General features: G+C 36.1%; 2 protein-coding genes across 2 annotated transcripts; both read right to left on the bottom strand.

Moving 5' to 3' along the window:
• Positions 1–16,422: 16,422 nt before the first annotated feature.
• Positions 16,423–20,010, bottom strand: LOC6641640. The gene is made up of 4 exons (XM_023175433.2): positions 19,350–20,010; positions 18,756–19,284; positions 17,810–18,603; positions 16,423–16,891 (listed from the first exon to the last, which is right to left on the bottom strand). Exons 1-4 carry the CDS (start codon positions 19,570–19,572, stop codon positions 16,518–16,520), a joined length of 1,920 nt encoding a protein of 639 aa, XP_023031201.1. The 5' UTR covers positions 19,573–20,010; the 3' UTR covers positions 16,423–16,517.
• A 6,747-nt stretch (positions 20,011–26,757) lies between these two features.
• On the bottom strand, positions 26,758–119,467 carry LOC6641639 (titin). Its single transcript, XM_023175422.2, has 8 exons — positions 118,807–119,467; positions 71,448–71,646; positions 66,064–66,324; positions 65,797–65,993; positions 43,162–45,351; positions 42,383–42,877; positions 34,822–35,274; positions 26,758–28,397 (listed from the first exon to the last, which is right to left on the bottom strand). The coding sequence occupies exons 1-8, from the start codon at positions 118,943–118,945 to the stop codon at positions 28,219–28,221; spliced, it is 4,113 nt and encodes a 1,370-aa protein (XP_023031190.1). The 5' UTR covers positions 118,946–119,467; the 3' UTR covers positions 26,758–28,218.
• Positions 119,468–141,225: the final 21,758 nt, after the last annotated feature.

Consider the following 141,225-nt stretch of genomic DNA (forward strand, 5'->3'; position numbering starts at 1 on the left):
CAGTTGAAACTCGATCTTGGTTATTACTTTGTTTATCAATTACAAAATTAATTACCACAATTACGAAACTATTTAAACTAATTAATAACCAATTGCATAGAAATATAATAGTTTCAATTGTGATGAATATAATATTTCCAGGATGATTTCCAGTCAGTCTCAATTCATATTTTAGCTAATTTATATTTTTATAATTTATTTGTTTTATCATCAGCTTTAAGGAGAGGAAGTGTAGGTAATTGATATCATGTTTGGAAAATTTAAGAATTTTTTTGCACATTTTTGTATTAGACAAAATAGGGAATAATTCTCATAAATAATTACTCAAAAAATAAAATAATAGACAACTTAATTTAATAATAGTATCTATGTAGGTACTTAAAAATGCATTTAAACACAATTTTAATAGTCTTAACACGCAGAATTTGTAAAGTTTTTGAGGTCATTTAAGTAATGTAAGGAATTGATCTTTAATCTTTAATTTTAAGTGCTTAAGATGTTTTCTAGTATAGTTTATATTGCGGTACTTTGTTATATTGGATTAAAAATTGAGTGACTTTCCAAACTAAATGTTGAATAAGACTTTTTAAATGCAGTCAAAATAAATTGAATTTTATTTATTTTTAAGTTTACAGTACTTTCAAATGCCTATGATCAGATGTGTACGTCAAAATTAGAAATTTTAAAGAGATTCAATTTTTCTTAGAATCAACTTTTGGATTGCACGTATGGACAAATTCATGACATAAATATTTTAACGTTTTCCTTTTTGAAATACAGTGTGTCTACTGTAAATACACTGTATAACTGAAAGAAATGAAAGGAAAGAGCAAAAAAAAAAACATTCAATTTGATGACAATTCCGTAGATGATTTGCCGGTTGCCTCAGCTTTTGGCATTTTTTAATATGACTCTGGCATTTTTGGATTCTGGTCTTTTTTCCCTGGGATCGGATTGGGTAGATGTCTGGTTTGGTATTGGGGGTGATAAAACTGGGTTATGAGATGACGACAGGCGCCAGCTGAGCTCATCTCTTTGCTGCCTCCTGCTGGCGACTGGCTTTGATGTTCCTCGTCTGTTTCCCCTTTTTCTTTCGGTGTCTATCTTTTCTTTTGCAACAATAACAATCTAAAATCCTTGGCCAACCCCTAAAAGATGCATTTTCCAGCATTCATGTTACTCATTGTGGACCATTTTTACCCCCAAAAACCTTGTCTGTGGTTTTTATTTCCATTTTATATATGTATTTAATCGCATAAATCGTCAAGTATGCGTAATAATCTAATCGTCATAATTCCCCAGGCACAAAATCTCAGCATGTGAAATATGTGTATGTGTATGAATATGAGCCAGGATATGGAATGCTCACCAGAGTTTTCCCATTTCCCCTCTTATCCAGCATTAGGATATTCGGGCTGCATTTTGTGGACTTTTGTCAAGAGGGGCTAAAATTGAATTATACGCCCATTTCGCTTTTCTCAATTTTATACATTTGGCAAATTTTTAAATGCTTTTGATGACATTTTTATTTTATACATGTTTTGCTTGGTGGTTATATTTATTTGCGGGTTTTTGTGTGTGTGATCTCTTAAGACGCTTAAGCACCAACAGGGGAAATCATCCGAAAACTTAAAAGGCTTTTGGGAACTTGACGTCAAATATTATGTATCTGTGGAAATGATGTACGGTCCAGGGGTTTAAGAATTAACTAGTTAAAATTTAAGGATAAACTTTTTTATTTAAAAGTAAAATTTACAAATTATTTCACTATTTTATTTGTAAGTGCAATTTATTTTATAGAAAAAACATAAAGTTTTATTGTAAATTTTACAAAATTGTATTCAATTTGAAATTTTTCTTCTAATCCTCTATAATCATTGGCAACCCCATTTTCATTTGTTCTTAAATGTATGTTTTGGTTTTTTGTTTTTTGCGTTTTCCATTACTAAATATAATGCTAAGCCATTCAAAAGATATATGTAAGTATAAAGAAATTGCTAAAACAAATACAATGTTTGGCATAAGAAACAAAGTCCAAGCAACAAAGTCTTTTTGCAGACGACTTTGGCAATTGTCAGCCATTTGCATGCTAAGCAAAATTTTCTCTAAGGACAACAGCAACTCAGAAATTGAAGTAGCAACAGCATCCGCCATAAAATAGACTTTCTATCTGTCGGTATATCCTGTGTATATCCCCCCTCACAACTGACACGTAAACTATTTGGCACGCAATGCAAGTTGCAGCTGAGAGGCGACTTGCTGAGATGTTGATGCACATAAAATGCCAAATGCCAAGCAATTTCCACCGAGGCAGAGAAATGAAGATGAGGTCACTGCGAGAGGAAACATCAAAGGAATAGAGATTGACAAAAAGTAGAGGTAGAGGTTTCCCGCACATTGATGGCACAATCTATTGGCAAAGTATAATGCGATTTGGGAATTGATTACACAAAACCAGCTATTCGTGGTTTAGATACGAGACAAATGTGAAAAATGTTTGTGTTAGCCAACACCAAAATTCATTTACCTTAAACATCTCCTCCTCTCCCTATGTATGTCTTTGCTCATTCATTTTACGCAAATTACATTTTGCGTTTTACGCTTGTCGCTCGCAACCCTCAGAGAAGTAAAACATTTCGCATACAGTTTTTAATATGCCATTCATCAACCGACGAACCCTGGCCACTACTTGTACACTTGTTTGTAATCCTGTCATTCATTTTGACTTTATTGACATGACCGTTCGCTGTCTGGAGTCGCGACTCGAGGGTAGCACAGACCTCTCATCAGCATCCAGCATTCAGCATGGTCACGTGTTGCCAGCAATTCAATTTCAAAAAAACCAAAAAAACCTAACATAGGGAAGGCATGACGCATTTCATTCATCTCAAGTTGGCTACTAACAACCACAGCAACAACAACATCAGCAGCAATAGCAACAACATATACAACAATGGATACAGCAAAAACTACCTCTCAACTGATTGCATTGTCAACAAATTTCCCTTTGTCGGTCAGCTGATTTTATATATATAGAGATGACCAATATTCAAATAAAATGTATGTCATATAAGCAACAAAATCAAGATCACATCAAATACCAGATGATAGCGGTATAAAAAAATGAAAATATAAATTTATAATTAAAGAGTTTCACTTTTTCCAACCAAAACAATTGTAAAAGACCGATGAATGATTAAAGATTTTAATTAATGTAAGTATTTTCATAAACCTCTAAGATAACTTTTTCAAAAGAATTAATTTTTGTATTAGCGAATTCCGCTGAGCTTGGATTTAAATTTTTACAACTTTACACCTTTTTTGTATAATTTATACAAACAAAATTTATTTCCGATATAAAGTCGAATCAAAGTAAAGTTTCACTGCTAATGTATGTATGTACAACCTGGAATATTTTTTACTTTATACAAGGTATATAAGGTCAATTACTAAGTAAGTTATGTGTTTATTGAAACAATTTTAGTTGAAAACTTTAGAAGCATTTTTATTAATAGTTGTGAAAGTGATCGATTGTATAAGAACTTGATCTGAAAATGATCATTTTTAAGCAAATTGTTTTGCATTTTTTCATCGTTTAAAAATATCGAAACAAACACATCTCTAAAATTTAGATAGCCACCCCATTTGTCATTTTATTCTCTCATCTTGGGCCATCATCTGGTTGGGTCTACTCTTGTATATGAGGCAGCTAGTAAATCACGCAAATGTATGCACCCCAGTCATGTGTCTGCCACACCCACAACGTGGCATTCAACGCTCACATTTACCGTTGCCCATGATGTTGCTGTTGCTGCCCTCATGGCAACTGTCAGACTTCTGTTGCCACTGTCATTGCCCTGCCACTGCCTTTGACAACTCAGAGAGACCAATTTCAAACCCACAGCATCATTTTGTCATTGTGTTTATGGAAATTCCGGGGCCACTCATTCCGGTCCCGGTTATAGTCCCTCTTTCTGGTTCGCAAACCGTTTCATATTGCCATATCCTCATCATCATCGTAATCATCATTGTTCGCTTTTGTCCTTGTCTAGTGTGCCGTATAGTTGCAACAATTTCCAGCAAAATTGAATGACTCATGCCACGAACCATCGTATTCACGATTTCCGATTTTGATTTTTGCCATTGAAAATTGAGTTGAAAAGCCTAAACATCTTTCATTAATCGCAACAATTTCCACTTATATGTAGGTTGGCAGACGGCGACGGATGGTTGTCTAACAATTTAATGAATTCACTGTCTGGCTTACCTCCATTCACATCTCTTCCCCCTTCCAGCAAACGTTTGTACATCCTAGTCCTCCAAACGGATAAAGCACTTAAATGCAATGGCCAAATATAATTCACAAAACAAAAGCAAAAGGCGTAGAAAGGCAAAGTCCGTTTAATTATGCGCAGGCAGCAACAAACAGAATAAAAATGAAAATTAAAACTGAAGAAAGAGACCCCAATTCCAGCTGGATATATCCCAACCGGAGAGACGACGACAGACAGAAACACGCATTTACAAGCGTTTCGAAAATTCACTAAAAAATTTGTGCAGAGAAGCTTAAAAACAAGCAAAAGCCATTGGGGGGTTGGTGCACTGTCTGCGGCGGGTGGTGTGCGGGGCATCATCAACTAGCAACAGCAATAACAACAAAAGCACCAAGAATAAGACATAATTAATGTAAATCTAGGATATAAAAGAATCGAATATCAAATACCCATTACAAGCTTTGTATTGCTGAAGGTTGTAAACAATTGAAGACTACTTTTTGAACTCTTTTATTCTTTGTTTGAATAGTAATGTTGTTTTTTTCTTCAATAAAATGAATGATGCTCGAAGAATAAAAAGCTCTTTGTTCTGTAACTTTAGATCATAAGATCAACTATTGTGGACTTAACCCAATTTCTTGGGATTTCGGAACAATTTAGTTAAACACTTATTGAAGAATATTTATCATAGCTTAGAAATAAAACTTAATCTTATCATTAAAGCATTTGTTCATATGTCGAATTTCTTACAGATGATATAGTATCTTTTATATTGTTCTCATATATTCTTAATCTGGAAAATTAATTGTAAGGAAAAAATATTTTCTTTATTTTTTTAAAGTAAAGAAATTAGTATTTCAAATTACGAATAAATGGTAAAATATGGTAAAAATTTTAGACAATTAAAAAAATGATTATTGATTAACATGATCATATTTGGTTTAAAATTGTTTGTAGTTAAATTTTTGAGGTAAGTACGACTCAAATAGTTTCATTTATGTATATCTGGTTTGTTTCAAGACTTACATGGGTTTAACTTTATTGTCAAAATGATAAGTTTTGGCTAAGTTATATAAATAGCTAAAATATTAATGACTATTTTATTGGATATTACTCAAAGGCACATTTATATTGATTGAGGAAGTATTCAGCGCAGATCTTATAAAAAGTGCGTTAATACCCTTCTTAACCATTAAACATTATAATTCTAGGGTATAACTGAAGGGTTGGCCAAGCATTCAGCAACAGTGCGTCGTCTCCCTTAACCCATCTTGCTTACCATCTGACTTTCTCTATTGAATGCGAAATGAAGAAGCATCAGCATCAGAGTAAAACAGAAGGTTTCTTTGCTCTAGCAATGGCGTTTTCCATCAGGACTTTATTACTTTTTCATTTCGTTTCATTTTGTTTTAATTTTATTATGAGCCAAAATGGCAATGGTACTTTACTGGACCAACTCTTGACTGAAGAAGTGAAGCAGCATCAGGAGTAGGGCCAAGAAGAGGACAGCACAAAACAATACAGAAAAACATAAAGACAGAAAGAGAGAGATAGATAGAGACAGTTAAGTGATACAAGGGCAACAACAGATACAGATACAGATACAACAAAGACAAAAAGCATCAGGGGATGGGGAAGATGTTGCGGCTGTTTCTGGTTTTTGGTACTGTCTGCTCGCCAAGCGAAACAATTTTTAATTAAATTTTGTGTGTATTTTATACAAATATGAATAATTATTTATGGCACACATACACACACACACACAAGCACACATTTATAGACGAAGCGAGAGAGAAATATGCGTAGGCAGTTAATACTAACAGCCGAGCAATATATATTATCTGTCTTAAAATAGAAAATGAACATAAGGCACACATTTGGCATATTTCATTGAGGCGTCGGCGATTAATTGTCGAGGCTTGGCTCAAAGTGTTGCTCTGCATTTAAATTGCAGATGATTATTTAAATTTCTCATACAATTTACATAATGAAGGTCGGCACTTCAAATACTATACGATGCGATGGCTTCCCTTCACTTCCTTTGTCCTGCTTGCCTTTTCTGATTCTGGTCTCTTCAAATTAATCAAACAAATTGCTGGCTCAGTGGACAGTGGAAAGCGAGAGAGAAAATCTCTTGGCCGCGTCTTTTAGTTCTCACACAGGAAAGCTTTTTCGTTCAAAATGTAATTTGCAAAAATATTTGCTTTCAATAGAACAGATTTCAGAGCATGAGATTTGTGCTTAGCTCAGCTTTTGGCCTACACATGTGCCATCAGTCCGTACACTTTGCTTTTCTGATTTACTATTTCGCCCAAAAAACAAAATATCTAAATATATATAATATATAACATAAAATAAAGTCAAGTTCCAAGAATTTCCTGCGGTTTGAAGGGAAAACTTTAAAAATGCTGCATACTTTTGGGGATAATAAATGTTGATATCCGCTCTAACTCTCGTTTTCGTTATCTCTCATTATTCTATTTAGTTGTAAATATTGGAATCTAAATGTCATCGTATAAAATCTTTATCTAAAAGCAACACCCAAGATATTTTTATGAAAGGAAACTTATATAAAAATTAAAATTGTTTTAAAGAGCTTCAAGTTTTTCATTTACTTATAAATTTCGAGATGGAACCTCTTTTTTATGATGTTAAGTCTGATGCAATAAAACTTAGGGAAGATTCAAAATGTATACTCTTAAATAGGTAAACAATAATTTATCGTTTTCATGCAAATAAGGAAAATTATTTTGTTTTTGTGTTGCTTTTCGTAGATTTTCAAGCAAATTAATTATTTGATAATTTATAGCCAATCGATTATGAATGAAAATTCTAGAGCATGTTCTGAGAATATATTTCAATTATTTCAAAAGAGGGAACCCTACGCTTATGTATTGGAGTTTGCTCCTACTCATATCAAACTTCTTGATGTTTGCAATGCAATTTTCTAGCTAAGCCCATTGCCCACTTTTTGATTTCCAATTTCTATGGCATATATCCATTACGTAATGGGGTATATAGAACAACAGCAGATATTAAAAATGAATCTTAAAGGGTATATATTTAGCATAAACAATATAAAACCTTTGCTCTAGCATTGGCTTATGATTTTAATTTTATGTATAGGATAACTTTTTGTCGTTGCTTCAATTTCTTTTCAACTCTGCCAATTTCAATCAGTTTTCCATGCATTTGGCAATTATTTGAATTCTATGAAATTGCAATGCTTTTCATTGGCAAAAAACCTACATACATATACACACGTATCAAAGAAAAACGATTTTCCGCTGCTTATGCAATGCAATTGGATATGCTTAAACATTTCATATTTCTTGTCTATTATTTGATTTGCAACAAAGTAATATTAATGCATACTTTATTCAATAATGATGCGAATGATAATTTGAATTGAATGTGTAATATCAATTTACTTTTGGCATATTAATTGAATTTTTGTTTTTCAACCTCTTTTGTGGGTCTTTTGTATAGAAAGTTTTCATGCCCCCGCCCAACAATGCCCCTTGAAACAGCCGTCATTGCCGCAAAAGGCTCACACCTTTGCCGCAGTTGTTGTGGATTGCTTGGTTAGAGGTTTTTGTGCAGTAATTGAAATATTTATTTTTCATCTCATTTGCAATAATAAAACCGCAGAGAAATGCCGCCAGTTTGTGCGAATTGGCCCCCAGCCAAATGTTTTTCATCTAACGAGCACACACTCACACAACAACACAACACAAAAACACATATACATATATATATATAGAGTGATATACACTCATAAATGCAGAAATAACACAAAGGTAATTGTCATTTTGTTGTATGTATTTGTATATCTGTGTGTCCATCCATTCATTTGCCCTGTTTGCCAATTTGCCAAACTTTTGCGTTAATTATGAGCCAAAATCAACGCGTTGCGAAAATTCTTTTGTATTTGTGTGTGTCTGCATGTGTGTATGTGCTTTTTATACATTTGTTTTCGATTAGCTGCAAGCGAAAAGTCAACAAATCAATGCAACTCAAATAGTGACAGGCAAATAGTTTGACAAGAGTTGACGGGGGGTCATTGGTTCGGGTTGGGTAGATTGGTTTTGTAATAGGGACATAGGGTTCTGTCACATGGCCTGAAGCGTAAATAAAACTTCGTTTACTTTGTTTGTTTCACTAGTAACAATATCATTTTCTCGTATCCTCACTCCATCCCCTCTGCAATGTGCACACACCACAAAATTGATGTCAAATTGCAATTAGCGTAGAAATCGAAAATTTTGCAATTAATTATAAAGCATTCGAAGAAATGATACAACAATGAAATAAATAGATACTCTTTATGCGTAAAATTGCATAGTGAATTTGTGAGCAGATGAGGCGTATAATTGTTTCATCAAGCACAAGCTATTAAATTGCTGTTACATAACTACTAAAGTATGAATCATTGTAAAAGGAATAAATTAAAATACAAATACATTTTAGAAAATGTTTATTTTGTTAAAAAGACGTTTAATTTGGTTTAATTTGTTTGTGTTTCTATTTAATGTCTTCTTTTATACCATTAATAAAGCATTTTAAGGCTGAGCTTAGGCAAATGGACTTAGAAAATTGATTATGACTTACGGAACATTCACAGGACTATGACGACAATTCGTAAATATGCAATTAATTTGTTAATATTTAAATCAAGAGATATTAGTTTTACTTGTACCTAATATTTTTCATATCATATCATACCTAATCATATTCAGTTTGCAATACAAGTAAGCTAAACTTAGCTTTTCACTTCACTAACTAAAACTATACATTGCGTCAATTTTTGGTTTATTCACTTGATTTTTTATTCATATAAAATATGGTGAATCGCAAATCAAAATTCAGCGACTTTAATTTTGTTTCAATTAATATATTCCTATCTTTTAGGGTCAAAGTGAACCACTTTTTATCTTAATTAATGACTTTTGCCAAAGAACGACATACAAAAGTTAAACCAGAGTATTGAGGCCTTTTTGGCATAATCTTTCTCGTATGTTTGGATGATAGCCATTAGCTATATGCTTCGATTTCGATCAAATTTGGCAAAATGATAGTTTAGTTAATTTATTAACTTCTTATTTTAATAATAATCGCAAATAGAACAAAAATATTTTGATGATATAGTCGCCTGAGCTTAAACTAATTTGCCAAAGTTACTATTGGGTATTGGAGCTTTTTTAAAAATATAAAAAGGTTTTCCTAAATTTGTTTATAATTTTTGTTGAATTTTTTTTTTTTTGGAGTTGTTGGTAGATGAGTTTTTTAAGTGACGCAGTGAATTAAGCAACTGAACAACCAGGATCCGAAAACCATAGTTGCTAGCGCTTGTAAAAGGTTTTAAAGTTTACAATTATATCCTAATCTAAAAATATATAATAATTTTTTTGGTTTGAATTCTTTTTTTAAGACTAAGGCTAGGACTATTCAAAATTTGCTTGACTATGTTGTCGGAAACATCATTGAGGGATGGGGAACGTTAGATGCAATGGGTGGCTCAGATGCCATGTGACTACTTTTGTCCAAAAGATTTATCGCTAGTTGGTTGGGGTGGACCACCAATCTATCCGTATAATTCTAGGATCATCAGAATTTTTGAAAATGTCAAAATAACTGTGAAGGCAAGAGTTTGCATGTATCATAAAAGATTATCCTAGCATTGTCCTTAAAAATAAAATACGTTAGTTACCTCTCAGGACAAACTATTCCACAAGTAAATAAAGTTTACGGTATATATGATTAATTGATTTGGCTTCAACAAATCGGGTATATATACATGTATATCTAAAGTCCTTTATTCTCATCCATTTTGTAAATGCATTTTGCAGCACTTTCGACAATTTTTACAACGATTTCGTGAATATTTCATACGATTTCGGTAATATTTTCTTCTCTTTTTTTTTGGGTTTCTGTGAAAATTTTCTCAATTGCTGATAGTCGTTTGTCACTTTGTCACGATGTAGTCGTTGTTATTATTGTTGTTGTTGTTGTCGCCACTAAATGCATTCATGAATAATGCAAAGCATTCATCGATTTGTGGTTGATGGGAAGAGCAAGCGAGCAAAGGATTGAAAGTGGGTGTACTTTGAATATCTGATGGATATTCTCTATGCTTGTGGTTAAAAGTGAACTGTTGGATTTAATATTCACAGGGAATGGATTAGAATAAAAAAGTTAATAAGTTAATTTTCAATTGATTTCTGTTTCTGTGTTCTGAAAACGTGTTGGATAATTTCGTGCTCTAAAGTGGTTTCACAATTCCTAGAATTTCTTGCATTTTCGAGTCACCCACTCTAAGGTTCTAATTTCCACTATTGGCTAAACACAAAGTTTGGCCTGACGCTTTCCCTTCAGTCTTCATTCCACTCCTTATGTATAATGCATGCAACTGAAATTGTGAACTCGCAAAAGCCACAAAATGGAGCAAAAGGAAAGAGGTGGAAATGTCGTTGGCTGTCAGCGTAACTTCAATGCCAGAGAATTGAAGACAATGTAACTCAAAAGTAGACACAATGTAGCTTGGCTACAGTTGTGCAATACAGCACACACACAAATACACAGTAGCACACAATCACCACGTTGCAAGTTGCAGGGAGTGACACGATTATGCCAATGGCAGAAGCAAGCGGTCTAAAGCAAACGATTTGTCACAGAGTTGGCAGAGTTGAGTTTTATTGCCGAGTTCGACTCGACTAAAAAGAGAAACCACAAATACTTGGACCGCCCACCATCACCCATCCCCATTACACATCATCTCCTACCAAAAATGCGGATGAACTGGCAGTGGTTAGGGACGTGTGTATGTGCGTGTGTGTGTGCATGTGTTTGTGGGGGGAGTGAGCGCACTCTCCTGTGGTGAACGCGTGCGATTCGATTTCAAAAACTCCAAGCGGGGAGTTGCGAACATGACACTGTCCAAAGTCGTATACGTCCTCCTTCATACGCCCAGCTGCAAGTGACAGTAATTGTTTTATTGACATTGATTGACAAGGAGCAAGTAAGCAAACAGGAGTGGCCAGAGCATGGCATCCTTCTCCCCTTTCTGGCTGCCAAGTCAAGCCAAAGACAAACTGCAATGCCAATACGAATTTCTATCCAGAGAAAGAAAGAGAGAGAGAGAGGGTAAAAAAAAAACAAAACGAAATATATTTTACCCTTCATCCCCAAACCTCATCTTTATCTCCATCTCCATCTGCAACTGGCAAAATGAGCAAAAGATTTCAATTTCATTTTGATGGATCGCATTTTGCGTTTTTCTGGCGTAAAATCCATCGTGAAGCTGTGCAGTCAAAACTTCACAATGCACTTTTTGGCTCTCTCCACCAATCGCCATTGTTTACCCTTGTAAGCTGCTGATTAAACCATGCCATGCCCCCTCTTCTATACCCGTCCCCTCTTCGAACCCAATTCTGTGCTGGTTCCCTTGTCTTCCCATGGAAAACAACACATCAATTGATTCTGGGTGTGCACAATGGTCATGCCTGTGTTCCATTGTATGTAGGAAAGACAATTGTTTGATTTTCGATGTTTTCTCTTGTTTCCTTTTATTTTTAAAGAAGAACGGGGAACGGATAAAATTTATCTTCAATTTTGCTTTCAATGCAGTTTTTCATTCATTTTTGGTAGACTTTTCGCTATAGGGATTAGTCTTTATGTTACGTAATGCACATCAATCTGTAGTATGTATCGGAAGCCAAAATTCTTTCCTTTTCCTTCTATTACATTTTCATTTCCATTATGAGTTTTCTGCCAAACATTTTCTTTACTTCGTTTTTGCCTGTTGTCATGGCATTGCCGTTGACGATGCTGTTGCTGCTGTTGTTGTCGTTGCTGTAATTGGCTCGTATTAATTATGAAATCGTATTTAGAGAGCAAAGGGGAAATTTATTTGGCTTATATTTCGATTTTGGTTTCGTTTTGCAGTTGGTATGTATTTTTACGTGATATCCCCAGAGGATTGGGTTTGAGAAAGACGAAGGAATACAAGTCGATATATGTAGTCGTGGGCCAAAATCGAATTGGAAATGAAATGTGATGCTTAATTAGTTTTGTTCATGCGGCTGCTTCCTCCAATCATGTTGAATATGATGATGATGATAATAATAATGACGATGATGAGGAATTGACGCATGTGATGACGATGGATCTTTGTGGTTATTTTTTTATGTGCAATTTCATAAGCATATACGGAAATATTCGGCAAATATTTTTATGTGCCAAAACTCCATCAGGAATCATTTTAGTAGCAATAACAACAAAATTTATTGATTGATTCGGAGAGATTCTATATTACTTAATATGCTTGCCGAAACCAAAAGAGTGCAGTAAAGAGAATAATAATTTTTAAATAAATTTATGGAAAATTGGCAGCTGTTCTGTATACAAGCTTATCTTAAGATTACTTGTTTTAAATCTAGTAATTTAAAATTTTAGATTTTTAGCCACATATTTCAGATTTACTTAGAACACAAATTGACTTATTAATAATTACATGGATGTTCGTTCAGAAATCGCGACTGAATGGTGTCATGGTTTATGTACTTTTTATGGTATAAAAAATACAGATGTTTACATATGTTGACCAAAAAACACAATTTATTCCATATATAAAACAGAAAGACAATTGAAGGCGCTAAAAAAGGCTAAACGAAATCTCTTAATTTTTAGAAAAGATTGATATTAAAGCTAAAAAGCGGAATCGAAGCGGAACAAAGAACTGTAATATTTATACGTTATTATAAACTTGAATAATTCCATATAATTGTATAATAAAACCTAGCTTAAGACCATAGAAGTTATAGCTAGCACATAGATTAGAGGTAATTTATAATTACCTACTAATCATAGTCTAAATGAACTTGTATAATTATAATTACATTTTAATTATTTTACATATTTTTTAAGAAAGAAAATTAATTTTGAGTAACTTATTAAAACGCAATCATCCAAAAATAAGAATTTGGTAATCAAAAATAATGGTATCGAATTAAAATTTTTGGTGTATGCCATTCTTTTCTAAGTCCTCTATAAGTAAACGAATTTTCTATTTAAATTCTATTTACTTCTTACTAAGTGCTCGACAAATGCCAGGAAATAACATATTTTCAACAACAAAATTTGAACGAAAAGTTATGCTGTACCTATTTATGTGGTATGTTGTTATGGGTTGTAGGCTATGGACTAGCAAACACAACAAAAATTTATCAAAATCAAAGAAAATGTTGCCTATAATATTTTCCAAATTGATAAGTTTCAAATTATCATAGAGTTGCAAATTATATGTTTTGGCCACATGCAATAAAGATTAATCAGTCATGATATTATTTGCCAGCCGTTATATATATCTACCAATCAGTAAAAATGAATTGAAGGTTTTCATTGGAAATGCGTTTAAACGTTATTTAAAACTGTGTTTCTCGAATAGCTAAAGAAAATTAGAGAAATATTTATATTTAAATAAATATTAAACTTCAATTGATATAACGCAAGTTTATTGTTTTCCTACATTAGCCAAAGTCTTGGTTGAAATACTTTCATGACAAAAGATAGGGTGGTCTAAAGAAAAACCAACAACGGACAACCAACAACAAATGCCAACCGGCAACAACTTTTCTGGCACTGATAACGAACGGCAACAGGAAATGTCGGCAACAGCCACAGCAGCAGCAATAGCAGCCAGTAACAGCAGCAACAATAAGAAAACTGCAATATGGCATTAGAAGGAGGAGTGAAAACCAAGCAATGGAAGGGTAGATACATTGGTAAGGGATACTTTGGTCATCGTCCCGTAGGCTAGAAAAACAACATTCTGTACGATAAAGTTGCAGTCTGGCCGCCATAACTCGAGTGCATAAATCTTGGACGGCTTTTTGTGCTTGGACCATGCCAGGCAAGGCAAGGTGACATCTTTCCAAACTGGCCAGGCACTGAACAGGTTTAACTGGCCAAAGGACAATCCCAACCAGGAGACCAGACATAGAAAGGCATTGCATAATAAATTGCACTCATAGTGTTATAAATATTCCATGCCCACACACATTCCGCCTCCGCGTCTGTTCTGCGTACTTCTACTTGTACCAACTAGACATGCAGAGTCGGTACCTTCTGTCGTCTGTCACAGAGTGGGTAATACATAGTGTAGAAAAATGGGAGGGTCCTTGGCTCGGAGAGACGGAGGAAGGCCGCCTTTGACTGGCTCGTCTGCTGATAGGCATCGAGGCAACAATTTCGCACATGAAGATTAAAACTGTAAAAATGAAATGCTGACACAGCTGATAAAAACGAAAACAAAAGACTAAATGCAATGAGACCTTAGTAGAATTTTAAATACTCTTATCACAAATATTTTCAATTATTTAAACGATTGTTAGACAATGTTTAAGAATCTTTTTTACAATTCTTTTATAATTTTTTAATCATCAAAGTAAAGTAGTTGCCATTTATAAGACAAATTATTTGTAACCATATAACGATTAAATGTTAGATGTTAATTTTATCAAATATCCGTTGAATTGAAGCATAAACTTATCCAAATGACCTTTAAATTTTAAGAGGGCTCAAAATCATCTTGTGAACATCTAGTCGTGTTGATAAGTTCATCGGTATCCTTTGTCTAGTCTCAGGACCTTAACTACCTTGCAGTAGCAAAAATCATCGTACCGTAGTTTTATCGTTTTCATAGTTTTTCCTGATTTTTTTTTTTTTTTGTGTGTGGCATGCTTTTTTGAAAACCCTCAACTAAAAAGTGTTAAATGGAAAACAATAATAATGCAATGCAGTTGGGCCGACGTCTCCTTCCTTTCGCATAACCCCTCATCGTTTATTGGACAAACCCATTAAACGGGGCTCAGTCCACGAAATATGCGGCGACAACAATAAATTAATGCGATTTATTGCGACGATAAGCGGACCCAGGGCCAGGGTAACAGAGAGAGAGAGAGAGAGAAAAAGAAACCCACATGGGTAAGGGTAAGGGTGTGCCCCAGCAACGTGTGTGGGCTTGTCCGCAAGAAGATAAGCCTTACAGCCCTCAGCCCTAAGCCGTGAGCCCCGAGCCTCGAGCACCGAGTCCTGGAGCCATGGGCGTGGGTGGTATGCAAAAATGTTGTGTCCCTCATGCGACGAAGCGACAGGATTCGTTTGGAATTTACAATGCCGCATGCAACGCGCATCAAAAGTTGGCCGCCTTCTTTCAATTCTGAGATAAGCCCAAAGTACTTTGGCATTAACCAGTTAATTAGGGTCTCAAAATGCTCAAAATGTGTCTGGAGGCACGCCCCTTTGGAGCACATCAAAATGCCATTTTAATTAAGAAGAAAGCAAAAGGGAAAAAAGAACGTTAACCGTCAAATGATGTGTGAGAAGTCGATAGGGCTAAATCGCAAAGGCAAACAGGATAATAAGAGGAATGGGCAGGTCGCGTTAGGTGGGAAATTATTTTTCTCCATCCATAGCAAGGGTGGAAATATGAAATGAAAATGCAAAGTAAAAAAAAAAAACTCCTCTCTCCCTTCGAAAAAATGAAATAAGAAGCGAGCAATTGGGCACAGCTTTTCCGAAAAGCTAGAGAAAATCTTGTGTGAAAATTTGTTGAGCATGCAAACTGCCGTTGCCGTTTTAGTTGCTGTTGCTGTTGCTGGTCCTGGTGGTTGGATTGCTCTGTCGGGCAATAATTGCATGAAATGCCCAACAAAATTTTGCTGAGTTTACGTTTTGGTTTTGGTTTCGGTACAAGCAAAACAGAGTGATGGTGAAACGAGAGCGGGGTGTGCTGTTGTGCGGTTCTAACTGCTGCTGTCCAGACGCTAAGCCGACACAGCCGCCAGCCACTAAATCACAATCCAAAGCCGCTGTTAAAACATGAGCCAAAGCAACCAAAAATTGGGTGGTTGACAGCAGCCCAATAGCGGATCGTAGGTAGTTAGGGTTGAAATGTATAAGAAGCTGGGTGGTTGCACTGCCATTGGCAGAACACGTGCCCAAGCAACAGCAGGGAGTAGCCTAAGGCCAACTTGAGTAACTGACACTCCACCGCAAGATTTGATTAAAAGAGATCCTTGAAGAAAATTTTCCTAATGCTTGTTAAACATAGTCAGACATACAAAGTAGTGGTCATAAGATATTTTTCTGCTCAATCATTTTATTTAAAACATACCTTAATCTCTGTACATTAGGCATAAGTATCTTGTTTTACCTAAGTTAAGGGTTATATAATGTAAATATTTAAAGTACTGTGGCATTGCGTATATCCACGCCCATTTCTTCGAACTGTAGGACATCGTTATCGCCGTCCTCAACGCCATTGTAATCATTATCGGATAGCAGTGATGTCTGATTGCCTTTCTTTGAGTAGGAACTCCCTCGCGATAATCCGTTGCCCAATGCCTTCTTGAAACTGACTGCCTTCACTTTGGCCGTTGTTGCCATCGATGCCGTCGAACAAGATCGCCAGCGATAGGCTAAGCTGGCCACCACAGTGATTGTTATAATGCCCAGCATAAAGTACCAAAAGATATGAGCAGGACTTGTGGAATTTTCATTTTCATTTCCCCTGATATCATCTGAACTCACTGACCAGCTAATGCGGGCGGGAAAGTCTATGGGAAAGAAAATGTATAACATAAAGCAATTATGATGATTTAATGGAAAGACATACATAAATGTGTATGTCAACAATTATAGTCCATTTGTGTTTTAAAATTTAGTTTCTATTAGTAGGAGAATATTTTTCTTATTCTGATTAGCTTAGTACAAAAATTGTGACTAATTGACAAAGAACGGAAACTTGATAAATTTTAACAAATTTCAAATGCTAAAATACAAAATATTTTTATTTGTATGTGGTATGATAGTAGAGCATTGCATGAGTATTGCAAATAATTTCATGAAACGTCTAAAATCGCAAACATTTGAAATAAAAGGAGAAAATAGTTCCTGGTATTTGGTAGGCAACCAAAAACTAATGGAATAGATAACGAAAGCCTCTACTCGTATTCGGAAATATAAGTTTTTACTCCAAGAAATTCAGTTCTGATTTCAAGTAACTTAACAGAAAAAAAGTGAAGGAAAAGATAAAACTTTATAAGAACCAAATTATTCCTTTGGGCTAAAATGAAATGCTTTAAAAACTAGCACAAATGCAAAAGTCCGTTAATTGGAAAACTATAGAATACTTAAACCCTTTTTTTTCTAATTTAAATTTTAAAATTCATAGAACTATACTGACAACTAGGCTGAGCAAAGGATTTTGTTATCAGATTCTAACTAAAGTCGCAAAATATTGTCAAAATTTTCCGATTAGACGTTCATTTCGATGTACCAAAAATATAAAAGGGTGCACCTGAAAATGGCTTTATAAGTATAATTTATACTTTTTTAAGCACTCATTTAAATTAAGCTCAAATTTCACCGAATTCTTAGTCCTCGTCTATGTTTTTGAATATACATATAACTTAAAGATTTTATAGAAAAAGTTAACTATTATGGTCATTACAGAAGAACTAATAATAACTTACCTGTAATTTGATGTTTAGTGCTTGTTGAAGGCAGCGGTGCAGTGGTTGTTGTTGGTGGTTGAGTTGTTGGCGTCTTTGTTATTATTGCAATTGGTTTTTTAGTTGTTGTAGATGTAGTTGTCGTTGTTGGTGTTGTTTTTGTTGTTGATGCTGTAGTTATTATAGGTTTCTTAGTAGTGGTTGTACTTGAAGTCGTAGATGGAGTTGTTATTTTCTTGGTAGTTGTTGCCTTTTTAGTAGTTGTTGTTGTCCTTTTCGTTGTAGTTGTTGCCTTCTTTGTAGTTGTTGTCCTTTTCGTAGTAGTTGTCGTTGTGGTTCTTCTCGTTGTAGATGTTGTTGTTGGTGTTGTTGCTGGTATAGTCGTCATTTCCTCTTCCACAGTGGTTGAAGTTTCATTTGACACCAGACATGTTTGTAAATAATCATAACAGCAATTCTGATTTTGCAAACAATTTTCATCACAAGCGCATACTCCAATCCATTTGCCATCTGGACGCTTATAATCATCGCCCGGTGAGACCTCACCACACCGATTTGAGCAGTTCATACGATCATAGATCATTGGTTCATCAGTTGGAGCATCAAGATCCGGAGTAGTAGTTTGTATTTCTTCAACGGCCCCACATTCGCTGCCAGTCAGCAATTGAACATCATCAATGGCAATATCACCAAATTTCTGTGTCGGTTCAATGGCAGTGATGACCACCTGAAAATCCTCGGTCATCTCATCGATTTGAATGGTATGCTCCAGCCAATGGTTACCCTGACTGCCGGATACAATGAATTTTTGCGAGCTGGCACAACAAAAACAATAACAGAGAGAGCATAAACAAAAGATATGATCCAAGTGAGACAAAGAGAGAAGAGAAGAGAAAAATAATATGTATATTTTTATATATAATTCTTATCTTGCATGCGCTTCCGTTTCAAATTTGTTTCAACTTACATATTACGTTCGCTGCTCCAAATGATATCCAAGGGCAAGGAATGTAGCTTAACCCACACAGCCAGACTACCCACTCCAATGCCATACATGAAATAATGAAAGCGAAAACAACAAGCCGTCTTTAGGCTTAATTCACGGGGATATATAGGTGAAATTAGGTGATAATCCCCATCCCGTTGAGTTGATGACTCAAAGAGCATGTAATGTCCACCAAGTGCATGTTGCAATGTGTGATCATGTCGTGGCCCTGTGCTGTAGCTATGAAAATGCCTAACATTTGCCATGCGTTTCCATTCGCCATTTTTACTCCAGCCACACTGATCCTCAGTCTCGAAATCGCACGAATGATTCAGTGAATGATTGCTGGGACGACAAGTACCCAAAAGACGATCCCAATTTCGACCATTACAGAAGGCTATTTGGTTACCCGATACGACATAGCCATCATGACACTGGACAACTGTTTTCATACTGCCAATCCTTTGCCGATCACCATTCTCTATTGGTTCAGGCTTCGCACATCCCGGTTCTATCATGAAATAAAGTCAATCAAGAACTATTTTGAATTTTCGATTAATAGATTTATCAACTCACTGGCACACACTGGAGATTCGCCTATTAGACGACCATCATTATTACAGGGTAGCATGCTATCACCACGAAGTACATGACCACTAATACAGCGAAACCGTACATAGTTTCTTCTTAATATGACCAGCCCATTTGCAGGGGTCTCTGGCCTGATGCATCGATTTTCGGATAGATTTATTAATGCCAAAATCAAAACAAGAAGCACCTCAATTCTATAGCTCTGCATGGTTCTATATTTCACTAAAGACTAAAGCACGAATTACACTTACAGAGTTTCTGCGTTTTTTCTTTCGATTTTCTCTCTCTCTTTTGATCACTCTTTTGTCTTGTTTCTCAGCTTGGTGATAAAACAAATGTCTGATAATTCTCATGTCACTCAAAATGGAATTTCACTCAGTTAACCCATTATTGCACTTGCTTGTTGTTCATTTGCTATGCTCTTTGGAAATATGTTTACTGACTTTTCAAAATTGTTATAAAAATCAATGTGGTGTGTTTTTTATAAAAACTTAAATTTTTGAATTAATTGGACCTTCGCAACGAATCAAACCTCCATTTCACATTTGTAACTCCAACATACGAGTATACATAAGTATACGACATTATAGTATAGATTTTCGTATATTGGCTTGACAAACTTTTTAAAATTCTTTACATACTACGTTCGAAATTTCTTATTATTTCGAATTATAAAGGCAATACCATATTTCAAAACAAAATTTAGGAGACACATAATGTGTCCAAGATTAGAGAATCGTAGAAAAACTGATTAAAAAACTCATTTTGATATCTCTAATTTGCCATTTTACCCTCTGAGAAAAAGCGCTAACCAAATGGCATTTTAAAATCGGCTAAAAATATAACTTATTGGAAAAAAAGTATTGCAAAATGATTTTTTCGTTCAAAAATGCAAATTTTGTTACATATTACAAATTTTTACAAATTTTGTGATCATTTTTTTGTTATTGTTTGTTTTTTATTCGCTCCTCTTTCAAATGTTTTTGTTGAGAATATTAAGATGAGGTCTTCTAAGATGAATTGGACTTCGTTATAAAAGACTTCATGAAAAGTTTAAGTTTTACTATTAAGTAACTGTAACCTCGTCAATTGATTTAATTTTTCATAATATTTTACTCTCCGTTCACTGGAACACAGTTCACTTTACTTTCGCTTGCCCATTATTTTCAAAGCAAAACATATATATACAAAATTGTTATAAATTTGTTAACCCTATAGCAGCAATCTGGCATTATTTTATTACATAGGAATTAAAGAAACCCCAAAATCTGCATAGTGTAATGTCTGTGTGTGTGATTTTCTGGATTTTCATCGATTTTGCTCCCTTTTCCAACTTAACTTGTCTGCAATAAAACTAATGCCCCGGAATACATATTCAACTTACAATTAGTGTCAAGAAAGAGATCTATGCATTGGCTATGAAAGTAATCCCTTTGATTGATAAAATCATCATTTAACTAAATTTCATCCCCCAAGTATAAGAAGAAGTTCTATTCGAATGCAATTATGCGCATCTCCTGTAAGGATACAGCAAAGGAAAAGGACATGGCAACAGGACATGGCAAGAGGGGGAACTAAATAGTAGCAGCTTCTTCCTGTCGCCTGCCAACTAAAAATTATAGCCGTCTCCTGCAATGTAATAATTGCATTGCCCTCGTTCCCAACTGCCGGTTTCTCATCTGGTTGCTAGCATCGTGATTTATGTTTACTTCCGCTTTAATCTGAAACTATTCGCAATCATGATGCTGCATTGGCAGTGCTCTCACTTTCAGCGTGTTGAGATAATCAGTCAATATTGACAACTACTTATTGGCACTTCCGATGTCACTGCTCTGATGTTGCTCTCATGCCGTTGCCAATGAGGACACGTGACCAGGGATCAGGACCAGGGCACCAGGCACCAAGGACACGTGCCGAACGCCTGCAACAGAAAGTGAAGCGAAATGCTTGCCTCGTTTCCTTCTCATTTCATTTGCTACTCTTGCAATTCAAATTTCATTTATAATTGCTATCGAGAGATTGCCTTTAAGGGGTTGCTATTGCTCTAAGTCTTTGTTAGGCGATTTTTTTTTCCTTATCCACATTGACGTGAATAATGCCAACTGAGGGGCACAGAGGCGTGTGCAGCGCTACCGCTCTTTAAATATTTGCTCATTACTCCGATTATTATTATTCTTTTTTTGTTCATCGCTTTTTTTGCTTTTCAAAATTTAAAATTCTTCGAATTACGCTTTACTTTGCACTGTGGGAAAATTTCGGTTCATGTTAATCAAAAATTTAAAGGGCTAGTCAAATGGTAAATATTTAAGTACTCTAAATTTAATACCTTATTTTGTAAATATTTTTCTAAAAAGTATAACGAGAGTTGCTAGGAAAATGTTTTCGGAATTTCAGCAAAAACCTAATTAAAAATCCACAAATTATGTAAATTTTCATATTGCAGTTTGTTCTGCCTAATAACTTAGTTTTCGATATAGCTTATTGTTGTGTACTTTTTATATCCCATTTGTTCCATAGTACCTTTGATAATGCAAAAATGTTGTGACTCTAACCACTGTTGATAACGTCGGGGGGCATCCGTCTTTGAATCGCTGTGATAGAACTTGCCCTTGGCCCAGCTGCGGTTGTCATGGCTTTTGTGGGTTAAGCCATAACCCGGATAAGTGTGGGAAATTTTCGTTGCCATGTCCAAATCGACGGCTTGAAAAGGCAGTAAACTGAAAGGAACCGGAAAAACAGCACTAATTGGGTTGCATGGAAAACCATTGGCAACCAAAACAATTATCCAAAATTAGTATTCCACTTGTCAAAATTAGTATAAAAAAAATATATATCAAACAACAAAATGCTTAGAGTTAAGTGACCGTTTCTCTAAGTATTAGACACTTATTGAAATCCTTTTGATTTCTATTAGATTTGTCCATTTTACTATTAGTGCCTCAAATAAATAAGATCGAAAATAACTACAATATTAATAGTAATAATTATTAATAAAATAATTTTTATTGCAGTATTATTGTGGGTACAAATGACAATATGTAACGGCGGACAGTTTACAGAGCTTGAAGCTAGTTCATTTGTAAAAATTGTATTAAAATTGTTAGTGTTGGCCATTGAGAATAATTTGTTATTGGTGTTGGAAAAATATGTGTACCGATAACTGTGGTTAGACAACACTACTATCGCTCCATCGCTTAAACCCTTGGCGGGAAAAAGTTTGAGTTATCTATCTATTATAAAGCTAAGTCACTATCTATGCAAGCTCAGACTAAATCTTAATCAGAAGCAGCCCTAGTGTGAACGGTCTTACATATTCGAACAAAAACAATAATTAAGGGTGAATTGTAAGTTGTGATACCTACTTATATATGATTATATATGTATATTATTATATATTATATATTATGATTTTGTAAACTCTAAACAAATTAGTCATTTCGGACATTATTTAAAGCGAGTTTATGTTAAAAACTTTATTTAGCCACAAAAAAAATCAATTTCCACTAATGTTAGACGAATAAACCATGGGCACATATGCAATAGAAATGATGAAAGCTAATGAATTGCCAAACAAATTGCTCCCGTTTGTGGTTCAAAGAAACCAAAATACTAAACTAATCATTTTTAAAGCAGATTTAGTAGTTTGGCTTATATATTTCTATACTCAACATGGCAGCAACGATTTTAGGTTTACAACAGGGATATCCTTGAAATGTGAACTGGCTTTGTCTCTGCTCGTCGTGTACATCCATTTGCTCTATATACGTATCTGGAAAAATGCTGGCCACAATCAAGCATACACGAAATCCATAATCCATATGCTTTTGTCCATTGTCCACTTCATTTATAGAAATGTAAAAACCTCGAACCCGCAATGTTGGCCAACTACCCACATACATATGTATGTACATATGTACATATTTATGTATTCACATTCATTCATTCACTTTTTCTCTCATTCATATATCAGCGGTGCAAACAAAGCAAAGGCAGAAGCAGCATGTGAAATTCATTTACTGCCATTCAAAATACTGACGTTGCCGCTCTACATCCCACCACCAGGCTACATATATGTATGTATGTGTGTTTGTATGTGGTATATGACCATGGAGCCTAAAGCTGAAAGCACCTGAAAGCCCCATCCAACACGTAGCCGGCAACCACGTCAATTAAAGCGTTGCCGGTGCCGCCTAATTGGATTTATGCCACATTTATGTGTAGGTGCAAATTCATGGAATTGCGGCGCACAAAACTCAGGCTAAAAATCAGTAGGATAATGAGCGAGCGAGCTGCCATTAGGCTTAGTTCTAGGCCGACGGCCAGGCAAACACTGAACTCAATGAGAGAGTATGCGGAGTGAGTAGAGCATAAACCAAACCACAAACTTAATGTGAACCCAATTCTGAACTCGAGGGCAGAGCCCCAACAATTGCAAGTTCTGCGAAGCACTAACAACTTTCGAGGACTTTAAATGAAATTACGCGAAAACTTTTTGGCCTAACCACCCAAGTACAGAGCGGGCATAGGCACAGGCCCAGGCATGCAGACAACAACTTTTTCCAAGAGATCATTGAGGGAGCGGTCTGGTTTGGTGAGGGTTTGGCTCTTCTTCATTGCGGTTACGGGCACGCACTTGCAACTCAAGTTGAACGGAAGGCACATTAACGAATTTCATAAATTACCGCAAATTAAAGATACAATTCGATATACAGATATATCTATGGAGTTTTGTTTGCCTTTGTCTGCATAGAAATATATATATTTGTCTGTATGTGGGTGGCCTGTGTAAGGACTCTGCGGTCATTGGTTTGTAATTAATGCGACCAAGAGCTGACCAGTGCCGGGCTTGACACGCCTGCGGCCAACTAATCGACGAAGGTGGCTTGCTCGCTGGGATCCTTAGACTAAGACCAAGGTTGCTGTACATTTGGGTTGCTGCCTTGTTTGCGGTCGTGGTCGCGGTTCGAAGCCCATGCGGATGGCAAAAGCCAAGAGAATCGAAGTCCAGGGGTTTCTCCATTGTATTTAATTTTATTAATTATTCTTGTAATCTTCAGAGTTCAGCGGAATTCAATTCATTGGAGAATATATTCAACTTTTGTGGACTGATGCTTGCTTTCAAAGCGTTTATAAGGGCATTCATTAATAACATTTACACACATTTATATATGTATGTAAGTGTCTGCCAAACTGTAATTTAGTTGCATCTAAGTAGATGTAAAATGAATACTTAAGGAAAGAGGCTACGTTTGTTTTGATTTTTGGTTTTATATGATTGAAATTGAAATGATTGAAATTGAAATTGTCCTAAAGTATTAAAGCTAGTCGACAAAACAAAATTAGTTTCAACGATCCTTCTTTCACTTTAAAGTATTTTCACTTACCAGAATTTTTGAATCATTTAAGTGTGCTTTGAAGTGATGCTTTCAGAACGGTATTCTCATAAGTGTAAGAATTTTTGTTTTATTCTTCATTTAGAAATACCAAAAAAAAAACTGTCAATTGGGCGACGGGAATAGTTTAATATCAATGTGCTTGGGATTGTAATTTGATTTGAATATTTGCTTTCAAGCACTTAGTTAATCAATTGGTTAATATAACCGCCAAGTTGCCAACCAGTGCCAATTTCTTTCCACCCCATCCAGTGCAACTCCACCTCCGCCTTGGGCCTGTCAACGCTAGTCAAAGTGGCTGCCGCTGCTTACGCAAAACTGCGAAAGAATTGGCTGTGGCAGTGGCACTCTTATTCTCTCCTGTGTCTCGCTTTCTCGTCTGCTGCTGCTATTGCAGCTCCTGTGCACGGCATTAAATTAAAATGTCAGTGTCGTGTTACTTCCGGCGATGCCGGTGCTGTTGCCGTTGCCGTTGCAGTTGCCGTTGCCTTCGTTGCCGTCGACTGCATTGCCACTTAAGTCAAATTGCATGCTATAAATTTTGTGCCAATCAACTTAAACATGGCACATTATGCAACAGCAATGCAATGCACTGCTGCTGCTGCTGCTGCGCTGGCGCTTTTCCTGCCGCTGCTGTTGGTTCTTATTAATGCCACACAACGCCAAATCACCGGCCACCGCCCAACGCCCACTATCTCGCCTTACTTGGTTTTTCCTCTCCTCTGTTGCCTTTAGGCAGCAAATCAAAACGCATGGCATTTAATTTAAATTCTTTTTTTTTGTTTTTTTTTTGATGTCACAAATGATTTTGCCTTCGCTTTATTTTTTACGTTTCCTTTTCATTTCATTTTTGTTTTGTTAAACAGAATAAAAAAATATTATTGTGTGAGTGTGTGTGTATGTGTGTGGGTTTGCGACTGTCTGTGAGCGTGTGTATGCATAAATATTTTAGCTAAATTTCTTGTTGCCTTTTTCCTGTCATTTTGTTCGGTTCTGGTTCAAATGAAACAAATCACAAATGCATACAAAATAGTTTAACAAAGTGTTTTATTTGAATTGCCCCAAAGGCAAAATAAATAAATTTCTCTCTCTCTTGTTGTTTTTATACCCTTGCAGTCCGGTATTAACAACTTGGTCAAAACGTTGGACAAATGTCCAATGTATGGCAATGCCCAAAAAAGTATGCTATGCATATAGACAATTGATTTGGACTCGAACATTAATGGCGTCTCATTAGAAAAGTTGTTCGTTTCGACTGCAAAAACTACTTCAAATTACAATTAGAACTCTATATCATAGTGATGTATATGGAACCAAAGCCAAGGTGAAAATATGCAACTTCCTTGGTTAATAAAAATAACAGTATTTTAATAAAGCAGACAAAGAAGTCCAACTTGAACCTAATTTCCGACTGTTGCATTTAGGCCCAGAGAACTGTTCCAACTAAATGAGTTAAGAGGAAAAAATCTTGATGCAATTGCTAAGCCATTGCAAGGGTATTAAAACTTCGTTGCACCCAAATTTTGCCTTCAGAATCCTTGTGGGTTGATGTTTTAGCTGTCTGTCAGTCAAATGGCAAAATATTTATCCTTTGTTTTTTCTTTGTTAAATATACATATATTTGTTACTAAATAAAAAATTTAAGTTTTTTTTTGGAAATATATTTTTAATGGATTTTTGTTTCAGTTTTTCGATTTTAGAAATTAAAAATTGTTTTTCATTTTACTTATTTACAAATAATAAGTAGTTGTATATGTATGTATATATATATATATGTATTTATATATACGCTTATCAGTTTCTTTAAGTGTATAATTTATATAATAAAGATTTCATGCTTTTAGTTGCCTTAATTTTTTTTTGTTTTTCACATTAACTTTTGATGCACTTAAGTTGGTAGTTTTTTTGTGGCATGTTTTTTTTATTTATGCTTTTGCTTTTAAACACATTGTTTTGTTTTTTTTTTGCATTATGTTTAATGGTTTTAAATTGTTTAAAAATTAACTACAATTTTTTGTTTATTTAAATGTTAAGTGCCGCTGCTTATTTACTTTGCATATTGAAGTAAATATATACAAATTACACATGTATTTACAATTAAATTCTTAGTACCTAATACGAAAAAAAGTAGCAAAATCGGAGCCGATTATTCCTTTGTCAAAAGAACAAACTTAAATACAATAAACACAGAGGGAAAACACATCGATTTTTAAACTAAAACTTAATGATTTGTTGTTTTAAAAATTTCAAATTTCAACAGAAAGCTCTCACACAAAATAAGAAAAAAAACAACAAGTATAATTTTTAAAACTAAATTAAAGTTTTCAATTTAAAGTTTTTTGTTCATTAAAGTTTTCTGTTTTCGTATTCGTACTGTAGTTTTAAATTATTTGTAATAATTTTTTCGTACTTTTCGTTTGTTGTTGCTTGTATACATAACATACTTAAAGCAACGTTAATTTTTTTTGTGTTTTTTTTTATATTTATTATAAAATTGTTTTAAAATTAAGGTAATTTTTTCTGGTTTTTATATATTTTTTTTTTGTGGCAGGTCTTACTGTTTTTTTTTTATTTTTATTTTTGTTGCATATATTTTGGGGACTTGTGGTGACCCCGATTTTTAACTTATAGACTACGTTTTTTTTGCTTATATCTCTAAAATGAACGGTTGAGATTTTATTTATAATTTTTTTTTTGTTTTCTTTTGTTTACTGTTTTCTTTAAGAGATAGCTTAAAGTTTGATTTGCAACTGGGACCATTATTAACTACTGCCCTTAATATATAGAAGATCGTAACATTTAGTGCTTGAATGTATTTATGTGGGTGAGTGGGTGATGTGTTTGGGTGTGTGTGTGTGTGGGTGTGTGGTTCAACAAAGTGCTGCCACGGCCTTAACTAGAGCAAAATGATGAAATTGGAACTCTGATTAGCCTTATATCAAACATACACATAGAATTCTATATACCATTCGTTGCTACTCTCAATAAAACTCAACACACGTTCGTATCTCGTAGATAGATATACATATGTTTATATGTATGTATCTATCTACCCCATCAACTAACATTATAAAAAAATCTTATATTTCGTTACTTATATAAAACAAAGAGATAAAAATAAAAATAATTATCAAAAAAATGGCCACATTTCAATCAAGTTGAAAATAAATGTTCTTTCGTTTTGAGATTTCAGTTTTGATTCCATTTTCGTTGAATGAGATTAGACTTGGGTATGGATGATATACATTTATATATATATATATATACCTATATATATATGGATGACATGGATGATAAGAGTGCTCACATTTGAGGGAAAGATATATTAAGATAATTAAGTGCTGTAGATTTTCTTGCTAACTGATGCCTGTTTTACTCCGTCGTTTATGCCGGATGATCATGAAGTTGTATATTGATTACTGATGATAATTATTATGATGATGATGCTGATGATTTTGATTCTAAACAATTATCTCGCGTATAACGCGACGATTTCTGGCATTCGGCGTTGTGGAATATTCACCCTCGAAACTGTCGTCATAGCTGAGGGACATATGCTGTTGGGGCAACACCTCTTCCTGTTCCATGTGATCCATATTATAAGGATTAGGCAGGCCGCTTACGTCGTGATATGGTGAATCTAAAGAAACACAGAGAAAGGGAGAGAGAGAAACAGAAAGTTGTTTAAAATTAGTTGAAATGAATATTTTATTTTTAAAAGTTGCAAACTCATGCTAAAACAATTAAAAACATAATACTAATCCATCAAAAGTAACGAAAAACCAAATGAAAACAAACGAACACACACACACACAATGAAGGTAATGTGTGCTAGGTAGGTTGTGGAAAAGGAAGCCAGGGCGTGGCATGTCAAAGTAAAATGGTGTGGAAAAATGGTAGAAAATGAAAATTGGCAATTCAAAATTTGGATATCATCATTGCTTTTCTGGTTTCTGGTTTTCATCAGCAAACTTACTTCAACCTGCGCGCTCCGTTAGAGCGTAACATCCTGTATGATGTCCGCTATTGATTTTTGGTTAAAACAAAATTTAACAGATTTTTGTCGAGTGTTTTTTTTTTTTGTTTAAATTATAATGATTTGCATGAAGCGTAGCAGAGGCAAGACATGTGAGAAGAGAATACGGCAAAGTTAGCTTAATATTACAAATATATACTTAATAACTAGCTGGAAAGTGAGAATGAAAACCACTCACAAACACACACACACATTCAAACTTTCAAGACATCACTTGTAATATATATAAAGGTATGGAATACAATAAAAATAGGATACGAGACAAAAGGTAAAACAGTTAGTAAGAGCGTCTCATAATATTTTGGCTCATAGTTAAAAACATTTCTAGGTTTACTTGTAATAATAAACTTTGAAACAGAAAGTCATAAAGTTTGATCTATAGATTTTTTTATCATCCAACAAGACATCCGACAAGAAAAGAAGTCATTCGAGTTTTTAAGTCGAAAGTTAAACAAAAGATAGACCTGAAGTCGTCAAGGTCAAGTCTTATCAGACGACAAGCTTAATATAAAAGTCAATAAAGTGGCCTAAAATAACAGTTTAATTGAGGTTTTTGGTTTAATCAAAGCACTGAAATAAATGATTGTTATCATGGTTTAGAAATAGCAGTAATTGGACTCTCGCTTCGAAAATATCGAACACACAAATTTGTAAACTAGTGTTCAAAATTTATACTTCGCTTTTGTCCCAATGTGCAGCTTAAATTGTACACTTTTGGTTGACAATTTCGAAATATATTTTTGTTTGTTTTCTTTTTTTTTATTTTGTTCTCCCGCAATTCTTTTAATTTGCCAGTCGAATGCTTTTAGCGTGTAACTAACGAGAAGAGCCGCAGTTAAAAAATTAATTATAACGAGAATTTTCTTTTGTTATTGTGAGCCACAAACCAAAAATCAGAGACCTTGCGGCCGATTCTGGTTGATGGCTGATGGTTTGGTCCAGCCACTGCACGTGGACATTAATTTATAATCAAAGGGTAGTACTTTCGTTTGGGTGTTACAAATTGTTGCATATTTTAATCCAACAGCAGCAGTCGAAATCCTTGGCAAAAGGATTGCATTTCGCTTCTACACGCTTTTGTGTGCCAAATCGTTGGAAAATTTATTGGAATTTGAATTTCAAAAACGAACGAAACACAAAAAAAAAGAAGACGAAAAAGGAAAACCGTTGAATCGAAATGCTTTTTCTGGCGAAATACCAATGTGTGAACTGAAATCTTGCCATGCCCCTCTCCACCAGAACTATTTCGCCCCTGCTTAGCCCATTTGCCTGCTTTGGCGACCTCTTCACATGGCATAGAAAATGTAAAACGTAAATCCTTTTTAACAACTGCTCTTTAACATATTCCTTTCGTTCTTCCTTTCGCCTGTTCGTCACCCCTTCTCTCTCTCCCTCTCTCTTTCTCTCTCTCTCTCATCATATTCCTACTTCATCGCTTTTACCCTTTTTGGCTGTGTGAAAATTTTCCAAGCGCGTTTGTCGCTTCTCTCTTCATCCAAATCGACATCTGCATAAACTTGACCCAAAAAAAAAAGTAGAAAAGCCAACGAGGAATAAAAGAAATCAGTGGGAAAGGGTATAAGGCAAAAAGCCAGCGTATCCTTTTTCCTTTTTTTTTGCACTATTTTCTTTAGATTTTCAACTGTTCAAAGATTTGTGTTGTGTTGGTTTGGTTTAGTTTGCTTTCGTTTGCTTCGTTTCCTGTGTATTTTATGGCCAATACGTGAGCTGGAGTTAGATATTATGCGCATAACTTTGTGTGTGTATGTGGGTGTGTGGGTGTGACACGCCTACCATTATCCCTATACACCTCTACCTCTGTTTTTATTTTGCATTGTTGTTGCTGTTGTTGTAGTTTTTTGTCTACTGTTTTTCAATTTCCATATTCGATCTCTCTATATCTCTTTTCCTCTTTTTCTTTCTGGTGCTGTTGCGCTTCTCTCAACTCAACAACTTAATCGTTTTTGCGTTAAGCATACGCACTGTTGGACTTTATCTTTTTTCTGCCTTTTGTTTTATTCTCAGGTTTCTTTTTTTGCTGCATGCAAATGCCAAAATGTTTGTTTTTGTTTTTTTTTTTGTTTTTCTATTTTTTTTTTGTTTTAGACCCTAGGGCAGAGGTTGCGTGTGCGTGTGGGTGTGTTTCTTGTTATGCTAAGCTCGTAATAACCCATTTTTTAGTAAATTTTCAGAAAATGTCGAAAGTAAACAAATTGCAGATGAGTTTATCCCCTTACACACACACACACACACACACACACATAGAGAGAGAGAGAAAGAAACACACAGTTGTAGAAGAAAAATGAAAGCCAAAACGCTTATCATTGTTGCCTTTTCTTGCCCAGTTTTGCCTTTAACTTCAGCTCCCTTCTCCTTGCTGTTGTCTGCTGTCTTACAGGCAGCAGGCTCAAATCCACTTAGTGTGTGTTTAGTTTCAGCTTGCTCCTGCCATTCCTGCTGTCTTCTTTCTCATAGTCCTTGCAAATCCTTGCCTCTTCATGAGATTTATGTGAACTGGTTAGTGTCGTCCGAGAGATGTTTTTATGGCTCTTTGAATAAGTTTTCTCGTCGGTTATTGGCCAACAGCCTAAAAGCAAAGTGCACTATTGTTTTTTTTTTTTATGCCACAGAAAATAAACCATTTTTGCTCCTCTTCTTTTTCTGATTTTCTTTCCATTTCGAATTGCGCAAATTGGCAACTGATAAACTGGATTTTAATTTATACGTTTTAGATAACGTTTCTTATTTTGTATGTGCTTGTTTTTGTTTGTTTGTTTTTTTTTTTGTTGGCCTTCTAATAACATATGTTTAATTATTTATGCATTTTGCATTTGCTTATCTTTTTGTTAAAAAAAACAACTAAACGAAAAACCAAACCAAAAAAGTTAACGTTTTATGTTTTCATTCTGTTTTTTTTTTTTTGCTTTTTTGGTATTTCTCTATTCAATTACAAGGAATTAGTGTTTTGCATTTTACATGGCCATCCATTAATAAATGTTTAAAAGCCATTGTATTTGCTACACTGTGCAAAATATTTATTTTGGCAGAAAAAATAGGTTAAAACTTAAAAACTGATTCTTTGGCAAAGAACCAAGTTTCTTAATATGGATAAGTTTCAGCTTCATTATGTAATGAAAATTTTAATGAATCGTTGATAAGCATAAGACAACTTTATAAAAAGGGCTGAAAATAATTAAAACTATATTTTACTTATCGGCATTAAAATGTAATTTCTAGGCAACTTTTTTACTGATTACTATGATCTTTGTAGATGAAATTTTCTTTAGATGTAGTCTCCCTCTTCTTAATTACATTTTCTTTGTGTTTTCTTTTTTTTTTTTTCTCTTTGCTTAATTAATGAATTAAAGGCAACTATAAGTATATACATACATCGGCATCTGTATATTAAAACAAAGGCAAAACAGCCACAAAAGTCAGCATAATCAATCAACCAGTCAGTCAGTCAGCAAGTCACACACGTACAAACACACACAGAAACACTCTCTTTTTGCCATATCCTTTTGAATGGGTGAACCAAAAAAAAAAAGAATGAATGTTGCTTACGCAGGTTTTGGCGCCTGCCGCAGACTTCCTTCCGGCTATATACCCGCTGAACCAGCCGGTGCTGCCCTAGGATGCATTTTCAGTGCATAAAAGTCAGCTGAGAGATGTTGCTCCCTTTGCATCTACTCTTGGTGTTCGTTTGTTTGTCAGTTTGTGAGTTTGGCAAGTGTAAAAGCTTTTAAACACACATATACACACACAGACATACAACACTCACACACAAGCCGTGCATAAGCTGACATCAATGTAATGAAGATGTATTTGCATATTGTAGCACTGTCAATCCCAGCAACCAGCTCCCAGCTCCAACCTCCCTCTCTCCTCCCTCCACCATCTTCCTGCTTGGCTTTTAGTTGGTTTTGCTTTTGATGGCACTCGTGGGGAACCTGCTGGGGCTGCCTCTATGTGTGTGTATGTGTGTGTGTGTGTCTGTACTTCTGCTGCGGCTTTGTTGTTGCTAGTGTTGCATTTTATTGACATGCAAGCTGAAGTTGTTCATGTGTGTGTGTGTGTGTGTGTGCGTGTGTGTGTTTTGGACAGCTGTGGCCTGAAGTTTTTGGCATTTTAAGTTTTTTCTTCGTTGTGCATTTCTTAGTTTTTTAGGCGAATAAAAACATGACCAGTTTTTTGTGGTTACGTTTAACCTTAGCAAACAGAGGTCTCCTAAAAGGAACACTGTGTATTTGTTATTTTTGCATTTTTTAACATACCGAAAAGCAGCAAAAGCAGGAGCCACAGATCCTTCTGTTTTTCTTGCTCCTTTTTTTTTTTTTTGGGAAGGGGGCAATAAAAACCGTAACAACACTAAAATTTTTTGTCGGGTTTTTGAGGCTCATAAAGCGTAAAGATAACAAAAATACAAAACACACACACACAAACGCACATATCTACACATATCAAACAAAATATATGAAAGAGAGAGAGAGAGAATTTATGTATATATGCGTGTTTCCTTCTCTTTCATAGTTACGCATACGACCCGTAGGCCATGCAGCAGTAGCCATTGCCACAGCCCCACTCCCTTCCATTCGCCTCCTACTCCGTAGGTTTCACCATTTCCTCTGTTCTCTTTCTTTTTTTTTTGTATTTTTTGTTCCTTTCGTTTTATTATTTAATATTTTAAAACACTTGCGGTGTTATTGGCAGCAGCAGCAACAGCAGCATCAACAACAACAATGAATACCATTGAGCCAGGTTAAACTCAATATAGCCAAAGTGTCAATACTCTTACCAATTCAACTGGTTTTTGTTTTAAAAATATAAGAAACTTAATTGTAAATGAAACTATTTATTTCTTGTCAATTTTAATAGACAAAGTGGTTTTTCTTTTCCATATTAAGGAGTGAGCTCATGAGTTCTTAAAACATTTTGAAACTAAAAAAGTTCTTGAAAGTCTTTGAACGATTTTCTCATTGGTTTGTATAAATTGTTGAATGTTTCTAAAATCCCTAATGCCAGCAAAAAGTTGCTCTCGATAAGGGAAAATGACTAAACAAAGCCATGTGCAACTTTAAAATAACATTTCCCTACAAGTAACTAGTTTACCTTGACCTAAGCTAATGTACTGTAAACTTAGTTTATAATTAACGAGCGATCATGATTATAAATTTGTATTTTACGTTTCTTACATACTGTATGACAAGTATGTGATGCAAAGAAATGTACTCACTGAATAAAGTGTAGAACAAAAAAGCCAAAATAAAATACACATAACCATATAAAGGGCCATGCGGCAAAAATGGATTTCAGAAGCAAACCGAACGAAACCGAATACTCATACACAACAAAAAACACACGCACAACAACCACAACAACCCAATACAACAGCAGAAGCAGCATAACAAGAAAAAGATGCCAAAGGGCAAAATGCCCTTCTGATGTTGTTGCTGTTGTGGCTGCTGTTGTTGTTGTTGTTGGTGTTGGTGTTACTGCTGTGCCTGGCTGAACTTTAAGCAACAAGCAACAAAGTTTTGTGGCCCCTAAAAGACTTTAAGCCAAGTGATGTCAGGCAAACCAGTACCAAATAGCAAAATAAAATAGCAAAGAAAAGAACAGAGCGAGAGAGAGATGAAGCAAACAAAATTTATTTGTGACATTCTTGGCTAAGCATAATTAGCATGAAGGGAGATTTAGTGTTCATTCATAGATTCCTCTACTTAACTTGTCATAACTGAGCCAAAGTTTTCTGACATGGGGCAAAATACTGAACCTTACTCTTACTCATGTTTTTTTTTTGATTTTGTCCTTTCTACTACGACTCAGTGCTTGTTTCTCAGGCTTAATGTGTCAAGAACATTGTAAGCAAGTTGGTCGTCTTACCAAGTTTATCAATCAGGCAAATTTTTTTAGATAAAAACTTTTCTCTCATTCCTGTCTCACTTATACATATGTACATACACATTCACTCACTCATTCAGTTAAGTCATTCGAATACTTTAATTTAGTGTTGATAGGAGATGCTTACCTAAATGCTGATCAACCCGCTTCTTGGGCTTCTGTACCGATGCATAAGGATCACTGCAGTAATCCTGTCGGGACGGATTTTGACTATTGCGCAAATTGTGATATTCATCGCCCACTTGGCTGGGTGTGGCTGTCAAATGTGGATATGGGGCATAATCATCGACGGCACCATAACCGCCATGCGTTAATGGATCATAACCATAGTTGGCCTGATGTTCCACATATTGATTCATTGGCGCCTGACCAACCACCAGGCTCTGTTGTGTACCAACACCGCTGACACCACCGACAACGCTGCCACCGCCATTGATGCCACCACCAACAAGACCACTGCCTCCGCCAACTCCTCCAGCGGCGGCCGACATTTTCACCTGCCACAACGAGTCCTGTGAGTTGACACTGCCGCCATTGTTCGAGTTCGAATAGTTGTTCTCCATGTAGCCCATGTTGACCCCTGTAAAATGACCAAAAAGGCAGAAATTGATTAATGCTCAGTTGTTCAAATGTTCAATGTTGTAAGTTGCATGAACAGCAACAAAAAAAAACTGTTGGAAATAAATCCGCTTGAGCGTGGCATAACTCATTTATGTTTGGCTGTTGGCCAAAGTGAAAGTTTCGCTTTATGTTTTTCCCATAATAAAAATATATATTTTTTTTCCTCTATTATTTTTTTCTGCTTTTATTTTTTTTAATTAACATTTAACTTCAGTTAAAGTTCGCATGCAGTGAAAAGTTTGTCACTTTTATGCTGATTTTTATTGATCACAAAAGAGATATAAAAATATTTCCAATTAAAAGTAATTTATAGAGTTGATCATAGATGACCGAAAAATCTTTTCAAGTTTTCTTTTCCTCCATTCCTCTCCCTCCTCGTTCCCTCAACGTAGTAAGTTGTGTGTAAAAGTTTGACATAAAACTGTTTTTTTTCTGCTTTTCTTGTTACATGTCTACTAGGAGACATTTGCTCCTTTTGTCCTCTTTGGTGCTTGTTACGCATGAGAACAAAAGGCTTTCTCATTCCGTTGACGTGAAGCAGCTGCTGCTCCTTTGCTTACTGTGCGTGCTCGACTCCTTGCCAGCCTGGACGCATATTTATTATTATTTTTATATCGTGATAAATCACTCATAAATATTAAACGCACGCTTTCACAACAAAAAAAAAAACAACAAACAAAACAACAGAAGAAAAAAACTTTTTGAATTTTGAGTTTTTGGCTGCCAAAAACCAGGCAAAAAATGGAAATGATGATGTAAGATTGCATAAATCCATAAAGTAAAGTGTTCCCAAAAACGTTTCCTTATCTATATATTAAACATTATTAAATACTTATTTATGATCTTAAAAACGTTTTCGAATTTATATTGAACATTTCCAAACATTCCTTTACGTTCTCAAAAGCTATTTCGTCTATTTTTGTCATTGTTTAATATCTACTCATATCTCAACTCTTATCAGAGTTTCTAACACTTTTTTCAAACAAAACAGATTGTCTGTCATATTTATAGGTAAAATCTGTGTCATTAACAATTAGCTAAAACTTTAGTACTTAATTTTAAGCTAAGCTGTGAGAAACCTTTATTTTTGCCTTGTCTTTATGATTATGTTATATTTTTTTATCTAGACTTTAAATGAAAGATTTTCTTTCTTTTAACCTAGATAATTCCTTTATCCTTGATCAATTTACACTACAAAAAAAAAAATTTCTTCTCTATTTTAAAGAGTTTTCGTTTTTCAACACACTTTCTCGTCTGCCATTCACATTTGTTCGCTATTATATTGCTTAGGTTCTTTTGTGAGCAATTTTATGACAAGTTATCCCATATAGTATACAAGTAGGAACATACATACATATATACTTATACAGTATATACTTGAAGCTCTGGCCAACTCTTCAGTTTGCGTGTCATACTCATTCACCATGGTTGGGGCGTGATAATTTTTATGTCTTTCCATAAAACTAAAACAGTAATAATATTAACTTCATTTACATTTTCATTTATATTTCATGTGATGTGCCACATTTTGTCACAACTTTTTGTAAATACATACATACTGTAGTACATATATTTGGATTCGGCTGGTTTTTTTTTGTGTGGAAACTTTTCAATTTGATAAGCATCAAATCTTAACTTTTGATTGCTCAAGTTTTCTTGGTCTTGCGCCGTACTGAATAACCGAAAAATATTTGACCGAAATAACAAAACAAGCGAATTTAGTAATGCATTTCCATTGTCTGTATGGAGAAGTGTGTGGGAGGGGGGAGGGACATTCAAAGAATTCTGCGCAATTAAAGTTTGTCAAAGTTTTTGCCTCAGCATTGATTTTGGGCAAATAATCATCATAATAATAACAATAACAACAGCAACAACTACAGTTGCGGCATAGTTTACATTCACACACAAGAGAGTGGGAAGGAAGTGAGGGAGAAGTAGAGGCTTATTAATTTTCGTTCTGCTAAGTCTTTTCATGTAAACGATGAAAGTTTTGCAGTGTAGCCACAATACTTCTGTTGCTGCTTCTAAAATTCACTCGACAAACTTTTGAACTGGAAGCGCTTATAATTATGCAACATTTTTGTGCAGAGCAACAAAAAAAAAAAAAAGCACACACACACAGTTGCAAATGCCATTAACGGTTAACTAAATAGTCGAGGTAAAAGCAGAAGGAGAAGAAAAGTTGTTTGCCTGAGAGTTGTTGCCTGAGAATTGCTTTCTGCCTCTCGAGCACGGCACGGCACAGGGTGTTAATGGGTAGTGCACTAGCACCATCATCATCATAGTCATCATCATCATCTTCTACTGCTCTGCTCTTTACCATTCATCTCACTTGGCCTGCCTTTCCTGCCTGCCTGCTTGCCCTACTCCTTCGCACGACCTTTGTCCTTGTATTGCACTTTTAATTAGCGACGCGACGAAGGCTGTTGCGGCTGCTGCTGCTGCTGCTGCCTCTGCTGTTGGCTTGCCATTTGCCCTAAATGCGCTTAAATGTGGCTTGGAGTTAGGTGAGCCACTTGTCGGCAAAAGTGCCAGAGAATGGCTTGCCTTTTTCTCCATTTTTATTTGCCTAGGGAGTTGAGTTCCTGAACTTGTGCCATGTGCCATTTCAAGAGGCTTGCTCAGATCAAAAGATTGAGACACTAAGAGAGAAAATATCATTTGCTGAATTATACATATCTTTGACATGTCGTCAAAGCAAACCCAAAAAAATATAAAAAGTTTTTCCTTGGCCACTTTTTAAATGAAACGCTTTATTGGCTACAAAAATATGCCCACAGCTGTCTTAAGCCAATTAGTTGAGTTTAGAACACAAAACAAAAGCAAAAACCAAAACATGGCAGCTCATAGATTCTCTGTCATTGAATTGTGCGGTCAGTTGGCCAAGGATGCAAGAGCAACAGCAGCTGCAGCAGCAGCAGCAACAAGACAAACATATTTGAAAGGCAATCACGGAGAAAAAAAAGAACAAAAATAACTAAATGCAAGCGCCTAAAAGGCTGCAAAACATGGCAAACTAGAATGTTGCCTCGCTGTGGTTGCGTTTCAAGCGCGGTTGAAACTATTTTGCGGCTGTTTGCTTTGCCCAGACTCGACCCAAAAATAAAAAATAAAACCAAATGCCTCCCTAACATCATGCCGGCATAGCAGACATTTGTAGCATGCTTTCCCCCCCTTACGAGTTCATGGCTTTATTTATTTAGCGCATAAATTTGCAGCGCGCGAGATTCTTGCGTTTTCTATAGTATTTCGTTATTGTTGTTGTTGTTATTGTGTTGCTCGGTTTACTATGGTTTGGTTGGTTGAGTTCTGAGTTTGAGTTTGGGTTTGGGTTGACTCTTTTGCCTGTCTCTTGTATACGACGACATTTGTTTGCATTTATTTGGTTTTCGGTCGTACATATGTACATACATATCTGCCGTCCCTAGTTCCTAGGATCCTAGACCCTCATGTACATATGTAGTTCTAGTCCTGTGTTCTGCCTCAATCCACACATTGTTGTCGTCGACATTGTCGTCTAGCCGTGGGCGCAACAATTTCACCCTTACCTCCAAGACAAGTCAACTGAAGTTAAAGTGCAAAACAACATGGAGCAAACAACAAAATCTGTTGTTGTCGTTGTGAAAGTTTTTTTTTATATGGACAAAATTTAAAAATGCCACAGCAAAAAGCCAGATAAAAATGTGTACAAATTTTCCTGTCAGGCATAGATTGAAATAAAATACAATAAAAATACAGACAAGAACTAAAAGGCTCTAACATCTATTTTAATTAAGACAATGGCAAAAGAAACTATTCTCTATGCTCTATGCAAAAATAAATACATTTTTCTCAAAACTGTATTTGCCTAAATTAAAAAAGAATCATTTTATACTCAAATTATTTTTTTGCTAAGGGGTCTAAAATTTCATTGAAAAATATGTGAAAGTGTATCCATTCAAATACAATTCTTTTGCTTGAATTGTTTCTTTTACAAAGGGGTCTAGAAAATTCTTTTAAAATATCTAAAGATGTGTAAAATGAAATACATTTTGTTGTGCTTAGTAACCACAGTTTGGCGCTCTCAAAGAAATTGTTCTGATACTTGTACTGTCAACAAAACTATATATAGGAATTTTTTGATAAAAAAAAATTAAAATCAAGACACATCCATTGATATTTTACTAAAATCTTTCAAGTAAATAACCAAAACGATAAAAATTGCAACAAGTTTTTTTTGAGCAAACTATATGTCAAGAGTCAATAGTCTTTTAATATATTTTTTGTGTAAGGTTTAGCTAAAAATAGTCATAACCATTTGCCAATTTTCTGCTAATCAGTGTAATGGAGTTACTTGCTAGATAGTTGGTTGTTAACCCATAAGGGAGCAATTTTGTTTGGCCTTTGCCAGTCGTCCTTGTCGGTGTCATTGTTTTTATTGCAGTCATTGTAGTCGCCCTACGCCGGTTTTCACATACATGCAAAGTTCATTAGGTTTTTGGCCTAGCAATTGCACCAGCAGCAGCAGCAATTTCAGACGAAACTTCGCTTTTAACATGCCCGGGCAAAGTGCAGGCAAACAACAATGCCAAATTCAAAAACATTCAAAGCGCATTTGCAATTAGGTGAAAGAATGAAAGAGTGTGAGTAAGAAGAGAGAGGTAGAGTGAGAGGAGTTCAGTCTGGTAAAGGACATTTTCCTACCGTATCATTGCCTCCCTGCCTCCTTGCCTGCATTGCTTGGTTGTATGTGGTTGCCATTGCTCCTTAAGCGGCAATTAGCGTTCACAATGGGCAATGCAAAAGTAGAGTTTGCTCCTCAACACTTCACCTAAACCTTACAGTAGCAGAAAGGGGGTGAAGCAACAGGGAGGGGAGTGAGCTCTGCTGTAAACCTTTTTCTTTTATTATTCATGCCACACTTTTTCTCAGTTGGCAAATTAGCTGTGTGGCTGAAAATTCATTTTTAAATGCAATTAAGTGGTAAACCTAAGGGGAATCTTCTTTCGCTTCCTCTTTCATTTCATTTTGTTTTTTCATTTTTTAATTGCTTTCTTTTTAAGATTTTTCACAACAATTGAAATTGAATCGTTTGTAACTAAAAATTTTATTTTCCTAGTTTCCAATTTTGCTGCTGTTTCGTGTAAAACTGTACTCCTCTCCAAAAAAAGGAATTTTTAATTTTCACTTCATTACAACGAGAAAAATGTTGCTAGAGGGAGTAAGAGCAACAAAATGTGAAAGGTTAATACTTGTCTTCCCTCTCTCTATCTCTCTCTCTCTCTCGCTCTCTCTCCCTCTTGACACCAAATGTGGCGACAACAGACAGAATGATGGGGAGAGACCAAATGAGAAAAAGGTGAATAGAGGGGCCAACAAAAAACAAAAGGAAAAAAAACGAGAACGTAAACCAGAACAACAATTAATAATGAATTGTATTGCGAATTGTGTAAAACCGCAGAGGACTGTGAAGAGACAATGAGAGTGGTATAGAGAGATAGAGTGTGGGGGGTGTCCAGTGAGGGACGATGTAAAAAGTAGAAGGTGGTTTTTCAGGGTCCAGTTTACGCATTCATTTTCCACTTCAACTGAGGGCCATCAGCGTAAAGAGTCAGGGTGGAAGGGCAGCAAGCGAGGGAGGACGGGTCACATCAGTTGAAAGGACGACCAGCAAGGATGAATTGGACGTGAGCGTCAAGCGTCGACAGCAGCAACGGCAGCAACAAAATGGAAAGTATATTACAAAATGCTTGAAAGCAACAACAAAAACATGAACAACAAATGGCTTAAAAAGGGGAGTTTGGGGGAGACTACAACAAAAAAAAAATCGTTAAAACGTTTAGAAAAAATGGCTGTTTCAACAAATTTACAACGGAAGTGAAAAGTGCTTTTGCCCCACTGCTAGCAGGTATGTGTATGTGCGTGAACCACCGCCAATTGTATGTGTGTGTGTGTGTGAAAGGACAGGGCTCACCACTCGGTGATGAATGTTCACAGCCATCGATTTGCACTCAACTCCATTTTACACTTTCACATTTCATGGGCAAGGCAACATAATTTCGTGGTGACTCTCTTTTTGCGTCCTAACCCGAACTCATCTCCTACTCCTTGCAACGAGTGCGGCACGGATTTCATTTTGTTTTGTTTGGTGTTGGTGTTGTTGCTTTTGCTGTTGCTGATGTGTGTGTTTGCGGTGGACAATGAAAAATCACCGAAACGTAGCAGCAGCAAAAAAAAAAAACAAAAAAACGAATAACTGAACGGGTCCCCAAGAATCCGGAGAGCATGGCCAGCCGGAAGTATTTCGCACTTTGGTGTTTCAAAAGTGTTTTTTCTCTTTCTCTCTCTCTCGCACACACACACACTTTTCTCGTTTTATTTCTCTTCACGTATTTTGTTTGGGGAAAGTTTGTAAAGTGTTAAAAGATGCTTGGCCGGGTGACCTTAGCCAACTTTATGCCTTTCCCGTTTTAAAATCACAATAATTCTTTTTAAAGAAAATTCAACTGAGTTAAATTAAACTCATTAAAGTGTTGTAGTTAGAGATTACATTTGGTTGGTCTCGGTTTAGGTAATCGTCAATAAATGTGCCAGCGGAGATAGAAGGTAAGAATTGTTGCAACACTTTTACTGATTTTTACAATATAATCTAAGAATCTAAGAAATTTTGACTTTTGCTTTGATATGGAATACTGTTCTTAGTTGATTTTGTGCAGACTTTGACTATCTTTGGGATATTGACTTTCAGCTAGTATTTTTACTCAAAAAAGTGCAAAATCTAAGCAAATATTATCCAGATAATTCTAGGTTTTCTTTATTGAACTAAAGTCCTTTTTCTTGCAATGTTGAAATTCAGTAAAAAAAGTTAATATACTAATTATTTGATAGCTTTTCTACATCTAAATAAACTTAAGATCAGGTTATTTTTGTTTTGGCCCAATACGATTAACGTTTTTGTCTCCAAATGCTTGCGAAATGTTATACAATAGAAAGAGCAACCAAGTTTCAACTTTTCTTTTCGGTTTCTAAGTCTTTTTCTAAATCTATATATCGACTGTATATATGTATGTATAAAAGTGTGTACTCACATTCATTTCCTGGCAATGTGTGGGCTGTCAAACCGGGTATTCCGTTCACACCGTTGCCTCCAACACCCATGCCGCCGCCAACAACACTGCCACCGACTCCAACCATGCCACCGACCACACTGCCACCCACTCCGACACCAACCACACCGCTACCGGGATGATAGCTATAACCATTCTGTGTGGCATACAGAGCAGTCTTTTGCTCCTCCATGCTCAGGGCCAGATCCATTGAATGCTCCAGGGCCTTGTTATCCAAACCACTGGCAGGATAATATGGCGGTGGGGCTTGATTTTGTTGGGCAGCAACAATCGATGGACGCACTGAATCCATTTCATAGTCTTTGGCGGCGGCGCTTTTCTTGGACTGATTGCGTTTACAGCGACAGAACATGAGCAGAAGTCCAGCAAACAGGGCAAATACAATGCATGAGACGATTATAGCAATCAATGTGGGCGTGGCCAGTGCACTAGCCTCAGCTATATATGGACGTCCGACTATGGGAGGGAGAGAGAGAGAGAGAAAAAGAGATGAATGAATGAAATGAAGCCATGAAAAATGCAATGCCACTCAGGCAAAAGACCAGGAGAAGCTGAAGTGGATGGATGGATGGATGGTTGAGTGATTGATTGTCCAGTATACAGGCAGGCAAGCAGCCAGCCATGCAGGCAGCCTGCCAGGCGGATGCAATTGCTCGTAATGGCTTTGCATATAATGGAAATCGGTGACCAACCAACCAACCGTCTATCCAACCATCCAATCCTTACTCTCTGTTACTTACTTTCCGCATCCGTATACTCGCCACAATGCTGATGATTATTACTCAGACAGAGTTTCACACGCACAGTCGGACTGTTGTCATCTTCCAGAGCCATTGTATTCAATCCGGCATCATTTTCATCCTCGCTAATGGTATGACCCAAGGCACGACCTCCACCGCTACGACGTGGAGCATTCAAGCGATCAATGACCTTCTCTTTGTGTGTGGGTCCATTGCCGGATAGTTCAAGATTTTCCAAAGTATCGACCACTTCCCAGGCAGCTTGAGGACTATCGCCATATAGTCTGGTCTCCACCAGAGCTACCAATGACAGGCAAGTGGCTCCCACATCAATTCCCAGGGTACGAGTACTTGGCTCATAAGTGACTTGCAAAGGTGGTGGAATACGACTAACTTTCGTAGTGACCATTATCTCATTGGAATAGGGTGAACCATTCTTGGGGTTGAGAGCCTTTACTTTGAAGGCATAGCTCTGGTGCTGCTCCAGCGATGTGACCTTACATGGGATATCCCGCTGACAGTCCACCTCAACCCAATCCGAATTGGAATTGGCAAAAGTGGCACAATCTGGTATCAATTGTTCCTCCCTAGGCATTGCCACACGACGATAGCTGACAAAAAATTTGGTCTTACTCAAACCACCATCGAAACCAGGATCCCAACTGAGTGACACATAATTGTGCCCCACATCTACAGTTCTTAAATTCGTTGGCTTCTCGGGCGGACCCTTTTGTTGCAGTCGTATGGGAGCTCGAATGGTGTCCAAGGAGTTGACCACTCGACACGTGTATTCACCGTAATCGGAATGAGTCAACGAATTGATGCGCAGAACCGAAGTGTAAATGTCATTGTTATCGGTTGTGGTACTGATCTCATAATGACCATCCGAGGACATGGTTAGTGGTGATGGATTATTACCGAATTGCCATTGGAATTCCGGTTTGGGATATGCCTGAACTTTGCAAACAACCTCGGCAGTTTCACGTATATCAAAGGCCACTTTGTTATATTGGTGCAGGACAATGGGTTCGTGTTCAATGCGCAGCTGCATCGATGAGTTGGCCGAATTAACTTCATTCTGATATAGACAGGTATACAAACCACGATCACCTGGCACCAGGGCATTGCCATTGGGTCTGGCCTTGCCACGGAACTTTAGCATACTCTGTACTGTTACCATGCCATTGGGACCCTGTTCAGGATTTGTTTTTACCTCATACAAATTAAGTTCGGGTAGAATTTCTACGCCATCCTTTAACCATTTAATGCTTGGCTCTGGTTTACCCTTGGCACTGCAGGTCACCGCGTAGTCGGTGTCGGCCACTCGCCGGGTCATATGCTGCTGCAACTTGGCCAGGAATTGAGGCGGTTGATGTATCTCCAGCACTATGGTGGCCATTTTACCAATGCCCAGTTCATTAACGGCATGACAATGATATTTACCCTCATTGCCCAGATGAGCCTTGGGTATGGAGTATTGAGGGCCCTGGGCTAGAATCTTTTGGGTGCTCGAGAATTCGCCTTCCATGTCGCGGAACCATCTGTACTGTGGCACTGGCCAGCCTGGCGGATTAGCCGAGCAGGTTAGAGTCACCCCATTGCCCACATGAACTACTGGCTTATTTGGTGTAATATAGGCCTGGCCAGGACGATGACGTACCAGAAGAGCTATTGTGGAGTTACCCACTCGTTCGCTGCGCTCCTGACCCTGACTATGCATTATGTTGACGGCACGGCAAATATAGTTGCCCGCATGTTCGGCGCGCACCGAATTAAGGGTCAAAACGTCACCGTTGTAACGAAAATCGGGAGCCCCCTCTTTTAGCCATTCGATGGTCACAGGCGATGGATTGGCAGTGACGTTGCAACGTATGTTCACAGTGTCGCCCTCTTCGGCTTCGTGGGTCTTGCGTTCGATGACAACTGTCGGCGGATAGAGTATGTCCAATATGAGCTCCTGTTCGCCTGTTTTACCCAGACCATTGTCGGCGGTGCACGTATATTTGCCCGCATCCTGCACACTCACTCGCTGGATGGTATGGACCAAGGAGGAGCTAATGAAGCGGCCATTGCGTGTCCAGCGCACATTCGGCACTTTTGGTTTGGCATCCACGTTACACTCCAATTTGGCAGTGCGGTCACGTTCTACGCGCAGTGGATTCTCCGGTCCAACATCGACGCGCGGATAGTCTGAAGATTGAGAAGAATGAAAGAGAGAGAAAATGAGAGTTAGCAAAATTAGCAATGGTTATGTAGGTAGGTAGGGTAAATCAAAGCAGCCGCAGAACCACAGCAGTTTGTATGTCTGTCTGTCTGTCTGCGGCAAAAATGATGAAAATTAATAAGCACGAAGCAGCACATTTTTGGCATAATCAGGCGGCATCCGAAAGTTGTAATTGAATTAGAGAGGGAAAGAGAGGGATAGAGAAAGAGAGAGGGACCAATTTTGCCCCCTTCTATCATCCACAAGTTTTAGCGGTTAGGGTCAACTGGTAGCAACTGACTCATGATTAGTGAAACGAATGACGTCGTTTGATTAGACACGAAATTTGTCAATTATTAATTAAACTAATGAAGTGTCTGAAGTCCAATGAGCCACAGTCATTAGCAAAACTTGCTGAGCGGCATGTATACGGATGGAGTTCAATTTGGAAGGCGGAGACAAACACGGAGGCACCGTTGAGGCGATAATGAGTAGTTCAAAGAGATTAGATATAATAAATACTTTAAGTATAGGGCAAGGGGTCATTTATTAATTGATTTTGGCATGCCAACTATGGGCATTAGTATGCTTATTCAATTGTCTTGTTCTTATGCTTAAGCTTGTATTATGCAATACATTTTACGATAAGACCTTATTAAACATTAAAACTTGTGATTATGTACAATCTTCGACAGTTAATTTTCAAAGGTTTTGACCATTTAACAACACTTTTATGTAACACTTTATAATTTAAGGACCCAATTACAACTCTTTGCCAATATTTAAACCTAAAACACTTTTCTAAAGACTTCGTAATCTTTTAATTCTTTCCAACACTGAAATTTTCTAATCTATTTACTGCACTTAACTTTTAGTAATTGTTTCCCCATAAGCATTATATTTTCTATACATCTTCATTTCATTTTGTACTTCTTCTGGGCAGGTAAATTTGCACAATTGCCTTTGTTTAATCTCAGTTTTGCCATTGTGTCTGCACTTGACTTGGTCACATTTTATGTAGTCGGGAAACTGCAAGTCATAGTCTCTAACATTAATGGCGTAGACCCTTATGCACCGCAAATGGCGTGAAATTATGTCTATTCTCTGGCCTCTTTCCCTTTCTCCTTTTCCCCTTTCCATCCCGTTTGGATCCAGTGTAAGTCTGTGCAAGTTTGTAATTAAGCAGCCTGAAGCAAAGTGTCGCCACCTTCCTTTTGGTTTGTCTTGCCTTCTCACTCTGCTTTTGGTCGGCTGCCTTAATGACTATAGTCATAAACTCTGAGTAGAGTTACAGCATTGACAGCGCCAACAGACTTGAGACTTGAAGAGTTTAGCCACAGCAATCTCAAGAAAACTGGAGCACTTGCCAACGACAACGAAGACGACGACGACAACGACGAACCTTTTGCTCCCGACTCCAAGACGACTGCAAATTATAGTAAATTGCGTGATTCTCGGCTACCTTTTATGAACATTTGGTTGGTAGGTTGTGCGGTCGTTCGTTTTTCGAACGGGTTAAAGAGTCGTGGTGGGCTTCAGGTGTTTCGTTACCTTCTCGCAGACTCTTTTTGCGTGTTTATGTGCGTGTAATTACATTTGATTGTCTGCTTTGTGTGTTTGCTTCTGACCACCATTAAAGAATTTTAGTATTGTTTTTGTTGTTGGCTCGACATTTTCTACAGTTCAGACTAGTCTCGGCACTCTTTTTCTCACTCTCTCTCTCTTTCTCCTTCTGTACTTGCCGCTAAATGGCTTCAAATTGGCTTAATTGTCACTTTTGTGAACATGTTTTACACATTTGGGCCAGGCCAACATATCAACTATTACCACCACCGAGTAGACTACACTGCATTCCATTCAGTTCTCTCTTTCTTTCTCCATGTTAGGCAAACATTAGCCTAAGAGTTTTGACCTAAAAATAGGCCCATAGTTGAAACGAAACGAACCGAACCGTTGATTACTTTAAAATGGGCAGTTCTAATAGAAGCAGTGGCAGTTCAGTTCCTTCAATTATTTTCCCTTCGTGTTTATAAATAATGTAAGCGAAAAAAAGCAAAAGAAACCAGAATGTGGAGGTGGAGAATAGAGAGAGATGGGGGAAAAAAACGAAAAATGTTGAATAGAGAGCGTAAAAAGCAAACAATTTTATGCGTGTTTTGCATATAAATTTCTTGCTCAACGGCTCCTCCATTAAATTATGTAAGCAAATAATTGAATTAGTTTACAGTACTCCAAAGGCGGAAAATCGTGTTAGAAATATTTTTCCAATCAATTGCCAAATTGTTGTCCCATCCACCGACACCACCTTCCCTTTCTTCTTAGCCTACTCCTCTCTATGTATATATTGCTTTCCCTCAATCATTCGTTTGGAAAATACTATTAACCAAGACCGAGCCTAAAAGTATGCTATACACAAAAAAAAAAGGTTCAGCCGCACCTCAAAGACGCCCACTTCTTCTATGGTTGGAGGGGAAATTTAGTCGTTTATGGCCAAGCAGATGAAAATTAAATTTTCTCTTGTGCACTTTTCTCTCTGTCATCCTAATTTAATACACTGAAATGCGAAGTGAAAAACTCTAATGCAATTTAAGTTTAATTTTGTTAGTCCTCTGCCCAAAAAACAAAAGGGACAAAGCTAACACATTGAGTTGATTTTCAGTAATTAATTTTTCTTAGCCATTTCAAGCTTTCACTGTTAAGTCACAAGAAAAATAACCAACTATCAAAAACAAAGGCCAGGCCATAAAATTAGCCGAACGACGGGCGAAAAAAAAATAAAACCGGTTAGCTAATATTAATTTTAATTTTAATTAGGAAATCCAGTTGAGAAAAGGCAGCTAAGGAGAAAGAGAAAGAGGGAGAGAGAGATAGTAGAGAGCAGAAGGAAAACCATTAAAAATAATCGACTCAGCTTTAACTCCCTCAATTCGCTGCTTAACTTGGCTAAATCCAATTTTGATGTGAATGTGTCGGTGTGTGTGTGTGTGCGTGTATGTGGGTAAGTTGGAGGAGTGAGCTGATAGGAAAGGCAGTCAGGCACGCGCCTTCAGCCACAGGCCACAAGAAGACAAGGCAGCTTGGTTTCTCGCAAAACGAATTGATATTGACCAACAAGCGCAAAACCAAAAACGAATGAAGGAGAATTTCCAAAAAACGAAACGAGAAAAACGAAAAAAAGAGGAAAAAAGTGGCCAAAAACCATTTTGCCACTAGCCAAAAAAGATAAATGATAAGGCGGAATCAAGGCTGGTTGAGTATAAATAATGAATTCGCATTTTCAAAGTAAATGAACTAAAAACCCAACAAGTTTCTACAAAAGACTTTAATGCAATCAAATTATACAAATTATCGAACCATTCGCGCCTTCAAGACAAACTTTAAGAAGAGTTCAATCATTAAAACAATCGGGAAACAGTTTCCACCTTCATCTTCTTCTCCTGAATGTTCAAGCCATCGTCTTTTCTATCTCTTCTTAGCCATATTATCTCTTTTGCTTTTGAGTTGGTTAGTTCTACGTTTTACGTTTACTTTAGCCATGATTTTCATCATCGTTTAAATGGTTTTGCTTTTCTTTCCTTATAACATCATTTACATGGGTATCGTCATGGGGTCAAAATAAGCAAACGCATTTGAAATTGGAATGGAAGAGGAAATAGGTGTAAGTGATTTTAACATTGTTAGTGGTGGAGCAGCTGGATGTTGGACTTTTTTCTTTATATATACTTTAAGGTATGTTCATGTTATATTTACTCCTTATGATATATTCTTTCATTAAGTAAATTTCCTTTCCTTTCTTAGTAAAAACTTGAAGTTTTATTTAAATATTTATTTAACAAAGAGTTTATAAGGTAAGCTCATTGTAAGATCATTTCAATCATTAAGGCCGATAGTCTGTTAGCTAATCACCCTTTATATAGATGGACACAGTGACCATACGCCTCTGTTTATTTCTATGAGTAGTTCTTGCAATATCTACTTGTATCTATCTATGGACCAGCTGGTTCTTTCTCTGCGGTTTGCTTTTGTAAGACTTGTTAGTTTTCTACACACACACACACACGCATATGTGCACACACATATATTCAAGTCATCTTGTTCAGTGGATGTTGTTTTCCTATTAAGTCAAGAATTTTTATAGCATTTAGTTGGAAAAGCTCAACATATTTTCTACACCTACCCCAACCACTCAACAACTTCTAGCACTACTTCAGTCCACCACATCTCAACCTCATCCAGTTTTTCTCCTACTCCTCTCTTCTGGAAGAGATGTATGTACGTACGCATAACTCGTGCCTGCTGTCAGCGTATTTGAGCTATGAATGCGATAGAGGGACAGAGACAGGGAGAGAGACAAGTTGAAGGAAAGGCAACGGGTGAGCAGTGTGGTTGTTGTGGTTCTTGCTTTGGCTTTTTATTAGTTTCTTGTTTGGTTTTCTACTTCTACTTCTGTTATTTCTTCCTTCCATTGGTCTTGCTAGCTGTTGACCATGTTGAAAGTGGTTTTTAGGGCCTCGGTCAACTTCCAGCGGTGACCACGCAAAAGGCCAGGGAGTGGAAGGGAGATAGAGAGAAAGAGAGACGACGACGACGACGAACTGGCAGACATATATTACATACATATCTACCTACTATTAACCATTTCAGGCTAACTAGTTACTAAATTGAGCGCATAAACTAAAACAACTGCTTGGCAACAAAAACATACATACATATGTATGTATACACATGTTGACCAAGAGGCTAACTAACGAGCCATAAATTACAGTAAAGACATGGAAAATGATTTCGTTCAGCAAATAATTTAATTGAAAGTATTACTTACATAAGCCATTGAAACAAAAAGAAAAAAGCAGATGACCACATAAATAGATAAAAAAGCTTTCAAACTACCAAACGTGTTCAAAAACAAAGACGATTTCATGAAACGTGCCTCTAAAATCTTTAAAGTGGCGTTCCCCCTCTCCTAAAAAGATGGACAATTCACTTTGTTATATCTTAACTTTTAAAATAAAAACATGGCCCCTTGTTATTGCATAAAGTATAAAGAGAAAAGATAACTAGGAAGGACGCTTTTTCATACTCTAACTTTTGTACATATCGTTCAGGGAAAGCAAAATATTGAAGAAGGGCCAACTAAAGTTTGATTTATTAAATTCTTAAAAGTGTCAGCCCATTTTTCTTGTTCTATAGTAGGAGTTATTAAAATCAATGCAATTTTCATAAGATCTGACAAAATCGTTTAGCAATTAAATAAACTAAAGTCTATTCAAGGCGAATGTAATCAGTTTGTGAAGGGTATTTATTTAAATTCTTCAATTATATTGTGCAAATCTCTCTGAGATTCCAACTTGCCATCCCCTTTGTTTCCCCTCTGTCTATTGCTATTATTTTTTCGCCCAACATGTAAATGAAAATGTGCAAAAGCTTTTAGAAAAGACCAAATAAAAAAAAAACGAAACTCAAAAGCAAAACTGATAAACGCACAAAATGCTTTCTGTTTTTATAGGGCACACATGCAGATACTTTGCTATTGATATAGATACAGATACAGATACAGAGATACGGATGTTTTGGTGTATGTACTATATACATATATTGTACAATTTTAGATGACAATCGTAGTCCATCGTTGGACCCATAAAATAAAATCAAATTGTGCTGACCATGGGTAAATATTTGTTACCTAAAAAAAAAAGGAGACTAAAAAAGCGGAAAAAAATCCAAATGAAAAACATTTAATAAATCTTCTATGAATTTCATTTTCCCACTCTATGTGTATGTGTGTGTGTGTGCGAGTGTGGGTGTGTGTAAGTAAACATCTTGATGTGCTGCCTATTGCTCTATGCATCTGTTAGATACAAATGAGCAAACAATATACAACATAATTGTAAATGCAGTGGGTGGGAGTAAATACAAATAGAAAGAGAGAGAGAGAGATGGAGAGAGAGTGAGACACAGAGACAGGAGAAAAGCGAGAGATGTATGTAAGTCCGGCAGTTTTACAGTTTATTTTTATAGCACAATTTGTGGCAAATCAATGAAAATCAAAAACGAGAAAAGTTTTCGACAACTAATTTTATGGACTTCCACATGTTAAAAGCATAAACAATTTCCAAATTTCCAACAGATGAAGAGGAAAAACAGAAGTTTGTGTAAGCGGGAGGAACAGAGATAGAGAGAGAAATAACAGCCGGCAATCAAAGCTGCCTAAATTAATTTAAAAGGAACAAAAAAAAAAAAGAAAAAAGTTGACTTGCTATTTAAACAACACAAATTTTTGTAAATTGTCTGGTTGGAATTTTAATGGTAAACAACAACAGCAAAAGCGACCGAATGAAAATTGAAAGAAATTTTGGAGGATTGGATGGGGATTTGTTTTCCCGCTCCCTCTCCCTTCGCCTGTCTCTCTAACACTGTTTTGGGCCACTTTAAATAGGCAGCAAAAATTATGGACAAAAGTTTTTCCTCTTCCACACACATGCTGATGACTCGGTTTATAGAGAAGAAGAGAGTTGGGGAGGGGCGAAAAAGAGACAGAGAGGGGGACCCGGCATAGGCCACAAACGATGTCATTAGTGCTGGCATTTGCTGTTGTTGCTGTTGTTGCTGTTGTTCCTCTATTTGCACAGCACGAGGGCCAAATGGTGGGCTTAGTCGGCAAGGAGAAAGAATCAACACAGAGAGGGTTGGCAGAGAGTTCAAGGGGGGCAAAAGAGAAATGAAAAAAAAGTAACAGCCCGGCACGAGGAAAACTTTTGCTTTTATTTATTTACTTGAAGCGCGCCAAAAAAGAAAAAAAAAACAACCAAAACGACGAATGAAACAAAAACGAAAAAAAATGAATTGAGGAAAACTGAGAGCAGCATTTCGAAATGAAAAGCTAGAAAATTAGATACTCTTTGTGCGAGTAAGGTATGAAAAACTTTAAATGAAAATTGAGAATATAAAGCAAAAGTTAAGGCAAATAATAAAAATCAAATTAAAGTTTTTAAAGTAAAGTATTTTACTCAGAAAATCTTTCTATCTTACTTACAAAAGGGAAATTTGTAAAGTGTCTTAAATAAAACAGTTTTAGCTTTCTGATCAAGACTAACTTAGGATAAAATAAAAAGATGTATTGAAATATCGTCAATAAAACTAGTTGTGGGGTCCTTTATAGAGTTCGTATAATGATTAACTTAGCATATCCCAACTAATGCAAAGACATCTCTAACTTTCGATCTAAAGACGCTCTTCTTAATAAATTGAGAAAGTTTAGATATTGTGCTAATATATTTTACGATTTTCAATATTATCTCAAACAATTATGTTGTTGTTATTACGCGATTCCAGGAACTCTTCAATACTCTAACTCAGAAAGGGTATATGTACTTATATATACCCAGGAAAAAAATGGGACAAGCGATTTTGCACAACGCACACATACACAAGCACACAAAACAAACGAGAGGGTAGAAAAATAAAGAAAATAAAAAAGAAGAAATAGAATTCGGGCAACACGTAAAACAAATTTTTGAATGGCGTAATTTTCCAGCGAAACGAGAGACGTGCCAACATTGCGGATAGAGAAAAAAGGGGCAGTAATGTTGCCACTGCTGATGTTGATGCTACCTGCTCCTGCCCCAGACCATGCCGTGGCTGATCTACCCGCCCCACACCCTGGCTGGAGTTGAGCAATTGCAGCGGCAGCAGCAGCAGTTGAAATATTTTTGATGCTTTTGTTTAACTTTGTGGGTGGTCCACATGAAAATTTTGTTAACCTGCTGCCCCACCCCACCACGAAAAGAAAAGTAACTGTAAGAGAAAGTGTAGCAAAGAATTAGGCGCAATACGAAGGAATTACTTGATAAAAATAAAACAAATAAAACAAAAGTTTTCGCTTGGCAAAGGAAGCGAAAAACAAATGCAGCACGTGGCACAAAGGAAACGAAGTGAGTGGGGGACGCGTTGGATGGGTAGAAAGACATTGGGAAGGGGAAGGGGAAGGGGAAGGGGAGAGAAGTGATAACCTTCATGTCTATAATAAACTCAATTCGCGTACATTTCGCTTCATTTCTGTGGGCCCAAGACTAATGCGTGAAAGATTTTGTGGGCGTGTCTGCGCCCGTGGGCGTAAGTGGGATTGTCTTCGCAACTGGTGCGACAGCAACAGCAACGGCAGCGACATCTTTTGACCTAAATAATTAAATTCAGTCGAGCAAACAGAAGACGAAGACAGACGAAGATAGAATATGGATAGACCGACAAAAAAAAAACTTTGCTTTTAGCGACCATCAGCAGAACTTGCGAAGGAAATGCTGTCAGCTGATGCTGGCTCCTTGAGCTCCTTCAATTGCAGCAGCTGCTGCTACTGCTTCTGTTGCTCCTTTTTGCAATGCATTTCATTTAATTTGATGTTAAATTAATTTGCTCCATTGCAGCCCAAGCACTTTATGCAGATTTCATTGCTTTTGTAAATATTTAGTTAATTTCAAAAGATTTCTATACACGAGCAAGAGCAAGAGCAAAAGCAGAAGGACACCAAGGCTTGCTCCAGCTAAAATGTCATCAGTTTTTAAATTGCATTTAAAACGGAAATGAAACTACAACAGCAAAGCAAATTTAAAGACAAATATTCTGAGAAAAAAGATACAAAAGTTTCTTAAAAAAGCTAAGTAAGAAAATAGTAAATAAGAGAAATTCGTCAGGTATAATTTAGATAAAAAAAAATTCTTTGTACTTTTCTGTTCCTTGTTATTGCTTGTTATTATTTAATTGAAGTTTTAGATATAATTTTGAAGTTGGTCTACATTTAAATTCGTTGCTTTGTTCCAGATCAACTTAGAATGAATGAGTTTTATTATAGTATTATTAGTTTTGCAATAAATTATTAATTAAACATAATATTTCATGCCCTTTGAAAGTGTGCACAGTTTAAAAAACTATCCGAGTTCACGTTAAGATTGATGATTTGTTAACCTTGCAAACTTTTAAAGCATTTTGAAATTTTTTGTCTAGTTTAGCACTTGGTATTTCCATTTTTCTATATTTTTATTGTTCCAACATATTTTTTGTTATTTTTTTTATTTTCTCCTTTCTGTTTTTTGCTGCTGTCATCATGATTGCACTCTCAGATGCTACTGCTGCTGCTGCTGGATGGTTGCATAACTCTGGGCGCTGCAACATCATCAACATCGTCAACAAAATATCTCCTATATGACAGAGCGGTGAGGCGTGAAGGTATTTTAGGGGGGCATTGAGGGTGGGGCATTGCCTGAGGGGGTTAGCAGCTGTAACAAAAACACATTGAATGATGTTGCTGCTCTGCTCTTGTTGCTATTGTTGTTGTACTGTTTTTGTTATGTTATGGCAGCCAGGCAGGCAGCCAGCAACCCAACGGCACTCAAGCAAAAGCCGCTGCCAATGGTGCCCCAAGCGACGTCAGCTGGCTTCATAGTTGTTGCTCTGGTGTAAGTCAAGTAGAAGCTGCACTAAATGTAAACAATGCAAACGGCAAATGGGCAACACAAAAGTCAGAAAATGGCCGCATATATCCACTCAACAAGCAACAATCAAGCCACCCACTGAATCACCCACCCACTACCAGCCAGCAGCAGCCAAACCACCGCCACCAGCAGCAGGCGAAATGTAAATAAAATTTTTTTTTTAAATTAACTGACTGCCACGTGCTCTTGCAGCAGCAGCAGCAGTAGCAGTAGCTGCTGTCGTAGTTGCTGCAGGAAATGTATCTGTATCTACATACATATGTAGCGTGCAATATTCAAGATTGTTGTTCATATTGCTGAATGCCAGAGAGTTGCTTTTCTTTCTCTGGTTTTCTTTTTTTTGCCATTCTTTCTTTATTTCTTTTGCCGTTTCTGTTCAGTTCTGGTTGTTTGAATGTTTGGTTGCCATTTTAGCTTCTGTAAGTTCTGCCATTTGTTCTGCACTTTGCGTAGTTTTTGCAGCAGCAGCATCGACATCATCATCGCCATCATCATGATCAACATCGAAGCAGTGGAGAGAAGAAGGCATGCAGTATGTAGCATGCATGATGCCATTTCCAACATCCTCCAGCTTCCTCATTTTTTCCTCTTAACCATGTGTGTGTGTGCCGTCTCCTGGTTTGCCTCGTTCGTTATGCCACATTTGCTGCTGCTTTTATTATTTGCTAGCCGATTTCTTTCTTTCTTGGTTTCCCCTTCCCTTCTTCCCACTTCTATACTTCTACAGCATCCAGCAGGAAACTCACAGCATGCAGCAGTACTTGGTTATAGTACTGCACAAGTACTTACATGCAACATTCGTGTGGATGCCACATGCAACGCGATTGCAAACTGGCTTTGCTGTCAATTGTTATGCACTCGTTACTAAACTCTAGAAATATTTCCTTAATATGAATTGTTTATACACTATTGTACCCCCTCTCAATGATTGAGAGTGATCGAAGCGAATGAAAGTGAAGCATATGCTTAGATTAGAGTTTAGAGAACTTTCGCCCTTAGACCATAAAATTTTCTATCTGCCATTCACTATCGAGTGTGTAATAAAATTTGTGCAAAGTGTTCAGTGTAAATTCATTTTACAAGAAATGTTTATTTGTGCAAAAAATCTTGTTTGATTTGGACAAATTTTTCGGATATGCCTTTTTAAGGAAATTTTATAACATTTCTTTAGCAAATAAACAAACATGAACGAAAAATCCTTACACAAGAATTTGAATATTTGATAAAAATGAAAGTTGTTAATAACTTTAATAGTTCGCCCAATGTTTACAATTTTTGGCAAGTAGAAACATTTTATAATAAAATTGGGAGTCGGTACACCAATCGCTACTAAGTCATAACTTTGTATACAACTTTAGGTCTAATTCTAAACATTTTATGTAAATTTTCTATTTAAGGTCTTATGGAAAATCATTTGACGGACAACCATATTTATTTTTATTTTCTATTAATTTGGTTTTATGAGTAGTCACCTTTGTCCATAGAACACTAATTGCCAATTGCTCACTATTTTCAGTTGTCTTTAGAATAATCTTCTTGTTGAAGATTGACCTTGAGCCGGCTTAAATGCAATATGTTTTTTCATTAACTTATGACTAACGATTGGTTTCAGTTTCAGTGTATTTGAGAATCGTTTGCCCTGTATCACCTTAATTTTTTTTCTATTTTTTTGTTCTGTTTTGTTTTTGAAAGTTTGATTTTTGTTAGTATTTTTGCTTTAGCAACATGTGTGCCGTAAAACTTTACTACTCCGCATGGTTCCAGCTTGGTTTCCTATACATTCTACCAACACCCTGCCACGCTCCCTCCCTCTCTCTCTACCACTCTATGCTACAACATTGCTTATAGCATAATAAATTTATATGTAGACATTGATATGCCTGTAAATATTTTCCATTTTCTAGTTTTCCCTTTTCTCATATTTGCTATTTTATATTGTGTTTTGTCTGTTTTTAGTTTCCTTTGTGAAAAGCAAACCAAAAATATACTTACACACATATATTTGATTTCATTTTATGCACATTGTGTATATATATTACCGTCAGCAACAGAAATAGCAGCATTTGATACCATTTTGTGAGTCCTTAGCAAATGCAACAAAACGTTTGTGGGGCAACAAAAATTTGTAATAATAAAATTGTTAAAAGTTATAACAACTTTTAATTAGCTGGCAAAAATTTGTGCAAATTAATGGAACATACCAAAAACAAAACCAAAACATAAAATGTAAATATATATTTCTAATATATGCATCTGTTGGGGGCAGAAAACGTATCAAAGGTTTAAATTAAATACAAATTAAATAAAAGTAATAATTAACAATAATTACTAAAAGGATTTTTAGATAATATTGCACCACAATCAGACCTCTTCATTTTATGTCTATTCATTATTTAAATTGCAATAACACAGTGACAGAGTTGAACTGGATTTATTTTTCATGTTGATAGAAGAAACACATCCAATTTTCATGCTTGAACCAACAATTAACTAAATATGTGTGTAGTAAATGTATTCAAAATGTGAATACTTTAATGTATTGTATTCTTGTGGAATTTAAGAAGTATTCCATCTAAAAAATGTTATAAAGGTAGTCTAATCTTTAAGACAACTAAATTAATAAATTCTTCTTTCTCTATTGATATTAAAATTCAGACTTCGAATCTTAAATAGAATTGGCCCAAAAACCTCTTAAGATGAAACAGTAATTAGAACAATTTAAGCTGCCTAGATTAACAAGTTTATCACCCCAATCTGTTATCATCGCATCTGCTAAATGCAGAAACTTTTTCTCGTTTTTCTTTCACTTTTTTCAAGTTGCATTTTGGCTGGTAGGCCACAAATGTCCTAATGACTCCAACTAGTCAGTGAGCCTCATCTGCCGCAAATGATGGCAATTGCATTTCTCTTTCTCTGTCCCACTTCATTGCCATCTCTGTGAGAAAAGAGACAAACCAAAAATTCCATAACAAGTGGCAAACGAGCTGGATGGATGCACATTTTCCATTCATCAGTGGAAAAATTTGCACCTCATCAAATTCGACTCGAAATTTGCAGTAGGTTTTTTTTTTACTTCTTTTTCATTCTTTTTGTGTATGTTTTTTTATGCTATTCCTGCCGATCATCAGAGTTTGTGCCCCCATGCTCTCTGCTCAATTCATTAGTCAGTCAGTGGAAAAATATTTGGACAGTAGAATTTGCCACATTTTTGTCGGGGCGGGAAAATTGTTGTTGTTGGAAATATTTGTCGAAAAGTCGGCAAAAATATTCGGTACGATGGAAAATTTTGTAAATAAAATTTTGTGCTGTGTGCGGCTTGTGTAAATTTGTGCACATTGAGCAAATTGCATTGCGTTACCTTCTCCCCCCCCTTCCATACAGACACACACACACACACCCACCGTTTTTAGCCTTTGGTTGGTTGGCTGGTATCTTGGCTAGAGCCAGCAAATGCCAAACTCAAACAAATGTGCAAAATTAGCATTTTGACATTTCAATTTTGAATATTATTGACATGTTTATAAATGAGGGGAAGGGTGTAGTATATAGTATGAGGTGTGGAGATAGGGATAGGTGCGTGTGCGTGCGTGTGTGTGTCTGTGTGTGTGGTTGGTTTCATTGATTCGCAAAATTTACTTTAATTAGCATTGGGATATACATATGTTGATAATGATGATGATGCCAAACAGGCAACGAACGAAGGAGACGACAGAAGCTTGCTTTGTGTGTCAGTCCGAGAGTCCGAAAGGCGTCGGCAACCATTTTGTGGGCGTGGCTGGTTTGGTTCCAAGTTTGTTTTAGTCTATTGAAACAATGCCGAGTCATTGTCATCATGACCAGAAGCAGTTGGATCAGCAGTAGCGACGCGTGCTGTTTGCACTACAGTGACATCATCATTGCCTTCATCATGATGACAGTCATCTTCATAATCATCAATAACAAAGGATGGGAATGCGGGAACCATCATCATGACTAACAATGCAAAGTTTGCCCATTGGTTTTTGCATATGTATAGAGAATACACAAACACACACACACTCTCAGATATGTATGTTTGTTGTGTATTATACGTGTGTGTGTGCGTGTATACACATTTAACAGAAAGGCCCGCACACTCATCTTTATATGAGTTTCAATGGTATATCCTCTTCAGTTAATGCCCTTGTTGGACCTTCCCCCTTTTCTGTTTTTATTTGTACAGCTTTCAAGTGCAAACAACAGCAACAACAATAAACCTTTGCAACATCCACAACAGAAGCATCATCATCATCATTATGGAGCAATATTCTAAGTTTTTTTTTTCTCTAAAGAAAAATATTTTTATAATTTACCCTTTAAATGGTTTTGTTAATTGCTGCATATTCAGAATTCTATTAACCACCGACAATTCACAGATCGAAATCTAGATCACAACAATTTGTCAAATTATGGCTAATTATCTCAATTGGATATTTTGATTGTCACCATTTAGGTAATGATATGGAAAATAAGTTTTGGTTTTGGAGCAATCAACAAGAAATTTGTTTGGAATTTATTTACCACTTCACTTGTTTTAGACTATTGAAATCTTTTAAGTATAATTTCTCACACTTTACTTAGCCTTGATAGTAAACAATTTTGAGAAATGTATCATCGTAGGTTTTCTTGAAATATTATTTATCATTCACCTATTATCTATAGATTTAATTTCCTCAAATGGTTTTATTTGTATCGGGCTCATAAACAAATTAAACAAAATTAGCTGTTGCCCTATATATTTTGCTATCAATTTGTGCAGATGCTTCAAACCTTCGTGCGTATCATAAAAAGGAATTGCCTCTTCGAAATGTATATCAACGACAATTCGACATACTTTGCAGCACACAAAAGGAGTGAGAGGGAGAATGGGAAAGAGAAAAAAGGGTGAGTGATGGGAAAAAAAGTGGCCTAATGATGAATGTCTCGGGCCTAACCCAAGTTAACCCGAAAAACCGAAAGCCGAAATTCTAACCAAAGTGACCTCAAACACACGCAAGAGCCATCGCATGGTTTCGTCTTTCTAACAAGATGGTTAAGGAAAAGGCTTGAAACATTATTGTGTAGGCGGTGTAGGGTCCTTTTTTTGTTTAGCTGTTTCGGTAATATGTATTTTTGTTGTTGTTGTGTTTTGTTTTTGTTTTATTTTATGTTACGGTATATAAGGATAACACAATTCAAATGCGGATGCCAAAGTTGAATGTTTTACAGAGACATACGCACGCAAACCTCGAAGCAGAAACAAAAAGAAGAAAACTTTTCGACCATTTCGATGCCTTTTGTTTTGTTGCTCATATTGATGGAGAATGGCGGAGGATGCTGGCTCGTAATGTGGCAAAATGTGTAGCCAAACAATAAATGAAAATTGTGTGCAATTGTCGTGCCTGTCGTTCGTTTCGGGTGCTCAGTTCTCATTGTTGATGCTCATTGCTGCTGCTTCTGCTGATGCTGTCGCTGCTGTTCAGCAACTTCCATTTTGAGTTGCTTGCGTGTTGTCCTTCGCCATGTTGCCTCGTTATCCTTTTTATTTGAAGTTTGCTTAATGCCAAGTAAATAGTACCCATTCACCCACTTAACCCGCCCACCCGAACCACCACACACCACATGTGTTTCTGCAGAGGACAATTCCCATTCTCCACGCCTCTTGCCATTGTTTCATCTTTTTTTTTTCCTCTCTTTGTTTTTGTTTTTTTATTTTTTGCCTTGCCGCAAAATGGCAGATGTTATCTGTGGCTGCTGCTTTGGCCCATTTCATGGCTTGTTGCCCCCACTGTCATTATTATTGACGTTACCTATGACCCCACAACAGGCCCCCTCTTGGCTCTTTGCTGGAGGAGTCCATCTAAGACAAAGTCTGAGAGGTATTTATGTATAGATGTTGCTCTTGTCCGCTCTTATCTAGCGCATTATCATCATCATCTTCAATTTAATGCGTCGACGATGCCACTCGACAATTTTTCTGTCCGTCCGTCTGTCTCTCTGTCTGTCTGTCTCTTTCTCCGGTTCCGGTTTTTGTGTTTTTGTTTTTGCGGTACTCGTTTCCTGTTCACTTTTTTTCCTCTGTCTCTCTCTCTCTCCACACTCGGTGTATGTTTTGGTTTTCCTCTATGTGTAATGCCACTTTATATGCCGCAGTTGATGCCTTTAGAGGCTTTTGTGTTTACGCCATGTTAAGCCTTGAATCCCTAATGCCAACGGCAGGACAGGCAGGACCTTCTCCCGGGTCCCAGTCTCCTTCTATTGTTGCTTTAGCTATTACTACTACTACAACGACATCTACATCTACTCTCATTGCATGTGTATTGGCATTTGGTTGGTTGATTTTCATGTTGTGCTGCCTATTTGCCTGTGACAATCTCACGCTCTTTTCTTCCAAACCTCGCCCCCTCTCCCCATCTACCGTCTAATTTCCCATTGCCTGGTTTGAGGGGTGTTAAGGCCCAAACATAGGACAAGGTCGTTTTCCATATGCCCGAGCAGCATTTACATTTAAAACATTTTCCATTGAAACGTGCTTGGGTTTTCGTTTCAGATTTTTATGCATGATCTCATTGCTGACTGACTGACAGACAGACAGGCATAAGAGGGGATGCTGTTACTGGTAGGGAGGATAAAATGCTACATGGATGTGTGTATATGTTTTGTGGGTGGCTTTGTGGGGTGTGTAGCTTCATGGCTCTTATTTTCCATTTGCTTTCTAGACAACAGTTAATTGCCTGGCATTAAAACTATGCAGCACTAACAGAAAATTGCCTGAATCATATCTTTATGCCATATTTTACCTTCTACATATATACATGGTACCCCAACTTTTCTTCCTTTTTTGCGATGTTTTGTCTTAGTTTCCTTAGTCATATGTCAATATTGTTTCACGTGGCTTTTCGAAAAATCTCAGAAATTGTTTATCGCTAATCCTAGCCAGAAAACTTTAAGCGCCAAAGATTTGACAGTGGCAGTCCCAAGCTAACTTCCAGCATGACTCCACCACCATCTTCCATCTTCCATCTGGCCTGTCGGCTTAGAATCTCTAAAATCAAAAACCAAACCTATCTCCTCCTCACCATCCACGCTAAACAGCTGTCTGTTGCTTGCCTACTTTTCAGGTGACTTCCAAACCAGATCCGATTAGCCTCATCATTTGAGAGGACGTCGAGGACCTTTTCCGCCTTTAGGCTAAAAAGGCAATAAATTAGGTTGAATTTTCATTTCATTCCAAAATAGAAAGAGATATATAAAACCACTAAAGATAGAGAGAGAGAGAGAGAGAAAGTGAGAGAGACTGAATGGGAGGGAGGTAGCTAGAGGATAGCTTGTTTAGAAATATTGCTTTGTGATTTCTCTCTCTCTCTTATTCTCAGCAATTTTTGTCATTTTGCGGTTATTAGCGCGACAATTTCTCTTCTTTGTCCTGAAGAAAATTTATTGCCAGCCATTTTGAGTTTTCTATGGCAATTTGACTTATTACCCAGTGATTAGATGGAATTAAATATTTCGATGGAAGTGTCAATTGGCCAGGGGTAAAGTGAATCTTTACGAGGGTCCATCAATAAGTAAGGAGATAAATAGCAGAATGGATTCATTAGTTATTTGCTTGTCAGAACCTGAAATATGTTACGTAACTGATAGTAAACAAGATGGAAGCATTTGAGGCCATAGATAAGCTTTTGGATATATTAAGGGTTGAAAGTAAAGTTCGGACTATAGAAGGGTCCTCTTTGATCAACATCTGAGTAAAATAATGAAAACCCAGTGGAAAGGATGATAAACTCCTAGTCAAAGGGCGGGGCCAGCTAAACATGTGTTCAATCTCATTACTAATTGTGTGACCCTCGTTGTAAATCAAAGTGAATGCAAAGAAAGGATCTCACAGGTCTGTAGTTTTGGTCTGTGTTGAGTTTTTCAATTAAATGAATTTAAAATGTTTGATTTAATTCCTGCAACTGTTGACTAAGCAAACAATCGACTGGGCAAACAGCATGCATGTGTGTGTGTGTGTGTGTACCTTGGACCCTTAGCAACCGCAAATGCCTGGAACCTTAGATCTACACAATTTCTCTCACCCCACCTGAGCTTGTTCTCTCTTGTTGGCTTTTTAGAAACGCATTAGAGGCGTAACCCAAAAGGACAAGTTGACCAACCGCAAAGTGGAAAATCCTTTACCACAATCAGTTTTCTATTTCCACGTATCCTAAGGGTCTTCTTTCTTTTGTTCTTTTACTCACACAGTCTCTTTATATATATTTCACCTTCATGTGAGCTATTTTTAATTTAAACCATTTCGAAAATCTAATCAAATTTAATGGCAATTAATAAACATTTACCAGAACAAAAACAAATCTCCATACACAAATTTATATTGCGGTTTTAGATATTATGATTAGTTACTTGTTTTTTTTTTTTTGTGCATTCTAATTAAACATAATGTTACACTTAGTCGAACATGTAAGTGCATATATTGAGAATAAAATTATGTATCTGTGTGTGTTTGTGTGTGTGTATGGTTGAAAAATTTCGGTTTAATGCGGCTTATAAAATGCAAATAAGTGTGGCAAGGCATGTGGCATGTGTGACCCGAGGCTTTTAATTAAACCGCAAGCGACGACCTATTTTTTCCTGTTCCGCGCTCCCCTTTAGTTTTTTTGTTTTGCTATATTCAGCTTCGATTAGTTCGGAGCGAGGGCGTAACAAAGGCGTGTCCGGTGATGAAGTGAAGCGCTGGTAATGGCGGTGGTGATGGTTGTAGGCAGCTAATTAGCGACAGGTCATTTTTACCGACCATGGGCTTAACATGGGTGTAGCACATATAATCTAACCACGAAAGGAGTTTTTAATCTAACTTGATGCTTCGTTTACATAGTTGTTTTTATCTGATGAAATTTAAATTATTTGCTTGCATTAGAAGATTAGAAAATTAAAAAAACATGTATATGCTAAATTTGATAATAAAAATATTAGATATTTTCCTTTGTTTTTCATTTCAATTTTTGTATATATCTAAATAATATATATAGATTCAATATCTCAATTCCTTTAAAACTTCAAGAAAAGGCAATAAATTTCATTAATAATTTTATACGTTTTTTTTCTTTAAGTATTCTAAATATTTTATGGCTTGCATAGTTTAGCTCCAGATATTTGTTTTATTCACCCCCTGGCTAACTCCACGCCCATGTGGTAAAATGATGACTGTGTGTGTGGGCGAGAACGGCTCGAACAAAATGTGTGACGACTTTGATAGGTTGATGATTAACTGGTTTTGCACGTTTAAAGGGAAACACGTATGTAATTATGTCTTTAACATTTTGTTTTTTTCAAAGAGTTGGTTATAAAATGTTACTAAAAAACTGTTAACTATTCAAAATCAAGTGAATGAATGAAAGACAAAGATACAGATTTTACTAAATGAAACTAATTTTATGCTATTCAGTTAGTCATTCATCTATTTATTGAAGCCATCATATGCATGTATGTACATACATATATTGGCAACTCTATGTGGCGCCCTGGTTTTGAGTAGAGTTTTGTGGCCTTGCATGCAGAACGCAATTAGCGTGGTCCGAATGAAACCCACGTGTTGTTTTGACCCCCGGTGTAGGACGGTTTTGAATTAATTACCTTTTTCAAATAGAGGGCAGGGGCATGGGCAGTTGTCGATGGCGATTGCCTGTTATTGTAGCAACAATATTTCACTCTATTTGCCTTTTGATTAGCCCTAATAGCCAATGCTAACAGTGGCGGACGGACACTTGTTGCAACCATTGGTACAACTACAAAAACAACGACATGCTGCAGTAGGTGGCACATAAATTTCTATTCTAATTACTTGCGTTCAGTCAGCAGGTCAACGCCAAAGCGTTTGAAATTTATGTGTCTGTGTGGTTGCTCGTTCGCTTGGCTTTTAAAAAAGATATATGTATGCGATTATACCGATTATATATACAGATGTATGTGTGTGTGTGTGTGTCTGTCTTTGTCTGTTTGTGAACATTTTCACCACTATTTAAACAAATGTGTCAGCGCATTTACCAGTGTCGGTAGGGAGTCTGATGTGAATGTGAATGAATATATTTGCTGCTTCTTCTTAATTTGCATTTTATGTTGCATCAAGTGTGGGAGACATGTAGGGTTAAGGGGTGGTGGGTGGTGGCAGTTGGTTAGATACATTGGATGAAAGGGCGTGGTCAGTTACGCATTGTAATTGCCCGGGCATGCTAATTAAGCGATTCCCATTTGGCCACAAAAAGGTCAACAAGAACTGACATCTTGAGAGGAGTCCAACAACTCAGGCGACAGACCGAAGGGAGATGAATACAGAATGAGTTATATGTATATGTATATTTGTAGTTGAGTTAGTCGAGTTTCTAATTAGCAACGGTTAAACATTAATTTATGGACAAGACGACAACCGCAGCAGCAACAAGAACATCAGCAATATTAATGGGATGAAAGATAATTGAAATGATTAACCCAGTGAAAAACTCATAGTACATTGAGATGAACTCTAAGATGATTTCGTGGGATTTCGAATTGGAATTATTATTCGTTGGAAATGAATATACATATGTACATTATAGATCTGTTATCCAGACGATTCAAATATCGAAAGTTTTCATAGTTTATTATAATTTTAAAAAACTAGAAAATAGGTTAAATTATTGATAACATTTAAACAAAACTTGAAAACTATAATATAATCAACAGTCGAAAATAATAAGAGTGCAAACCGAGTGAAATTGATCTTTTTAACGGGTGATACTGCAAGTTATCGACCTAATATCGTTATGGGCAATAATCCATGGGGAAAACCATAAAATTAAAACTCTTTTTAAGCCCTAGATGTCTTGCAAGGGTTACAACTTTTTGGGATCCATTCCCTGATTATGCCAAATCTTTTAAGCTTTGTAATAAAAAAAATCATTTAATGGTACTTACAATTAACATTGAGCGTGGCCAAAGCCTCCAGACGTTTGCCTTCGTTCATGGCCCGATTTCTAACCACACACCTATATTTGGCGCCATCATCTTCCCGTCTTGGTGTTATCGCCAAAGTGGCATTAGTGGGCTGATCCTTGGTGCCACCACGCAGAACAGTGGCCGGCAAGGGGGAATTGGAACCATCGCGATACCAACTGGATATTAATCCAAAATAAATATATATACATATAAAAGATGTTATAGAAAACAAACACTGTAACTTACGTTATGGTGGGATCCGGTGAGCCTCCAATGCTGCTGCATGTCAACTCCATGGGCTTATCTTCAGTAGCTATGGCAATCTTTCCAGGTGAGATCACAGGTGGATGAGGTGGGGTTAGTACGGTGAGATTATGAAACTCCTGATGGACATCGGCTCCAGTGCCTTTCGCCTTGATGCGACACTCGAAGCGTCCGTTGTCTCGATTGTAGGAGACATTCTTGATTTGCAGATCATAAATACCTCGTTCAGGTTGAAAGTCGAGTCTGTAATTGGATTTTTAGAAAGGGGAGATATTTAATCAATGTTATGACAAGTTATTTGCAGTGATTTTTTTTCTCATTTCGGCAATTTTCATTTCGAAAATCAATTTATTTTATTTAAAAACAGAAATATAAAACAACACACTGCCCCACTACCTCTCCCCATCGTCCTTCATTGTGCATTGCCCCAGGGGAACCCATCACTAATTGTGCTAATATTGAGTTTTCTCTCTGTGTGTCCTTCTCGTCCTCGCTTGATTCGTTCCGGGCTCCTCAACTTGCCCCCAGGTGGCACAAACTTTAAACGTGCGCAATATAAATAAAATACAAAATGTTAATATTTGTGCAAATGAGAGGGAAAGAGATGGAAAGAGTAAGACCAACACAGGTAGACAGGGAGAATGAGAGAGAAATATAAATAAAATCAACGTTCAATAAATGTTTGCATATTTTCCTAGACGACGACCAAGGACATCAACAGGAGGGCGCCTCCCATAGCAGCAACCATAAGGTAAACACACACACACAAAACATTCTCAAAAAATATATTGAAAAAATCAAAAACAAAAATGGAAACAAAATACAAGTAGATGAAAAAAAGAAATGTTTTTCTTGATTGTTATTGTTGTTAGGCTATTAAGCGTTGAGAGTTTTTTTACTCATAGGTAATTGCTTTGCGAAGCCAAAATTAATTGTAAATTTTAATTGGAAATTGCCAAACATTTCCTAGCCTAGCTTTGAGGTAAATGCCAATAGTTCAAAATTGAAATAGCATAACGAGAAAGTAAATTTATGTATCCTTATCGATTTTGTGCTTCAATTACAAAAAGATTTTATTTTTGTTAAATAAAGAAAGCAATTTAAATGCGTCATAATAGCAAACTAAGAATTTGTCTCACATATCAAGGCCAGAAAAGCAAATCATCGCCATTAGGATTCTTTATAAACTTTTTTTTTTTGGAAACAATCAAGGACTAGAGTTCTCACACCCCGATTAACTATAATTTAAAACTCTGACGTTGGTTGTTCATTATTTAGGTTGTTCATTATTTATTTCTAAACTTCCTTCAATGTTTTCCTATTCTTAACTAAACTGAACCATTGGTTTATGTTTAAATAAAATTGTATAACAATTGCTTCTATTTTTTCAACCTAAAGAAAAAAATGTTTAACTGACAAGTGAATTTTAATTTACAATTTTACCAATTGATGAAATTTTTGTGTTCCAAAAATAAAACCAAATACAACAACTAGCCAAGTTTAGTACAAGAAACAATTTTCAGTCTTTCATCTATCAACATCCAAGCAATGGCAACAACAACAACAACAACAGCATGAAATTTTCTCAATTTGGTAGCAGATATCTTCTTCTGCTTCAGACTCTTCTTCGTCATCATCATCATCATCGCCATCCTCATGTTCTGTTCTCAGTTCTTCCACTACAACTTTTTCATTTTCGTCTCGTGTCTATTCTATGCGTTTCATTTTGTCTCATTTTCTGCGGCACTTGTGAAATGTCTTTATATTTCAAGGCCACTTTTGGACAATTTTTCACAATTTCCTTTGGCTTGAATGGTGATGATTTCGATGGCGTCGTCGCCCGCCAATTGTTGTTGCCCAGGACAACTACTGAAAATTGATGCCCGCCTCATCCTCATTCTATTATTTTGCACTCCACATCTCAAACTCCCCATCACCATCTTCATCAATTTCTATGCTTGGCTAGTCAATGGTCAGCTGCCCCGAGGCTGTCCAATGAAGAACTTGACTTGAGTTCATTTGTCAAATTGCTTTAACGATTGGCTGGCCTCTAATCTTATTGAGATGAGACGCAATGCGATGAATTGAGTAGGAGTAGAAGTAGCAGTATATGAGGATTCCAAGTAGTCTGAGTAGGCGTGACTCATCATAACAACTCAATGAATTTTTGGTCTAGACATTTTTTATGATGATTTTTAATTGGCATTTCATTTGGTTAGTTTAAGGACTTAAAGGACTGCAAAAATCCTTACCATCTTGTCCTGTGCTAATTGCTGTGATAACCGCAGTAAAAAACACAAGCGCGTGTGTGTCAGTGGGAAAAATTTAATTTGCCAACCGGACACGGTAGAAAACCGCAGCAGCAGGAAAATGCCAGGACAAAAAGGACAGAGACGAGACGGTTGGGTCTATGTGTTTGCGAACGACTGAGCGACTCGGTGAGTGAGTGAGTAAGTCCGTCAGTGTGTTTGCTCTTGAAATCAGTAAATAGAATGCAAAAAGCTCAGACGACCCAAAAAATAGACGCAAAATGGTAGCCAGCAAATTGACTAAATTCTCCACAGGCTTGTGTCCCCCAACTACTCCTCTCGTCCGTTGCGTAGTGAAGAGGTTTCTCTCTCCCCTCTCTCTTTCTCTCTCTCTCTGGTATGCTGAGTGTCCCTGTCCTAGTCCTAGTTGAATTTTTTATTATTATTTTTCTATTTGCTGTCATTGCGCTTGTCTTTTTTTTTAGATTCATTTTGCCTGCAGCGACTGGGCCGGGGCCGTGTCTCTGGCGGCCTTTGGGGGCTGCTGCTCATTTGCAGTTGGGGCCCACAGGATAACCAAGCAGTTACCCAGGACACGTGCTTATATACAAAAACAGAACAGAGTGGAAAAAAAGTGCAAATTATACAAAAAAGTGCTGGCAAAGCTCTGCTGCAAGTACGCTATGGGATTCGTGCGAATCTTTGGCGAAATGAAAATGAAAAACGCTTTAAAAACATTACAAGAAGACAGAAAGGGGCAGAGGTAGAGGTAGAGAAAGAGAGAGTGCGCCAATAAGAGACAGAACTAGTGAAAAAATAAAAGCACGTCCTTGAGCAGCGACCCAAAAAAGGCTCCTGGGGAATTAGGCAGTCAGTCGCTCCTCTGAGATGGAGGACACCAGAAAATAATATTCACGGCAAGCCCCATTTCTTTTTCCTTTTCTTTTTTTTTTTGGTTTCTTTCTGTTTTTGTTTTGCAATTTTCAAGTGTAGATAGCCCCCATTTCCTGTCCTTTTCCCCACATCCTGTTGCACAGTCTTCGTTTCTTTCCTTAGGGAATCCTGACACAACTTTTTTTTTTGGGGCTTACTAAACGGCAAGCAATTATTTATATATATATTTTCTTTTTTATTTGGCCCCAAAATAAGAAAAAAAAAAACAAAATGAAAATTATTATTATGGGCATGCTAAATTTAATTTAAAGTTTTCTTTTTTTTTTGTTCTGCGAAATTGTAATTGCAATTGTAAAATGTCTTATCTGCTCACCCAGAATTAGCAAGCCATTGAATTTAATTAAGTGCATGTGAAATGATCCATAGAACTTGGAATGTTCTGCTAACTCTGAGTAAAAGTAATAATGTTTAGTATCTTAGATTAATGTTTGTATTAAGATAATGTCAGCAGCATAAACAATTACTAAAATTTTGATACTTCAATTTTAAGTTTAGGAAAAAGTATCGAAATATTAAAAGAGTATAAAATTGTGATTTTATCTACTTTAAAGTGCGTGAGAATCTAAATCTAAACTACATTTAAAAAGTCTACTATCATAAAAGGTAAACATTTTAGTTGGAATGTTGTTGTGCCTAAAAGTATGCAATAAACAGACTCGACTTATGTCAGGTGAATGCCATTTGAACAAATCCTTGAATTCGTTTGGTCACATTCAATGTTTCCCTGCCTCTCATGTTTTTTGGTCTTTTCTGTTTTTCCTTCCTACCCGTCCCTCCTTTTTCATTCCTTCATGGGGCCTCGTTAAATGAAATGTTAAACGAAATATTAGCTTAGGGCTATCTATCGGCTTTGTGTCGCGACATTTCGAGTATTTCTTTTTTTTTTTGGCCAGCAAATTTGCAGTAATTTCACTTTTGCTGCCAGCCAGATAGAGGGCACAGATAGGAGAGAGAGAGAGAAAGAGGCAGAGAGATAGAAAGAGACACAGGGCGAAAGGGAAACGAGAAAGATGGGCACTGAAACTGGGGACCTTCATTAGGTGGTCCTTGTTGCTGTTGTTGCTGTTACTTGTTAGCTTTCGGCACCAAATTGCACTAAGAATGTATTTTACAATTTGCTTTTTTTTTGTGCTTTCATTTTGGTTCTCTTTTTTTCTCATTGGTTTTTGGTTCGCCATCCTCTATACATATTTTTTTTTTTTTGCTATTTCTTGTTTGTGTTGATTTGGTTTTATTGTGCACATGAGTAGACAGAAACAACAGAAACGACACGAAAAGCAAAAAAATGGCCGACTGCCTGCCTGGTGGCCATTTTCATTTGGCAACGAGCTGCATTTTGTGGCCTCCTCGCACAGTTGGCACTTAAAATTTATGCGTTGCCCACATACATAAAAGGAAATCTACAAAAACAACAACTACATGGTCAGGAGGGGAAAAAGGACGTGAAGTAGCGGGGACAAAAACCCGTGCAAGCATTAAAAACAAGCGCTCGCTGCCTCGGAATGCCAGCCGGAAACGGAAGTTGGAGGCACGAAACAAATAAAAATACAATTGAAAATGCGCCAAGGCGGGTAATGAAAATGAAACATAAACAGAAAACACACTCACAGAGGCAAACATATGAGTAAGAGTGTGCCTCATAATTGTCTGAACATGCAACACGCGGCGTTGACATTAAGGATTAAGGACATTCTGTGAAAACCCAAGCTCAACCTCAGAAAACTGAATCGGAATGAGATGGTCTTGGTCTGGGCTCTCGGTTTTTGGTCTCTCTCTCTCACTCTCGTCTGGGACTGGGACCGGGACTGGTTGGCATTTTGTTTAAATTGCCAAGAACTTGATTTTAATTAAGTTGCCCAGTCAGTCAGCCAAACATGACACATGCATAAATCGCATTATCCCTGAGAGTATCAGGGCGGAGGGCAAACTAGTGTGAAACATTTAATTAACTTAACAAATGGCTGCCAGATAGTCCGGTGGAACAGTTAATACTCTTGGCCATGTCATGCTTTTATGGTCCCACAACCATATTAAACGACATGAGCTTTACGAGTACGATTTAGCAACAGCAGCCACATCAGCTTCATCCCCAGCGCCATTACCTTCATCATGAGCATTTATCTATTTCATTCACTTTGCCACTCTTCTTCTTCTTTCACTTACCTATAGCCGGAACTCAATTGAACCTCATTAATGCCCACATTATCAAATTGCGCCGGATTTGCTGTCCAGCGTGTCCAAAAGAATGAGAAATCGTTAGAATCGTATTTATCAGTGAAACGACATTTTAATGTGAGATCTGCATTTTCACGTGTATCGATTGATTCATCTGCCAGTATAAAGGAGCACAATGTTGTCAAGGCTGTAATGAAAAATGAAATACAACAAAATTTCGATTAGTACAAGTTTGAAGCATAAAAATAATCATTAGGGGGCAGAATTTTTTATTAAACAGACAAAACATTTCAACTATTAAGGTTTATTGAAAAGTCTCCATTAGCTTTAACCAAGGATTTTTGTTTTTTTTTTTTAGAGATTTTAGACTTCTGTCATTTAAAATGTGTTGCACTTTTCGCATTAAGAAGTTTTATTTTCAGGTATCTGACACTTATTTCGAAGTTAGCTTTTAAGTGCATCAAACTTTTCACTTTTGAAAATCTTCTCTTTTTTCCCTTCGACCAATTGGCTTCGTGAAATTTTCGTCAGCTGCTTTATCCGCTCAACAACATTTATTTAATTTTTAATAAACCATTATAGGTATACCTCAAATGTGTCTCACAACTGACATAGAAAGGTAAAAATAAAAGAAAGTAACAATTTTAAGTAACTTTTTTCATATGCTTGACACATAAAACAAAAGAAAAAGAAATGAAAAATCAAACGACAAAGTTCTTAGAGACTCGGCACCTTCTCATGGGTTCGTTTTGTTTCTGTTCTGTGTTGTTGCTTTTTTTCCTTCTTTTTTTGGGTGTCTTAGGCTTTACTTTTACTTTGCTGTGCGTAAATTTCGAGTAGAATTTATAGCCGCTTTATATTTGGCATCAAATATGCATGAGACGGCATTTAAGCCAGTTCCAGCCAACAAGAATGGTGGTCAGGGAAGGCGAAGGTTTATGGGGGGAGAGAGAGTGAGAGAGTTAAGAGTTGGGCAATAAATTTCAGTATTTGGGCCCAGTCCCTTATTCCATTTGCCATGTGCTAAATTTAAAGATTGTTTCAATTGAGTGCCAGAAAAGAAGGATAGGGCAAGGAAAGCAGCAAAGAAAAGAGGGAACGAGAGGAGGAGAGAGCGAGATGGAGCTAGTGGTTGCCATTCTTTGCATTTGCATTAGGGCCAATAATCGTTAAAATCCAAAAGTTATGCCAACTCGCTTGAGAAACTTGCAAGCCATGAAAATCGCATTAAAATTAATTTGGCAGTCGTCTGGCAGGCAGTCAGCAGGCATAAGAATACCTTTAATACGTAATACCCAACGGTTGTCTAAGTAAGCAGCGTATCTTAGACTAAGTACTCCTCCCTCCCCTTCAAGGCATAGGGACCAGGCCCATTCGCATGTCGCCTTCGGCGTTACACGTCAAGGTGGCAACTCTGGCATCAGTTTTCATTTTCGCTTGGAATTTATGTCAAAAGTTTGCCTCGTTTTTATTTCTCCTCCTGTTTCTTTTCCTCCCGCTTGGCTTCTATGTGTTTGTGTGTGTGTGTGTGTGTCATTTCTTTGCATTCTTTTGGGCGCTGTGCCCATTTTCAGACCCGTAGAAGTTCCTCAACATTCATTCTGCTTCTGCCTGCCATTAAAGTTACATTTTATATGTATAGTTAGTATATATACTTATATCCTTTCTTCTGTCTTTTATTTTTTTTTGTCTTTGGCCTGGTTGTCAACGCATTTCTCTGCTCATTTCGGTTGGCTGCCTTCTCATCTTGGACTTGCGTTTCTAATTAAAACTTTAGAGGGAAAAATGGCCAAGATAACTAGAAACTCTGGGCGCAGGACATTTGCAATTGCAACTGCTGCACTTAGGCAAATTGCCAAACGAATCGTATATATATATATTTATGTATAGATATATACGTATTTGATTCATGTTGAGCTTTCTGCTTTGATTATCCCATACAGCAAATACTATTAATTTCATTATAATTGACATTTACAACTGGCCAAAATGTTGGCAATTCGGATTGGTACTCAATTACATTTCGCCTTTGGCCTTTACCCTATTTATCCTGTTCAGTAACAAGAGTATGATTGGATCATAAAAGCAAAGAGGATTTGAATCATCTGCAGCAGTCTGACTGCCATTTGCTTCTTCTTGTAAGGGTGAAGGGGGGTTTTCTCTGCCTTGAAAGCTTTTATCTTGTTTCGTGTTTTAAAGTGAACCTCTTACAGGGTATATGTAAGTCAGTGCTTCATCATCTTTTCCTCGCATATTTTGCCATTTAGAATTCACGAATTTACAAAATGTTAAGTGCAGTTAATGAGCAAGAGCAACGGTAAAATGGCATTGCCATGGCAATAACAACAACAAGAACTAGCAACTAATTAATTTATCATAAAAGAAATAAAAACCAAACAAAAAGAAGATACGAATAAAAAGAAAATTTTCTTATAATTGCTAGAGAATTAAAAATACATAATAGTATGCAGGCGGAATTCAAACGAGAGGCGAACCAAAGAAGTAATAGAACACCAGAAGGAGAAGCAGCCAAGAAAAAGGGAAAGGATATGAAAAATTCAATTTCCCTCTAGGAAAAGCTAATGGAGCTTAAGGATAAACGGAATGCGAATTAGATTTGGATGACAAAACTAACAGTCCTCAGTCATAAAAGATAATGGGATATGGAAATGCACGGGTTATGATCTTGATAAGTAAGTCATTAAGTGTATACTAAAAAAGGATTTATGGGAATTATTTTTTAAGTCAATTGTGTTCTTTTTAATATTAACAACGTTTAAGTGTAGGCCAGATTGTTTTTTCATATTCTAGCCCGACTTTGAAAATTCAAATTGGTGGTCTTAGATGGGAATATATACATATATATATATATTGCAGCATAGAAAATCATATTATATTTCATTTCATATACTAATTTAGCAGAATACACGAATGTGTTGTTAGCCCGGACTACCAAAGACCAGTGTGTTCCAGTTGAGTGGTGCAGATGAAGACCTATTCCAGAAGTTTCTACTCTGTTTTCTCAACTCATGCCATGCCTGTGTGCATTCCAAACGCAATTATTACGTGCGAATTATATTAAAATGGAAACACAATAGCAGCCTGAGACTAAATTGCAAGATGCCACAAGACATGGTAAAAGAGAAGGAGAAGATAAAGATTGTATAGTATAGAGAATGGGAGAAACAAAAGTGGGCGTCATGCTGTGAGCGGTTTTGTGGCTGCCTGAAGGGAAAACATGAGAGCCAGGCACATGAGGACCAGTAGCAATGGCACTAGAGAAAGCCAATAGGAATGCACTAGTAACATTCGGCAACAGAAAGGGGAAAGAGTAAGAAGAGTAAGAAGAATTGGTAATGGAGGAAATGGAGGGACGATGGCTGGCAGTGAATTTGCTCTTGTTAATTGCATGTTCTGCATATCACTTATAAATGCACCCACATCCACACCCACACCCAAACCCACACCCAAACGCTCATACTCACACTTGAAGCCAACACCTTATTTCTCCTCACATATCAGGGCAACACTTTCGAGTTGCAAGTTTACACTCACACTCATATACACAGACACACATACACCCACATCCGCACGCCGAGACACATACTCACACACTTTGGGAAAAGTTTGCCATAATTGGATTTTCAGAGTTAATTACCAGCATTGAATTTGGCCGTAAAATGTAAGAGACACAACATACACTCACACTCACACTCACACACACACACACACACACACACACACACACACACACACACACACACACACACACACACACACACACACACACACACACACAAACACACACATACAAAGACTTTCCAAGCTCGACACTCCAACTCATTCACTGTATCCTTCTGTCTCCCAGTCACTGGGTTGGCTTGAAGTCTTTTGCTCGATTACAATGTAATTTGGCATAGATTTTTGTTTTTAATTGGCTACAAAGTATGGAAATATGTGTTTTTCTTTTGCTCTCGGATATGGAATTTTAATAGAGTTTTTGTGTTTTGTCTGGATTTTTTAGATTCAACATTAAAAGGTTCAATGAAGTGTGCGGAATACTTTAAAGTACTTGATATGTACTCAAAACACAATCAATTATTCGATTAATAATCGAATTACTTAAGGTTGAGAAATCACTATAAAAACTACAAGTTCATTGTATGTTTTACATGTAACTGAATGAGTTCAAAGCATTAAATGGTAATTGAGAGTAATTAGTTACGTTTATTTAAAGAATATTTGTTATCAGTTGGAGCTTTGACTTGAAAATAAACCTCTACAAGTATGAGCTCCTGCCTTTAAGTCGTCAAGTAGGTCGAGCCATACTTAAAGAAATATAAGTATTCAAAGAAGACTTAAATAATGAAGGGTATTTAAATATTATAAATAATAATGGGTACTTTAAATATGTTTATACACCGTTTAGTATTCAAACAGACATTTTCAGTTACTTTAAATATGGATTTAGCAGGTTTTACCATAAATTTGTAGTTTGTGTCTTACAAGTAAATGCTATCAATGACAATGTATATGAAATGTCTTATGGATGGACGCGTTTACTGCTACGCTTTTAAATGTATGCAAAGTTATGCAAAATGTGGACAGAAGAGTCGCAAAAGGATCAAGCCTAGAGTTTGCCTGCAGGAACTCATAGAGAGGAAGAGAGACGAAGAGAGAGGGGCTGCAAAGAAATTATGTCTTATTATTTTGCCTGCAGTAAATAGCATGAGTATAACAACAACAACAATAAGTATGGATAACAACAATGGCAAAATCAGAGCCAGACTGGACTTGAACGTTGATTCTGGCACAGAACCAAAGATGCAATCACCTCTATCTCATTCACTGCCCCATACACTGTTCGTCCTCTTTCTCTCTCTCTCTCTCTCTCTCTCTTTGTCTCTCTCTCTCTCTCTCTCTCTCTCTATAAATGTTTCTATTTTGCTACTCCTCCATTTCTCGAGGCTGTCTTTAATGTCCTTATATATATGTAAGTACATATAGTATCTATATAAACCAAATGCTGTCTGGCTTTATGCTTGCCAACTGCTGCTGCTGCTTCTTCTTGAAATCCTTTTTTCTCCCCAGTCACCACTCACTTTTCCTTCTGCTCCCTCTCTTTCTTTTTCGAGTCGATAAAAACTGCAACGATGCCTTCGCATAAAGCTGCAACATAATTTTCTTATGAGTCACACAAAACCAAAAAAAAAATACGATTGCAGTAAGGTGAGTGCGGGCCATTGAGATGTGGGAGTGGTACGGGGTTGGTGTTAAGGGTAAAGGTGTGGGATACAATGAATGTTATCTGTTTAAGCTGCAACCGTTTATCCCCTACCCAGCAGATGAACAGAGGCGGGAGTAAAGAGAAGAAGCTGATGCTGCTGCCGAGACAGCAAAAGTCAACCAAACGGAAGAAGATTGCAATTTAAAGCCAGCAAATAGAGAATGGGAGAGATGGCAAGACCAGGAGGAACGAGGTGCGACCAAAACTGGTTTTTTGTCTGCGACAGAAGAAGAAATATTGATGACTGCCATGGCTGCTGCTTCTCCTGTTTTGCTCCTGACTCCTCACTGGTCGCAAAAGAAAGCCAAGAAGCCATGATGCCATGAAACGAACTACAAACAAAGATTGAGAATTGAGATTGAGCGGCAGCAAAAGGAAATGGCAAAAAGAAATACGTTAAAGTATTTAATAAATTTTGAAACACAACGACCATTTTAAAAGGTAGACATTGCAATAGTTAATAACTTTCTGCACTTATTATCTCATACCAATGCAGCAGAAAGGAAAGAATTTCCGTGGAAAAAATGTAGAAAAAAACGAATTACTTTTTTAAGGTATAGCATGGAGCGTAATTGTCATTATTTTTGATTCTTCGTTATAGTAGAAATGTTTCTTTTGTTTTGTATATCGTTTATAATAAATGCTTCATTTTATGACAATTGGATGAAAAAAATTAAGAAAGTTTTTTCTTGGTTTCTGAAGAGTTTATAGTTTATTTTAGCATCAATATTAAAAAAAATGACATTTTACGATATTTTCCACTCAAATTCTGTTCATAGCAAAAATTGCAAAATGTTTGCTGTCATAAGAACTGAATTTTTTTTTTTTTTTTCAACTTTTCAACCAATCGAAATTTAATTTCGTATAAAATCAGGCAGATGACTTCCACGGGCATCAATGTTAATGCGTTTTTCTGTTTTTTTCTTCTTAAGGTGGCTGAGAAGGGTTAAAAGTCTGCTACCGTTGTATGCCTCCATGTACCGTTATTTCATTACCGGCATTTTTTTCTTTTTTTTTTGCATGACAATGCAAAAAGAAAGCAAAGACACTACAAAATGCCATGATGTGTGCAATGCGTGTGCGAGAGTCCAAAAAAAAAAAAGAAAAGAAAAAGAGCATAGGGGGAAAAAGCTGAAAAGTTATCAAAGTGGAGTCAGAGCCATAGCTGGAGTCAGACTCAGAGTTGCTGTTGTAGTTGGAGTCGAGTTCGAGTCTCATTTCCAACTCTTGAAAAGTTTTGCAGCAGCCACCAAACCGGGCCCAAATTGCTTTGGCAAAAGTGGAAAAACCGGTTGAAACCGACTTGCAACTTGGTAGCAGCCAATGCTTGCAAGATACACACACCACATGAAACCCCCTGTGGCAGTTACCACACCGCCGCCCAACCGCCGCCCGCTGGCCTCTGTCACCTCTTTGGCTGCTGTTGCGATAGTGCGAATGTGTGCGGTTAACATGGCTTAAGAAACTTTTCCGAATAATACACAAAAAAAAAAAAAAAACGAAAAAACACATACACAAAAAAAAGGCAGGAGGAGGGGCCAAAAAAATACATAAGTTGCCTGCAACCAAAACCAACAACAGATAAGTTGCAACTTTCGAAAGTTGGCCTGGACCCCGAAACCGAAAAATAAACGAGAACTCACATGTTTTCTTTACTTGCCATTCTTTTTTTTTCCTCCTTTATTTTTTTCGTTTTTTTGTTTTTCTTTTTTTTTTTTTGTTCTTACAATGTTTACAAGTACATGAAAAAGCAAGAGGAAAACTAAGATGAAAACTGAATGAAATGCAATTTCCCCCCATTGACGATACTTGGCCCCAAAAGAAAAACAAACACTTGTTGAGTTTTCCTTTATTTTTTTGGCCAAAGAGGGGGAAATTTAACTAGTTGAGTTTCGGGCGTTGAAATATTAATAAATTAGCCATGTTAGCTGGCTGGCATGAATGGCGTGGGAATTTTTAGGGTAACTTACCCTCTAGTCTTAAAACAAACCGCAAAAAGCGCACCAAACCCACACAAAGAGAGCGAGAAAGGAGCGAAAAATATAGACAGAGAACAACCAAGAAAATGAAGAAAATTTCTTGTTCTTTTACATGTTGGCACATGGGTGAAAAGTTTTTTTATATTCACCTAAATAAAAAACCAAAGAAAAAAATATTATAAAAAACTATTTGGGTCATCTAATAACTAAGTGAAATCAGTATACCCTATAAAACTTTGTAGAATTATTAAAACTCTTTTAAAATTCTTTAAAAAGAAAACTTTCTCATGTAAGGGGTAGAAAGTATAACTCAAATGTTGTTTCATGCCTAAGCTTAATAATCAATAGATATTAACAAATGTATGATAATTTCAAAATTTTTTTTGTAAATCACTTGAAAACATTTCAAGAAAATGCTAAAAACAGTTTTGACAAAATTTTCATATTTTCTTCTTTGCAAAGTATTCTACAATTTTCTAGGCATCTTGGACAAACATTTCTTTTTTTTATTTGCAAAGAATATTTGCATTTCTTTTTATAAAGTTTAATTTAGAAACAATTTACAGTTCAAGGATTCCCTAAAGTCTTGTATATTTATAATTTCCTTTTCTTTTTTTTTTATAGAAAGGGAAATAAGTTTTTGCCCTACTGTTGACTTTTTTCGGTCAAAGGATATGAAACCTTTTGGCAGTACCTCTTTTTTCTCTTTTTTGTGTTGTGTTTGAACTGTTTCACTTTATCAACACTTTTACAACCCCCTCTACTGACTCAGGCGAAAGGAAATTCAATTTCAATTTCTCACACGAAACTTTTTTCTTAGGTTTTTGTGTGTGTGTGTTTTTTTTTTCTCGGGCGTGGCGCTTATCATATTCGCGGGCAGGCTGGGTGAAAACATCAGGTGAGTTTATTAAAATTGCTTTGAGCTATTTTTGTACTTCCATCGCATGGTGACCAGAATCCCATACGAAACAGAAGTGCCAGAAAACAAATATACCGCAAAAGTAGTTTTCGCCCCCAAAGGCAATCTACAGAAGATACAAGACCACAAAACGAAAAATCCCCCCAAAATTGTGAAGAGAGGAAGGTATCTTCTAGCCAACTAACAGCTGTGACAGGGGCGCATTGGGGCTTGGGCCAAAAAAAAAAAAGTAATGACCAGAGCACGTTTGTTTTGCTGGCCAGCAAATAAAACGCAACCAAGTTGTTTTGGGGCCATTTGAACATTTACGCTTCATCGATTGCAGGCGGGGACATAGAAAGAGAGAGAGAAAGAGAAAAAGTATCTTCGAGATACGACAAGAGAGATACGAGCAAAGGTAGCTAACCAAGCCAAAGTTTTTGCTGGCCAAACAAATAAAGCAACCTCAGAGCAGGAGCAACTTTTGTTTGCCCAAGTGCAGCGATAAAAAGCCATAAGAGGAGGGAAGACGGTGGTTAAACACAAAAACTCGTTTTGGCCATGGTTAAAGAGAACAGTAACAGCAGCTGCAACAAATTTTCTCATTAGCAAAGAGTCAAGATGGTACTGCTGGCGCGCTTCTGTTTGACACGTGCCACACGAAATGAACTTGCAGCTAATTAAAATATAAAAATTTATATTTTTCTCAATGACATTTCCTTTTCTGTGTTTGCGCTTAACGTTTGATTGATTCCCAAAGTGGACGGCAGCCAGCTCACTCCAGTGGAGGACAAAAAAGCAATTTGCAATTTGTTTGCTCATTTGTTGGACGCCCTGCCCCACTCTAACCACCCCTCAAGCCACCACCTCTCTTCAATTTCTCTCTGCTATTGCAACAACTTCATTTTTCATATAGTCAATGGGGCGTGATGTCAATTTGGTGCCACAAATGCGGCAACATTAGCAAATGAGGCATGTGGCAAAATGAAGCAAGCTAACGACAACTTTGTCCTAATGAGAATGGCATTTATTATATGCAGACCTCCATGGTAAGCACGAAATTGATTTCAAATCAACTTCAATTGAAAATATCGAAAACAAAACTTTTTTAAAGTTCTTATTGTTAGACTAATTCGAAACATTCAATAAATTTTTGTAAGAAACTGAATAACAAAGGAATCTATGTTGTAGAAAGTAAAGTATCTTATTTATGACAAACAATTATAAAATCTTAAAGTACAAATATATTTTCTGCTTTTTATCATAAAATTTAGAATAATAAATTTGCTGTTCTTTACCAAAAATTTTATTATTTCATTTAAATACTTTCAGATACAATTATTTCTTTTTTTTTTATAATTTCTAGTCAGATAATTGGAATTGCTAAACAAATAAATAATCAGCATATTTATGTTTTGTAATGTTTTCCCAGGCATAATTTACGTTCGCTGAATTTTGTTTTCTTCAATTAAAATATGCAAAAAATTACATTTGGTGTACAATTTTGGGTTGTGTTATGTTTTTCTTACATTTTTTTCTTGTTTTTTTGTGTTTTTTTTTGTTTAGCACAAAAGCAAAAATAACAAAAGAAATTGCGTGTTTTTGCATACATATTGACACCGACCCCGATCCAACGAACCTTATACTGGAATTCCTGTCCTAAATTTTGTGCAGGGGTTTCCTTTTCTCTTTATAAAATTTTTTTTTTTCCTTTTATGCGGTCATACAAGAAAGAAGTTGAAGAATAATCTAAAGTGAAGTGTGTATACTCTTGCCAGTCAAAGAAGGTTATGGCTAAAAAAACAAAAATTTTCACCAAACTAAGAAAAATTAAAATTTTCACATATGTCAATACATTGACAAAAATGTTCAATTCAATTCAATTTTTATTCTCAAGTAAGAGATGCCTTGTTTCGACCATTGCCAATTGCTGAGCAAAGTCAGTTCACCCATATAAGTGGAAGGGCATAAGAAAAGGGAGTAGCTGCTGCTGTGGCCACCGCTAGCCCTCAGTCTCCGCCAGACGCATCACTCTAAGCACAACAGGAAAAAGGAAAAATCACTGGCAATTTGCATAAGATACAATTGAGTGAGTGTCGTTGCTTTACATTCTTTTATTTTCGTTATGTTCTTTTTGGGTTGTATCTTCTGCTCGTGTAATGAATTATCATATTTCATGTGGCAAAGCGGTTGAGAAAAGAAATCGTGGGTATTGAGAGACTTCTTTCTTCTTTTTTGTGGGTGTATTTTTTTTTTCTTTTTGCCCCGTTGAGTTGTGTTAACATTGCGGCAAACGAAATGCCGCAAAGTATGCTATAAGTCTGAAGCATAATTCATGAAAATTTAGATGTGTGTGTGTTTTTAGAGCTCTTATTTTGCAGAGTGAGTACATGCGTATAGGTGGTATCTAAAAATTATGAAGAAGAGAAGACCCTCTAAGCAAAAAAAACAATAAAATAAATAAAAAAATAAAAGAGAGATTGAGTCGTTGTCGTTTCCTTTTGTTGATTTGGGTCGAGACAAGGACTTAGCAGCTTTGCTGAACAGCTGTTCCTGTTCTTCCATTCTACCCCTTCCCCTTGGCATCCTTCAACGCCTGCTCCTCCTTTTGGTCAACGCTTGAAGCATAAACGAAATGACACTAAAAATATGTCAGTGGTATAAAGCGCTTTCATCCTCATTTTTTGCTGTCTCTCTCTCTCTCTCCTTTTCTCTCTCTTGTCCATCTATTCTTTTATATAAACTATTTTTTCTGAACATTTCATTCATTTGTTTTGCGGTTTTGTTTCATAAAAAAGAGAAAAGCGAGAGAGCTAAAGCTTAGTGTAAAGTTTCATCATACTCTTTCATCTTTCTTTCTCACTCCTTGACATGGTTGTGGCGCGAATTTAATTTCTTTGAACATGCCACGCCCAGAAAAGACTTCTCTTTCTCCTGCCCGCATGTGTTTTGTTAACATTTTCATAAATTTTATTTTGCAGCTCTCAAAAGTTGTAAATGTAGATCTGGCACTTGGCAGTTAGCGTGTGAGAAAGAGAGAGAGTAACAAAGAGAAATAACTAGCTTATATGCCTCACTACTGCCCCTCTTATCTTGCCACCTCGAATTACATGCTTGTTACTCATGCAACTTGGGTTTGTTTTCATTCGGTTATTATTTTATTTTATTTCTCTACCATTCACCACTCGTGTCCGTGTCTAACCTGGCCAAACAATTGCATTTCCAACACTGTCCAGATAGACAAAGGCAAGTGAGTGGAACTGAGCTGAGAAAACGTTGAGATTGGATGCTGGAAGGTAGTAGTGTGGGGTGGGGTACTTGAGCTTGAAAACCAAACCGCAACAATCAAGTTAAGCCAAGCTGGTTGTCAATTCGCCAATTGCATAACCAAATTTCAAATGGTATAGAAATCCAAAGCAATAGAACATGCAATATGTGAATGTTTATATAGGCAATAAATCTACGTGCTCTAATTAGATTTATATATTTACAATTAGGGGAAAGAATCGTCAAATGTTTTCATGGCTAATAGTTTCATTAATAGAATAAAGTTTCTTTCACAGAAATAAATTTAATTTACGCTGGAAAAGGATAATACGGATGTAGCCTAGGCAACAAGTTTCATTATTATTATCGTTTTTTTTTCCATGGCGCAAAACTGACATCTTGGAGGTTATCATGTGTTTAGGCTAAGCCTCTTGCGTTGCTCATTTCTTGGCCATTTAGTTAGTTCACTCATAATCTGGTGGAAACAATAAGTATCAAAGGATAAAGAAATTGTTTTTTTCTCTTCTCTTAAGAATTAGTAATTGGCTCACCAAACACCCATCTTTCTTATAACTTCTTTTGCTAGCAAAGCAGCAAATCCCAACGAGTTGATTATTTTTTAAAGCATATTTTAGCCTGAACCAACTTGGCCCAACCTCCCTCCGCCCTCCGCCCATTTTCTTTGTCACAGCTCCACAGCCCTTGCCACTGGTTTTCGACGCTATCATACTCTATGGCTATTTTTCTTCCAGTTGCTTTGCGTTTTTGTAAGTCTCAGCGCTAAGTTGGCGCTAAATTAAAAACTTTTGCATTACATATATTGCACGAGAGGATCAACAACCAAAAGGAACAAGAAACAGGAGCAACAGCAACAGCAGCAGCAGAACAAAATCCCTGCGGAGAGTTGTTAGGATAAGGGAGTGGACGACTCTGTTGCATTTTTCACTCAACAAAAAACTTTTGCTGGTTGGTCCTACTGTTCCTGCTGCTGCTGCTGGTGCTTGTTTTGCTCAAGTTTCCTTTTCGCCTTTTTTTTGGCTCTTCTTTTTATGCTTGTAAAACCAATTCGTAGGAAAATGAAAGTAATTTTTCCCATTTTGCATTAAAATATACATATAATAAAAGTCAGGGAAAACTAAAAACTTCTCGGCGGCGCTCACTTCTTGCTGACAGCAACAAAATGTTTGCCATTTAAAATTGCAATGCAATAATAATACTAAAAATCATCATAATAAAAAAGAACTACGATGAAAAACTATGCAGAACATGGCTCCGGGGATGGTTTGTTAAAAGAGAGAGAGAGAGACATACAAGAGGGGATCGGATAGCGCAAAAGATTTGATGATGATGAAACAAAAAAAAAAAGAAATAAGCATAAAGCGGGCAAAAAGAGCAGCGAGCAACACAAAGCAAGTCAACATTGCGTATACGCAATATGAATTTCAACTTAAAGTTTGCTAGCTTTATACCCTAAACCGAAATGAAGGGTATATATCTTTTTGGACAAAGATGATTTGTAGTACATGGCAAAATATATTTTAGGGTATTCATTCTCGTCTAGCATTCTTCATTGCTCTCAAATAGATCAATTGTGTATATAGTTATTAAATATATTGAATTTCGCAGGCTTTTTATTGAAATCCTTCGACTAAATATCATCATATTTGAAGATGTATTGAAATTTTCTCTTGTTTAAAGTTAACCACCCACTTCACATAGTTTCCAGTTGCTTTAAAACTTGGTATTTTTGGGAAATCTGCTACTGTGGCTGTTGGTAAACTCTCCAATTCCACCTCATGGAATTCTGAAAGTTGTAGGCCAGCTTCAAAAAATCCTCCAACCAAAAAACGGACTTACTTTTTTTAGGGTTTCTGGTCAAAATGTTTGAGCCATAGAGAATGCAACTTTTTACCTTTTTTTTTTGTTTTTTGTTGTTTTTGGTCTCTTTTTCTATGTCTCTGTGTTTGTTAGTTGTTGCGGTTTATGTTGTCGTTGTTGTTGTTGTTTAACCCTTGTCAAATCCCTGCCCTCAGAAAAAGCGGACACACACACTGGCACACACAGAAAATTATGTGGGTCACTTGACGCACAACAACAACAGCAGAAACAAAAAAAAAAAAAAAAAACAGTTGGAAAATTTATTGTCGCCGGGGCAGTTGCGAGCTGCAAAAGCTGCCAAAAGCGACAACAACAAAAATGTTGTCATGCATTTGCTCTACTTTTCACTTCTCCCACTGCCACCCCAATGCCTATCCCGCTCTCGCTTGGTTTTATTGAGTGTTGCAAACGGCAGGAGGTCGGTGGTCTAACCAATGAAATGCTATTGGGTTTGGGTCCATTTCGCCTCCTCCTTTCTCCCTCGTGTTTGGGCGTGTTGTTAGTGTCGAGTTCTAATTTTCATGCTGGTCGCTTCGGCTAACTTGTATTTTGTTTTAATTTATTATAGCACTTTTTGGTGGCTATAGAAGAGATAATATTAATAGCCAGCAAGTGGTCAAAAGGTAAGCAAGTTGCCCCACAAAAATTGTCCAGCAAGGGAACCGATAGGCCCCAGCAAAAACATAGAAGAAACAAAAAGGCATTTGCGTGAAAGATGTCACGCCATAAACTTAGTTTATTGAACCATTAGCGATAAGCCTAAAAACAGAAAAAACCTATAAAAAAAAAACAAAAAACAGGGTAAAGAGAGAAAAGAAGACGCAGCCATACAGGGGCCCCATTAGATCAGGGGTCTGGGTTTTTGGGTCTGGCCATGGCATATACAAACATTTGACAAATGGTTGTCAAAGGAGTTGTTAAATGTCGAAGTGTATCTCTAGCCTCGCAAAATGTTAAAGTACTCAAAAAACACATTTGGACTACTTACTTCGTTCTATTTCGTTGGAGGGATAAATCACTTGGGGGAGACATGGATTGAATGAATTTTCAAGAATTTTACTTAAAGAAATTCTGTTAAATGTTTAACGGTAACATTTTTTAGCCAATAGTTAAAGCTTTTGAATGCACATAAACATAGGAATAAAACTTTTAACTAAATACATTAATCTTTAAGTGTTTTTCAATTGCATAAAGCAAAACTCTTTATTTATTTTGAATCGTAAATATTCTTTCGGGGCAAAAAATACCATTTTTCTCAAATATTTAATTAACATTTTGTTGTTATTCTTACTGCAGGCAAGACCAAAAATAACAAATGCTAAGCCAATTGCCAACTGATGACCTGACATCCTCCACTCGGACCATTGCCATGCTAAACTCTCATCCTCCCTTTGTGCATTTCCCATTTTAGCAGCTGTTTAAATAGCCCAAGTTAGTTGCACAGCTAATTAAGTCAGGTTTATGCAAGGAAAAGGGTCCACACATACTCATCCCAGTTTCTGTCGCTATCTCTCACTCTATTCCCTGTTCTGTTCACAAATTCTCACCTGGTTGCTAGGTTTCCCCCCTCGAATTCTCTTCCTTTTAGCAGTTTACTTCAATTGCTGGCTGCAACTGGGGACTGGACTGGACTCTTCCTTCTGTCTCTAATGCTTTTGTTTTTCCACATCCCAGTCAAGTTTGCACCATTTGCCATTTTAATGGCTAAATGAGCAAGTTCTCTTAATGAGAATGGGGTAAGAGATGGAGAAACTTGTCGGGCAGACAACACAGGAAGCTAAGCGTTCGAACGACCACAGTGACAATGATGGATTCTGCTGTTAATCAATATCAAATGAGTCCACACACACACACAGGACCACTTGGATCCTTTTTTTTCTGTGGTTTTTGCTTTAAATGGGGGCACTCTTTCGTCGTGGGAATATATTGTTGAACTTTTTAAACGACTTTGGCAGAAGCAAATGTGACATAACCACTTCAAGAAAAGACACAAAACTTAATCTTTTGAGTAGAAAAACTATAAAGCTTATATAATACATGTCCAGATGAGGAATAAAAGTTTGTGTATCTCAATAAATAGAATACATTTTCACCATGACATTACAACCTTTCAAGTTTAAACTAAATAAATGTAGGGTGTTCAAAAAGTTTATCTTAGCAGATTTATCTAGTGTTTATGGTTGCTTTTTCTGGCATCCTTTTTTTGGTTAAATTTATTGGGCTTACATAAATATTTATCATTTAAACAAGTGGAAACAATTAAGTTAATCGATTACTTTAAATTGATGTGTGCGTTTGAGTGTGTGAAACCTCGAAATCTTGAGCTTGAGAACTTTTCAAATTAATTCACAACTTTAACTTCCCCACATCAACTTCAAGTTGAAGTTTTTCTGTGTGTGTGTGTGTTTGTGTGTGCGTGTGAAAGATACAACAATAAATAAATTGAAATCAAATTGAGAAGCGACAGAAGTTTTTGCATTTGCCATGTGATAGAGATACTCGTACATTTTCGGCATGCTTAATTTGAATTTAGGATTGAAATTGAAATTCATTTACATAGCTTAGGAACGACAACAACAATTAACTAACAATAATATACCCAAGTCAAGCGAGCAAAGAAAGAAAGAATGAAAAGACAATTTGTAAAATGATGCGTAAGATGATAAAATCATTGAATGAGATAGATAGAAAATTTGCATAAATTAAAATAACTAACTAAGGTGGTTTTCAGTATAAGCTCTTCACTTTGGCAATCTATGCGAAATTCCCACAAAAGGAAAGTAAAATGTTGTTCAAAAATTCATTACGCATAAATTGTTTAAAACAATAAATGTTCAGTCAATGCATTATAGTCGAGTAATCAGTGCAATTTCTGCATATCTAAAGAAAATGCTAAATAAATTGCATAACTCATCTGCAGCAATATGACTTTTGTTAAGCTTATTATGATATGGAAATACAATGCTTTTTGATGTGTGTGTGTGTGTGTGTGTGTGTACGTGTGCGTGTGTGTGTGTACGTGTGCGTGTGTGTGGGAGGGACAGAGGGTGACTGAGCGAATGAAAACGAAGGGCATCTTCTTCATGGCGTCGTTTACTGACCACCGCAAAAACCATTGTTTGGCCATGGCCAATGGCCTTTTTATCTTCTTCTGCCTGTTTCTGTGTTGTCTAAGCTCTTTTCTGCTCACTCTGCATGAAGTTAACATGCTTTTGACTATGCTATTACCACATGATGATAATGAAGATTAAACCTCATCGTGAATGTGATAATGAAGAGCATCATAAAAGATGTGCAAAATGAAATTGAAATTGAAAGTGTATTGCATGGGCTTGTATGCGGCGAGGCGTGGCAGATGCCTACACCATGCTGCCAATTAGTCAAATGAAAAAGTGAACAAAACTGTAATTATACCCAGTAACCAGTATGATGAATGGGTATATTAAAGTCTCTTTTTATGTAACAAGTTCATCAAAGTCTGATGGTATTAAAACATTTTTTAATTATGTATAATTGAACTACAAATCGTGAAATTTATATTACAAACAATTCCTAAATAAACTTTTAACTCAAACAATATAAATCCAATTCAAATGATTCTTTTGATTTGAAATAAAAAGTTTTAAATGTATTAATAACTTTAATCACATTTAATGTGGTAAAAGTCAAAAGAAGAAATTTCTAAAGTTTAAGCTTCTTGAAAAAGCATAAGTTTATCTAATCTTTAAAAGTATAAGATATCCACATTGTTTGGAAAAACTCTAATCCATCTCAAATGAAGTCTAAAATCCATAAGGTTCTTTAAAAATATTCAATTTTTTGTAATAAAATACCGATATATATTTTGTTCTTATTCCGGACACTTTGCCTAAAACCTTGTGTCATTGTTTTATACTTTTTAGTAGGTTTTCAAACAAAGTTTCTACCTGATTCTGCTTTTATTTTGGTTCAACAAAATCTACTTGACTGGTTTGCTCTCAACTGTCATAAGCCAAAAATGTTGTCAAAGTTTAATTTTATGGTATATGAATTGCATGTAAATTTCATAGAATGGATAATATTTCGGTAATAATTTAGCAATAAATTGATAAGCACTTGCATTAAGGTTTTCCAATAATGTTTTTGCCACAGTACATAAACTCCAACCGCAAATATTAGTTTTGGTTTTTACTTTTTTGGGGTAAAATGATTTACAACTTTGGTGCTTTTTGGCAAATTTATCATTTGTGATATATTTTAAACAATTACCAGCCATGAGTTGGCAAATTAAATTGTGCATGCAACATTTTTACACACACTCACACAAAAGTCAATTTAGTGTAAAATTTGAAACGATTTTTCGTTTTTTTTTCCCTTGCTTTCTTGTTTTAATGTATGTATGTTTTTTTATTGTTTTATTTGCTGTTCTGTGGTTGTTGTTGTTGCGACAAGTTTGTTGGGGCCAAGGACAGAAAAGAACGAAACATGTGTTTCTTTCCGACTTGCACATATGACACGAAAAATCGGAATAAATAAAGTTATGTAATGTATACATAAAATGAACTTTTCTGTCAAGTGAAATATAAAGAGAACCCACGACAATGGTAAATATTTAAACATTTGCATTTTTTTGCTAAACAACTAAAAATACTTTTAAAGACAAGTAAAGAAAAGAAACGAAACGAAAGAGATGCGATAAGTTGAACGTGCCGCAATGCAACATAAATTGAAGGCTGACGAAGTTGAATTGATAAGTAAATGCAGCAACAACAAGTTGGTTTGGTTTGCTTTGCTTCGTGGGTGAGTTCAAAAGTGGCCACGTGCCAAAGAAAAATGCATTGCATACTTTGTGGCGCAGACGAAGAAGCAATAGCATCAGCATGCTGCCAGACAAAGTTGCCAGGCTCAGTACAGGGCCAGGCCAGGCCATGCCTGGCCCAGGGTTGTCATCATCAACAAAGTAATCATACATTGGGTATGGTCTTTAAAACTTTGCCCAGCTGCCAGTCTTGAGCTACTGCAACTACTACTTTACTCTCAACTACTACTTTTCTCTCTCGCTCTCTTTCATCTACTTTACTGAGGCAAAATTTTATTATTAAAATGCAAAATTGAAAATGGCAGGCAACGTGTGGTGCAGCAGCAACACTTCATTGGCCGGGGAGGGGGAGACAGCGGGCGGGTTGGCAACATGCATGTTGTAAGTGATGCGTGACAAGCAAAAAGAGCAACAGCAAAAGGATGAAAATATATATTCACATCGCCGAAGGAGAGGGGAATACACCACACTTTACTTACTTCTTTGATATTAAAAACAATAGCCAAGCTAAGGAGAGGGGAAACACAAGTGAGGGGAAAGCTTCTTTTGTTGATTCAATTTAAGTTTGCTTACAAAATTGATTTTGCCTAAGCACAACTTACGCTCCACACACACACAAACACATATATAGACACATGCATAGACCCATAAAAGACGTTGGAGGATGCGATGAAGTCTTTTTGCCGTAAGGAGTTATGGTACACCATAAACGCAACCATTTGCTTACCTGTAAAGATACAAAAACAGAAAGAGAGAGAGACAAATAAGTAAAAGGTAAGTAAGTAATTGGCTAGATAAACATTTTTGGCGGTTTCTGTATTATTTTTTGTTCTTTCTTCTCTTGGATTTGCATTCAAATTAAAAGATTACATGTGAAACTACAGTGACAAAAGGAGAATCCGATGATGGTGAGCTGTTTGGTAGTAGATATGTTGGTAGGAGGGATGGCGGAATAGGATGTATAAAGTTTCATTTAATTACATAAAAAAACCAAAAGTGCTTAGTGGCTGATGTGCGAGGGAGAAGCAAAAAGGGAGGCAAGTAGAAGGAGAGCACAGACGAAAAAGAATAAAACCAGAGCATGGCATGACATTGAAAAGGAAGCTCCGATTTCAATGACACAAAATAAGGTATACCACGTAAACGAATGAAGGGAATTTGATATTGCAAACAACAAAAAGAGAAACCGATTAGCAAATACTCTGCCTCACTCTCTAACAGCATTACATTTTCATTTGAAAATTAAATATTGTTATTATGCGTAGATTAAAATAAATAAATTTATTTGTAACAAGAGGTAAAACATAAGTTTAACTTAATAAAATCGTTAGCATTTGCTAACTTACTACACTTCAGGGATTAGATATTCCTCACATACATTTCCAAATGTTTGTTTTATCTCTTAAAAATCTACTTATAATAATATAAAAAATGGATTTTTAAAATAATAGCTGATAACTTTAAATTGAAGCTATTAAGTGGGAAAAGAAGGACAAAAGTTTCGACTCCATCAACCCATTCAAACAAATGCACTTTATAAATTATAGAGTATGAAAACGTAAAAAAATTATGAGAAAAGGTAATAGTAGAGACCGAGGGAAGGCGATAATAAACATTTTACATGAGCGACAAGACAATGATGAAAAACAACCAGCCAACCAACAAACAAGACAAAAAGAAAAACGTTGCAAGGGAAATATGAATATGCAACATAATGGAGACTAAAACTGGGGGAAAAAACAACGACAACTGAAACAAAAAGACATCAAATTAGAGAGAAACGGCAGTAGCAAAAAAAAGAAAAACAAAACACAAAATTCACACCATAAATGTTAAGGGAAGGAAGGGGGGAGGGAAAAACCACCTGAGGCTCTTTGAGAATGGAAAAGGGTGAACTAAATGGGGTCACAAACACACACACACACACACAAATACACACACTTGACAAAGGGTTCGATTAACCAGGGGCTAGTTTTTGTGTCTTTGCCATTTGCATTTTTGCAGTTCTGCTGATGACAATCTGAAGAGGCGGTAACTAAGAAGGCGGGGCAGATAAGATGGCCGGAAATTTTCTAAACAAAGAAATCAACACAGAGAGACAGAAATAGAGAAAGAGAGAGAGAGAGAGATGCAGAGGCAAAAATTGCAGCTGCAGTTTTTGCATGATGCTAATGATCTTATCTTACAACATGATAAATATTTATATGCAATTGCCGGAGATTTTTTTTGTTGCTTACAAAATGAGAATGAGTGGGGGAAAAGATAACTGCTCTCATCTCTTTTTCAAATGCTTAATTAAAAAACAATTTCCGGCATTGGTTAAATAAGTTGAGTGGGAGAGGAAGAGGGAAAGGGAAATGTAGAGAATACTAAAACCGACCGAAAATCAAATTAAAATCAAAACGAAGCCAAAAACGAAATAGAAATTGAAATTCTTAAGTGAGCAAAAAAGAATGAGTAAAGGAAATGATGCCTAGGTAAACGATAAAAACTGAACAGAAGCCTATATAACCTACCAAAACAGAAAGATATGTATGTACATAAGGGAACCTAAAACACAATAAAAAAAAAGACATCGTCTTGCCGCTGTTTCTGTTGTTGTTGTTGTTTTTATTTGGGCAGATGTTTTTCAATTTCGGAGGCAGAGGCAAAAGAAGTGTAAAGCAGACAAGGAATTGATGAGGTCAAACAATCAGAAAGAAAAAAGGAAGAGATAGACAGAAAGAGAGAGAGAGAGAGAGAAATCGTCTGAAACTGACTCGCTTTGGGGCACTACACTGAAAAAATTTTTGACAGTGGTGAAGGAAATATCCGAAACCGCCTTATCAAATTTTTAAAATTGCATATTTCTTTCATATTTCTTTATCCTATTAAAAGTATTCGAATTTTAAAAAATTAAACTTATTTTTGATCTAAGTATTTCATTAAATGCATTTAAGCAAACGAATTGCCAATTACAGTTCTGGAGATTTTAGAGATGCTAAGATTCTGCTCCTTTCATAAATTTCGTAAAGTGTGTATAATTTTTCAATTTGCTTGGCCAATTTGAATAAAAAAGGCGCGTCAAAGCTTCCTTTTTTTTGGTTTTGATAGCAACATTGATAGGTGGTTCTTTCTCCACACTCTTTTCCTCACTCATCATAATGCATGAGACAAATATTTGGAATAAAATTGAGACCCATTCCTGGAAGGGCGTAAACCAAGTTTCAGTAAAAGAAAAAAAAATAACCACTTAAAAGCAAGGCAAGCAAAAAAGAGAAATAAAAAGCTCGGCAGATGTTTTCCGCAAACTGAAGGGAAGGAAAAAAAAACTTAATTACACTTTAGATTGGCACGTTGAGACTGAGATTGAAGGCCGAAATGGAGACGAAGACAAAAAACAAGAACGAATAAGGAAGGAAGGCGAGGCAACTCTTTTAAATGCCTTTGAAGCGGCAGCTGTTGTTGTCGTTGTTGTCTCTGTTGCTGTCGGGGAAACAGGTAAGAAAGCTGCAACTGCAACTGCAGCATCTCCAACGAATCTTAATAAACGCCAAGCGACAACAACTACAATTTATGGTATCTTCTTTGCTTGGCATTTTGTTTGCTTGAACATTTTCTCCCCCTCATTTACCTTCCACTCCTCCCTCTACAACAACTCTCAACGCTTTTTTGGTTGTTATTTTGTTTTTTTTTTCGTCTTTTTGTTAGCTGCTGTTGAACGTTTTTTAGGTCAACGAAAAATACCAACAGCAACATCAACAACAACAAGAGTAGAGGAGATGATGCTAGCAAACATAAATAAAGATGAGCAGGAGCGGTAGAGAGGCGGGACAGGTGAATAAGACAGGTAAAATGAGAGAGGGAGATAGAAAAAAGGTGGGTAAGGTAAACGTAAACAAAAGATGCCAAAGCTACGGCCATTTTGTTGCGGCTCCGTCTATCTGCCTATCTGTCGTTCGTCTATAAATCTCTGTGAGAAAGAGCCCATCGAGAAATAGAGAGTGAGAGAGAGAGAGAAAGAGAGAGCCGAGTGATAAACAGAAGAGACAGGTGAGAGGGACATGAGCGGGAAGCAGCACAGCAAGCGATAAAGTCATTTGCATAGTTCTATCTAAGAAGCACACACAAACACACCTACAACAATGGAACAGAACGGGCCAAATGAGGAGCCAGCGAGTGCTGCGCCGATAACCTTTCGAAATCAAATTAGAGAAATGTAAAGAAAACCTAAAGACAAAAGGCCAGCTAGCAGCAGCAACAGCAACAACAACAACAACAACAACAATAAAAAAATTATTTTAACAAAAAAAAACACAGCATCTCAAAAGCCATAAAAAAAGACAAAAGCCAAACAGAACAAACAAGCAAACGAGCGAGAGCAAGAAAACACACACACACACACACACCTTCTGGCTTATAGTCAAGAGCAATTTTACTATAAAATGCCATTGCAAAGAATGTCAACAAAGGGCGCCACCTAGCGGCGCATTGTAGATTGAGATATTGAGAGATTGAAAAAATTCTATAAGCAAAACATTTAAAGCATCTGCAATGAAGAGGAGGATAAAGGCCTTAAATGGAACAATAAAAAAATGCTTAAGAAAATCTCCTAAAATTGAATAAAGCAAGATTTGAATAGGTTTGAGCACCAAAACAAGATTTGTCCCAAAATTGTAGGGGGTAAGAGAGATTAACATGAGAAAAGTGGTGGAAAATTACATAGGCGAGATTGAAGTCGGTTCAAATTGCAGTTAAGTATATAAAAAGCAATGTGTCTGTGAGATGGAAGATGGAGCATTAATATTTAATCCTGTAATAGAAAATATAAGGATGCTAGCAACTACAGCCCAAACTCTGAACATTTTTGACATACATGCTTTTGAATAAGAACTTAAAGATGAATCAAATTTAATTTCTTGCAGGAAATGTGTAAGAAATATGATCTAAGCTCATACTATTTTCTATTTCTCTTCAATAGCTATTATTGAAGTTTACAAACTAAGTTTTATTTTTACCCTAAACCAGCAAAACAAAACATTTACCAGTAATACTTCGATTGTTATACCCAAATAAATTAATTCAATTCTAATCTAAATTCATAAAAAAAAAGAAATCAAGAAAAGGTTTCATGCTATGGCAACATAAATTGTATTAGCTAATATATGCATTAAAATTGTTACCACATTTTTTTTTATGACTGCACACACAGATGAGATGGATGAGAGCCACAAAAATGATTTTAGCTACACACACACACACACACACACACACAAAATATTATATATATCATTTTTCTTCTTCTTCTTTTTTTTGTTTTCTTTGATTTCAAGCAACATAATGCCATCAATACGATGGTCGACAGTTCCCACCAGACAACGGCCAAAGCCAAGCGTCGTTCCTTTTGTCTTGTAAAATTTTTTATGACGTTTCACATTACGCAGCAACAGCAGAAGAAGAAAAAAAACGGCAGGTAGGGGGTAGGAGTTGACCAGCAACCCCACCCCACTCTACTTCACTCCACCCAATCTGCATATGTATGGCTATATATTTATGTGATTTTATTTTTTTTAAGACTTGCCCGAGGCATTGCTTTTGGTGGCAAAACTGACCGATTATGAAACCCAATGCCGTTTCAGCATCTCAGAAATATACAGGGGTAACAACTTTGAAATACCCTTTTGGCCTATTGGGCATGACTAAGTCGATTAAACCAACATAAAATGTATTTCTCTTATAATAAGATCGATTTTAAATATAATTTGTAATAGAATTATAGTCTATCCTTCTTCTTACTCAGAAGAAAATGCATTTCTCTGCTATATAATATCTGATGCCGCTAATATGCTTTCTACGTACTATAGGGTATATGGAGTATATGGTATGGTACAACCATACAAAAAAAAAACAAAAAACCCTCAAGTTGGAGCAGGTGCTATTACGGTAGGAATCAATTCGAGCCGATCATCATTAAGCAGAGGCGACGCCAAAGCTGCTTAAAGTTAATTAGTCATTCGGTTGCTGTTGTCGTTGTTGTTGTTGTTGTTTCGATTTGGGTATTCTTGTATGGCAATGTCTAATGAGTTTTTTATAGAATTATGTAAATGAAAGTAAGTTCTGATAGGCTGAGAAACGAATTTAATCTGCTTTTGGTAGATTTAGGCCAAAAGTTATGCTAATTACCTGTAATCATAATTTCAGAAATTTCTTAGTTTTGGATGAAAATGAGAAAACAATGTGGCTCCCTCGGACGGCACATCAAGCAAAAGCCCATGTGTATGTGTATACGAGTTTTATCTTATCTTATCGCAGCTATTTCTGTTAAGGATTTTCTCGCCTTACTTATGAAATACTTCCTGGTTATTCCACCAGTCCCTTGCTACATTTTTTTTACCTGCTGCCTGCTGCTGTTGCTGCTGCCTTTGCTCTAATTTCATGCTTCCTTTTCAGCATAAAACGCAGCTGTCACCGCGGGCTCTTTTGCCTTTCACAATTTCCAAGCGTGTATTTGTGTGTGCGTGTGTGTGTGAGTGTGGTGCATCCTATCTTCCCTGTTCTGAAATTGTGCTAGGGTGAGGGAAAGCAGTTCCTTGCCTACTTTCTGCATTTAATAATTAAAATGCACACAAAATTTATTAAAGTGTCAACCTAACGCCTTCGCATAAAGAGACACAGCTTGGTAGCCATAGTGCATCCTGTTGTACGTATGTATGTATGTCCTGGCAAACGCTTTTTAATTATTTTTACCCACTTTTCGAAATGAAAAAACCCTCACACCTTCAGGCATTCGCTTCGTCCTGTCTTGTCCAGCTGAGCCTTCAACTGTCATCAGCTGCAGTTGCAGTTAATTTTTAGAATAATACTCCATCTCCCTCACACACATGCTGACTCTCTTTTTCCCTAATGCCTTTCACGGCTTTTACCTTTCTTGAAAAACTTTTTGTAACTATCTCCCACACACACACACACTCAAACAGCTTCATACATACATATTATCCGTTCCCGTTTTGCATACCCAGTATTCCTTCATAGTAGAGTATGAAAAACTTTTCATTCTTTCTTTTCACAAATTTCTGACTTGACATGGTTTCCTTTTCCCGCTCTTTCCTGCCAACAGTTGCTTTTCGCATTAAATTTTTCCCCATTTTCTGTAGTTTTTTTCATCGTATAGTTAAAAAAACTCAACGTTTTTTTTTATATTGTAAAGGGTAACAGGTGAAAAATCTTCTGCCTGAATGTGACTCATTAACAGTCTTAACTGTACGTCCGTGAACGGGTTAACATGGCACATCCACAAAATTTCGTAATTTCTTTTCGTAAAACTTTCGTGATGTGATTCATCAGAAGCAGAGCACAAGAGAGACGGCAACAAAACGGAAATGTTTTTATGGCAAAATACACTTAAAACAACAAACACAGAGAACTAATAAAAAAAAATAACAATAATAATAATATTATGTGTGTCATCTAAAACTTGAAATGGATGCAGATGAATCTGGGACTGGCAAAGATCTGCAAATGAAAAACTGACTAAGCGAAAGAGTTTCTGTTGCCAAAGTAAAAGAAAAAAATTGTGAAATTTGAATTTCACAGAAAATTCTCGCAACTATTGCGACACAAAAAAACATGTGCAAAAGTTTCAAAGAAAGATTGATTTAAAAAAACTTGAAATAACAAATAATAAAATTCCTTTGCTATTCTGAATCGAAAAACAAACAAATCGAGTTTCTAAGGAATTGTCTTGAAAACTAGAAATCAGGTCTTATTTAGACATTTTTTGGATCAACACGAAGCTAATCGTTCTAGTTTTCTAGAATTGTTAATTCTTTATTTAATATAGAGTATCACAACTCCAAAATATTTCTCAAAACAAGGTTTTCAATAAAAGCTTTTTTCGACCCTATCCTCTTCATTTCTTGTCCAAAATAACACAACAAGTTTTGTCCTTAAGAAACATATTTTTAAGTTAAATCGTTTGAGTTACTATATAAATAAATTGATTAAAAATATATACATACATACAAAATTGATTTTTTGATGTTATATAAACTAAGAATTGTTTCCTTATGGTTAAAGTTTCTATATGCAGTTGCTGTTGTCGTTGTACATTTACGGTTATTGCATTTTGTTGGCTGCTGTTGCTGATGTTGCAATTGATTTATAGTCAAAACTCAATTGTTGGTGTGCATCTAAAACTGTATTTCGGTTGTCAACTCACCTCAATCTCTATCTTCTATGCCTTGGCAACATTTGCTGTATCGTAATTGTGTTTGTGTGTCAAACTGTTGTTAGTAGTTACACACACACGCACGAACAATGCAACACACACACACATACTTACAACTAGTATAATGCACTTGTCACAGTCAATGGGAAACTAGCAGAAGGTAAAGTTTTTTGGTCTGAGTGAAGAAGGAGAGATGGAGAAAATTCTCATCATGTGTTTTTGAAGGCGGGTCTAGCTGAATGGTTGAACGGTTGCTTTCCACATCCTACACTTCCAAATACACACTTTTCCTCACTTTCCCCACCCCCACCCCCACCCAACCCATCTAGCCGTTCATCTGCTGCTTTGTACCTAATGACATTTGTACACAATAAGAGGAAGCTTTGCAAGACATGTGAGACAACAAACTAACAGACAGACAGACAGACAGAGACTATGACAGAGAGAACGACCGACAGTTAGTCAACAGATTTCTATCAACTTTGTTGGGAAAAAAGGTGAGTAAAATATGTTTTAAAAGCACTTTCCAATGTTGCATTAAAACTTTATGAGACGGCGAGGGGAGGGAGTGGAAACTTACTGCGGCAAAAAGTGTAAATTATCGAGGTTATGTGACAAAAAATTGACAAGCGACCCGAAAAAACTATTGCAAAAAGGACACACACACACGCACAAACGCACACATCAGAATGTTGAACCGGTTATAAGGGGTAAATGGGGGTAAAAGCATTTTGTGTGTCACATTTGTTTGTTTGTACGTTTCCGAAAAACAACAACTGCAGAACCAGGCAGTCAAATTGGTAGCACCAACAACCAACCAAAAATAAAAAAGAAAAACCGTGAAACGCAGCAACACGCATTCTGCGAAAAATGCATTTATTAAAGGTGGCAGGATGATTGGGAGATGAGGGCAAAAGGAGAGTAGGGCGTTGTATAGGAGTGGGTAGCTGCCAAGCTCTGGGTGTTAGTCCTTGTGAAATTTTGTATGAAATTGTGGTTATGTATGCGGACGCCATTTTTGAAGTGCCTGCGTATTCGAACACTCCAACTCTCTATCTGTCTCTCCTCTTCTCTCTTGCTCTGTCTCTTTCACTTTGCAGTTTCTACCATTTCTGTGGGGAAAAATGGATGCAAATTTGCAAAAGGCTATACATATGTATGGTTGTATGTATGTATATGTATATCTGTGTGCGTGCTGACAGCGACGATTTTTCCCATAATTATTATGATGATGCTTGGCATTTGGCAAACATGCAAAGCAGCGCGGGGACCCCAACCAACAGGCCAACAAACCAACCAACAAGGATAGCAGATGAGCCATTTTATTGCCTGTGCATTTGTGGTTTAACGATAGAAGCGACGCCAAGGAGGAAGGGCCAGCCCCGTGGATTCTATTGAGATGGCAATGAGATGTGGTGGCAAGGCAGGCCACGGGTCAATTGTTTATGCGCCAAAAATTGTGATGGTGTAGTGAATCGTTCTCGAGGTTTTGTGTGTTTAAATGCGATCGTTTCGTTCTTTGAACTAGTTGTTTGTAGGTCGAACCAATGCTGATTTCCATATACATACAGGAACTAGTTCATAATTTGGTAACCCTTTCTCTACCAACATTTCGTGAATGACAAAATAAGATAATGCAGGAGATAAATTTTGGTTTTTGTACCCATATCACATTTCAAATTAAATATTTCATAATTTTAAATCAGTTTTAAAGTGTTTTAGAGACAAATACTTTGTATATAACGGTCAAAATAGCCTTGAGAACCAGTTAAAAGGCACTGGTCTCAACAAACTAACTTGGTCCTTTGAAACTTAGAAGTTTCAGAAGCTTCATTATCAGAACTCAGTGTACTTGTTCATAATTAGTCATTTTTGAATTGGTTATCATTCATATCGTTCATATTTTTGATAAACGAATCGAAAAAACAAAGATTGTTATCATATTTATCTATGCTAGTTTCTTCTGAAGTCAAATACCCTTGAAAATTGCTTCCTAAAACAAATTCACTTGCTATAAATGCAGATAAACCTAATTTTTTTCCAAATCTCCTTGTTATAATTGCATAATTCTAGCCCGTAACTTTGCCAACTTAAACTCTTTGACATAGTTTTATTGTTGAGATGACTTTGACTTTATAGACTTTAAATCTTTTAATCGCTTGAACTAGTTCTTCAACATTTAGCAGTGACTTAAAGGGATAGCGAACCCTTTCCAAACGAGCTACAAAGCTACGGGGTTGAGGAATTCAGCAGATATTCCACTGCGTTGAGGCAATTTGAATGTGTTTGCTAAATGGTGGGGCCCAAACAAAACGCTTTTCGGGTTTGGGCTACATGCGGCGTCTGGTTTTGATTTGAAAGACGACGTCAAAGTGCTGCGGAATGCAAAAAGCCGGCGGGGAGGAAAGAGATGCAAAAAGGCAGGATGGACATAGAAGTAGTAGAAGTGGAAATGGAAGTGGAGTAAGAGGCGTTGAGAGTTTCGAGAGCTGGGATAAGAGTTGCAGAGTTGCGCTAATTATTGCGCATCATTGATTTTTTGTTAGGCAGATGGGAGACGACGACTAGCTGGGAGGAGAATGGGTAGAGAAAACTCACTGAACTGCTGCGTATCAATGACAGGCCACTGTGCACAGATGAAAAGCAGCCAGTGGAGCTTACTCGAGACTCTTACTCGGGTTTCAATTTTTGAAATTTGAGATTAGAGGTGGCGAACAACGTGGTCGGTAAAGGGAACATCGGTCATCGGGCAGGGGGAGGGCCTCGTATTTGTCATGAATGAAAAGAGACCTGGATATAAGCTACGCATGTGACTCAGTATGAATTACAACCAAGAGACAGAGTGAGAGAGAGAGAGAGAGAAAGATGATGATGAAAAACTTGAAATGTTCAACTTAATGAGATTTGTTTTTACGTCTCCCCTTTTTGGGTTTTTCGGTTACACTTGATTAGGATTTTGTGTTTCCCTCGTTCAGTTTTTAGTTTTTTATATATGTATAAGTACGTGCTTTTTTTCCATCATTTGCCAATTACAATTACACTTTGGAGCAGCTGTTGAGTGGCAGTTATCATGACTTTTCTTTCACTTTCCCTCTAGTGACTTTTAGTTGGCCTTTTGTCTAACTGAAAATGCACTTTCTATTTTTGAAAGGGAAGTTCACTTGAGTTTAGTACATAAATCTTGGAAAATTGTCATCATAACTCTGTTAATTTGTCGGACTTGTTTTTTTCTTTTCTCCTTTCTTTCTTTCTTCTATCTTTCCTTTTTTTATTTCGGCTTGATTAATTAAAAGTAATGAAAAACTTACTCCAAGTGTGGCAGGTGAAAGGTTTTGTTGGTTTTTTTTTCGTAACTGCGACTTACCTAAAAATACAAAAAAAGAAATATATATTAGTAATATGCTTGAGAAATATTAATTGATTGACAATTAATTATTACATCTTTCAAAATTTATAGCTATTAGTTTCGATATATGATTGAACAATATTCAAAACATTGACAAATTTTTCTCCCTCTCTCTTGCACAAAAGTTGAAAAACAAAATTTTGGCCCAGTAAAAAGTACAAACAACATTTAAAATAAATTTTCTAAATAAATTTAGATAAATTATTTCGTTAACTTTCAATTGAAAGAAACGATCATTAGATCATAATTTAAAATGCATTTCCTTTTAAAGATATACAACTTTATTTAAATAAATTCTGTTAGTAAGTATTTTAAAACGAGACTCTATTTTAAGTTATTTCAATTTACTTTTATTGAGTATTTAAATTTTTATGGGTCTTATTTTCTATTTAAGTTCAACATTGATCGATGAAAATTAAATAAATTGGAGAAACACATTTTGTGCCATTTTATTAGATATTTCAGTTAGTTATTAAACAATAACCTTTCTATTTAATAGAGATTTACTTTCAGAGTTTTATAAGACAGTGCCATGCCTTCTAAAAGATATTTAAGAAAATAGTGATCTATCTTTTTGAATTTTAAAGTTAAGCCCACATTTCGATCTAAAAGTATCATTTCAGTTGAACATCTATTAAGCTATCACAAAATCATATGTAAGTTCAAGCTGTAATAAGACCTTTGCTCTCACCTCTCTGATATTATATTTTATGTGCATTAACATTTTTGGTATTTCAGTTTTTCAATTATAAATGCAATTTCCCTCGATCTTGAGGAAAACAAAAAACATTTTTAGAAGAATTTCTGTTTTTTCTTTGTTTTTTTTATTTTGCTGTTGAAAAACCAATTTACCAACAATTTTCTCAATCAAGTTGCTGGGTGTTTATATAAATAGCCTGCCAGCAAACAATGCCAGTTCAGGAGGAGCAACTGCATCAGCCTTCCGTCTGTGGCACAGCCACCGACTCTGTTTGTGCGTCTTACCTCTTCCTCCTCCCGACCAACACCTCTCCTCTAGCCACAGCCTCCGCATTCTTCAATCAATTTTGTTGTATACATTTCCTCTGCTTTTGCTTTTTATTTACTTTGTATTAATTAAACATGCCCTGCCACCTACTCACTGGTTTTATACCCCTCACTTCACCTCTGTGGCCCTTGGCAACCACATGGTGTGGATTGGATTGGATTTTTCAACCCAAGGGCCAAATAGTATTTCCTGCAGCAGCATCAGCATCAGCATCATCTGCAACAATCTTTGGTTTTATATTTAAATGTCTGTGCGGCAGACGCACGTGCAGCAGAGGCAACCTCTCTCTCTCTCTCTTTCTTTCTCTTTTACTTGATTTTAACATTCGTCTCTGTCAAGTGGCAGCAGTGCATCAGCTGCAACTACCTCCCTCTGTTTCTTTCTCCATCCCTCTCGTCGTCTCTTGTTCTCTTCGTTCCCTGTTGCAGTTTGTCATTGTAGCAATTTCAATGTTGCGCTTGTCAATTTCGCTGGCTTCTACTTCAACTACTTCTACGGGTCCCGTTTGGTGTCCCCCCCTCTTAGCAGGCAGACCCATCTGCCACCCTCTTTCTCACCCATATCCCCAGCTAATATAACTGCACTGACGTCGACAACTAACGGCAAATGTCTCCTCCACTCCTCTTATTCTCCTGCCTCTCATTTGCAATGTAGGCAATTCTGTTTTCTTGTTGCTTTTCCAGTTATTTGCCACAACATCAGCAGCAGCGTCAGCGGCAGCAAAACCAAAAGAAAATTGCTTGCCACTTAAAGCAAGCGGCAGACATGCCACAAGAGTTACATCCACTTGGCTACACACCTCTCCCTCTCTCTCTCTCTTTTATTGTGTAGGAGAATGTCTATTGCAAATTGTATATTGCTTAGCCAGAAAAATAGGTGAAAATTCTCCTATACCAAAATGAGTATCAATCAATGGAAATTAGTCAGATAGTTGATGAAAACTAAAGAAGGCAAAACTAAAACTCATTTTACAAATGGAAAATCTAATACTAGGTACTTGATTGAAAATTTCAGCACAATTTACCATTTTTGGCCATGAAAAACTCAAACAACTTTTAACGAATACAAAAACTACAAATTTGGGTTATTCATTTCAATCGAAGATTATTTACCAAACAAGTGACTACAGTTAAAAGTTTAGTTTAAATTTCAACTTTGAAAGTAAAAGATCTAAATGATTAGGCACAGTTTAATCAATGTTAGGCCATTGAAAGAGAAATCCTATATAGAAAGTAAAGATGAGGCAAAGATAAAGATAATTTCTCTTTTAACAACTAATTAGTACGAGTATTAGGAACCTTAAAACTAAATAATCTAAAGACTTATTTCTTACAGTTCTATTTTATAGGATTCTAGTAAAAAAACAATTTTGGAGACGAATGGCAATAAATTAAATATATAATTTATTCTTAAATGAGTAACATTTTGTGAATTAAAACAAAACAATTAACCGTTTTTGAAATCTTTGTATTGAATACTTTTTGAGTAAATCAAAACTTGCCAAGTTTATTGTGCAATTGGCTAAGAAGTTTGCCACAACGTTTCGTTCTTATTTCTGGGAAAGATCTAAAGAATTCAATATTCAATTGATACTTGAAAAGTGAAGACAAATTCATCCCATTTAGATTTAGAGATTCTCATGTATTTCTCTATGACTGTGTGTGACTAAATTGTTTACAATTTTAAGAGCATTTGCTGATCGTTGTCGTTTCATTTTACATTTTTTCCCTCAGCTCTTGTCACCCCATGGAACATTTTTTCATAATAGTGGACATCAATTTAGCCTACCATTCCAGACAATTTAATTTCAATGTCGGAACGAAGGCAAGCGGCACAGTTTAAAGTAAATGAGGATTCTGCTTGCCACACGAGGCATTATGCCCCCCGCCCCTCTCCTCTCACACTCCTATGAGTGTCTTTGTCATTGTCTGGTGTCGTCGTTTGTCGAGTAAAATAAATAGTTTTGTTTTGACACTCTTAAGACAGACGCCTCAGATGTTGGTGGCATCCAACTGACTGCCAGCAGCTTGTGTAGCATCCTCATCTCATCCAGTGCCCCACAGCTGGTTTGGGGCCGGGTTGTTGTGTGCATTTGACAAGTGGATTTAGTAGACTCATAAGGAGGAACTGTGCGCCCGCCACTGCCTTTCTAACAGCTGTTTCTTCATTTGCTTCAATTTTTTTTTTTTTTGGTTTTTTTCTGTTTTTTTTTTTAATTTTTGCTGCGGTTTCTTTTTTTTATGGTTTATGATTTGCTGAACATGAAAAGCATATAGAAAAGTTTTGCTTGTTGTGGGCGTGGTTGACGCAACAAGTTGACATATATATCTGGGCATTTAGATTCTTCAGCTGCTGTTTTTGAGTTTTGGCTAATGAAAAAAAATTATTCGTTATCCACAATCGTTTCCTTTATCCCCGACGGAACTACTTTTTAGTATTGCTTCATCAGGGGGAAACTCGACCTACGTCGGGGTTCGAACTCGAGAACAACAGAATTGTAGATTTAGTAGGTCTCCACTGAGCCACCGACTAGGTGGCTAATGAGTTTTTAAGTGTCTGTTAGTTTGGCCTTCTTTCTGGTACATGAAATAAAGTGTAACCGACCTCGATATGAAACATTTTCAGCACAGACGAAAGTTACATTTTTTAAAGCCTATGTTAAACAAAAAATTGTATGTGATCTTTTCTTTAGTTATGGAGCTTTAATCGATTAAAATGTTAAACTCAAAACTCATACAGATTTCACTTGACTTTTCTTTCCAAATTTAGATATTTATGACATTCAATTTTACAGTTGTGTCAAAAAGAGGACGTACATGATGAAAATATCTTATGAAGAGATGTAAAATGCAGTTAAGTTTACTTCTTTTCCACAAAGTTATTGCTATTGTTGTTGTTGTTGTTGTTGTTGTGTGTAAATGCAATAAACCCAATTTCATCTACATTTTTATGGTTCTTTCTTCCATTTCTTTTCCCACTCTTCCATCCACTTCTCCTCTTTAGACCACTCGAAGTAACTTTTCTTAGGTGTCGAGTTCATTTGAAATTTGTAACACACCTTAAGAAAAGAACTCAAGAACTGGGGCAAACTATAAAGTTTCTTTACATTTTGTATAATTAAATAGCGCAATTGTTGAAATTTTTCTACTCTCCTTTTGCACCTCTCTTTTTCATTCTCTGTCTCTTTCTCTCTCTCTATATCACCGTGTTCTGTTAAATTATTTATACGCATCTAAAACAAACAAATAAACAAACAAACAGAAGAACCAACATTCTCAACCGCAAAGAAAAGAAGCAAGAAAAAATTTAGTTGGCATAAACAATAAAAAAATTTATATTCAACTACACAAAAATTCAAATATTTTTTTTTTTTTTCATTGTTTTATTTTATTATTCTACTTTATTCTCGCCGTTGTTAAGTGCGTTTTTATACTGAAGCTCAGTTCACACTCCCAAATTGGCAAACGCAAAAAAAAAAAAACAAAAAACAAAAATAAAATTTCAAACAATGAATTAATTAGCAGGCTAGTGCAACATACATACATATATACATATACATTTATAGTTTTTTATCGCCGACAAATTGATGGCATATTCTCTTTTTTTCTTTTATGTTTTTGCATGCGCTAACAAAAATGAATGTGCCAAATTACACAGAGAGAAAAACAAAACTAATCAAAAAGTCAGCTCGGAAATTGCCATGCTGAGTTTGAATCCACAGGAAAATGGATTATAATTAAATGGGCTGAATGCCTTGAAGAATATAAAGGATAACAGCTATTTCAGGATGCAATCAATGATCTAATCAATGAAATGCAACCAATTTATTGTCTTGATAAAGTCTCATGGATTCTATTTTGATTCTCACTTATGTTAAGGATTTAATTGCCTTTAGTAACCTTTTTGTGGAGAGGTTGTATTAGGGACTTTTCTATAAAATCGATCTATCTTGTGGAAAGCTTACTTTAGTAAGTAAAAACGATAACTTAAGATATGAAATGAACACACAGATTTAGGATTTTTTTATTTAATCAAATCAAAATATTGCAAAAATTTTTATTGCAATCAGTGCATTAAAAATTCTATTTATATGTATTCAAATAATTGCCTAATATGGAATGCACATTTATATATTTTCTCAAATTACAATTAATTAAAGGCTTTTAGGAAATGTATAAATTTAAACTTTACTTGACTTTTGCCAAAAACAAAAACAAAAAAAAAACCCACAAACTCGCACACACAACAAATAATATTAGGAATAAATTAATTCAAACAAAAAATGAAAACTATTTGCCTAATAATTTATAAATATAGATATTTGACCAGATAAAACAAAAAGCTTAACCATTTTGGCATTAGACATTTAGCCATGGCCAGAGACAAATATTGAAACTTTTCATTTGCCGAGTGTTAAATAAATAAATAAATTAATATGTTTGTTAAAAAATTTAAATTTATACCTCACCATAGTCCGTTTGCAAATTGATTGAAATTTATATAGCAATATTGGCTTGTGTCTACAAAGATATATATATATCTGGTCTATTAAATATAAATGTAAACATGACAAACAACAACCAGACAAATGACAAAAGCAACAACACAACATCAATTGCAACCTGTGCAAAATTAATTAAAATGCATTTCATTTATGAAATTTAAAATGTCATTTTTACAATTAGAGAGAGGCTGATTGAAAGGAATGGGTATGGTAGAAGCGGATCCTAGGTATCGAATCACCCACACAACTTCTCACAAATGGCAAAATAATTGAAATTAATTAATATTTAATAAGCTCACAGAAAAATCAATACAAAGTAGTTTAAGTAGCTGACTAGTGAATACCCTATGAAAAGAATAATTCACTCAGCTCTATTAGATTAACTTTTTCTGCACATTGGTTTTCTCCTGAAGGTTCTCTTTTTCGGCTAATTATAAGGATATATAAGGATCTAAACATAAGATTAATCATTTCTTCGGTTTGCGTATTTTAATATACCCACTAATACACTTCACTAAAGGGTATCAAAAAGGAATAAAAATTAAAAAAGAACGAATCAACAAAAAAAAGTGTGAGAGATACATAGGTAGAATATATTGAGCGAACTGCACAAAGTACGTGCTTAATTAATTTGCAATTATGTGCAAAATTAATGAAATGATTTTATCCTTAAATACTGAATGTCCTTTTCAATGTGTTAATCAAGTTCTAATATATATAACTAGACTTATGCGCCTTTTACTACCACACTCCAAGCCTAATCAAGCGTGGAAAAAACGCTAAAATTCATTGATTTTGCGGCACTATTCGGTTAAAGTGGCTTTCACTCTGCGGAATGTCTAACAAGCACGCAAAGAATCAAAAGAAAATAGGAAGGTGGAAGCCTGATGAAGAAGTACCCGGAGGTTGCCTCGATATGGTCTGGCTTTGACATTTGGTATGGCAAGGATAAGGATTATGCTGGTTAGCCTCACGCGCCGTCGCTCCTTCATTCCTCTGTCTATCGCCCTCCTATCAAGATAATGACGTTAGATAGCTAAGATTGAAATCAAAGGCCAGGCAATGTGTCTATAACAAAGACGACACAGCGCGCTTACCAAGGATATCGATGACTGCCAAAGCCAATGAATAAAGGGAGCCAAGGTTCTGAAAAGCTGTTGCCTAATGGCAATTGACATAATTACGCAAAGTAGTTGCCACTCACACAAAGGCACGAAGGAGAGAAAACTCAAGGTGGAAGACACTGTAGATGCAAAAGACGAAGGTGAAAAGCTGCGTAAAACTTTTTAAACTTATTACCAAACCTCCCCAACCCTCAACAAAAGAAAACTCACACACACACACACCCAAACCTGAAGCAGGAGGAGGAGGAACTGAATTTGGCTTTAAAATTGCCCTTAAGGGCCTGACTGGGAGTCCCTTTAAAATTTATGGCTTAAGCCATAGTAAAATACAAACCAAAAATAAAAACTGAAAGAAAAAAGAGAAACCAAGAAGGCAAATATCCTAGGCGCGTGTTAGGAATGTTGTGTTGTCGTTGGCGTTGCTGTTGCCATTGCTGGAGGGGTAATGAAAATTACATGGAAAACTTCTAAGCCAAAATGTTTGCCCAAACCCTAACAAAAAAAAAACCAAGATGGCAAAAACCAAAAACGAAAACCCTAACAAAAATCTAACCGAACAACTGTTTGACTTGTGTCTTGTGTTTGTTTGTCCTTGAATTTTGGCTGAAATTTATTTATTATTTTCCTTTTTTGGACCCCTACCACCGACCTACTACTACCCTACTTTCTCTCTCTCTCTCTCTCTTCCAGTTAGGCCATCAACTTATTATTACCAGAGCATTTTCCCATTGGCAAAGTAGAAGAACTGTGGCCAAGGAACTTGGCGCCGGAATTTTTTGGCGTTTACATTCAGGCAAATTGATTTTCTTTCAGTCTCTAGACTAGCTTTTTTTCTACCCCACGATTTTCCCCTCCTATTTTCCACAGATCCATCTCTCAGTTGTCAATTGAATGATTGCGTTTTATTTGCTTTACGTTTTTTTTTTTTGTTCACTCAAAAAAAGTGAGAATTAAGGTGAGGGAGAATAAAAAAAAAAGAAGTTGGGTGTAGCAGACAGCTGAGTATTCGCTTAGCAATTTGCCTTACCCAACAATTTCGAAAGCTTAAGTAGAGACGAACATCATTTGTCACAGTGTTTGAAATTTGACAGGTGATTAGCGGAAAAATAAGCGAAAGAACAAGGTTTTTAAAGTATACCTTTGGGAGTTGAAGCTTAGCAATTCTTATTTTCATTTTTTTTCCTTCAATGTTTGGATTGTAAAGTATACATTGCCTAGATTTAAGCTGTCTACTTACTTTAACTTTGTGCATTGAATTTTTTTTGTGTGTAATATTTATTTAAATTTATTAAAGTAATAAATTAACCATGTATTTTAGTAATTTCAAATCAATAATTAAATATATATTAATTTTAAAAGATAAAACGAATTTTAAATATTTATCGTTAACCTGCTCGATTTCTATTTTGGAATGCTTTTAGAATGTTTCTATTTATCTGTATTCAATGTAATCTAACATAAAAATACTTTTGAATTAACGCTAATGGCATGTTTAATAGAAATTATTATAATATATGCTAATTTGCTAAAATAAAATAAAATGTTTTGGTTATAAAAATAAATTTTCAGCAAGAATTGTATTTTTTTTTCTATTTTTTTGTTGTTGCTCATTTTATATGTATATTAAAATGTCTGCAATTGATCGAATTAGCCATAACAATTTGACTATGCGAAATATTAGATAATAAATTATAGTTAAACACAAATTTTGGATGTCTGTAGGCTTGGGGGACCCCTCTTTAGTTTTTTTTTTGTTGTTGCTGTTGTTGGTGGTCATAATTCATCTTTTAATTAATTTTCCAATTACTTAACATTCATATTTCATACACCAAACTAAAGGGCGGGAATGAAGACTCTCCCCATTTTTACCCATTTCTTTTTTCTCTTAGCTAAAGATGGAAATGAATTTGAAGATGAACTGCAGAAACTTTTTTAAAGTTTTAATTAAAAGCGCATTGCACTTTTATTACCATTAATAATTCGAATAAGAAACAGAAAAAAAAACAACAACAACAAAAAATGAGCGTAGAAAAATGTTGAATATTGTGTGTGTAATTATGAAGGGATGATTGGATGATTTTCATCCACAGCCATTGCTTTGCCCACCCATCTTTATATAGACTTTTAAAGCAATTTTACGCGCTCCAATGCAACTCAATAAAATACTACACAAATTTTTATGCAAACTGCAAAAAAATATATAAAAAATAAATGCCAATAGCCAAGTGAAATGCATATTAGACGAAGTTTTTATACTCTAAGTTTACCTTATGAATTATGAGTTTCTATATTTTGTTGAGTCATTTAGCATAGTAAATATAATGAATAATATCAGAGTTTGATTATTCAAACTAATCAAAGGATTTTTCTCCTACAAGTAACATGATAAATTTCCTTACTTGTTTTGACATTTCTATTTTGTGTTGATCCTTTTGTTAAAATAAAAGAGACTTAATTATATTATACTGTATTCAGTTTAAGATTGCCTGATTAGATATATCTTATATATACCCACATAGATATCATCAAATAATGCTTAATTTTTCTTAGCATTTTAGAGTAACCAAATTGGCTAAAGAGTATGATGAATTGAAAATGAACGAAAAATTATATAATAAAACAAACGACAAACAATGGATAGAAAAAATATGCAGCGAAATGATTAAAAATAAAAAAGCATAAAAATAAATAATAATAATATTTTTTTTTTCTTTACACTTTTGCTGCCAATGCCGCTATTGTTGTTGCTTTTGTTGTTAGTGGTTGAAAGCAAAGTGAAATCAATTTGGGATTTTTATTTCTCATTTTTCCCCGTTTTTGCTTCTGTTTTGCACAAATATTTCGAGTGCAAAGTGAAATTAATAAAACACTTGTGAGGTTATTGAATGGGAAAAAGTAGAAAAAGCTGGGGGTATGAGTTGAGCTGGGGTAGTTTTTGTTTTTTGTGGATTTATTTCAACATTTCATCAATTTGGAATGGTTAAATGAGCATTTTTCTACCCGGGGGGGGTGAGTTGACTTTACCCAAAACCACCCACCCCGCCAGCAAGACCATGCAAATGCTAAGTATTTTTTACACTTGAGACAAAATTAAAAAGTCCACCCAGACTGAGACAATTGCTACAAAAGGCATCAGCCCTCATACCACCTCAAAAATCTTTTAACCATCATCTACCCCATTGATGAAGGAAACAAAACAGAACAGAAATGAAAAAAATATATCACCTAAAGCAAATGAAATGGAATGTTTGATTAGAAAAATGTTTTGCATAGCATGAAATTTTATTTTAGCCATTGAATGGGCGTAACGACGGAAGGGACAGGGGCATAAGCTTAAAAGGGGGTTGTAAAAGAATAAAAAAAAGAAAAAACAATGCGTGCTAAAAAGGTTTACAGTTGATTTCAGTGTTTTTGTTTAATTTCGAAGCAAGTTGCTGCTGTGTTCCTCCAAGCAAGACACGACAGACAAACAGAGAACGAGACAAAGAGACAGCTAGACAGACAGCTAACCCCCAACCCCAATCTCAAACTCAAATCCAAGCCCTAAACCTAACCCCCAACCCCTATTCCGTTTTCGTCTTTATACGTACATTTAGGGTTGTATGGCAGAAAGTGAATTGATATGCTTGAGAAACCAAGCAAAAGTAACAAATTGATGGGAATGCATTTTCGTATTTCAAACCAAAAGTGATGTTGGTGGCGAGTGAAGAGTGAGTAGAGGGGTAGAGGAGAGTTTGTACAAACTGCACTGCACTGATTTCACCCATGTAAGGGTTGTAAAGATAGAGAGAGAGAGAGAGAGAGAGAGAGAGCGCGAGGGGGAGCGACAACGACGGCTAACAGGAGGCATACCAGCAACAGGGTTGAGCCTTAGGCCAAGTTTTTTTTTTCCAACTGCTGTTGTTCTTTTTTGTTGCCCTCACCAGTATCTTTCCCTTCAGTTTGCGTTTTGTGCAAATCCAAAATGCTAAATGCTCATTTTGTGGCTTAAAAGCCAAAGCCCTCGGGTCTGGCCAAACGTGATAGGGTGTTAAAGACTTCCGCTTAAGGGAAATTCATTTGGAATAGTTAACTAAAAATTTTATCAATTGAGATGGATTAGTGGAAACATTTTAAAGGGGTTTAACAAAGATCAAATATTGCAATGTCGCTAAGTATATTATGAAAAACGAAGGGAATTTTTAAAAAGATTTGAAATCGATTTGTTTCTAAACATCCCTTTTGAAAGAAAGTTGGCTAAGCCTGATTTATAAGAATCAGCAGACTACCAAACATTTATCGGCACAATCATAAATAGTTTCTGTCCAATGATATTGATATATAGAATTAAAAAAAAAAGGTCAACAATTTATCTATTTTCCAATAACAATTTATGATGCTTTATAACAAATTGTTAAACAACAAGTCAAACCTTTATCACTTTATATTTAAGCCGAAGCTCACTCCCTATTTTCTTGTCCTTACAAGTAGGGTATTCGACTTTTCAAACAAAGTTTGAAAGTCGAAAATGCAAAGCTAGAGACTATAAATTAATAACAAAGTCTTCTTAATCAAACATGCATGTTTTTTTATATCTATCTATTCCTTTTGGATGACATTTTTCCTATTTGTATAGGAGTTCAAGTTTTGTTGGGGAACCATCTATAAAAAGAGTATCTGGACCGCGGTGGATATCTCTGCTCCCGCTTTGATTCCGTGATTCTGCTGAGTACTTGACCATAAATATTAGCAGAAACAGCAGAAAACAGTAGCTGAAGCAGCTAAAGAGCAACAGCAAAAACGTGCAGATATCCGAAACATATCCAAAAATAAAAGAAAAAAGCTAAATAAAAAAGCAGCTCCAATTTCCAACCAAGTTAAACCACAAACAACATAGATACCGAGATACATGGAAAGCAATCAGTGTATTGACCACAACAATTTCTGACATGTTACGCATACAAATTAAGCGACCAGACAAAAATATGTTAAAATGCGTAGGAGTGTGGAGCGCTTTTGGAGCGGACTGTCCGAAGTGGCCCGGAGTCTTCGTCTCGATTTAGGTCTCGTGTAGCCAAAAAAAAAGAAAAGAAGGCACGAAAAAAAGAAGCTAAAGAAAGTCAAGCCCAAAGACCAAATCCCGATAAAGCAGAAGCCAAAAGAAGGCAAAAGCAAAGAAAAAATGTTATATATGTTTGTGTCTGTACATATATATAAATCAACCGAAAAAAAATCAACAGCAAACAGAAGCCAAAAAAGCGACGACGACCCCTTTTTCCCCCACTTTTTCTTTTCCACCAACCAAGATGATAATGTTGATGACGAGTGGGCAGTAAAGCAGTTAAAGCAAAAAGTACAAAAATCAAAATAAAATCAGCGAAACAATAAAAACCGATTTACAAATGCTCTCCATGAGGAATTGAGGAATATAAAATGCCGTTTATTCTAGACTCCTATAAAATATATATAATAAAGAGTTTTCTACCATAGATTTTCAAAAGCTTGTTCTAATTGATGAAATTACAAAGAACTACACAAGTTCTTAACAAAACATAAATAATAAAAATTATAAAGTTTCTCAGTTAAGCTTAAGCTTAAAGTCATTGATATGATAAGATATTTCTTCTGGGTTCATTAACCACGCCATAAAGATAGAAGAAGACTTAAACTAAAGATAGAAAAACTAATTCACAAAATATTTTGTTATATAATGTGATTCATTTAAAGATCTATTCAATATTACTTTTATAACAATAAGTTTATCTAACAATAAGTCAGTTCTTTGTCATAACAATTTCCTCTTGACCAAATCTTGCCTACGTGAGCTAAATGATATAGACAAAACAAATCTTAACGAATGTGTGACAAAGTGCAACACAAAACTGACAAATAGACAAATTTTGTGGATTTATATAAAAAGATTTGACATTGAAAGAAGAATCTGTCATTAGTTTAATGCAAAAACAAAAAGCCAAAGTTATTTAGAACTAAGTAAAACCAGTTTGTCTTGCAGCTTACAAATATGGCGAGTTGAACATGATGATCAAGAATGTATAGTATATACTTCTATATACCAAGTCATTCATAAGCTCTCACTTATTTCTATAACAAATGAAGTGTATAACAGACAAATTCCAGTAGCTGTAACAATTCAATCGAAATGGCCAGGGCAAAAATCAGCATAAGGTGCGGTCACAATTGAACCGCGACAAAGGGAAGGGTAAGAGTGATGAGTGTAGAGAGAGAACGCTGCTGCTGTTTGGCTTTGGCCTGGTCAAGAGAAATGCCAACACGTTGCCTTAACTTTTAATGCTTCGTGCATTTGGAATGCAAAAAGAAGTATAAAAACATGACAAGAGAAAAGTAAGAAAAAAAATAACTGAACAATAGATAAAAACCGATGGCGAGGTGTGAGCTGAGTCAGATATTATGATAGAAAATTTATGCGTTTTATGGCAAAATGTCACGTTAAACAATACGAGATAGAAAAATGTAATGTTTAAATAACTAAACAGGTGCACAATATCTGTTCATATATAGTGAATCATTCCAGTTTATCATTGTCATGTTGAGGCACAAAAACTGAGCGAAAGTTTTAGAAAAATTATTCATTTTTTTGACAAAGTTGGCAAAATTTTTCTGTAACTAAAACCAATGCCGAGGTCAAAAAATGTTATTGGATTTTTATTAAGCTTTGTGTGTATACAGATACAGGTATATATATATATATATATATATATGTATATATGTATGTATGTATTTATCAAAGAAGTTTGCCATTTATTTATTGTTGGGGTTTTTGTTATTCTTATTGCAGTTTTGTTTAAACAGCTGCTGATGCTGCCGACACCCACCTCTAACGGTCTGGCATACACACACACACACACAAACACAGAAAATAAAACCCAAAACGTTGTCTTTTGCATGCATAAACATAGATACAAATATGCCACAGACAAAGATATAGATACAAAGTGAAAGAGAGGGAGGGTGGGAGGTAGGTAGGGAGGTAGTTGAGGCAAAGATACATATTTGTAGATATATTTTGCGTTATGGGGTTATAAATTCCATATGCCAAGCCGCCAAAAAACCAAAAAACAAAAATCCCGAGCAAAAAATACAAAAAAAAATAAATAAAATGAACTCGAAAACGGAAAACTAACAAAATCTCCCGCTAGCTCCCGCTTTAGCTCCTGTTGTGGTGTGATGCGTAGAGAGGCGGGGAAGGGGTAGATAGAGACTTTAGCTCCAAATGGAGTTTCGAGAGTGTGTGTGTGTGTGTGTGTGTGTGTGTGTGCATTATCAACAGTAGCATGCCAAAAAGTTTCTACACAAAACTAAATGAGCATTCCGATATAGACCGACTCTAGCATATCCTATCCAAGCAAAAGAAACACGAAAAACTTAAACAAATTCATGAAATGAGCAATAATTTATTCAATTTATATTACATACTTAAATGTTGGGGAAAAGTTTTCCCCTTTGATCTTTGAAACAAAGGAAAAGTTTAAGTAGTTTTTGTTTCAATTGTTGCTTTGGCAACTCTAATGCACAGTGTTGGTCAACTAGTGATTTCGGATGTGGTTATAAAACTATGTATGTATGTATGTACTAAATTGTATTATATAAGAATAAACACGGTGAATTCAAGTCTTTAAAAGCTGTTAGTTTTACTAATTTTACTGCTATGTGTCCTTTATTTATAGTGTTGATTAGAGTGATAAAGAAAGTACAGTACATTAAGGACGTAAAGTCCTGCAATTGCGATTTCTTACATTTCTTTACGAATATTAAAGCTCGCTTTAAATAAATTTAATAGGTGAATAGTAAAATGTTTTTTTTTTAAAAACTTTTCCTTGACAACAGACACTGAGAATGTAATTCAATATACAGGTACTCAATCTCTTATTTTATGTCCTAATTGTAATCAATTGACAGTCCTTAATGATTTGAATAAAAATAATATTTTATTAGAGCACAACAAATATACCCTAATTTATGTATATATATTTAGTTAAATAACAATATGACCCCCAAGCTTTGATTTTCAAATGCAAATTGTGCACAATTTTACTTCGTATCCTCCCCTTTCTATATCCGTTTTCGTACCTCAACCCTCGCTTGTCAGGATCTGTGTGTGTGTGTGTGTATTGGGGCGTGGCGAGTGTGCTCTTCTGTTATGTTGGATTTGAGTTTCATTTTCGCGGCAATTCGTTTTTCAGTCGCATCTGCAGCTGTTACCCTTCTTCCTATATCCCATCCTATTCCATTCCACGTGCTGTGCTGCGTTATCCTGTTTTTCAGGATTTCGTTACGTTTCTTTTGGTTTTTTTTTGTTTTTGTACTTTTTTCGGCACACGTTTGTGCTCTGTGAAATTCGCTCGTAAATTTCGAACAAGCAACAAAATATTTGTTTAATTTATTTTAATTTCAAAGTTGCAGCAGTTGCAGTTTTTTAGTTCCACCATGGAGAGTCAACGTGCCGCAGATAAAAGAAAACAAAAAAAGTAACACTCGGAAAGAGACGTGGAAAAGAGAGAAAAACCATGCCACAATCATAATTCAAACGAGCCAAACAAGTGGCAGAGTGGCAGAATGAGGCAGAGTGAAAGGAAATGAAATGAAATGTATATGAGGAGAAGGAGAGAAAAAGAAAAACTGGGAAAATTCGTCGAACTCAACTGAAACCAGGTAGACGAACGGAAAAGACAAAAAAAAAAACAACAAATGTAACAAGACGACGAAGGCAAGGATAAGAATAAACATAAAAACCCAAAAAAAAAAAACAAAAAAACCGAATAAGAGAACAGCATAAGCAAAGGAAACATCCAAAAGATGTGACTGAGCAGCAAGTAAGTGTGAGTGAACAAGTCTTAAGTATCCTGCGAGTAATGCTGTTGCACAATTTCCCGGAAAAAAAAACTCAAAAGGCACTTCAATGGGACCTCCAGACTAACTAAGGACAAGTGCCGGCTTTTCCTTTTTCTCTTACTCTCTCTCTCTATGTCTGTCTTTCTCTCCCCCATCTTTATTTTTATTTTGCTCTTGGCTTGTTTTCTCTGATATGTTAAAAGGCTTTTTATTATTATTAAGAAATGAAATTGATATTTATAGGCATTTTATTAGAATGATTCGTTCGCTTTGTATTCGTATCTCTCTGTTTTTTTTTGTCTCTCTCACCTTTTGAATGCTCTTACTAAAGGAGTCCATTTATTTCTTTCAAATTTTGAAAAGGAATATCTTAATAGAATGAAACTAAGATAATGAAAACTTGTTATGAATTACCTAACAATTAAAAGGAATCACATTTTATTTAATTGATCCTAGTTTTTACTAAGTAAGAGCATATAGAATTCGTTGTAATCAAAAGTAAAGGTCTCTGGTTTTAATGTCTTTTTAATTATTTGTCAATTTGAAAATGTTTATTGTTCATATTGTGTTTTGGACCTCTCCATAATAATAATGCCCTGGAGAGCATCCCAAGAAAGCTCCACTGAGACCTGGCTGAGTTCATTGATTTCTGACTTCTATCTGACTTCTGTGTATCTGTATTTGGTATTTGGTTGTGGTGTTGACAGTTAACCAACCCATAGAGAGGAAATGTCAAAAGTTGGTTTTATTGTTAGTGGTTTTTTTCGTTATTGTTGTTGCCGTTTGCTTTTTTTGGAGGGGTTGTCAGCCTCATAAATGTGCGTGTTTTTCGGCGTATGATGTGTCAGAGGTCCAATTAAAATGTCAAATCAACACAGTTTTGTTTATTAAACCCAACGAAAAACTGTCTGAAGGAATCTCTTTCTACTCGTTAGCTAATCACTGACAAATTGAGCTACAAAACTATTAAGTTTCCCAAGTGTTCCGAGTGTTGTTTCATTGTGTGATTAAATCTCGAATTATTTGGCTATAATTTGATATGTAATATCTACCCTGCTCTTTTCTACCCACCACCACCCCCCTCGTTCTGGCAACAGTTGGTTGACAAGTATTAAAAAGCATTTTGCAAGTAAAACAAACTAGGAAGATCCAGAAACAGACAAAAAAAAACAAGAAAGGAAACTTTTCGAAGCGTGCCAAACACAGCAAACAAAAGTTTCTGCTTTACTCCAAAGTCCAGAGAAATCTCTTCTTCTCCGACTCCAACCTGGCTATACCTAAGGTTCCGCCTAACGATAAAAGCTGTCAATTGACTTAATGCTCTGACGTCAAAACGGGTGGCCAACTGTAGGGAGCGCAGGTGCTGAGACTGGCATAAGGGCTAGAGCCAAGAAAAGCTGCAATAAAAATTGCTGATAGCCAACTCGAAGAAGGAGAATCTACCAAAAAGGGGTAGAGTGCAGTAGAAGTCGTTGGTGAGCAGCTGTCATAAACAAAAAACTTTCCAGATTGCAAAGGCAGTTAAAGTCGAATATCGTCTTTCATTCTCTTGAAATTATTGTTGTGGATATATTTAAGAAATTCAATTATCAACAAGAACAATGTGTCAAGGGTTTCATAACCAATTTCCAATCTCGTTTAAAATTTACATTATAAATACTTGAACTTGATAACTAACTTGATTTGTATGCAAAAAAGTTTTTAGATCTACATATTACTATAAGCTGATAATGTTTCAAAACTAATGAAATGAAATGCAATGGTCAACACCCACGAGCGGATTCTCTTGCCCAAACTTCACCTAAACTTTTCAAATTTTCCATATTCAAACCCGATTTCTCTTATAAGCCAATTATTGTATGTATATATCTTGCATTTTCTTTCTATGGTATGGATTTCCTAACTACCAAGTTTCCTTTTTCTTTCATTAAATCCACTAACAAAAATTTCCTTAACATTCTTTTATAATTTTGTTGGATATTTCCGAAAACCGTTCAAGCAAAGTTTTTTACCTAAATTGCACTTGAACATTCTTCTGCTTTGTTTTTCAAGAGTATTTCAGCATCTCACCGAACCCCCCCTTAGCCCATCATGCATTTGATGGCAAAAACTTGTAAACTTACCGATCAAAAGTAATTTCCAATAGCTTGACGGCGGCATTGTCAGGGCACTGCGGCGGCTGCTGCTGCTGCTGCTCCTCTGCATACTCCTTCTACTCGTCGTTGTTGTAGTTGTTGATGTTTTTGTCGCTATATTTCTCATCTTGTCGCTGCGTTTATATAGTTTATAACTTTCGTTGTTGTTGTTGTTGCAGTTGTTTTTCAATATTCCGTTCGCTTATTCCTTACAGCTGCTGCAGCTGCAAATGACGCGTTGTCTTTTGAGCAAAACTTTTGCTTAATACCGTTTTGCTCTCCTCCTCCTTACTCCTATTGTTGTTGTTGGTTGTTTATACTACTTCAACTAATGCTCCAACGGTAAATGTTGCCTTTGAAGCTCCCACATCTTGGAGTTTGAGAGGAGGTAAAGAGGAACCGACAACAACATTACGATAACAGAAAAAAAATAATAATAAATATATAAAATAGACGTGTGTGTGTATGTAAGGAGGAAACACCAAAAACGCACAACTCAAAATTCAAAATGGCGCGGAGTTATTGGCCCTTTTTCTTCTCTTCTCTTCTCCTCACTTTTCTCTTGTTTTTCACTATTTCTTCTCCTTATTATTATGGCCCAGGTTTTTCTGTTTTTTGGTCTTAAAGCATTTTCTTCTTTTTCACTGTTATAATCGGACGTTTGCTTTGCTTTGCACAAATCTCACACACACAAACACATGTACAACACACACGCTGTTGCTGTTGCTGTTGTTGTTATTGTTGTTGTTGCTGGTGTTTGCTGGAGTTGTTGCAACAACCACATCAGGTAACAAAAGCCAGCATTGCAAGTAGACGGCAAAGACGGCGACGGCAACGGAGACGACGATGACGACAAACAACGACGCTTGAAAGGTTTCCAAGAAAGAAGAAAAAACCTTTTTTTCTTGTTGCTGTTGTTGTTGTTGTTGTTGCTGGTCGTGTGTGTGTTTTGAGTTGAGTTGGTCTTAAATGAAAACCTGTTTAACAGGTAAGAGAGCCGCGTACACGATCAGCGCACTGCGACGCCAACTAATGATGCCTAGCCGGCGTCTGCGTCGACGTTGACAGCGACGATGACGCAGCTGATGCTGGGGCTTGGTTTTACACACACATACGCACACACACAGTGAGACACAACACACAATTCACTATTTCTTTTTTCGAAATTATTCCTCAAATTTTCGTATATTTCTGTTAAATTTCTATATTGTTTAATTTCGATTTTCTTCTTTTTCTTTATTTACTTTTGTTTATCACAAAGAGCGACGAATATTGCAATAAAGACCGCGACGACGACGACGTTGACGACGAAGAACAGCAACGCAACAATCAAAACGAACGCTGCGACCACCCGCTAGTCGAAATTTTCAAAATTCAACCGACACAGATTCAACGCACGTCTGCTCGTTACGACAACCGAAAAGCGAATAACATTCTGTTAACCAACTTAACAGAGTAAAACAGAGGCAAAACAGTGGAAATCCACCAACAAAACACCCGCACATATGGCATGTTAACCGTAAACAGTCTGCTAATAACAGAAACTCTCAATATTCTCCAGTGCCGCATCTACTCCATATTAAGTGTGATTAACATGAATTGCATGAATTGCAGTCCTCGGTAGATGAGTTGTCCAAGTGGCCAAGTCATTTAGGAAACTGAACACCGAGGATCTGGGATCAAATCGCAGGCTAGTTGTATGGATATAGTTTTCGTCTAAGCCGGAAGGCCTTAGTTGCCAGTGCTTGTAAAACATAGTTAGGTTAATAGTTTGCAACTATAATTAACAACTTATAATAATAACAACATGAATCTTGACTTGACTGGAAAAAGTTAATAAGCTTGAGCAAACTGTTTTTTACTGCTCTTAAACAGAAAAATCATTTTTTATGATACTGGAATCTTTTATTTAGAAAAAAATTTATAAAAATTATAAATGATTTTAGCTTTGGATCTATAGATGAGAAAAGAACAAGAAAAATCATAATTTGCATATTTGTTATTGTATCTTTCAACTGAGAAGTGTTTTTCAATCGAAAGTGGCAAGTTGCGCTCAGGTTTGATGCAACCTTGCATGTTGGAATAACTTTTTTACCTAAGATCTTCTCAGTTGATTATAATAAGTTCAATACCCATCTAACTAGTTTAGCGGCAATATTGTGGCTTTACCTAAATCCGCCCCTGAGTTTAAAAGAAACTCCAAAAAGAGAGCCATAGTCTTAACAGTGGCTTAACAGCGCGAGAGCAAAATGTTGCTAGCAACATGTTGCAATCATTGCGCGTTTTTCGTGCGTTTTTCTAGCGTTTTCTTTTCAACATCTGTTAAGTGTTGGCCAACTGTAAAACGGTTGTTTTTCCCATAAGAAATTTTAGGATTTCATAAAAATATACCACAATTTTTTTTCAATGTTTTAATTAAAAATTGTTGAAAAATTTTAAATACTTTCCAGTATCTAATATGAGTTTTTTTCTTCTATGCATTATATCCCTTTCAATGAGCATTATGGCTATGAGCGCAACAGGCGTCTGTTGTGGTTGCAACGGAATAGGCTGGGCTATTGGTTGTACTTGAGAGGAAGAAGGACAAAGGCTTCAACTTTTTGCCACTGGAGTTAATAGGCAACAAGTTCTTGCAAATTTTGACTTTTTTTTTTAAATTATGTATCAATGTCCTTTAAAAAGAATTAGGAGCAATTTATTTTCAAAATAAAACCCATGCGGGTCCCGGGTACATACTACTCACTAGAATCTCTCCATGGAGCCCAATATACCCATAACATTTTGAAAAAACCCCTTTCGAACTGGCATAAAAGTGCTGAAAAACCAGTTGGGGCAACAAGTTGGTAAGATAAGTTGGCGGAGAGGCCGGAGCTAAGCTGAGCAGCGCTGCATTGCACTGTGGCCAACAAGTTCGCTGGAAGTGGGGAAAAAACTTCGTTAAGTTTACCCGATCTCTGTTAACGATCTACTTTTAACCAGTTTCAGTTTGAGGAGCCACGGGCTGGAAGTGGGGACAGCCACTGATTTTTGCTTTTTTTTTGTTGTTTTTGTTGTCTTTGCTGGCTCTGAAGCTCTTGAGTTAAGTTCGTTTCTTGTTCTACGCTGTGCCATGTGTCTCTCTTTTGGCTTTGGCTTTGGCTTTAGCTTCTTGTAGTGTCGCCTGAGTTCATGTTTGCTTTGGCCGCGCTGCGGTTTAGGCCCCAACCACATAACCAGTTTCACAGCCAAAACTCGTTTTGCCTTAACGGACAGAAAGCTGAAAACTATAAGATTATGCTTAAATAGGCACGCGCTGTGCATGGCAAATTTGTTGCTGTTGTCCAATTTATATAGAAAAGCAGCGACAAAAATTGTAAATACATAAAGATTTTCAATGTTTATTGAAAAAAAAAAATGTTGTTTAAAAGAGAGGGAGAGAGAGAGGGAGGGCGGCATAGGACTCCCAAAGACAGACACAAAGACAAAATCAAAGAAGAAGGAGGAGGTCTTAGACGGCTCCTGGTCATGCGTCTTGCATACAAAATGACCTTACGTCCTCTCGAGATGAGGCCGATGATGGGCAATGGTTATGAGTGTATAGGAAAAACAAGTCAATGTCTGTTTTCCCTCAGGTGCCGCTAATGCCACGCCCCTCAAATACCTCTCTAAACACGCAAATCTAAGCTTAATTATCTTTAGACTCACATTCCATCCGGCCCGCACTCCTTCTTCCCCTCACTCAGCATCTCTTCTCCAGTAATTGCTTTAATTTTACAGTTTTACGCATAAATTTTGTCGATTTTCCATGAATATTAAAATAATCAAACAACAATAAAATTGATGGGAAAATTTCATTGGACAGCAGCTCAAGACAATTTTTCTTTTAGAATATTTTATAAATCATTTTCTTTTCTTCTGATATTGAAAATAGAAAATTCTTATATTTTTATTTATAATCTTGATTAAGAATTATTTACAATTAATTTTATATTTGTTAGAAATTTAAAAACCTTATTTCATTTTAACTAACATCGACTTAATTTACGATTGGTTTTAAAATTAATAATTTGGGTTAGTTCAATTTATTTTCACTTTCGCTTTTGGACAAAATTTCCTTTGAAGCTCACCTACAATAAGAAATCTTCTAAGCGTTTAAGAATCATTAATTAAATAATAATTTAACAAGTGAATAATTTTGAAATAATAAACAAATTCTTTCTTACACAAGTATTTAATGAATCAAAGGAACAATCTGTTCGTTGTTAAGATGTGTGAGTACAAATTATGAATACAATTCCTGAAAACGTTCTGTATCTCAGTTTTTAAAATAACATTTTCGGAACAGCATTTCTTTAAATCAAATTAAATATATATCCAATTGTATTCATCATAATAATATTATGGGAATTAATTCAAAAAAACATGTTCATAGCTATTCGAACTTGAAGACTTTTCCCCTTTTCCACTTGACTGCGATCTTAATCATCGAATATCCCATCAATGCCTCATGTGTGGAAAGTCGAGAGGCCAAGAAGTCATCAGAAATATTAAATTTTCAATATCAAATTTCAACTCACACCACTCAAAGCTGAAGTCCCCAAAACTCGATCGAATAGTTTGAAATGAACGCTGATCGGTTCTTGATGTTTGTAAATCAAACAAATGAGCCCCAAAAAGAACCAATCAAATAACAAGGCCAAAATGAAAACAAAATTAAAGAAAAAAACAGAACAAAATAAAAAGGGGAAAAACGAAATTAAAGAATCAGCCCATGATCTTGGCTTAAAAATAAAGGTAGGGGGAAAAGGCTTGAATTACATACAGATTAAGCAAGAGCCCAAAACCCAAAAACATAAGAACCAAGGCCCAAGGCCCGGGCATGGGCCTGGCTAGCATAACAATAGATGGAGAGGAGACACTACAAGCAGGTATAAAGGTAAAATGAAACAATAAGAAAATGAAGAAATGATGAAATGAAGTGGAACCGACGACGACGACGACGAAGGAAAGACCGCCGCTTGATGGTCAACTCACGCAACCCAAACGAAGAAACCACAAAACGAAATGAAAAAGAAAAAGAAAAGAAACAACCCCAGAACCAGACCCAAGATGCATTTAAAGACTTGCTCCGGAGAATATAGATAGAGGGAGATAGCGGGGGAACTTAGAAGACAACCACCACATAACATTGTGCCTGTCAGTCAAGCTCGTCGTCGGACACATGCGAAGACAACCAACATCGAAGCAACAACTTGGCAATGACCAAAGGAGACTTCGCTCTGTGAGGATGAAGCCAGCTTGAAGTAATAGAGCACTAATTAACAAAGCATTTGTAGATACAAATTTAGATAAAAATTTAAAACATTATTTTGAGGTAGACCTAAAGAATAATTCAAAGTGAGATCACTTCTGAAAAAATTTAAGTTTTCAGCACAATGAACTTAGGTTTTTTGAAATTTGGGATTAAGATACTTTTTATTACTCAAGGGCTTGTAACTAAGTTTACTGGGCTATTTTCATAGATAATTATAATAAATCCTACTTATTTTCCATCAGAACTTTCGATTATATACGAGTATATGCACTTCACTTTTGTAGCCAAGTGTATTAATTTCTGCACTCGCCATTCTGTCTCTTAGTCTGTCCAAGTAGCTGTTTGTCCATCTTGTCTTAACGTATTGCCAGTTGCCTTGGTCTTGTCGTCTGCATTTGGCCATTTTGCTTTGGGTAAAGTTAATTATAGGTTGAGGTTTACGAACTCAGTGAAACGGCAGCTGCTGCAATCCACTAGAAAGGTACATTGCATAGGAAGTGAAACTCAAGGTAGTAGATTCAAATGAGGAACTCGATAGGATCTTAACAAAAAGGCACTTGTGGCACTTAATAATCATATAGATTTAAGAAGGCATTTCCTCGTAGACTAATATCAAAAAACTAGAAAAGTTGTCTTTCAAAAAATGATGCTTGTTTTTCAATAGATTTATGAAAGAGTCTACCCTTAATAATATATATCAAACAAGGTTACTTCTTACTCTAACTGAGATGCCATTTGCATTCTCATAGGAGTAAGTTCAAAAAATTGCTTGTGACACTTAAAACATTTGGCTTACAAACGTCACTCAAAAATTCGTAAACGATGATCCTGGATATGAAAATTAAGGAGTTGTGGTTTTTCGATTTCGTTTTTGAACAATTTTCACTTTGGTTTTGACTCCAAGTTGAATTTTCTTAAGGGCTTAATGATGGTCAATTTTATTATAAAGCATATTAAAAGCATTCACAAATAGGTAAATGATCAAAAAAATACATACATGTTTTACTTTAGGATAAATCTCTTTAAGAAATCACTTCTTTCCAATGGGTATTATAAAATGAGCCATATGCTTTGGTATGGAGTATTTGCAGTCTTCTATAATTGCTTCTTGTTTGATTTCTAAACCGATTTCAACAAAAGCAACAACAAAAACACTTGGGGGATGCATCTTAATGGAGGTTTTGATGGGAGTAGGTGGAGAAATGAAACGAGTAAAGTGAACGAGAACTAGAGAGAAGGAGGGAAAATGCCTTCTCAACGCTTCGATTACGACGCAATTTCCTTGGCTGCTTTTCATTCTTTTGTTGCTCCATATAATATATATAAATAGGAAAGAAAAATCAAAATTGCTCCATAAGGAACTCAATGGGAATTAAAATGTTTGTTTGTGCTTATCGAGTGGCCAGCAACAACAACAACAGCAACAACTTCAGTAAGAGCTACAACAAATTGCTTATGCCCCGCTGTGGCGGACACTTGAGTCTTAGGTCTCTGCCTCTGCCCCAGGGGCCACAAAAAGTTCACAATTTCCCCGTCTTTCTTGGCATTTCCTTTCCACTCCTACTGTATTCTTTTTTTTCGTCTTTCTCTAATTTAATTTCCAATTGCACATAATCCGTTTCAATCGCTTCGGTTTTTCAACTTATTTGTCATAAAATTTCGATGCGTAAAAAATTGAAATGAAAGGGAAGGAAAAAATTGTAATTGCCCAAGGACATGAAAAGCCAACTGAAAGGAATAATGGAGGGAGTATGGAGGGAGAAAGAGAGAGAGAGGGGCCATTCCCTTCAATTTTCCAATACTTATGTATTTTTGGTCGACCAAATTTGTTGCCAACTGTCCAAATGGCCTTCGTTTTAATAAAAATCTTTGCCAGTAAGAGCAAACAAAACATTTTTTTGTTGCTATAATAGGGATTAGGCATTGGAATTATTGTTGGCCATTTGTTTAAATTGTAAGGCCCTTGTTGCCTACAATCCATATGAGGGGGAAATTCAATTTTCCATTTAAGTTTTTTTTAGAAAAAAAAACAAATAGAACACAAACTTCAAAATGCGTAGGGATTAAATTGGTTTTGAAAATGAACAAATATAACAATTAAATGCTAAAAAAAACAATTTCGGAGCTTAGGTAAACAAAAATGGCTGGTTAAGTTAGACAATATTTCAGAATATATAAAGAGAAATGAGCTAGCTACATAATCTATAAATTTTAAAGAGGTTCTTTTAGGCTCTTTTAATATAATCGTAACAATAAAAACATTGACTTTGATTTCTTTAAATTATCTTTGTTTAGTTCTTTCAATCTTTTTTAAAAAATGCTTATATTGATACATATGTCCAATTTTATTTCGCTTCTGTTCGATTAATCGTATTTACCTTTTCCTTTTTTGGCCTTCCAAAAGTTTTTCTTACCCATGGAAGTTTTCTTTTCGTATTCTTTCCCTACCTAAAGGAGTCAAAGTTAATCTATAAAGTCGAGTTTCTTCGCAAGAGTGGACCACTAACTCAAGCTAGAGCGTGTTTTTTCTTTGCATTAGCGGATCTAGAGTTATAAAATGGGGTCTTTTCTCCTTGAAGTATTCAATAGGTTGAAAAATTATTCATAGTTTTCAATCAATTTTAAAAATTTTCATTTTCCTTCTAAGTAAAAAATGTTATATAAAGAATATTTGTTAGGGATTGTTTTTATCAATAGGACATTGTAAAAGTTCTGCTTATGGTTCGGAAAATTAGTTCTAAAAGATTTTGTTGCATACTCTAGGGGTCAAGGCTTCTCCATTTCACAGCTATAGATTGGTCACTCTATAATATTATATTACAGGCATATACTGTGTATATTTATCCGTTTTGGATTCTACCAAAGTTTTAGACTATTATGAGAGCCATGTACATTGTACATATACAATCTTATCGTGCTGATCAAGAATATATATACTTCAAAAGGTGTGAGAACCTAAACCTTAAATTTATTGTTTTTTTGTACATATAAGTCCTTTTATAAATAAGCCCTAATTATTAGATAAGATTTATGCATTAATATATATAAATTTAATGTGCTTTTTTTAATCTTACACTGATTTAATATACTAAAAATTAAATAAAATGATAAACTATCAGAAACTGTTGCTAAAATGGCACAGTCAAATTCATTGTCCTGATAAAATGCAATGTTATTTCACTCTTATTTAATGTTCAGATTTTTGTTTTAATCTGCAGGCTTTTTATTTTTTTCTTGGATTTTTTCTTTTTTTTTTTGTTTTGCTATTAAATTGCATGCATTTTTTAAGGCGTTCAAACTCATTCAATATCAATGGCTTAACATTATTTGCGAATAATATCAATTTTCAATTGTAACCACAATAGTCAAATGCATAATTGAAATGGATTTCATTTCGCCCTCATGTCCGATTTGTTATAGCTGAATGGAATCCCCACATGGATTGCTATTGGCGTTGGCGATTGAGTTGATTTAATATTAAAACTATTTGTGGCAACATGTACGAAACCTACCAGTCTAACCTAAACTAACCCCAAAACCTAACCCTATCTAACCTAACTTGATTCAAGGCAACATTGAGGCAAATTTACGCCCAGTAAATGGTTGCTTGTTGTTCCTGTTGCTGTTACCAAGCAAATTTGTTTTGCAAATGTCAAATTAAAAATGCAACGCATCTAATGGATTAACTTCCAGTGTTGCGCGTCGATGCATCAAAACCCCTTGCCAAGGGTGAACTGTTCGAATAGGGGGTGTAGTGGGGTGTGTTAGGGGCAGAGATTGGTAAATGGATGGCCAAGGAATTTGTTGAAAAGTTGGCAATTACTTTTAGTTGGAATAAATTTAAAAAAAAAAAAACAAAAAATACAACATTGAAAGTTAACCAGCAAAGTTAAGACAGCAAAAATCGTTTCTAATAGTATTAGTGTTTAAGAATAAACATCGGGTTCATCTGAAGCGGCTTCACCAAATCAGATGCACTAAAGAAAATATAATACAACTGTACTTTGTCACAAAACAACTAACCTAGCATATGACTAGAAATACAATCAGCCACACATGTTGTGGGAACAAACACTTGTAATTGTAAACTAACCCAAACGATCACAACGGCAGGATGTCAAGTGGCCGACGCCGTGCCCAAAAATAATTTTTCAACCCCCGAATGCGTGGGGTGAGTCGTACTAGAATAAGATCTACTTAAGAACAATTGTTACCTACTAGAGCCTAAGATTTCCTATATAAACTCCGTACTTTAGTAAATAAAATCAGTTCATATTTTGAATTCAACGAATGAAGATTGGGTTATTTTCCTTCTCTCCGGGAATCCCTATTCATTTTGGTCCTTCGAGAAAAAGGAACTCTGTAGTTTTCCCCCACCAGTGGTAAGAGACTCAGAGAATGAATCAGCTCCTTAAGGTCTGAATTCTTACGATAAGATCAGATAAAGGTAGCAAAATAAAAAACTCTTGTTTTCCCCCACCAGTGGTAAGAGACAGAGTATAATATAAAAGCAAAATATTGCTTAATAAATAAAAAAGTGCGTGCGACCGAATATATAAAGGCAGTTTGGCTAGTCGAGCAACTGCAATAATTTCGGCGGCGGTGAAAAAAAAATATAAAGTTGGTGTGTGGCTAAGTCGAAGCCCACATATATATAAAGTGAAAAAAAAAATATAAAGTTGGTGTGTGGCGTATTCGAAGCCCTAATATCGAAAAAAGTGAACTATATGTAGTTGCAAATTGCCAACTACCAAAAGCAGCAGAGCAACAAGATAGTTGCAAAGGAGAGGCCGCTGGAGAATATACATTGCCAATAGAAGAAAGTCTGGTGCGATGACCGGCACCGGTACCGCCTGAGCCCATAGGCCCTGGACAACAGCAGCTGATCGAGATAGAAAACAAAAAAGGCGAGCAAACTTTCGCTACGCAGTGGCAGACAAGCAGCGGCAGATAACTCTACTTGGCGGACAACAGTGGCGAACGGTGTCTACAACAGGATCATCAGATAAGATATAAATTAAAATAGTTTATATTATATTATATTATTAATATTATATTATTATATATACTTATACTCTTATACCAATATCCTAATATTTGAATAAGACAAAAATGTTCCCCACAAAAACTGAAAAACTATTAGCGAAGCAACACGAGTTGCATAAAAGATTAAAAAAGCTAGAAGAGTTAGATGCTAGTAAGTTTACTAGCAAGATTATTAACGAAGTAAATGAGATACAGAAGCTATGGATTAGTTACCATAGTCAAATGCTAGAGAGTGGTGTAACTCAACACTACTATTTCACAGATGGGAAGTATGAGGAAGGTTTAGATATGGCAGCCAAATTACTAGCCAAAGGAGAGTCTAGCAGGCAGAGCACTGTTGTTTCTGAAACCATTGAAGCAGATGCAACAATGTCAGAAAATGTTGAGGGCAGCAACGGAGAGTCGCGGGGAAACGCGACCTCCAGTATTGAGAACCAGGAAAAGTTTGAAGAAAAGGTTCGTCATCTCCAGCAATATTTGGAGATGGTGAGCAAAGATTTACGTACGATAGACAATAGAACAGGCGAAATGTATATTAAGAAAATAAAATTCTTGTTCAGGAAGGTACAAGTGTGCCAAGCTTATACACATGAATTATACAGAGATAATGAAACATTTAAAGAGGTCATAGAAGAATTGGAGTTCGACCTTCAGAATACCTTGGTAGCATTAGAAGAGAAAATAAAGGATCAGAAAAATTTGAAAGTTGAGAATGTTACCGTGGGAGGCGAACTACCGGTGTTGCCAAAAATACAGGTACCCACATTTTCTGGAGAACCTAGAGAATGGGACCTGTTTGTGGAACTATTTGCGGAATTAATTGAAAAAAGAGAGGATTTAAGTCTTACTCTTAAATTCAATTATTTAAAATCCGCATTAAAGGGAGAAGCGAGGAGCATGGTGGCTCATTTACTGTCAGGTTCAGCTGACAATTATAGTGCCGCTTGGGAACTATTAACCAAGCGGTATGAAAATAATCGGAGGGTATTTTCCGAACAATTAAGTCGGATCGTTGATTTACCGATGATCAACAATGAATCCGCAAAAAGTGTAAAAGGAGTGATTGACATAGTTAATGAGTCAATACACTTAATTAAAATTAAAGCAAATTTGTCCGATGAAGTTGACGTAGTATTCGCTCAACTGCTGCTAAGGAAATTTGACAGAGAGGCTCTACAGTTGTATGAGAGCCAAGTTAGAAAAACAAGGGAAATTCAACAGCTATCTGATGTCATGGAATACTTGGAGCAAAGATATTGCTCGCTAAGTGCCATGAGAAAGGAAGAGAAAAAACCGTTACAAAAAACGTGGGTTGCGGGTTCCAAAGATGGTTGTCCGATCTGCAAAGGTCCCTGGCATAGCGCATTTCTGTGCTATAAGTTTAAAGCGCTAACACCTAAAGAAAGGGTGGAAATAGCCAAAAAATTGCAACTGTGTACACGTTGCTTGAAGCATTCAAGCAACAAGAGATGCACTAATGAAATGGTCTGCTCATTGTGCAGCAAGGGACACCATACCCTTCTTCACTTTGGGGAAAAACAGGCGAAGGTGAATACTTGTGTAACGGCAGAGCAAAAATTGTTGGCCACAGCCCTAATACAAGTTAAAAAAATAAATGGAGAATATGAAACATTAAGAGCCTTGATTGATAATGGATCTCAAAGCACTATTTTATCTGAAGAAGCCGCTCAAATGTTAAAGTTACCCAAGATCAAGAAACAAACGGAAATAAGTGGCGTATCTTCGACAAAACCTAGAACCTCGAAGTATAGGGTAAATATTGAAATGAAGACGCGTGATTCTGAAATAGAACTTATTAAGGTTGAAGCAATTGTATTGCCTCAATTAATGAAAGCTCTTCCGTTAAAAATAGCAAACGTGGATATGTCAAAATGGCATACGTACGTGCTAGCTGACCCCACCTTTAATAAACCTGGTAGGGTCGATATGATAATAGGGATAGACGTATACACCCACATCTTAAAAAGTGGAGTTGCCAAGATTAATGGCCTGCTAGGACAAAATACTCAATTTGGCTGGATCGTATCGGGATGTACGAAGTCAAAAGGAGATGAGTCTATAGTAGCTACAACAATAGATATTACAGATATGGAGCGGTTTTGGGAAATGGAGGCAGATGAAAAAGATGATACAGAAGCTAGCGAATGTGAAGAAAATTTCAACAAGACGACTATGATTGATGCCTCAGGAAGATATGTAGTAACGATTCCGTTTAAGCAAGAAAAGGAATTAGGTGACTCGAAGGCGCAGGCAACTGCGCGATTTCTTAACTTGGAGAAAAAGTTTCAGAAAAATCCAAAACTTAAGGAGGAGTACGAAAAATTCATTAACGAATATTTGGAGTTGGGCCATATGGTCGAAACTAAGGATGAAGGTGTGTATTATCTGCCACATCAAGCAGTAATAAAAGAAGCAAGTCTGACAACTAAATTAAGAGTTGTATTTGACGCTTCCGCGAAAACAACGAATAACAGAAGTCTCAATGATGTTATGTGGATCGGGCCGCGACTTCAAAAAGACATATTCGACATAATAGTAAAGTGGCGAAAATGGCAGTACGTAGTATCTGCAGATATTGAAAAAATGTATCGACAGATAAACATTGATCTAAACGATCAAAAATATTTGCATATTTTGTGGCGAATTTCACCGCAGAAAAAATTAAGAATATATAAATTGACAACAGTAACGTACGGTACGGCATCAGCACCTTATTTAGCCACAAGGGTACTTGCAGAGATAGCAAACAGATGTCAAGATAAAGTAATTAGTGAAATTATCCGATATGAATTCTACATGGATGATTTAATGACTGGAGGTAATACCGTACAAGAATCAAAACGCAAAGTTCAACAGGTTTCCAGAGAGCTGGAAAAAGCAGGAATGAATTTGAGAAAATGGATTTCGAATAAGTCCGAAATTATTGAAGAGGTTATTGATACAGGCGATAATAAAGTATTAAAAATTGATGAGAACAAGGCAATTAAAACCTTGGGGTTGCAGTGGGAACCAATTAAAGACGAATTTAAGTTTAAGGTACACTGTGACGAGAGCAGAAAGGTGAATAAAAGAGGTGTGCTATCCACACTAGCCAAGATTTATGATCCACTAGGTTGGCTAGCACCTGTAACGGTAGTAGGCAAGTTATTTATGCAGAAGTTGTGGCTAGCAGAGCAAAATTGGGATCAAGAGTTGTCCGATAACGAAACAACAGAATGGAAATCCTTCAGGGATAATTTGGTCTATCTGGAAGAAGTCAGATTACCCCGATGGATCAAGACACAGCCTAATATGTTGTTACAGATTCATGGTTTTGCTGACGCTTCAGAAAAGGCATATGCTGCGGTGGTATATGCTAAAGTAGGTGAGGCAGTTACTTTAATAGCCAGCAAGAACAAAGTTAATCCAATCAAAAATAGGAAGACTATTCCTAAATTAGAATTATGTGCAGCACACTTGCTGTCGCAATTACTACAAAGAGTCCAGCAATCTATTGCTGCTCCTTCTGAAATATACGCTTGGAGTGACTCTACTATTACGCTGTGCTGGATAAAGAACGGTGCTAGTAAAGAAAAATTCGTAAGGCGTCGCATAGAGGATATTCTAAAAATCAGAGAAATAACGTGGAACCATGTAAAATCTGAAGATAACCCTGCAGATGTAGCTTCAAGGGGTATTTGTCCAAATAAGTTAAAAGATTGTGAATTGTGGTGGAATGGGCCAAGGTGGCTCGGTGAGGCAAAAGATAAATGGCCTAAACAAAAAACAGACGATGACAAGATTATGATAAATTCCGTACTATTAAATACGGAGAGTAGTATTATGCAGGAGCTTATTGAAAAGTATTCCTGTATGAATAAGCTGGCCAGAATTACAGCATATGTGTTAAGAATTATTGGCATTAAAAAAAGAGATAAAGTGTACCCATCATACTTAACTGTCAATGAGCTTAAGAATGCTAAAAATTTTATAATTAAACAGCAACAGGCATATCAATTTAGCAGAGAGATATCATGTCTGACGCAAAACAAGCAAATTGACATGAAAAGCAAAATTTTAAGCTTAAATCCATTTTTGGATAACGATGGAATATTACGCGTTGGGGGAAGATTGCAAAATGCCAACATATGTTTTGATACTAAACATCCTGTGATTTTGGATAAATCACATCTTACAATGCTGTTGATTAAAGATGCTCATAAGGAAACCTTACACGGAGGAATTAACCTTATGAGAAGCCAAATTCAAAGGAAATTTTGGATTTTCGGATTGAGAAACGCCCTTAAAAAATACCTAAGGGAATGCGTCACATGTGCCAGATACCGCCAAGTAACTGCGGAGCAAATTATGGGTAACCTGCCCAAAAATAGGGTAACGGTGTCATCCCCATTTCATAACACGGGGATTGATTTTGCCGGTCCATATCATATAAGGTGCTCAAAAAACCGGGGACAAAAAACATTCAAAGGATACATAGCTGTATTCGTTTGCTTGTCAACTAAGGCAATGCATTTAGAAGTTGTTAGTGACTTGACAACTGATGCCTTCCTAGCAGCATTTCGAAGATTTGTTGCAAGACGGGGTAAATGCGCTAACATTTATTCTGATAATGGTACAAATTTTGTAGGTGCGGCTAGGAGGCTTGATGAAGAATTCAAAAAAGCAGTTCAAGACAACGTTCAGGTGGCCCCTGTGCTAGAGCGAGAACAGATTAGCTGGCATTTTAGCCCCCCGGCAGGACCCCACTTCGGAGGTATATGGGAAGCTGGGGTAAAGTCGGTTAAGTATCACCTGAAAAGAGTTATAGGAGACAGTAACCTCACATATGAGGAACTGGCAACATTGTTGTGCCAAATAGAAGCCGTGTTAAACTCACGTCCGTTGTATACGACGGGTGAAGATATGGACAACAACGAGGTGTTAACTCCCGGTCATTTCTTAATTGGAAGACCTACATTAGAAGCAGCCGAGTCCATATCAGAAGAAAAAATTGGAAATTTAGACAGATGGAAATTAATTCAGAAAATGAAAAAAGATTTCTGGTTAAAATGGAAAGACGAATATCTATATACTCTCCAGCAAAGGAATAAGTGGCGACGAACCACAGAAAACTTAGAGAATGGACAGGTCGTCCTGATCAAAGATGAGAATTGTCACCCAGCCAGGTGGCCTCTGGGCAAGATTGAGGAAATTCACAAAGGCAGGGATGATAAAGTAAGAGTGGTAAAAGTCAAATTGCAGGAAGGGTCAATTACAAGGCCTATTAGTAAAATCTGTCCACTTGTTGGGGTAAAATCATCCGAAGACGTTGAGGAGAAGCCATATCGGAAAAGTACCAGATTCTGTAATCTGTCCAAAGTAGGAAACGTAATGATGTTAGCAATGTTGGTGCTGCTTTGTCAACTTTCGAATACAGCAAGCATTAAAGATAATCGACCAAAAATTACGGTAAAAGAACTAAACGCAACAGCCGCATTATACTTAGATCCAATGGGTGAAGTGGAAGTAGTAGCGTCCTCATGGGATCTGGTTATATACTATGACATGTCGGCCTACTTTGAAATGCTCAGTCAAGGTGACAGAATGATTCCCAAATTGAGGGATTTATGTCAAAAATTGTATAATTTCGAAGACCAGTGCCATTTTGTATTAAACAGCACGGTAAAACGAATTACGGAAATCGAAGCAAATAATAGATTGTTCATGAGTCAAAATAAGCCAAGAAGCAAACGAGCACCGTTTGAATTCATGGGTTCACTGTACCATATATTATTTGGCATCATGGATGCGGATGACAGGGTGCAGATGGAAGAAAACATGAGAAGTTTACTGACAAATCAGCAAAACTTGAAACATCTAGAAGAAAAGCAGACATCGATAGTAGACTCTACGGCAAACATTCTTAAGACAACTATAGATGAAATAAATGATAATTTTCATAACATGAACAACCGAATCGAAAATATGACAGAATTACTGAAAGAAAGCTATTACGTATATAGAGAATCCATCCAGTTCTTCATGATTGTAAGGCAATTAAGTTCCGTGGTTGATGAATGTGAAAAAATTCAGACAGGAATTATAAATCTTTTAATAGACATTAACCATGGTAGGTTGAACCCTAATATTTTAAAACCAAGCCAAATGAAATTGGAAATAACAAAAATAAAGGACAAGTTGTCCGAAGCATTAGTGCTACCAGGTAAAAGGACAGGTACTGAGTTAAAAGATATATATACGCTGTTGACGGCCAAGGGTATTTTCATAGATAGAAAAATAATTATAAATGCAAAAATACCACTGTTTGGTAGACACCCGTCTTTTCTTTATAAAGTTATTCCAGTGCCTGTACGATTGAATAATAATCAAATGGTAATGGTTCATATAGATAGTCAGTATTTAATATATAATTTTGAAATAGACGCGTATCATTTAATGTCTGAATCAGCTATGCAAAAATGTCGGAACTGGCAGTCGAACAGGAGAACATGTGAAGGAAGTTGGCCATGGAGTGGTGCCAATGATAATGCTTGTGAGCTGACACCTTTTAAACAGAATACAAAATCTAACTGCTTATACACAACGATTATTGAGACAAGATCTTACTGGGTAGAATTAGATAGCAGCAGTAGTTGGTTATTCAAGGTACCACCTAAAACTAAGGCCAGAGTCCAATGCGGTAACGAACAGCAGGAGGTGCTAGACATACCAGAACAAGGAATTTTGAGTCTCAGATCAGGCTGCACAGCTAGGGCAGAAGATAAAATTCTAGTAGCTCATCATAGCGTTCAGTCAGAGTCGTACATAGCTATTAAAACTTCGCACGTAGGCGATATTAGTAACATAGCAAATATAGCATGGAATCCAGTAGAAGCAAACATAGTAAATCATTCAGCAGAATTAGAAAGAATAGGAAGTCAATTAAAATCGTTAAAGGAACATCATATTGAATTACTAGGCTTAAATTTCCATCATGTAACTGGTCATGCTTCCTTAATGTTAGTCATCTTACTAATTATAATATTAATAATAGTTTGTTTAAGACAACTTAATAAAAATAAACGAATCCCAATCGCCCCATTTGGCGGCCCCTCGCAGAATGTTTAAGAATAAACATCGGGTTCATCTGAAGCGGCTTCACCAAATCAGATGCACTAAAGAAAATATAATACAACTGTACTTTGTCACAAAACAACTAACCTAGCATATGACTAGAAATACAATCAGCCACACATGTTGTGGGAACAAACACTTGTAATTGTAAACTAACCCAAACGATCACAACGGCAGGATGTCAAGTGGCCGACGCCGTGCCCAAAAATAATTTTTCAACCCCCGAATGCGTGGGGTGAGTCGTACTAGAATAAGATCTACTTAAGAACAATTGTTACCTACTAGAGCCTAAGATTTCCTATATAAACTCCGTACTTTAGTAAATAAAATCAGTTCATATTTTGAATTCAACGAATGAAGATTGGGTTATTTTTCTTCTCCCGGAATCCCTATTCAATTAGCAAATGTTTTTTCTTCAAGAAAATATTTATGCATTATGAATCTAAATAAATAATGCACTTCAAAACAAGTAGGTTTAATTTTAAAAACTTACCAAAAAAATATTCTTTTAAAAAATGTTCTTATATAATTATATATAATAATTCCATGGCAGATTTCTTACTCTTATTAGTTTTTATTCGGACTATAAACAAACTTAAAGCTATAAAGAAGAAAATCTAACACTTTTTTTGTCAAATAAATGAAATTACTGAAATTCCTGATGCTCATGAATTGTACGATCTGAGCTGAGCTACATATATATTCAAAATTAAGTCAATAAATGGATAAAACGTTTAAAAGGGGGAGAATACAAAATGATTGTTCTAAACAGTTTTAGTTAGTTTTATCTAAACTTAACTATTTAGGATGCTTTTGAAAATTTTAAAATTTTGATTTTAAGATTAGTTAAACGTAATACACAACTTGGCAGGAAATATTTACATATATATTATTTCAAAAGATTGAGTGTATATTTTTTTTTTATTTACTTCTTTCCAATAATATTTCGAAATGCATACATATGTCTCATTGTCAGTAAACTAACGAAACATTCCGAAAATTCGAACGTAGGTGTGCTAATCAGGGATAAAAACTAAACTGGACCTTATATAGTGTAATTAAGCTAATTCACTATACGTAAGTGAAATATGGATAGATGATTCATAAACAAGAGAAAACCGTGCTCCCTGGAGTACAGCATCAAGAACCAAGTCGATCTAGACATGTCTGCCTGTCTGTCGGTCCTTATAAACACCTACACAGATATATTACAAAATTTGTGGTATACCAAAATCGGGGAGATTTAATTTAAATTGAAAAAACCCTAGGTTGAAAAATATCCAAAGAAGATTCAACCGCAATATAGCAATCAAAGATGAAGAATAAATACACATGCATAGTGGGTAAACTAATTTCCTGAAAATTCATCTGCAAAAAACTTGTAACCATAATATGAAAGAGAAGGAAATGCAAACTACTAAAAGTTCTCACTAAACGTTTTTCCTCAATTTTCACTCAAAATGCCCGCCCACATAAACACACACACACCCACACGTAAACACACACATTGACATGCATGTAAATTGCTTCAAGTCGGATACATAGTCATATTGGATAGATGGATGAACGTTGTTGTGGGTGTGGTGATTGGTCAGTGGCTAAAATTCTAGTTGGTCAGTTTCTGTACTGCTACCTGTTAATTGTGGCAAAAAAGAAAAAAAACAAAAAAGAAAAGTGCAAAAGCGAACCGCCAAGTAGTGTAAAGCCATGCCCAAAAACCCGAAAACCACATTTGAGTCTACAATTAGCCAAATGCCAGCAACAACAGAACTCACAAGAATCCTTTAGTCTCATATCATTACAGAGAAAAAAGGAAACCAAAAAAGAAAAAAACAAAAAGAAAAAAAACACCAACAATTATGGCCAACAAGCACATTTTGCTAATTGCAGGCAAGGTAGATGAGGTACGTTGAGGGGAGATAAGGGTGGTTTAGGCAAGGGAAATTAATAATTTTCGGTGGTTTAATTTGGACAAATTTACGTGTGCGAAATGCTTAAACAAGCAAACTAAAAGAGAAAGCCAGCAAAACATGTCCATATAGAAAGATGAAAATCCTCGGAATCTTAAGGCAAACGAAATGGAAATGGTGAAAATGCTTTGGTCAGCTATCAGGAAATTGAGCAAATGCCCAGTGTGTCTATCTGTATGCACACGGACTGCATAATTGGATTGGTCCAATGATGACGATGATGATGATGATGATGCCGATGATTCCTTCAACCGAATGCAACTACCGAGCTCAATTAGAACAAGTGGACCAAGATAGAACCCAACCCAAAGCGTACTGACAACAGAAAACATCGGTTCTATCGGAACGAAAGTCTGGCTAAGCATTAGTAGAGAGAAGTATGGAAAACCAAGTGATTGAATGACCCCAATGGCCATACATTGAAGTAGCATCTGGCTACTTGTAGTTTCAACTGCATCAACAATTATTCTGGCATAACTCATTGGCCAAAAATTAGCTTGAATACGGTATTGTCCATTATCTATCTGTGTGTGGCCACAATTCTACACCTCTTTTTCTCTTCATATTGCTTTTGGTTTTCCCAATGATTTTCTTCTTTTTCTCTTCTGTATGCAAAACTAAACTTAGTCCGTTGTTCCCTTCACGCCTCAAAAGGCGATCTCTGGTCTAACTTGTTTACGGATTCTGTCTAATGCATGGAAGTTGGCTAAGCTGCTACTTTTTAGAACTTTTTCTGTATCACACATATGCTCTATCTTTATATATGTGTGTGTGTGTCGAGTCTGGGCGTGTAGTTGTGTATGAGGCCAATAAATTGTTTGACAAGCCTATGCCAAATTAATTAACTTCGCGTCGCAAACACGCCCATGAGTGGTTACCGTTAAAAAGAGCAACTCCAGACCCATGCAGAGCAGAGGCGCAGCAGGAGGGATCACCAAAGTCCTAAATTGCAAACAAGTTTCATTCAATTATGTCCAAGCCTAAATGCAAAAGTTTAGGATATTAAAACATTCTTTCGAAAGTTTTAAACTTTCGTAAATAAAACTGGCTTTAAGCATTAGCTTCCTAAATTTTAATTATATTATTTTAAGTTCTTAAATTTGTCATTCTTAAATGAATATCATACAAAAGTTAAGAATCCAATATCAGTATCAGTAAGAATTTATTTATATTCATAAAATGTTTAAAAATCTGCTAAAAACTTATAGAACAGTTCTAGAATCAGAGTTAGAATATGTAGAATAATCTTAACAATTTCAATGTTGAAATGCTTGTTTTCATTATAGGTATTTCTTTTTTGATTGAATGTTAATTTCTTGGCCTAAATACACTAAGAATTTCAGACAGACATTTGAATCATTCATTTTTAGAATTTTTGATCATATCCTTTTCAAGTTTAGCCACCGTCCCTGATATCTGATTTCGTTTGGTCTGACAAAAGTCAAAGCCGGCCGGGTTGGGATAAACATGCGTGTGTGCATGAGTGTGTGAGTGCATCTGTGTGCGTGTGCCTGCGTGTTTGTATGTGGTGTCTTTCTGTGCCTTTATTTGTGTTGGCCAAAGACTCGTTTTTGCTGCTGCAGACGATGCAGACGATGGCAACGACAACGCTTTTTGCAACAAAAGTCCCGTTATATGACCTCATATATGTGGGCAACTGACTGAGCAAAGAGAGAGAAGGAGTATGGGGGATGGGGTGAGGAGAAATGGCCAAGCTGGTCTCGTAATTGATACCTCAACACACAGTTGCCAAATTGCCAAAGCGTCTCCGATATGATCGGCACAAATTGAGCAACTCTGTTTTGGTTTTTGTGTTTTTCTTCTGTTTTTTTTTTTGTGTTTTTGTTTTGGGTTGTTGGGGTCTCTTGACGTTTCACCGGGGTTTTTGGCGTGAAAGTGGCAGACTGGTTGACTTCTGGCATGTGCCAGGTGATGCTGAGATACTCAGATAGTTGCAATTGAGATTATAGTGAGGGGGCCATTAAAAGTCAGTGGCAGCCACTGAATAAGAAAGGTAATAACAGATTATGCAAAAACACAAAAATATAAAGAAACCAAAATGCAATTGCCAACAATATTATAGGAAGGCAACTGGAAAGTATTTCAAATTAAAATACTATGCAAATGTTTGACAATAATAAAGGAAGCGTTCAATATATTTTAAAAGCGAGTTAAGCAAAATTATAAAGTAAAATAAGTAAATTAACAAATAGGGTGAAAAATAATAAAATTTACTAAACTCCAAAAGTTTGTCTTGAATGTATTCAATAGGATAATTTATATTTAAATTAGTATAAATAATACAAATGTGAGTTATATAAATTTGATTATTATTCTGTAAGATCTTTAATTAAAAATTAACCAAAGCTAACATAAATTAATTTATTTATTTTAACCAGACTCCTTTTTGCATTTAAAAAAAGCGAGATTAGGATAGAAATCATTAGTAAATTTTGTAATGATTAGAAATAAAATTTCTATATAATATGCAGATTCGATTTGAATTTAACGATCAAGAAATAAATTTGCCCTAAGTGTATTTAATCTAGGTGATTAGTTCTACTCATTTTCTCTTGATTTCATCAATCATAGAATAAACTTTCCCACCTTACGGTGAGGTTTTATCTCGACTTAAAACAAATCGAAATTTATATAGCTTAAGGCCTGGCGCCGCCTACTTTTGTCACACCTTTTCTTAGCCATCGGGCTTCAATTCGAAGTGACCTAACAGACAAGCCGCAGTCAGCAATTAATCAAATTGAGTTGAGTGAGCAAGAGATAGGAGAAGTGGTAAAACCTCATCAAACCAAGTTGAATCAAATCGAATGCAGCTTCTTCACTTGAACATAATTTTCAAGTGAGTGAATGCAACTTTTGGGCCACATTGGAGATGCATTGAAAATGTGGCCTTAAGACCAATTCGTGCCTTTGAGCCAAAGTGATCAAAATTTCCAAATTTTAGCC

This window comes from Drosophila willistoni, assembly GCF_018902025.1.
Source record: "Drosophila willistoni isolate 14030-0811.24 chromosome 2R unlocalized genomic scaffold, UCI_dwil_1.1 Seg200, whole genome shotgun sequence".
NCBI classification, from domain to species: domain Eukaryota; kingdom Metazoa; phylum Arthropoda; class Insecta; order Diptera; family Drosophilidae; genus Drosophila; species Drosophila willistoni.

Bases quoted from the DNA above. Each gene is read 5' to 3' on its own strand.
- LOC6641640 (XM_023175433.2), bottom strand. From the start codon at position 19,572: ATGCAGAGCTATAGAATTGAGGTGCTTCTTGTTTTGATTTTGGCATTA. The intron at 19,285-19,349 runs GTGAGTTGATAA...ATTTCATGATAG, and splicing joins CGAATCTCCAGTGTGTGCCA to AACCGGGATGTGCGAAGCCT. The intron at 16,892-17,809 runs GTAAGTTATTAT...TCTTTCCCATAG, and splicing joins CACTAAACATCAAATTACAG to ACTTTCCCGCCCGCATTAGC.
- LOC6641639 (XM_023175422.2), bottom strand. From the start codon at position 118,945: ATGAGAAATATAGCGACAAAAACATCAACAACTACAACAACGACGAGT. The intron at 66,325-71,447 runs GTAAGTGAAAGA...ATCCAATTACAG, and splicing joins CAATTGAGTTCCGGCTATAG to ACTCGACTTTCAACCTGAAC. The intron at 45,352-65,796 runs GTAAGTACCATT...CTCAATCTTCAG, and splicing joins GGCCACGCTCAATGTTAATT to ACTATCCGCGCGTCGATGTT.